Genomic DNA, 121,896 nt, shown 5'->3' on the forward strand with positions numbered 1-121,896 from the left:
TTGTTTAGGTTTGGTATTTCTTTTTTGAAAAAAAAGTCATGAATTTTCCTTCGAATACCATTTTTGGCAAATTCATCAATTTCAATAGGCTTTTTCCCTCTCTTTAAGTTTTCGTTTGTGTTTGGGTTAGCTATACCGTATTTTTTTCTTTCTGATAGGAACCTATATAAAGTTGACTCTCCTACGCCAGTCCTATATGTTGGCACAACTTTCGACTATGTTGCGAACAGTGTTTGTGGGATTCTGAGAAACCAGAGCATCGTGAACATTCAGGACAATAGTCTTCTCTCTTGGTGAATAGACAGACTTACTGACTGTACGCAACAGTACCGGTGTAAAACTTGATGATGAAGCCATCAAAAACAATCCAACAAAACGAGCACGAGCGAAAGGTACGTATATGTTCGTAGGTATATGGAATAAAAAATCACTCACGCACTGCATATAATTCGCAAAAGAAATATTCGAGACGCTAATTACTGCCGTAGACGCGGAAACACCGACGAGCCGTAAATTACATGCGATCAAAAACGTACTAAACAAAAAAATTGTTTTCGTTCGTAATAACTTCACCCTTTCAAGTTAAGTTTCGAATATAATTATATTATTAAAAATCTGGGGAATTCCATCTTAATTATCTTGCAACGAATAGTACATTCGGATATGAATTCCAGGTTTTTTAGTAAAGTGATTAAACGCGAAGATTAATATTGAAATATCCAAAGAGATAAGGTATTTTTATTTACAAAATTGTTGAAGGTTAAATTCTTATTTTTATTAATATAATATAATAACCAAAATTAGTCGTGAAAGCTTTAATTGTTTTTTTGCTAAATATATTATTAGTATTAAAATATTATCAATATTATGTATAACAGTATTAAAACATTATATTATTATTTAATGAATAAACACCTTAGAAACGCCTATGATTTACGACCGTTTTATGAGTTTGGGGCATATTTCGTGCTCTCAACAATTTGTGAACAGAGAATAAACGATACGACAAACTTAGTGATCACGCGTATGACTTATTTTATTTTTTATTTGCTGGAAATTGTTTATAGACAGATTCATGACTGAGTTCAGTGAATAGAGTATAATACTTACACATTCTAATACTATCAAACTGATTAAATAAACAGAACGAAATCGGATATGGCCTTCATGACGTGTCGTATGTAGTAAGTTGTCAGCTGCAAAAAGCAAATCACACAAATTTATTGCTAAAAATACAAGCAAAAAATTCCCAGAAATTTTATTAAACATCACAATAGCTTCAAATCCATTTTTATGCGTTGATTTTATTTTATTAATTTGCTTCAAAAATAAGATTTTCGGCTGCTTTGAACGTAAGAAGGTTGACTTTGTCAAAGTGGTCACTCCTTCAAAGGTATTTCTCAATTGATGAGTCATTAATAGGACAAAAATGACGAAAAAATTGACCTTAAATAAACTGCCTGTCCAAATAAATGTGCCAATATTTAATGGTACAGGAAATTTAAATGACATTCTGTTAAAGAAATATACTGTATTAAATCCAGAAATAGCAGCAACACCGAGAAAACTAATTAATTGAGCAATTGGTACTTTTTGCTTGTACTGTATTAATGTACTATCAGTTGTTTTAAAAAGCTTAGACAGATGAGACACACAATCTTGATTAATTAAAATGGAACACCAATTGTTCAACTCAAAAATGATATAACCAGATACTGATAAACGTCTCAAAATGTTTGGTGAGAGTACAGTATATTCAAAAGCAATCATGCAAGGCAACGATATTAAATAGAAGCAATTAACAATACATTTTTGAACCCAAGTAGATCTAGCTTCTCGTGAAATTCCTGGAAAAAATCCTATTATGAATCCAAATTTTAGAAACCATTGGACTGAACTTCTGCAGTTTTGAAATGGTATATTGTAAACCATTATCACTTTTTGGTTAAGAACAACGAATAAATGAAACGTTCTTTGCAATAATAATTCTATTAATGTCTAACAATAACAAAATTTACATGTCCTTCCAATGCTTTTTAGTAAATTAAAGACAGCAACTACTTATATTATACTTTGATATAATATATTTATATACTTAATATAATTATAATCTATAATATAAAAATGAATCGCAAAATGTGTTGGTAAGCGCATAACTCAACAACGCATGGACCAATCTTAACAATTATTTTTTAAAAATGTTCCTTGAAGTCTAAGAATGGTCTAAGAAAGTCATACAAATATTTTTGGAGCGGTCTGTACGGTCCGGTGAACACTTTGAAAGAATTAATTCAAGCAAATCTTCCACTATTGAAATGAACAACAGAAGTATGTATTTGATACACTTATGAAAGTAACAAATGATAAAACATGAGGGATTTATTTCTTAGGTGCACCTGGTGGTACAGGAAAAACTTTTTTGATTCCATTGATATTAGCAACCATTCGCTCACAAAATAAAATTGCACTTGCACTCGCTTCGTCGAGAATCGCAGCAACTTTGCTTGAAGGTGGAAGAACAGCCCATTTAGCACTAAAACTGCCATTAAACATGCAAAGCAACGAAACTCCAACCTGCAATATTTCGAAGAACTGTGCAATGGCAAAGGTTTTGCAGCAATGTGAATTCATTGTTTGGGATGAATGCACGATGGCACATAGCAAGCAAGAATATGCGAGTGCAAAATGACCAATCTGGAGACATATTCTCGAAACAACTCATTAACATTGGTAATGGCAAATTTCCTATAGACACCTTGACTGGTTGCATTAACTTTCCTTAAAGTTTTTGTCAGTTAACTCGATCAAAAGATGAACTTATTCAAAAGGGGTTTCCAGATGTTGCTCAAAATTACAGAATACATGACTGGTTTAGCGAACGGGCTAGATTGGCTGCAAACGGGATAAAACATAGATGTAAATGAATTAAATTTCAAAATTCAAGAACCAATTGGAGGCAAATTGAGGATATATAAATCAGTTGATTCGGCTACTAACCAAGATGATCTCGTCAACTATCCGCCTGAATTTTTAAACTCGCTGGATTTACCAGGATTGCCACCTCACAATCTTCTATTAAAGGTTGGATCGGTAGTTATAATGTTGAGAAGTATCAACCAATTGCGTCTCTGCAACGGCACACGGTTAGCTATAAAAAAAATTATTGAACAACGTGATAGAAGCAACTATACTGAAAGGAAAGTATAAAGGAGACGACGTTTTGATACCACGCATCCCAATAATTCCGACTGATGTACTATTTGAATTTAAACGACTACAGTTTCCAGTGCAGCTTGCTTTTGCCATAACCATAAATAAGTCCCAGGGGCAATCATTAGGTATTTGTGGTATTAATCTAGAAAGAAAATCCATGTTTCTCACATGGTCAATTGTATGTTGCCTGTTCCCGTGTTGAACAACCACCATATTTGTTTGTATATTCACCAGGTAATCAAACAAAAAACATTGTATATCATAAAGCACTACAATAAAAATAAAACAGATTTTGACGTGACAACGTCTTAAATTAGGTTGTGGCTCGGAGTCACTCATGAAAAAGTGTAACGCCCGCTCACGTCTGTTACGATGAGTCACCGAACGAGAGAGAGGCCCGCCGGACCGGCGAATGCCTTGCGTCTCTCTCCCACTAAAACATGATCGGTCCGCTGCGCGCGCAGCACTAGAGAATTAGGCGCGTTGAATCAGTGCGTGCTTGTGTCTCTGTCTTTCTCGAGCGTTCTTGGCGTTGGAAAACCGAGAAAGCGTCATAATACAAGTTCACAGGTGTGGTTAAAGTATCGTCAGCTGTGTCTGTAATGAAAATGTGGAGTGCTTAGATTCGTCATTTACAACAACTACAACAATAAAGGTAAATAATTGTACACTAATATTTCATTATCGTAAACTATGATTGATTGATTAATTGTTGAGAAACTGAGTTTATAGGTTATGTCATACTATTGAAAAATGTTGATAGTGTTAAGTAAATTATTAGTTTAAATCACTCTGCAATCAATCGTAATTCAGTCGATTGAGAAGAAACAGCGCGTATTGCTAGTCAAACCTTTAAAATAACAAATTATAACCTCTAACCTGTCAAAACAGGGCGACCAAACAAACGAACTAAACCGACCAATCACCACGCGCGGAGTTAGAATTTAACTGTGTTTAGCAAGAATTTCAAATTCCAATTTTAGTAAATGTTTTAATTTTCAACTTTACCATTTACAATTACAAATTTTAATTAATTTCAAATTTATTTAGCAAAAATTTGAACCTTCGATCTGAATAAGTGTTTTGATTTTCAAATTGATTCTTTAAAATTAAAAATATTAAAAAAAGACGTTGTCACGTAAAATCTTCGCCCGTAAAACCGACTTTACAGGCAACCGATTTTTTTGTTAATAATTATGATTTACTTGATTTACAATAAAGCGATTACTGAAAATACTTATATACGTTTTATTTCATTATTCCTTGTTAACCCCATGTTAATAATAATAAATGTTAACTATCTCTATGTTTTGTCATTGAAACACACACTTTATAAAATATTTGTCACCTTTAGGTTCCTACTATCCCTTTAGATTATTTTTCAATCAGGTTGTTCCCCTCTTAGTTTAAAGCCCTCTGGCAGAAATCCCAGTCGGGGTTTTTATTGGGTCCAAAAGAGTGGCTAAAGTTCGTGGAAGCGAAGATACTTAGGTAACCCGAGCTGACCCTCAGACACTGCCCTATCACCATGGTGACGGTTCTGGTCACGAAAATTAAAGAAATGAACTGCCATATTCCAAATCTATTTGACAGAATGAAGTCTGTCGGGTCCGCTAGTTAAACATAATAACCTACTTTCTAATATCACGTAAGATAATTTTGATCAAAATTATTCTCTTTTGACTGTTTTTAACACTGCTACACTAATGCCCGACTTCACCAACGATACTTAAACAGTTACCTTCGGAAGCAATTATTATCGAAAGTAACTTCCTAAGTAAATACTTAGGAAGCATTTCCTAAGAAGCAAACAATCACATTTCACAACTAAAAGAACTGCTTATCTTGGAAATGTTTTCTTAGGTATTACCTCGGGTACATTTGAACTATTGAACACACTTTTGACGAAACCATGAATGGGTTTTTGAAAGTCAACACTAGTTTGTTAGGTAGACTATATAATTTTTCTCTCTAGTATTAACTTTGGAGGTTAGAATTAGTTAATTTAACTATATTTTTTTAAGATTTGTATTATAAAAGATAGTCACATATTATTAAAAAAAAATTGGACAATAACATCTCTTTGTAATGCCATATTTCTTTTGATTATCAAGCGGTTGATTTATTTGGCCAGCTTCAATTAATTGATTAATGTTTTCTAAATCGTCTGAGGACTTTCATCTTCTTTTACTTCGATACAAATATTGTGTAAAATAGCACATGCTATTATTACATTTGTAGCTGTTTTTAAGTTTAATCTTAATCCTACACTAAGTACAGGTGTACAGGAAACCTCCGTTTTAATACCCCATATTGTCTTTTAACAATATTTCTTGTACGAATGTTGCTACGATTATATCGTACTTGTCCTTCATTAAATAGAGAAAAATCCTCTTTAAATATTTAATTTATTACTTATATATTATTTAGACATCTACTTCTTTACGTGCCACCTCCGCGACGAAGGTTGGCAATCATCACTGCTATTCTAACTTTTGACACTACAGCCCAAAAGAGTTCAGTTGAGCTGCATTGAAACCATTCTCTGAGGTTTCTCAGCCGGGACATTCTTCTTCTACCTATGCTGAGCTTTCCTTGATTCTTTTCCTGTATTATTATGTAATGAATCTATTTAACTGCTATGTCTTTATTTAATTTATAATGTCTTTATTAAAAGGTTCTTATTTTAATTTATTAAAAAGCACGATAACTTATATCAATTTATTTAACGAATAATACATAATTTATATAGGCGAACGTAACAATTAAAATCGCGAGCGCGTCTTCAAAATTAACTGACTCTTCAATGAAAAATCCGTTATTATATATGAAAACACAACTGGCCTCGAATTCAGGAGAATCCCTCTGATTTATACTAGAAGGTAAATCCGGGTCATCGTCTGACCGGTTTCTGGAAAGTTCCGTCTCAGGTAAATTTCTACCAGCTAATTGAAGTGTCTCGTAAAATATAAAACAGATACGTGAATAAACAAGATGTTTACAGGTTTTTAATATGACTCATATTTTTACGTAACAATTAGTTTTAGGAATTCATATCTGTCACCACGTGTTATATGACCAAGATATTGTAGTTTTCTTATTTTGATGGAATCCATTATCTCCCTGCTGTATGGCTTGTATGCCATGTGCCCTTTTTCTTTCTTCTTTTTCAAGATTGTGTATTAACGTATTGGATTTATTTTCTTCTTTTGTCCTTTTGGGAGTTTCTTGACTTGGAAATTTTTCGTTGCGTTCGATCCCGGAGGATATTCCTATAGAACTATTGGCCATCCTGTTTTTCTTCTTTTGTGTTAGTTTGATTTTCAACCAGTAGCTGGAAGTTGAAAATTCATTGTTTGACTGTCATAGTCAACTTTGTTATTGTTTAAAACTATCTTATATGTATAGCGAAGCTTGTTTAAGCTATTTTGTTGGCCATCCGCCTTTGTTGAGCTGGAAGCACCGCTCTTTTCGTTCCCAGAAACTTCAACACTAGTCTGTTCCACGTTTTTGGTTAGGCTGGAGCCATTTTTATAGAATTCTGCCATTGGTCGTTGTGCTTAAGAGCCAACCAACTGTACCTGGTGCCGATTCATCAAGTCGAGCATCCAGTTTTATTTTGAGTGTAAATATGTTAGTACCATAAGCAGTTTTGATAAGTAGTCTTTGGTTACGATTTTTGTTTGTTTTATTTTTGTTTTGTTTGATTCACTGAAGTCGTTGAGCAATGTTACAATCGTTAGAAAATGCTACTGTTGTTCCAATCTGAATTATGTTTGTCCTAAACGAAAACTGTTCCTGTTTGTCCAGTTTTCGCTCTTACGTGGGGGTATTGTAGCATTTTTATATTCTTTCGTATGTATTGAAATCACCCCGTATGTATTAAAACACCGAAAAAGTATTTTTAATCCTTTTGCATCGCTGGAGTTGATAATAAACACATTTTTAAGGTTTGTTTATATATCACAGACACGTATTTTTTTGTATTTTCTTTGATTAAGCTGCTCAATATTGCGCCTGAAATAAATATCCACTTAGATCGCTAAGAAGCTTTTGCGGGAGAGACAATTGCATCACTCTCGCTGAAACCGATGTCAGGGGTAGTTGGTTTCAGTGTTAGTCCAAATTTTTCTTCAAATTTGTAATGTTTTGTGTTTTTTTGTCTTCTATCATGGGAAAATGTGTACTGTAGTAGCAGTGTTAAGTGTTATGTGAAGTTAAAATATGGTTTGGAAGAATCTGTGAACAGTCAAGACGCTCCGAGTGTGTCGGCGTTAAAAAGCCGGCAAATTTGTTAAAAAAAGTGATTTATACTCAATGTAATGTGTCAGTTCTGATAGGAATAATCACTGTTTTTGTTTTATGTCGTCTCTCACCTAAGAGATTTGTATCTAAGAGATTGCGACGTTTCCAACAAATTTGAAAGATACCCACATGTGTTCAAGTTTTTAAAGAAGCAGAGTTTCAAAGTTTGCGTTCAGTGCCCAAATTTCAGCCTCATTTTTCGCAGTTTGAAGATAAATTTGTTCGTGTGGCAGAGAGTGTAAGTCCAGTTCTTAACCCCAGAAATTTTAGTGAAATCCAGGTAACTCTTTTGTGTTGATTTTTAAAGGAAAAATAAATATTTTCTAATATTAATTGCTTTCATCACAGTTTAAGAAATTGTAATAATTAAAATTGTAGTTAGAGTGTGGCTTAGCATATTAATTGTTCTCAGTTTTAAAATTTAACACGTTCGCGGACACCTAGTTTTTATAGGGGGTCGCAAAAAACACACTTGTAAAAATCTTAAAATTTGTTATTTTTCTGTCATAAAAAAGTAGTTTCACAATATTTTAGAATGTTTAGGTTGTTTTTTATAAAACAACAAGGTGCGGTAAATGCCGCTATGTCCATAAAGTCACAAAAGTTGTGCAACTGGACAAAGCGGTACATGCCGCTTTCGATTAGTAAATGCAACTAAATCTTTATTTTTGTAAAAAAATAATAAAGAAATATCCTTATAACGAAAATATAATACAGAGATACGCTTATATTAAAAAATTTAATTTTTGTGGTACAGTTCAAAACAGTTTGTGGCACGGTACAAGTGCTGGTTTATCGGCACACGTTTTACACAAGTATCTGGTTTCCTTGCGTTTTTTGTTTCGTAAACACCACTTGCACCTCACATGGTGAGTTTTGCGGTGGTCTGTAGGGTGTGGAATTATATCTGGAAAGTGTTGTTCATTGTTAGGGTTGACAACTATATTCGCTTCCATTCAAGGTCGTTTTCCACCGTGCAAAGCTCCCTTATGCATCAGTTTTCTCCCATCATTCATATCTTCTGGAATGTTCAATAATTCTCTCCAAATTTTCTCTGTATTCCAAAAGGGTCAGTTTTACATTTTTGTGCTTCTTTATTGCATAGTAGGAATTCCATATAGCTACATCCAGTAAGTGAAACATCACTTTTTTGTACCAACTGATAGTTTTCCGTGGAGAAGAATAATAACTCACCATTTGATCGCTCCTATCTATTCCTGACATGTACTCATTGTACCTGGCAACTTCTTCAGGTTTTATTACTGTCTTTCCAAACCTGTTCTGTACATTTATAAGTTTTGGGTGATATTTGGTTGTTATGCAGAGTACTTCCCTTTTATCCTTCCACTTTGAAATATAGATGCTACCGTCTCTTCGCCGTTTGTGTTCTCCTTTCTTTAGATTGGTGTTTACAAGAGCTTTTGGATTTCCTTTTCTGTTTCGTCTAAGAGTTCCTGTAGAATGAGTTTTTCTTTCCAAAAGGGATTTTGACAGCCAAATGCGGAATAAATGATGGCCTTTATCCAAAAAGGGTTCCATAAGTTGCAGTACTAACGACTCAATTTTAGATAATCCTTCTACATCTTCGGATTTTCCTTTATAAATTTTTATATTCAATACGTATCCGTCTGCTGTACATAGCTTGTAGAACTTAATGCCATATTTCGCTTTTTTTCCTTTAATATACACCCGAAAACTCAGACGACCACGAAAGAGAAGCAATGATTCATCTAGTGACATTTCTTCTGCAGGGTAATAAGCTTTTTGAAAATTGAGTATTAGTTTATCGAGCAGAGGATTGACTTTTTTCAGTGGATCAGTTCCTGTTGTTTCCTCTTTACAAGCACAGTTAAAACACCGCAGCATTTCTTCAAATCTTCTACCAGATAGGGTGTAATGAAAAACTGGTGCATAATAAAGTGGATTCATTGAAAACAACTTCCTTACAGAGGGGTATTTTATTTGACCCTGTAATATGCATATAGCTAAAAATGATTGAAGTTCCTCCATAGTAAATGGCCTAATGGATGCTTGTCTGCTGTATTTTTGCTTGGGCCTATTTACATTAGTCAATATTTTAATGTATTTGTTCATTGAATCAAGAATTAGCTGCATAATTTCTTGATCCCAAAATTTAAAAAAATAGTCTGTAGCTTTAGGAGTATCTGTGTCAAAATTAAGATAAAGGCCACTTTGGGAATCGTCAAACAAAAAATCTGGAATATCTGCGGCAATATCATCCCACTCGTTATCAGTTCCAATATCGCCCACCTCTAGCAAATTTTGTATATCATTACCTGTTTCGTCATTTTCTGGCTCAACTCTGTCTTCGTGATTTTCGTTTGAAAACAGATTCTCGTTTGCCAACGAATTTTCACCACTACTGGGTTGATATGATGGATCTTGTAAATCATCATCAGAGCTATAAGGTTATGATTTAGAACTTTCAAATTCATCTGTGCTCACTTCATCCATAAGTCCAAAAAGCCTTGCTTCTTCTCTAGAATCCATTTTCTGTAAAAACAAAAAATAGTATACCTATTTACCGAAAATATAACCTTAACATTTTATTACTGTCTCTACTACTGATAAGCAGCATACAAATTACTAAATAACACAATTGTAATAAAACAATTACTTACTTTTATTATTCTCCAACAAATCTAGTCAAAATAAACAAAACACCAACAAAAAACAACAAAAATGAAGTGATATAGTACCACGCGCTCGCCACCTAACACACGTCTAATATTTCAAAGCTAAACTGACCGACACGGACAGTTCACAATATTTTATGTTATTTGCTGGGACACCTAAGGTGCTTGAATAGTATTTCATGTACAAAAATGTGCGTGGTAAGCCGCTTTGCGTTTTGGCCGTTCTCAACATTAGACGGGATATCGCGCTTCGTCCCAGAAAGTAGAGCGGCATATGCCGCTTTGTCCGCGAACGTGTTAATATTGACATCTGACAGCTAGCTTTATTTTTTTGACATTTTCCATCTTTAGAACATAAGCAACACCATTTTTCCAGCAGAAAACAATATTATTTCGACAGTTTGGCGAAAGAAATGGGTCATACATGGGTCCTCCTTACTATTGCATATTCGATTCTATTGAACACATATGGCATAAGATAAAAGCATCGGTAACGAGAAGTAATTTTCGCTTAGCCTAAATTTATCTATGGTTAGTCTAATTGAATTAGAAATGGAGAAAATAATCAATGACAGCTGGAAAAATACAGATATGTTGCTCAAAGAAACAATTATTATAGATCTAGATAACGACAGTGATAGTGAAACTGGCTTGTCCATGTAATATTTTTTAATGTAAGTACTTTTTGAATTGTATTTATAAATGGTAAACTTTCTATGTATACGTAATTTATGTAAATATTTTTAAATTCAGTTGATAACGGTATAAAACCAACTTTTAGTCACACCTCAGTTTTAAAAATAATTTTCTAAAATATTTTTGGCTCCGCTCTTTTTGTACTCTATTTAGAAATGATAAAGTTTTGTAAATATGTGAATGTAGTGTATGTAAATATTTTTGCAACTATTTTAACTTTAGTAGACAATGATAAAGACCGGCTTTTAAACACACCTAACAATCAAATAAGTAATGCAAATCTAAAATAAAAGTACGATCCTGTCTAGAGGCGATCCCCCGGTGCCTTGCGGTAGAAAATTATCGATAATAAATTTTGATGATTCTCTTAGATCTCTGGTATGACTATACTAACGTACAGAGAATGAACGAGAAAATATTACCTAAACATGAAGGACTACATCATCGAAAAAAAAAGAGAAAAAAGAATTTAGAACGAGTGAATTCGTTAAGAAATGAGCAAGAGAAACTCGTAGGTAGAATATTGAAATTTAGAAAACGCATCCTGTCATTTGACTGATATGTTCACCCTCTCATAACAATTCCTGCATATTGGAATGAATTTACTAACACATATACATAAAAATATAAACAACACTAAAGTAGAAACCCTCAATTTAGAAGAGTGATATCATAGTTTAAACGCGGAATATCCTCAAATTTAAATGTACACAGCGGCCCTCGAAAACTGCCTGTTTTCTCGATTGCAATTTGCGTTTCCTCATAAGAAATTACAGAATATATAAAGTAGTATATTTATTTGTGCTTCTCTATAGTAGACTTGACCAGAAGTTGTCGAACAGTGTAGCCAATTCTTGTTCACAAGTAGTAATTATGGTCATACAAAACCTGTAGCCATTATTACCGTCATAAAAATACAAAAAAACCTGATCTTTTCAATAGTAAAAATTAAGCACAAAATTGTAATGAAATAAATTTTATTTATATGTTCCGTTTCGTTACATATTTAAATTTATAAAATAAAAATCGATATTTTAAAACAATATTTTTTAATCGTTTGGCAACTTTGGAATTAGCAACGGAACTCCGTTTCAATTCAGATCCACAGAAAGCCGTCAAACTAGTTTTTGTCGAGCGAGTGCCCATGAACAATAGGTTATTTACATTGGCGTATCTGAGAGTAGGGTATTTTATGCGATAAGTTTGTGTTATTGATAATACGAGTGTTATAGTTTGTCGTTTTATAGTAAATGTTTAGTTATATTCTGTGATTATTTGGTTTGAGTTTTATTGGAGTTGGACGAAAAACCGAGTTGTTCCAAGAGAAAACTGCAAAATTCTGATGTTGATTCCAAAAATGAAATGCCGCAAAAGGGACGGAAAATGTTAACGTCCGAAGAGAAGGTAATAATACGAAACGTTTATGAAGCAATTGTCGGCAGAAAAATGGAATTAAATGTTAGCCAAGCGGTCGACATTTGTAGCAGTTTAACAAAAGTATCCGTTAGCTGTATTTATCGTGTACTTAAAAATACATCGGAAAATAAAAAGCAAGAAAAAGGTAAAACTAGAGGTAGGAAAAGCATTGTTTTGGATGACGAGACAAGGAATATTATACGTCGAAAAATTCATTCATTTTATTTTCGGAATGAAATTCCAACACTGAAAAATATTTCTCAAGAGCTCGAAAACGATGACTCCTTACCCAAGATATCTCGTAGAGTCTTAACCAGGACCATGCGTGAAATGAACTTTCGATATGTAAAACTCAACAGAAAAAGTATGCTATTAGAAAAAAATAAAATTATTGTGCGGAGAAGAAAATATTTAGAAGAAATACGCAAAATTCGCAGCACTGGACGCAAAATATGTTATTTGGATGAAACCTGGATTAACCAAGGTTGGAAAAGGTTGGCAAGATTTAAATGTCAAAAGTAAACGCGAAGCATTTATAGAAGGCTGATATACAGGATTAAAAGCTCCATCAGGAAAGAGACGGCGTTTAATCGTCACCCATATAGGAAGTGATACAGGGTTTCTTGATGATGGTTTTCTTCAATTTGAGTTGAAAAAAACAGGTGATTATTAAAGAAATTGAAAGGGAGGATTCAAGAATGGCTTACAGAAAAGGGGATTGCATACGAAGAATGAATGCTCAAAATTTAGCTCCTTGACATTGCACGGTTAAGGAAAATTGAATATCTTAAATATGCTGTAGATGAAACTGCAAAAGATTATGGTGTCAAAGTTCTGCGTCTACCACCTTATCATTGCGAACTTAATACCATTGAACTTATCTGGGAGCAAGTGAAAGGAGATGTAGCACGCAATAACAAAACGTTCAAATTAAACGAAATTAAGAAACTTTTGATTCAAGCAATCCTCCATGTAACTCCAGCGAAATGGGCTAAATGTATAGGCCACATAATTAAAGAAGAACATCGTATGTGGGAACTTGACACTCATATCAAAGTTTTACTAGAGCCAATTATAATTACACCAGGTGGTGAAGATAATGACAGCGATAGCAGCACTGCATCTTCAGGTTTAGACAGCGAATAATATTTTCTAATAGCTTAATAAGAACATCAGCATAAAAAAAACCAAAAACAAAAAAAAACGAGAAGAACATAGTAAGTGTGTATAGTGTTTGTGTTTAAACACATCAAACATTATTTTTATTTTGTTTTTATAGAATTTTATTTTGTTTTATAGGATTTTATTTTGTTTTGTTTTATACTGTTAAAGTGTTTTGTTCATTTTATTTAATAAGACAATATGGCTCTTGGCGAACACCCATTTAAAAAAGTATCGCGCCACAAGACATACCTCTGGGGTGGTATGGAAACTGTCTTAAAATTTGTTTTAAAAAAATTTCATTGTGTAACTGTTTAAGGACGGGTCACGTCAAAAGACGTTTTAGCGTAACTTCCGCGACAGTCGGTTGGCATCAGTAAACTTTCTGCAAAATTACTTCTTTTTTATAGCTTTTTGTTTGTGGCATTCTGTATTTTTAGGGGAATGTAGGGAATGAGCCACAAAATATTTATTCATATGTTTATTTATTGACGTTTCGATCTCTATATCCAGAGACCGTTTTTAATTATACAAATGATAGTACTATTTATTTTCTATGGCTTTTCGCTTGTCGTTCTGTATTTTTAGAAATGATGTTGGGAATAAGCCACAATATATTTATTCAAATGTTTAATTTACGGACGTTTCGATCTCTATAAAGACACTGTTTTCAAACATACAAATGACAGATATATTTATTTTTCTATAGCTGCTTGTTTGTGGCATTCTGTATTTTTAGGGAGAAGGTTGGACATAAGCCACAATATATCTATTTACATGTTTAATACATTGACGTTTCGATCTCTATTCCGTTTTTAAAGATAAAAAAAAAAGAAAATAAACAATATAAGATTATAAAAATATATAATAATAAACAAATAAAATAAATATAACTACCATTTATATCTTTGAAAGCGGTCTTTGGATATAGAGATCGAAACGTCAGTAAAAACTTGTAAATAAATATATTGTGGCCTATTTCGAACATTAATATTTGAAAAATAAAATATAATTAACGTTAAAATAAAAGTAAGTGTACGTCACTGGATTTCCAAACAGCTTTCCGCATTTCTGGGCCTTTAAACGATGACTCACTCTCTCAAATAGTGAAATTATACCAAGGAATTCTAAGGGAATGTAAAAGAATTGGATATACTTACACATTCTAATATTGTCAAACTCATTCCATAAATAGTCAAGAAGAATCCTCCTTGAAATTTAGTATGTAAAAAATGATCTGCTGAATACAGCATCTCGTTGAGATTCAAAGATAAAAATATCAATAAAAAATTTCCACAAATTCGATTAACCATTTGAGTAGCTTCAAATGCATTTTTATGTATTAACTTTATTTTATTAATTTCTTTACGAACTAAGATTTTAGATAGGTTTGATATTGAGAATGTCGATTGTGTTAAATCGATCACGACAGTGAAGAGACTGCCCAAATAGTCAGTCATTGTTAAAACAAAGATAACGAAAAAATGCACTTTAAACAAACAGCATACCCAAAAAAATGTACCAATATTTTCTAATAGAGGAATTTGAAATAACATTCCGGTAATGAAAAATATTGTATTAAATAGAGAAATTCCAGTAATAGATAAAAAGCCAATTCGTCGACTAGTTGATACTTTTCGCTTGTACTGTCCCAATGTTGTATCAGTTGCTTTAACATTCTTATAGAGACGAGACACATTATGTTGATTATAAAAAATTGAACACCAGCTGTTAAACTCAAATGCGATATAACAAAACACTGATAAACGTCTCAAAATATTATGTGATGGTGCAAATTTTACAAAGACAATCATACAAGATAAATCGATTATATAGAAGCAGCTATAAATCCATCTTTGGCCCAATGAAGATCTATTTGATCGTGAAACGTTTGGTAACAATCCTATAACGAATCCCAATTTCAAGAACCATTGAAGAAAAGTTTTAAAATTTTGAAATATGTTATAAAACATTACACGCTTGTTGTTTAAGAAACTCGACAAAAGAAAACGTTGTTATGGTTGGATTGTAATTACGTTAATACAAAAAGCAATTATCATTTATTCCTAATGCTTTTATTCTAATTAAAGACAACACCTAGATAAAACTTATTTACTATAGATTTCATTTTATTTTTATTTGTATCATTGCCATTAATTTAGTTTTTCATGTTGGTAATGAAAAATATAATATTAACATTTTAGTACTATCAGAGTAATATATTATTGGGTACAAATATATATATATATATATATATATATATATATATATATATATATATATATTATATATATATATATATATATATATATATATATATTAATGTGATATTAAAAGTTAGAGATGCGCCAAGCAATTAATTAGCTAATTAATTAATTAATTAAACTTATTTAAATGATGCAATTATGATTTTATCACACTATTTAATTCTCTTATCTCAGGGTTATATTCGTGCTTCAACATCTATGCTTTACATATGATAGGTAAGGTCTGAGGGATACCGGAATAATAAACATATATGATACAAAATTATATATTGAAATAAAATTCACACTCAAATATCTTAAACAAAAAATATCCTCATACAATGATTATCAAAATTTTTGTTCTAGTACGTGAACCTTCAAAAATTAATGTTTATACTATATAAATTAAAATTTCAAATCAAAATTGTTGTTCTATATCTCCTGATAAATATTTCTATCTTTTCTGAAGCAATTAAAAAAAAACGTTGTTGATAAAGGAAAAACTGACGAATGAAAAAAAAACTATCTCTCTGATGATGAGTTGTCCAAACCCTTGTTCCTTGTAGCCTACACTATCTATTTTTAGCAGTTCCCTAGGTAATCAGCAATCTTACAACAAATTATTGCGAGCCTCTCGTCTTCAATGATCTCCTTCAGATGCACGTATCGTTTAAAAGATAAACTTCTTCTCCTCTCGATAAACTGAATCTCTCGTTCCGGCCTGAACAGTGACTCTTGGAATATATAAGTAGAAAAGTATGACTTACAAGGATACTGGATCAGCTTCCGTCAGGATACACTTAGTCCACGAAAACTCACAAACATTCACTTCTAATGCTTACTATCACTTGGGAACCGCCAAAGAACTACGACTGTTCGCCTTGCACCCTTGGAAAACAACTGATTATCTTTCTTTTCTCTAAAATCTAGCTAACTCTCCTTCCTACATAAATATCCCACCTTTTTTAATCTTATCCAATCAAAGCTCGTCATACGTATCCCCATTTAGATAACAAACAACAAACTACAATTACAACTTTCCTAAAAACTATTTATATGCTAATCGTTTCTACAAATTCTTAAAAACGAACGGAGAAATATAATTTCTAAATTCTACCCTATTGTCTTTATTCACTGTACAAGTCCATTTGGAAAACCCGGTCGTATTGTTCAATTCACTACGTTCACTCAAATATATTTTACAAAGAAAATAATTTATGCATATCTTAAATTTTGTTTACTACAGGTTATCCAAAGATAATGGACTTTCAATTCTTTGAAATATCTTTCATAGTTTATCAGTTGAAATATTTTGAATTATTATATTTTATAATTTGAAATATATTAAGAGCAAACCCATATTATTTTTAATTTTTCATAGCATAACAATTCTCCAGGATATCTTGAAAATCTATTTAGATGGTCTATTTAGTAATTTTAATTTTATCTTTGGCGGATAAAATGAATCATTACAATATATATATATATATATATATATATATATATATATATATATATATATATATATATATATATATATATATATATATATATATATATATATACACTGTGTGGTAGCCAAATGGAATAAATAAGTTAATAAATAAATGAGGGAGGATTTGAAAAAACGGTCGAACATGTCGATTAGTATTTATAGTTGCGCATTTTTTTCCATAAAAACTTTTTATACGGGATGTATCAGATAACGGTGGCCAATACCAACTTTCTTATTTTAAATAGAACACCCTGTATATTAATTAATTTTTAGATTCCTCTGATCATTTTAGACATTTTTTGAATATAATGTCCTATACCTATCTTTGACTATTTCGAAAATATTAAGTAAACTGCAAAAATTCACATTTAGAAAAGAAAATTATCTATTTGCCGAAAGTCGCTACAACGTATTCAAAAACTTCTAAATAATAGAAATCTAAACAATAATGTCAATGTAGTAGATGTTCAAAATGCTCCCCATGTAGTGAATAGAAATTTCTTCTAACGTTACTGAACATCTTAGATGTGATCAATCTAATCGCAAACGTTATTCGTCTTCGTAAGTCAGCTAAATCAATGGGTTTAGTTTGGTATACCATACTTTTCACATATTCAAAAAACAGCACTCGTTCAGTTTCTCTCCAAATTAAAAAAAAAAACACCTTCGATTCGATTTACAATCATAATAATGGGACTCTTTCCGCAAATTGCGTCTCCCGCCTTTAATAGTTACTCTTGTACAAACTTTATATAACTTTTCCATTTCTTACAGATTTAGGAGTCTCTTTGGACACAAGGAGTTTGAGATTCTCGACCTGGGTCTCGATGCGTCTACAACTATTATACCCACCAACTTTAACTCACACACAAAAACTTATACTTCTTTTTCACACACTATTCTCAAACTGGACTTCTTGTTCTGGCTGTTAAAAACACAATAATGATTCCACACACTGTTCTTAAAGTGGACTTCTCCTTCTCGATCTTAAAAACACAATGATTCAAATCTTCTGGTTCAATTTTCAAGTCGACTGTCCTATTCTCCTCCCCTAGTACTTTCTAGCCAATCAACATTCGTTCATACAAGTTTATCCCACTACCAAACTTCAAATTTTGCTAATTTTAAATTTCAAGAAATCAAGCATGTTTACTGTAATTGGGCTTTCACTCAATTAACAGAATATGATATCGACTAATCTTTCTTTTGTTTTGCTACAGGCAAATGCCTCTTTGTAAAAGATAACATCTATTTATAGCATTACCTTCGAAGAAAATTACAACCCATTATATATCTAACATTAATTTTGAATTCCCATCTGCTACAAAACCATGTATAATTAATAATTTGTAAAATTTTAAACAATGCTTTCTTACTTTCTAAATAATCCCGTTTTTCTATGCAAATGTTCTTAGAAACTTTTTATTGTTTTAAATCCACTGTTCTACGAAAACACTTATTACAAATAAAACATTATATTTATAAATTTTTAACCTATACAGGGTCTTGAATATTTATCATCTCATGGTGTTTTTAAAATAAAATTTATTTTATTTTCAATCTGTTTAGGAATCATAACAAATCCCCGCCTTTGCAAACGATAAATATTATTCGCATATTGCAACTGATTTTTTTGAGACAAACAAAATTCCCTGTATAGTTCCTTTTCTTTAATAATTTCATTTTAAGTCTTTTCCTTCCATTACTCGTAATATTTGTGTACATCGTGAATGTTGTACACTCCTCTGATCTTTTCTGAATCTCTTCATTTATTAAATTTTCAGTCTTTTAAAAGCTAACGCATCTCCTTTTCTTTTCTTTCTCCACATATTAATTCTCTTTGTTTTTTATCAGATTCCTGACACATGTTTATCGTATATTCTGCATTCTCGTTTTCGCATACCTCTTCTTCAAAAACCACTGTTTCTAATTTATTTTCTCTATTTCCGTTTATGCTCATCTCGTTCCATATATCCCATGTGTGAATGTCTTTTGTCATCCTTCTTTCTTTCGTTGAACTCATCTCTTCTTTTGAGAAATCCCATGTTTCATTTTCTTCTTCCTTTCTTTCTTCTTCTGGGATCGTCTCATATGAGGAATGCCAAGTTTTAGTTTCTTCCATCCTTTTTCTTCTTTTTCTTCTGGGCTCATCTCATCTTTTGAGGAATTCCATGTTTTATTTTCTTTTACCTTTTTCTGCGGCTTTCTCCTCTGTCTTCTTTGTCCTTGTTTCGTTGCCAAATTCATCTCCACCGTTTGTTCTTCATCTGACTCGTCCATTTTCCGTTTCTCATGTTCCTTTCCCTTTTTCAATTTGTCCTGTTCTTCTTCTTTTTCTTCCGTGAGTTTTATCTTGTTATTTTTGAAAAAAATTACTACATGTTTTTTCTGTCAACTCGTCCACTCTTACGATCATGTCATGCGACATGTTTGGCATGATCCCACATTGTAGTGCATAAAATTTCTTGCCCAATCGTACCTTTATTCGTATGCCTTCATTTATCGTTGTCAATGTCCGTTTATTTGCGCCGACTAAATTTACCCTAGGTATTTTGTAAATCAAATTTGTTAAATTAACTTCTTCTATTAACTTTCTGTTGACTAGCGTTATTTCCGATCCAGTGTCTATCATAATTTTAATTGATTTCTTTCCTTCGGGTGACAAAAAATTCCTGTTTGATTCTTTGTTTCTAGTGAGCGCCTTCATGAAAAGACTCCTGTGGCTCTTCGGTGTTTCTCCTTCCGTCGCTCTGTTTTTCTTCCTCATACTCGTCTACCTATTTACCTTTCTTCTATTTTCTCATGGTCTATCGGATTTGTATCGATTTTCTCGATATTCCTGTTCATTTCGTCTATTATTATTTCTGTTGTCTTGATATGTGCGGGTGGTATTAGGATTCTGGTTTTCTCGATATCTGTCCTCATTCCATTGCCGATTTCTTGGTTCATAATGTCCTCTCCCGTTTTCTCTATTTTCGTTTTCATTCTCTTTTGGTATAGTCCCTCCTATAATTTTGTCCTCTATCTCTATATTCATGTGTTTCTCTGGGTCTGTAGTTTTCGTGCGATCTTCTTGCCTTTCTTTCTCGCACACGCGATTCTCCTATTTGTAGGAATTGGCCCAAGCTATCTATATCTTTGTAATTTTGCAGAGTGACATGGTTTTCTAGCGTTTCTTCAAAATGCCTTGCAATCAGTTCGTCTGACGAGTAATTATATTGCAAATGTTTTGCATTATTATACACTAGCGATCACAAAATCCGGGTCACTTTGAAAATCACCGGTATTTCGTTTTTAACGAGCTTTATCGTAAATAATAATAACACAAATACAAACTAATGCATGTTTCTGAGAATTGTTGTCAGCTTAGCGGTTTCCTTTGTAACAAAGAATTCCAATAATGATGATTTCGCGGAAAACTATACATTTCCCAAAATGAACGGTACCTGTAACTGCCGTTTATTTTAAATGTCTCATTTGTGCTTCGACTTTCTGTTCAAACGCAACAAACAAACGTTTAATATTGCCACATTAGTTTGTATTAGTGCCAATATTAGTGTTTATTAGTGTTTATTTTTGCCAAAAATGCCTTTGACTGTTGTTGAAACGGCACGCATTGTTGCGCTTGTGGAAGACGGTCATACTCAACGGCAAGTCGCAAGAACTGTTGGCGTAAGCCTTTCTACGGTTCAACGAGTACTTCAACGCTTTCAGGAGACGAATTTGCTAACCAGACGACCTGGCTCTGGACGAAGAAGAACGACCACGGTACGAGATGACCGTTTCCTTATGTTTCAGGCTTTACGAAACTGGACCTCAACTGCGGTTATGCATCGAAATCGTCTACAGGAAGTAAGAAATTGAAGAGAATTAATGATTGGAGCAAAGTGTTATTCTCAAATGAATCTCGTTTGTGCCTAACTGGATCCGGTGAACGATTTTCACAAGCTTGCATTGCTCCAAGAATGCCATTTGGTGGAGGCTCGGTTATGGCTTGGGGAGGTGTATCTTCCGACTTCCGCACAGAATTACCCTTCATCGAAAACGGGTCCTTAACTGCAAGAAGGTACATTACGGAGATTCTGGAAGAATATGTTATGCCCACCATGGCATGGCTTGGAGAAGACGCCGTTTTTATGCAGGACAACGCGCGACCGCACGCTGCCAGGATCATTATGCAATACTTGGACGAGGTTGGAACTACGAGGTTACCCTGGCCAGCTAGGTCTCTGGACCTAAATCTCATCGAACATCTCTGGGACGATTTGAAAAAACGTATTCAATCCCATACACCGCCTCCTAACAACGCACAGGAGCTTAAGGATATGTTAGTGAGAGAGTGGAATAACATACCACAACATGTAATCCGGAGAAAAATTGAGAGTATGCCCTGTCGTCTGCAAGAGGTTATTAAAGCAAGGGGAGGCAATACACGATATTAGTCATTGAAATTCCACTGTTTTACCACGTTCTGTATTTTTCATTTTTTTTTTTTTTCGTATGTCTGTTTTATCAACAATTTGGTTTGTTTTCTCCTTTTGCAATAAAAACAATAAAAAAACCGTTTTTTTTTCTTTCAAAACAAACATTGATGACAAATAAAAATACATTAGCCTAAAAAAAAGGTTACTATTGCACCAGATGCAAAAATATTCAAGAAACTTGAAATTTTCAAGGTGACCTGGATTTTATGATCGCGAGTGTATATTTATGCCGGTTAGATCATCGTCATCGTTATAAACCATACCTAGGGCTTCCTGGTGTGTAAAACTTCTCCTGTAAATAAAAAATTAATTAGATCTTTTATTAGCCTAGTGTGACCATTTGGTAACAGTCTCATTTAAAATTTTATGTTATTGACTGAGGTTGCCTGTAATATTTTTTATGTTATAACCTACTTACTTAACTATATCAATAATTATTTAAATTGCCGGAAAGTCTTACTAGTAAACTAATAAAACTACTTACTCAAATCTCGGTTCCATAATTTGCATTCTTTTCTTCCAAACTGTTGAATGTAATACAGTAACAAATTGAATACACTGACATCTAGTAACAAGTTGAACTGTGGATAGATTTCTAGCGTTAAGTTGAGTTACAATCAACATTAATTGATGGCATGTTTGCGTAACTAAGTGGTCACACAAGGCGTTGATGGGTTAATTTGAATAAAAAGTTCTGAAGTTTAGTAGTAGCAGTAAAAAAATTAATAAAGAGTTATAAAGATATACTTACGCTTTCAAAAATTGTTAAAATAATTGAATATATGATCAAAAATCCTTTATATCCTTTTAACGACTTACTGTGCAACAAATTGTCAGCTGCAAAGAGCACGTCGTTCAGATTTATTGCTAAAAATAATAACAAAAATTTCCCAGATATTGTATTAAACTCCTCAATAACTTCAAATCCCTGTTTGTGTAGAAACTTTATTTGATTAATTCGTTTAAAAAATAACGTTTTAGACTGTTTTGATCTTAAGAAGGTTGATTTTGTTAAAGCGCTCACTGCTAGAAAGACGTTCCTTAAATAGTCAGTAATCATTAGAGCAAACATAACAAAAAAATTTATTTTAAATAAAGAGCATATCCAAAAAAATATAGAAATATTTAGCATTATAGAAGATTCAAATGTCATTATGGTAAATAGGAATATTGTATTACTTAAAGAGATCCCAGTAATAGACAGAAAACAAATTATTTGAGCAGTTGCTAATTTTTGCTCGTGATGTCCCAATAGATTATAGGTGGCTTTAAAATTATTATAGAAACCAGACAAATTTTGATTAAACAAAATGGAACACCAGCTGTTTAACTCAAATAATCTATAGCCAAATATTGCTAAATGTCTTAAAATATTTATTGACGGTATAATATTTTCGTATACAATCATAAAAAATAAAGAAATTGTATAGAAGCAGTTATAAATCCATCTCTGCCATAAAGATGATCTATCTTTTCCAGAAATACCTGGAAAGAATCCTATAATAAATCCAAATTTTAGCAACCATTTAACCGAGCGTCTATAATTGTTTAGTAATATATAATAAAACATCGTACACTTCTTGTTTAAGAGACTAGACTAATACAATACCTTTATGTGGATAGATAGTAATTATAATAATGCCAACAATAAATAAAATGTGTTTTGAAGCTTTTATTCTAATTACAATAACACGTAGCTGTTTTGAATTTATTGATGCACAGATTAACAAAACATAACTATTTATTTACTTATAAAACGGTTACATATAATTTAATTAATCATAGCAGCGTGGACATTCGGAGCCGCTCATCGACATGACATAACCTCACCCAAGCCTGTCTAATTTTTCCGATGCAGGATTAATGTATAACATCTCCTCCCTCGTTAGAGATCAAGCTTAATTGGAGCTTTTACTAATCTTCCGGAGCGCGTTCTAAAAGCGGCTTCCCACGGTCGGCGATAGCCCGCACCACGCACCGTGGGAAAGGTCTCGTCCGTGGTAGCACAGACACGTCCGTGCTGGTGCGTCCTATCCATCTAGAATCGGTAACATCAAAGGTGCGGTACATGCTCGTGCGACGCGATCCTAGCGCGTCTGTGTTTTGACAGACAAGTGCAAGTCAGAAGTTTTTTATTCGTTGTCACGAGTAGTTGTCTGTAGTGTTGTCAAAGTTGTTTTGCAGTTTTTACTTAAAAAATGGAATGGACAAACGAAGTTATTTTTGATTTTTTAAATTTGTGTCAAAATGAACCAAGTTTATGGAATTCCACGGCGCCAGAGCATAAGAACGGGAACGATGCATGTGTCGTACCGGAAGGGTAAAAAAATTGGAAAAAAAATATAATGTTGTCCAATATTATCCAATATTGCGCAATATTGCAAAATACTGCGAAATGCCCACTCCGGACGCTCTGTAGATGATCAGGTGACCCCGTCTTGATAAAGACAGGATTTGTTTACTTCAATAACTCAGGTTAAATAAAACTCAGAATTAGTAAGTGTAGAAAAACGCAGCCACAGAGTCTAAATGAAAATATACCAGAGCGAAAATATAGCACCCTAGAGCGAAGTGCTCTAGGAGTGTCCGTGAAGGACCGACTTAGACTCACTGAGATCCGAAAATATCCCATATTTAAAGACATTTTAACTTTTACTTTAACTTTTATATGAGACCTTCGGACCTCTCGTCCAATAGATGCGCATCAGGGTGCGTATTAGTTTGCACCAGGATGACATTCCCCCCCCCCCCCGCTCTGGAGACTCTGAGCGCTGGGAAAAGGTAATTTTTATTAAAAAAACTTGAAAAGCATACAAATAATACAAGTAAAATGCACAAGGAAATGTGAAAATAAACGTACTTACAGTTATTAAAAAACTTGAAAAGCTCACAAAAATACAAGTAAAAATGCACAAGAAAATGTGAAAATAACGTACTGACAGTTTTTTTTAAATATAACGAATTAAAATTGTTCTTATTGAACACAACACTGCACAAAGACACTACACAAGAAGAGGTCGATGGTGGTGACAGCATCTGAAGGTCCATCCTCGGTCGATTTACTCACTCCTCCGGCGGGTTCGTCCTCTTCTAGGCTGTCCGGATCCCATCTAACCATATCAAACGGGGTTTCGTAGGCCAGGGGCCCAAGCCTACGTGGTTACAACCACATATCTGTAGGGAGGCACTAGCTGGTCCTACTCCGCGATGTCGTTGGCAGGTGGGGCTTCTAACGTCAAAGAGGGCCGGCTCGTCGAAGGTATTTGTACATCTAAGGTTTCAGGTCTGCAGAAGGCTTGGATATCGGCATGTTAGTTTGATGCTAACATTCGATGCTTCTCCTCGCTGTTTTCTTGAATCCAGCACTCGGTGGATTCATATTTCTGTATCTTCTATGCAGGCGGGTCGTAGGTCCGGATTTTAATCCGTGTTGGGCGCCATGTCGTACCGGAAGGGTAAAAAAATTGGAAAAAAAAAATATAATGTTGTCCAATATTATCCAATATTGCGCAATATTGCGAAATGCCCACTCCGGACGCTCTGTAGATGATCAGGTGACCCCGTCTTGATAAAGACAGGATTTGTTTACTTCAAGAACTCAGGTTAAATAAAACTCGGAATTAGTAAGTGTAGAAAAACTCAGCCACAGAGTCTAAATGAAAATATAGCAGAGCGAAAATATAGCACCCTAGAGCGAAGTGCTCTAGGAGTGTCCGTGAAGGACCAACTTAGACTCACTGAGATCCGAAAATATCCCATATTTAAAGACATTTTAACTTTTATATGAGACCTTCGGACCTCTCGTCCAATAGAAAATTGAATAAAGTTCCAGAAGGAGGGCGATGCGCATCAGGGTGCGTATTAGTTTGCACCAGGATGACACATCGAACCGAATAAAAAATCAATTGAACAATAGTACTATTTCGATTAAAGAATTAAAAAAGAAAAGAGATAATTTAATGTCGACATATAGAAGGCAAAAAACAATTAATACCATAGCCGCAGCTGCAACAACGATACGTTCTCTTTCACTTGGCATTTTTAAATAACGTTAAATCAAACACTACTGTCACGGACCTACACAGACTATCACGGACCGTAGGAAGAGCTCTGTCTGCGGTGCGTTGCCGTCCGTGCTGATCGGCTGTCTGCGATGATCTGTAGAATTGCCGATCGTGGGAAGCCACTATAATATCGCAATCCGTAGATGTTCCATCTCTAGGTAGAGATGGGCCTGCTTCTTCTTGTAATGTACTTGGGATGGGCATCATTGGTTTTAATTGAACCGATTCGTGTGTCGAATTTGGATTCACTGTGGGTTCAATTGTAACACTGGCATATTACCACACACTACAGGAGTTTCTGACTTTTGGGTCTCGTCAGAATATAGGATTCTATCGTCACCTCTGTCTTTTCTGATATTATTTGCATGCGCGAATTTTATAACATCATTACTACATACTGATAAGTACAGTAACTTAAAATTTTCATAATCTTACCTTTATGCCATAATTTTGTTTGTTTGTTTTTAATATTAAACACATTTATTAACTTAAAACAAATTATGACCATTATTGATTGAAATCGATGAAAGCTTACTATTATAACAAGAAGGTATCAACGTATTAAACCTAGTTCTAGGACGAACTTTAATAATATTTTGACTCAGAGGTGGTGAAATGAGTTAACCCACATTTTTGGGAAAAATGAGTTAACTGCACCTAGTTATTTAGAAAACAATGAAAAATACAGTGGTGAAATCAGCTAAGCGATTTTTTAATTTAAGAATAATTTTTCGGTAAAGTCTGAAAGGACGTTAATTAGAAAGACATACATATTTTTCATCGGTGAAATGGCTTTAGGCTCTGCTGCTCATTTCACATTACACATTTAGCACTATCTATCTTCAGAGTTCAGACACCACACGTTTTGATGCAAATACATGATCTAAAAACTAACCTATTTTCAGTGTACTTGAATGTCTAGTAATGATCATAAGGTGCTTGAATAAAGTATAATAGTATTTGTGAAGTGAAGTGTTTGGTTATTAGTAAAGTTCGGTAAGTGTAAACAAAATAATGGCACAACATTCGCGTGGTAAATTGCTGGTTAAAATGTGTTCAAAAGGCGTTTAGGTAAAATGAAAACATTGAAGAACAAGAAGATACTTTTGCCGATTCACACCCACGTGAAGATCCCATGTATGTTCAAGAAACTTCTCCTTCTCATTCTGAAAGCGACGATTCCAAACGACAAACAAGAAATAAAATAAGCACTGTACAGAATACACAACAAGATAATGTACCAAGAGATGAAGCAAGCAATAATGAAGAAAAGCCGAAAAAAATTACAAGGAAACGGAAACGTTTCATTTAAACCTGGAAGAGAAATAAGACACCTTAGTCTTGAAGGCAAAAGACTTATCTCAGGCAGGAAATACTGTTGGAGCAAAAGCTGTTAAATTGGTGCTTTGTAAATGTCACTATAAATACTATGAGAAATTCAATATGCAAGATTACCTTTTTCTTAATATTGAAAGAGCTAGAGGAAGTTTTATTAGTAGGTGTATACTTTAAAATGTACCAAAAAAACGATATACGTTGGTTAATCAAACAACTACTTCCAAATAGGCAATATTCGTTCGTATACAACTTGACATATAGGAATATAACTCACCAAGTTTGTAAAAACTTTTTCTGAGCGCTTTGGATGTTTCCGGAAAAAAAGTTGAGACGTAATGAAAAAGACCAAGGATACTGCAATTGTAGAGGATGATAAAAGAGGTCTAAATCCGGCTCCAAATAAAATTTTATAAAAATATAAAGAGATTGTAAGAAGTCATATATCAATCCCTATAGTTGAATCACACTATTGTAGGACTTCTTCAAAAAGAAGGTATCTTCTATCTGGGCTCTCAGAAAATAGACTCTATCAGATTACTTAAAATATTGTGAAGAGGTGCAGGTTAAACCTGTGATCTGCTTTTTTCACAAACATATTTTTACAAATGAATTTAATTATGGCTTTCATAGGCCAAAAAAGGTCAATGTGATTGTTGTGCACAGTTTAAAAATAAATCAGATGATGAAAAGTTACACCGTCAATCCGACTATGATTTACAAATTTTAAGAAAATAAGAAGTGAGAAAACACAACAGAAAAGATAAGGAACAGGCTCGAACTGATTTAAGCTTTAGGTCATACACTATGGATATGGAAAAAATCCTACTCACACCCCAAGTGGAAATCAGGCAATTATATTACAAAAAGAAATTTAAAAAAAACTCTGAAAAATGCCCACCTGTTTCCCAACGAAAGGGTTGGAAGTTCTAGAAACAGAACTCGGGTCTGCCAGTAAATCCTACTCTCACGTCCTCGAAGAGGTATATGTCGCGTAACCACCGGGTATATGACGTATAATGGATGTGCGTTTTATAGCAGTGGGGAGAAGATGAAAGACGAGTTTCTGGCACTTTAAAACTGGAACATGTCGACTAAGGGAAGAAAATCCTGGTCCTCCAAGCTTGGAGGTTGGAGCGATGGGCCAACTCCTCACCATCTGGAAAAAACTCTTTTGACTAAAAATTCTAACGCCGAGCCTCGGAATATGGATGGAAACTTACGACGACGACACCTGGCAAAGAAAAGAACTTTGAAAATTGGTACTTGGAACACTCAAGGAATGACTCATAAGACAATGGAAATTTTAACTGAAATGACAAAGCTAAAAATGGACATCATAGTGTCCATCACTCTCTGAAATCAAAAAGAAAGGCCAAGGAAATTGACAGATTAGAGACTACATTCATATATGGTCATGAGTAGAAAAACCCGTCCCAATTCTTTTAAAAAAATCGTTAAAAAAATATATAAAAGACTATGCGTACATTTTTGAAAGAATTCTGACAATAACTGTCACATTGTACGGCATTGAAACAATAGTTGTTGGAGTCTATGCGCCAACAGACGATTCAAATCAACAAGTTAAAGATTTCTTTTATGAAGAGTTGTGATAAAATAAAGAGTCATCAAGAAATAATACTGTTAGGAGACCTAAATGCTAGAGTAGGTTCTCAAATAATAGACGATGATGTGGTGGGACGGCATGGAGAAATAGTTAAGAATGGTTCAGGGGATAGCTTAATCGAGTTCTGTCAACTTTTTGGTTTATAAATAATGAATACCCAATTCCAACATAAAGATATTCATAAATACACTTGGGAACGATCTTCACTCCAACAGAAGTCGATCATAGACTATATAATAATGAGACAGAAATCAAAATTTAAGTGCCAAGACTGCAAAGTAAAAAGAGGATCTAACTGGGACAGATCACTACTTTCTTTTAGCTAATCTTTTGTGCCCCTTTAAACAATACTACAAACAGAACACCAAAAGCGAGAGAAAAAATATTGCAGAGTACAAAACGGAGAAATATCAATTGCACCTTTTATTTCAACCAAGTATTAAACATCTTTTTCAATCTAGATTAGAAAAGGAACTAAATGAGATGGAAAGATATATGGATGTAGAACAAGAATACAACAATCTCAAAACGATAATAAAAAAAATTGCTCATGGAGTATTAGGAACATAGAACAACGACAAAAAACACCACGAACCACCATGAATGACAGAAAACGTAAAAGAAATTATACAAGAGAAAAACAAAATATATAAGAAATGGCTAACAAATAAAACATCTAGCAATATAGTAACATATCAAAGGAAAAACGAAGAAGTACGCAATCAAATAAAAGAAGCAAAAAACAATTTCTGGAAACAAAAATGTATCCAAGTTGATAATTTAATTAGTGGTTCTGAGACTACGGGGCATGAAGAACTATCACTAATCCAAAGAAAAACACCCATACTTTCTTAAGCAACTTAATTCCTATAAAAAGTGGGAAAATCATTATAAAACTTTAATCCAAGAGTCCAGATTAGAATGTATGGGAGAGGAATACAGTATGGAGATATAAATAAATAGTAACACTAATACTACTAACAACGACGTCCGTACTGCGTTAATTAAAATGAAAAACGGGAGACCTTTAGGACCTGGCAATATAACTATAGAGCTACTTAAAGCAGGAGGTCCACTCCTAATAGAACGAATAAATTTTCTAATGAATCAATGCTGCCAACAAATTAAAGTACCATCTGAATGGAAAACCACTCACCGAGTGTCAACTTTAAAAAAGGTAATCGAAAAGATCCTAACTGCTACAGAGGATTAAGTATCCTATCTACTTTCGGGAGATTTTTTGTAAAGATAATAAATGGAGAAATAGAAGATGATGTAGGACATCTAATTAGCAAAGACCAAAGTGGATTTACGCCTAGTAGATCTTGCACTGATAACTTATTTATACTTCAACAATTAATAGAAAAAAGAATAGCCGTTGGTACCGAAGTATATCTAGCCTTTATCGACCTAGAAAAGGCGTATGATACAGTTCCAAGACTTAAATTGTGGCAAGCTTTACAACAACTCGGCATTAGTCCATACCTTTTAGAATAATCACAGAAGTATACAGGGATAACACTACTTACCTTAAAATTGGAAATAGACTATCAGAGCCAATAAAAGTAACTAAAGGACTAAGACAAGGATGCAGTATGTCACTCTTACTGTTTAATTTATATATTGAGGCATCCCTCCAAAATTGGAAAAACCACTGCCAGGGAATGGGAATCCACATAGGAAATGACGTACTGTTCTCCCTGAACTCTGCGGATGATCAAGTCGTCCTAGCTCAAGATTCTTATGATCTAGAATTTACGATAAAGCGTCTATAAAGAGAATATGTAAAATGGGGGTTGCACGTCAGCATGAAGAAAACAGAATATTTAGTTATCAATTCAGATGCAAGGTTTGAAGTGTTGATAGATGAGGACGTGGAAATCAAACAAGTGGAAAAACTTAAATATCTAGGTGCACTCATTGATAAGAACGGCTTGAGAGAAACCGAAATTATTCAGGGACGTAAACTTGTAGGATGTCTGAACTCCTTATGGTGGGATCGCAACATTTCCAAAAGGAACAAGAAAAAGAATAGGGCAAACCATGGTTGAATCAGTTCTTTGTTATGGCTCTGAAGTATGGACAATTAATGCAGACCTGAAGAGAAGATTGTTGGCAGTTGAAATGAATTATTCCACTACGAATAATCCATTGTCAGTGAACGGTCGATCCTTCAAAAATTCTACGCGACTGGCAGAATTGATATTTTAGCGCAATTTTTCGATTTTCCAATACTTCCAATAGTGCTATTTGCTGTTTTAACTCCAACAAATGGTCGGGTTCTGACACCCGTACCATAACCAAATTTTTTTGCGACTGCGGAGTCCAGTGTACAGTCTTTTTGTCTTTTTTCAATAAAATTTTTTAACATAGAACCAGCTTAAACGTAAGCAAGAAAAAGTAGACACAAATGACAGAACTGACAATAGATGCACACAGTTTCGAAGAGGTTGGAACATTCAAATATTTGGGAGTACTAGTCAACAAAAGAAATGAAAGTGTAGATATAAAAAGAAGAATTCAAACGGGAAATACAGCGTTTTATAGAAATAAAAAAATGTTTAGAGAAAAGAAGATAAGCCAATACACAAAAATTAAAATCTACAAAACGATCATAAGACCAATAGTAGTATATGCTGCAGAAACATTTACATTAAAAGCAAGAGAAGAAGAGTAATTAAAAGTGTTTGAAAAAAAGATTATCAGAAAAGTACTGGGACCAAAAAAGGAAAACGAAGAGCATCTAAGACAATGGAGGAGTCACAAAATACAAGAATGTTCCTACATACGTTTGTAAATAGCAGTGGTCATTGTTCTTTCTGCATAAAATATCAAAAATAATTTTGTTTCAGATAGTAATATGCCACGGAAAATACCAAAAAATCCCGGTATTGGAAAAAATATAGATGAAAATATGAGAAAAGCGATTTATGATGTTTGGGAAGGTGGATTATCACAAAAGGCTGCTGCTTTAAAATACGTCATTTCATGCACTATGTTTAGGAGATATTTTAAAAATTGCAACGAAAATAAAAATAATATAGATTGGACTTCAGATGTTCTTGAGGGAGATCCAAGATTGACCCCAAATTATGGTACCAATCAAATTTTTTCTTCAACCGAGGAAAAAGAATTGAGTAATTATTTACAGACGATGACCAAGCTTCATCATGGTCTCAATCCGAAAGGTGCCAGACAACTATGCAACAGCTTATGATTTGGCAATTGCTAACAGGAAAAAAATACCAAGTTCATGGGAAGAAAACAAGATGGTAGGCAAGTTTTGATTTACAAGTTATATGAAACGAAATTCAGAATTATCACTACGATCAGCAGAAGCAACTTCACTAGGTAGGGCAATGGGGTTTAATCGACCAGTCGTTGCAAATTTTTTCAGTAATCTTAAGAAGATTTATGAAAAATAAGCATTAACACCTAGTCAGGTATACAATGTTGACGAAACAGCACTAACAACTGTGCAAGATACAGGAAAAGAAATAGCAAAAAAGGGACAGAAACAAGTAGGCCATACAGTTTCAAATGAAAGAGGCACTTTGGTAACCATGTGCAATGCAATAAACGCTATAGGTAATTCTATTCCGCCGTTTTTAGTGTTCCCTAGATATTTTTTAAAGATTATATGGTTAAAAACGCACTTCCAGGCTCCCAGAAGTGTGCTGCACCCACTGGATGGATGACAGAAGATTTATTTAAACAGTGGATGATACATTTTGTCAAACATACTAATCCTACGAAGGAATCTCCCATTTTACTAATCATGGACAACCATGAGAGCCATGTTTCTTTACCATCTATTAAATTTGCAAAAGAAAATAATATAATCTTGTTGACTTTGCCGCTACATACTAGTCATCGCCTTCAGCCACTAGATAAAGCTGTATTTGGCTCTGAAAAAATATTACTCACATGGTTGTCAAAATTGATTATTAAAAAATCCTCTAAAGAGGATAACAATTTACGACATAGCAGAGATTTTGAGCGACGTTTATCCACTTGCTTTCTGTCCCAAAAATGTGATATCAGCTTTTAAAGCTACTGGGGTATTTCCATTCAATGATAACATTTTTAATGACGATGATTTTCTGGCTTCAACCGTAACAGACATGCCAAACATATATCAAGAAGAACAACAACCAAATAATTCAAATGTTAGCGATATACCACAAATGGTCATTCAGTTCCCTTCAACATTAAATTGAAGTTGATGTTGAAGGTCCAGGTAAAATACTAGAAACAAAAATCAGAAATATCCATCGGAAATAACACCTGAAAAGAAAACTTTTTCTTATAAAGCGGTGGCAACTTCCAAGGACACACCCGAAAATCGACTTATTTCCCCTGTATGCAACCATACTCTAAAGCTACCCTATTGTGATTAAAAAAAAACAAAGGAAAAAGAAGACTACTGAAATTTTAACTGATACACCAATTTATAAAAGAATAGAAGCGGAAACAGCAGAAAGAATATAAGGCAAAGTAGAGTGAAGAGAGCTAAGACAACAGTAAAAAGAAAAATTGATAGTTCAAACAAGTCGAATAGAAGTAATGCAAAGAAAAATGAAAGCATACCCAGTGATGACAGTAACAGTGACATTGAATTGTCTGATGTTGTGAATTCCGATGATGTTAGTCTATTTTCAGAAGTAGATGAAGTTTCTGACGAAGAGATATCCTCACGAATGGTGGAAGTGAATTCATTTGTTCACGTGAGGTTTCAAACAAAGAAAACTTCAAAATTTTATGTTGCACAAGTTAAGTTAAGTTTTTTCTTCTGGTCAGGAATACAATGTAATTCATAATTACAAAAGAAGATGTTGAACTCATTTTAACCCAACCAAAAAGTGCTGGAGCAACACAACGAACAGAACATTTGTTTACTTTTAAAGTGGATTTATCATCTTATAATATTTGTTAAAGATTAATATTACTTTTCTTTTTTATAAATATTATAAATAAAAATATAAGAATTGCAAGTAATGACCACTGTACCTTATCTTTGTGGCCACTGTACCATCTAGTTTGGTACAGTGGCCATATTTTTTGAAAGAACAAAATTAGTTAGGTACTCCTGCATAACCTGTATTTTTTTTATTACAAAGTACATTTTTAATTTACCAAGTGCTTTGACGTTGTTTGAGTTAATACTCGTTAATATATTATGATTTATATTAAAGTTATCTTGAATTTATTCGAAAAGTGGCCACTGTACCAGCCTCTCCCCTACCACCTTTATAAAGAATACTGCTTAGATAAAAAATTGAATCCAGAAAAACTGTGGTGTTACAGCCATATTTATGCGGAGTGTAACTTGTCATTTCATACGCCCAGGAAGTATTTGTACTGTATTGTCATTTCGCATTTGATCACTTGTCAGAAAACGAACAAGCTATAAGACAGAGTGAGCACGAAAGCCATTTGAAAAACGTTAGCCAGAAATATGAAGACTACCATAAAAAGGCACTTGCTGGTGATTCCTTAGCTGAATTTGACCTAGAAGCAGTCCGCTATTGCCCAAAAACTAATGCAAAAAAACTTTTACAAACGTAGATAATCATCATCATCATCATCATCATCCAGCCCCGTTTTCACATCCATTGTTGGATATAGGCCTCCTCCAAACGTCTCCAGTTCTCTCTATCTCTAGCTGCTGCAATCCAGTTTGTTTCTATTCTCCTTAGGTCGTCGGTCCATCGGGTGGGTGGTCTGCCTCGACTTCGCTTGTCGGCTCTTGGTCTCCACTCCAATAATCTCTTCGTCCATCTTCCGTCTTCCATTCTAGCAACATGTCCAGCCCACCTCCACTTTTGTTTATTGATTCGCAGTATAATATCGTCAACGCCAGTTCGTCGGCGTATCTCCTCATTTCTCACGCGATCTTTCAAGGTCAGACCCAGCATTGATCTCTCCATTCGCCTTTGTGTTACCCTCAGTTTTTCGGCAGTAGCTTTCGTTAAAGTTAGGGTCTCTGCTCCGTAGGTCAAGACTGGTAGGATGCATTGGTTAAATGCCTTCCTTTTCAGGTGAATTGGAGTATTTGTTTTAAAAATGTCTCTCATCCTTCCATATGCCGCCCATCCCAACGTGATTCGTCTATTTAGCTCGCAGGTTTGGTTGTCTCTGGTTATTCTGATTTCATGACCCAAGTATGTGTATTTATCGATTAATTCTACCTTGTTGTTATTGATCTGTATCTCTTCGCTGGGAACCATATTGGTCATCATTTTGGTTTTCTCGAAATTTATCTCCAGCTCAGTTTCTTGTAGTATGTAATTCAGTTCTTGGAGCATGTCTTTGATCTCTCCCAGATTATCTGACAGAAGCACGATATCGTCCGCAAAACGTAGATGGTTTAATCTTTCTCCATCGATGGATATTCCTTTCTGTTGCCATGTTAGTCTTTTAAATGCATACTCAAGAACGGTAATGAACAGCTTTGGTGACATGGTATCACCTTGCCTGACTCCCCTTTTTATCTTTATCTTATTAGTTGCTGAATGTAGACTTATGGTTGTTGTGGCATTTTCATATATATTTTTAACTATATTACAATATCTGTGGTCGACCCTGCAATCTTGTAGTGCTCTTAAGATGGACGGTAATTCCACTGTATCAAACGCCTTTTTAAAGTCTACAAATATCAATGCCAAGGGACGGTTATATTCGTTAGTTTTTTCTATCAGGGTTTTTAGGCACTGCAGGTGATCATTTGTGCCGTAATTAGTGCGGAAACCGGCTTGTTCCCGAGGTTGGTAAAAATCCAGCTTTGTCTCTAATCTGTTCGTTATTATTCGGGTGTATAATTTATAAAGATGGTTAAGGAGACTGATTGGTCTGTATCTTTCCAGGTCTGCTATATCTCCCTTCTTGTGTAAGAGTACAGTTATTGAATTATTCCACTTTGTTGGGATATTTTGATTCCATAGACATAGATTAAAGAGCTTTTGAATTTTGGTTATCAGTACTGAGCCTCCTATCTTTATCGCTTCCGTGACGACACCGTCCTCCCCCGGAGCTTTGTTATTCTTCATCTTTTTTAGAGCCTTGTAAATTTCGTCCAAGGAGATTTCTGGGATATCTTCGGAACCCTGATTTTGAACCTTCCTCTGCTGATATTCAACTATATCTAGAGTCGATTGGTTGCTATATAATGTCTCATAGAATGATTCCACAATTTGTAACAAATGTTCTCTGTTTGATGTGATGTTGCCATTTCTATCCTTGAGTTTGACTATTTGTTTATTTCCATTTGTGAGTTTGCGTCTCATTATTTTCATACTCTTATTTTCCTCAATAGTTTTGATGATTTTCTCATCTTTGTATTTTCTTAGGTCTTTTCTTATTTCTCTTGATACTTCCTTGTTTATTTTATTTATATCGTCGTTACTAGAGTTTTCGTCGCTTCTCAGTATTCTTCTTTGTTCCATTTTTTTCTGTGTGTCCAAACTAATTTTTTCTTCCTTCACGCTTTTTGGGCAGCATTTCTTTTGAGCTTCTGTTATTGCTTCTACTATTATGTCATTTAGGATGTTAATATCATTTGTTGATGATTTTTCTTGAAGGAATTTACCGATATGATCTTCAAAATTTTGTTCGTTGTTTGGATGTGTCCATATGTTTATTTGCTTCTTTTTTATCATGATAAAAAAAAAACGTAGATAAGCTGTCTATAAATTAACAGTTTTTAATGTTGCTTCCGAAGAAACCCACAATTACGTTTGTCATGAAGCAATGGCTAAACGCGATTCAGTCGAGATTACTTCAATGCATCTGGAATCATTTATCTAAAAATCCGCTGCACAGTGAACATAATTTTTTTTCAGACACCTGCAGTGGACAAAATCGAAATATTAATATGGTTGCAATGTTTCTTTATTTCGTTAAAAATTTAGTGCTTTTACAATTAACCACTTTTTATAGCCAGATCATTACATGATGGAATGCGATTCTGTCCATGCGCAAATAGAAAAAAAGTCGAAATGTAGACATTTTTGATCCATCTGGTTGGTATAAGATTTTAAAGAGCAACATCCAGAAATTTAAAGTACAGAGTAATTAAAATGGATCAAACAGCATTTTTAAATTTTAATAGCATTCGTAAAAGTTACAGAGTGGTTTATTTTATAGTTTATGGTTTATATAAAAATTTAAAAACTATTTGCACCCAGTATCTTAAAACTATTCGACATATCTTTTTTATACGTGGCAGGAAGTGTAGGTACTGTACACCCTACTAAATTATGTTAAATAAACGTTTCTGGCTACTACCAGAGGCGTACGACAGAGGAAAGTGAACGGTTGACCCTTCTCAAATTTTACGCCACTGGCGGAATTGCTATTTTAGCGCAATTTTTCGATTTTCCAACACTTTTTACTATATTTCGTACAAAAATGATTAAATGTATTAATTGTTATTAAATGTTAATGTTCTTATGAGTTACTTTTGGCGCTAGATCACAATTGTGGGGTTCGAGAGTCAACACAGTAAAAATAGAAAAAAAAACAGACAGAACCGGCTATGTTTTTTGTTGCAGGAGATACAAGAAAGATTGGACGAACTTAGGGCTAATCCGGATAAAATTTATGAACTGATAGATGAATGTGGGTCCGATTTAGAGATTGAAAGCGACTATGATGATGATTATTTTGAGCCAAACATCGCTGAGGAAGTGTCTGATGAGGAAAATAACATCGAAGAGGAAAATCCTAATTCTTCTACGAGCAAAAAATGTACCTTCCGTAGGCATTTCTATAACTTTCATAACTATTTTCCTTAAAAAAAATAACAATAAATGCATATCTGATTTCTTTTACCAGTGTTAATAAACGAATATGTAAAGTTATTTTTGAACTTTATTAATTAACCTCCCTTAGACCACTGGAAAGGTGATTTATTTTAGCACAGCATAGGACCTACGCCCGGCTGAGCTAGCCACTAACCGTAATAAGTGTTACACATCTCTGGGTCTCAGAGTCTTCATTTATTGTCAAATTTAAGTATTATAAAAAGTAATACTTACGCATTTTACAGCTGTTGCACCAATCATATGAAGCTCCTCAACCAAAGTACTGCTACTTAGATCATTTTGATGTAAAGCAAAGTCTACCACAAACAGCATGTTACCAAGATTTGTGATTAAGATTATTAACAAAAATTTACTATTGACTTTATTGAACATACTGACTGCGACAAATCCGTTTTTATATATTTTTATTATAGCGTTAATTTGTTTAAAAACTAATATCTTAGACTGACTGTGTTGTGAGAAAGTCGATTTTGTCAAAGCGTTCAGTGCAATAAAGACGCTGCTCAAATGGTCAGTCATCAGTAGAGCGAAGACCGTAAAAAAATTTATCTTAAACCAGCTATATGACCAACAAAAATAAGCCACAGTATATAATATGGAAGATTCAAATACTGTTTCTCTTGAAAGAAAGTATACCGTATTAGATATACAGATTGCAGCAATAAAAAAACAAATTACTAACTGAGTAGATTGTAGTTGTCGCTTGTATTGTCCCAGTGTATTATCAATTGCAATGAAACTCTTATACAGACGAGAAAAACGTTCTTCATTCGTTAAAATAGAACACCAGCTGTTAATTTCAAAGAGAATATAACCAAATAGTGATAGACGTTTTAGAAAGTTATATGAACGCATACTGTGTACTAACATAAACATGCAAGGTAATTCAATCACATAGAAGCAGCAACAGATCCACCTTTGAACCAAAAACAATGTATCTTTTGTTGAAATGCCTGGAAACAATCCTATAATGAATCCAAATTTTAGCAACTTTTGAGTCAAGCTTTTGTAATTATTAAACAAAATACCGTTAAACATGATGCACTTGTGGTTTAAGAAAGACGAATGACCGAAATGTGTAATCGCATTTCAATCAAATTGCACTTGAGCTAATGGACGAAGCAAACAACAGGCACTTAAGAGAATTAAAAACCGTGTAAATACATAAATAAAATATATTTCTGAAATATTAACTTAAATATATATTTATGTATATTGTACTGGGATATGTTTGCTTTGGGGGACCACTGGGGTTTGTGGCTTAGCGCATAGTCTAATAAGGTCAAATCGCACGATATCGGTGACTAAAGATCATCGTAAGATGAATATGTCATCTGTATTAATCCTCTGTTGTACAAGTGCCGTATACTAAATATAGTCAGAGGAAAGGTTCAGCCCGGAGGTTTAGATATGCAAGATGGCCAAAATATCGATGCAATGGGTAAAAATGATATGTACAAATATCTCGGAGCAAAGCAAGCGCAGAAAATTGACCACAAACAAATGAAAATCAAACTAACTTCCGAGTTCGTACGAAGGGTCAGACAACTAAATCGATCATATCTTAGTAAAAATTTGTTTAAGGCAATAAATATATACGCTTGTTCCGCGCTGAGCTACTCATTTGGTATTATAAAGTGATCAAAAAATGATATAGAGAGAGGAGCCGAATGTGGCACTGACCACCGATTAATAATTTCACAAATGGGGTTTCCCTACACGTTGAACACCCAAACTAGAAGGAAGAAAGAACACGAAGAAGACCAAGTAGAAAATGAACAGAAAGAAGAAGAAATGAAGTTCAACATAAATTTACTTCAAGAGGAATCCATAAGAGACCTATACCAGAGAAGACTGGACCAGAAGTTACAGGATTTCGGTTTCAGAAAAGTAAGGGAAACGTACGAGCACGTCAAACACAGCATAAAAAAGGCGGCATTAGAAGCTTTGGGAAAACTTGAGAAAAGAAATACCCAACACAAAGTAAAAATAAACAAAGAAACCAAAAAATGTATTGAGGAGAAGAAAATTCTATATATGAAAAGTATGAGCACCCAATCCCCAGAAGACACAGAAGTACAAAGAGAAAAACAGAGAAGTAAAACGAAGAAAGGCAAAAGAAAAGAATGAAGAATGGAAAGAAACATGTGCACAAATCGAACAATACATAGGAGGACCAAGGAATTCGGAATCCTGGAAAATACTGAAATGTTTAAGGAAGAATAACAACGAAAAGGTCCAAATACAATACCTATCAGAAAAAGAGTGGGAAGACTACTATAAAGAACTACTCACAGAAAACCGCCCAGATTTCATAGAGACAGACACAGAACAGGAACAACAACAAACTCAGAATGAAGAGCAGACTAAGATAACATTAATTGAAGTAAAGAATGCCATAAAGACTTTAAAGAACAAAACATCAGGGGGACCAGGAGGAATCGTTAATGAACTAATTAAGTACGGAATGGACAAACTACGCAGAATTATACACGAAATGTTCAGTAAAGCTATAAACCTGAACGAAATACCAGATGAATGGTTCAAAGCATATATAACCTCGATACATAAAAAGGGAGATAAGAAGAAATGCGGGAACTACAGAGGTATCAGTGTGATAGCATGTATGGGCAGGTTATATGGAAACATACTGAAAGAAAAACTGGAAAAATCTATCTCAAATAAAATCGGAGAAGATCAGGCGGGGTTCACGACAAGAAGATCTTGCATAGACAACATATATACACTCTAACAATTAATTGAAAAAAAAAAGGCAAAAAATAGACCAGTACACATGGCAATCATAGATTTAAAAAAGGCATATGACACGGTCCCCAGAAAACAACTATGGAACACGATGAAGGAAATCGGAATAACTCCTTTACAACAACAAGGTAAGAGTTAAAACCGGCAATAAATACTCCAACGCATGTAAGACCACAAAAGGCTTATTGCAGGGATGCTCTACATCTCCGACACGGTTCAAGATATTCCTCGACAAATATTAAAACCATGGAAAAGGAAAAGGTTCGATGAAGAGTGTCGCAACATAACAGAGAGGAAAAATAATGCATATCAACGACTACAACAACGACATAGAACACGAAAGGCAGAGGAGGAATATAGAATGCTAAGGAGGGAAGAGAAGAAAATACATCGCAGAAAGAAAAGAGAACACATAGAAAAAGAACTCCAAGAAATGGAAGAACTAAATAAACCATCAGAAACCAGAAAATTCTACCAAAAACTTAACAAAAGTAGAAAAGAATTTAAACCAAGAACAATGATGTGTAGAGGCAAAGAAGGAGATATGGTAACTCAACAGAGTGAAATACTACAAAGATGGACAGAATTCATCAAAGAAAAGTTTGAAAAAAACGAAGATCCACTATATGATGGAATTATACTGGATAAAACGGATACCAGAGAAACAACCCCACCTTCAGTGGCTGAAATGCAAGAAGCAGTTACCAGACTGAAAAACAACAAGTCACCTGGATTAGACAATATCAGCGCAGAATTAATAAAGGAAGGTGGAGACTCCCTATTGAATGCGATACACGAACTAATAGTGAACATATGGAATAATAAACAACTGCCACAAGACTGGAATACCGGAGTAATTATTCCACTACATAAGAAGGGAGATCAGCTTCAATGTGAAAACTACCGAGCAATAACGCTACTGACTGTGGCATATAAAATAGTGTCAAATATTGTGTATGACCGATTGAGACCATATGCGGAACAAATAGTTGGAGGATATCAATGTGGTTTCCGCAGGCAGAAGTCCACAATAGATCAGATCTTCGTCTTGAGGCAAATCTTGGAAAAGACTAGTGAATTTAATATAGACACACATCATCTTTTCATTGACTTTGAGAGTGCCTATGATAGCATCCATCGAGAATTTCTGATTAATGCACTGAAAGACTTTAATATTCCAACTCAACTCATTGATATCATAAAAGAAACACTTAAAGTACAAAGCAAAATTCGAATTCAAAACGAACTAACAGATACAATTCATGTGAGAACGGGCCTACGACAGGGAGATGCCCTATCCTGTATTCTATTCAACATCACATTAGAGAAAATAATTAGGGAGTCAAAAGTCAACACCAGAGGAACAATAATAATAAAAAGTGTACAAATATTGGCATTTGCAGATGATGTTGATATCATAGCCAGAAGCGAAAGAGAGATGATAGAAGCATTTAATGCGATAGAAAGAGCGGCACAAAACAGTGGCCTAAACATTAATGAAATAAAAACCAAATACATGAAGGTCAGTAAATCGACAGGCCAAAGAAACCTACAGAATCTGACAATAGGAGAACTATAACATCGAACTATAACATCGAAAGCGTGAAAAATTTTACATACCTAGGTTCACTAGTTACCGCAGATAACAATGTCAGTGAAGAAGATAAGAGAAGAATACATATCGCTAATAAAACATATAATGGACTAATTAAACATCTAAGATCTAACAACATCACAAGAAGCACCAAATGCAAAATATACAAGACCCTGATAAAACCGGTCCTTGTATATGGATCAGAGACATGGACACTATCGAAAAGCGATGAAAACCTATTAGGCACATTTGAACGAAAAATCCTTAGACACATATATAAGGGGGTAAAGGAAAATGACATATGGCGCAGAAGATATAACTTTGAACTGTACACAGCATACAACGAACCCGAGATCATAACATCCATAAAGATCGGACGTCTGCGCTGGATGGGCCATGTTGAACGAATGTTGGAGACTGAAACACCAAAACATATTATGAGACAAACACCAGTAGGAAGAAGGTCAAAGGGAAGACCCAAACTTAGATACATGGAACAAGTGGAGCAAGATCTGAAAACACTTAAGATTACCAACTGGAAAAACAAAGCAAGAAACAGAACAGAATGGCGGAAAATCCTAGAACAAGCCAGGACCCAGAAAGGGTTGTCGAGCTACTGATGATGATGATGATGATGGAAAAGGAAATGTGAAGGGATGCGAATACCAATCCGGGACAACTTCTTATACACATTAAGCTTTGCAGTTGACCAAGTGGTAACGGCTCAAGATGAAGATCTGTGCTATATGCTCCGAAAATTAGAAAAGGAATACACAAAAAATGGACTGAAAATAAATCTAGAAAAGACCGAATATTTAACAACAGAGCAAGAACCAGTGAGAAACTTGGAAATGGACGATATTAGGGAAATTAACGGCACTGACAAATTCAAATATTTATGATTCATACATAAGAACATATATTAAACAAATGAACGGGGTACTACGGGATAGACAGATTACCAGAAATACAAAGAAGAGAATTTATAACACCTTGGTACGCAGTATAATGACCTATGGAGCAGAGAATCGGGTAATAAATAAACGAAACAGGTCCAAAATCACAGCAACTGAAATGGAGTTCATGAGAAGAAGCTACAGAGTGACAAAAATGGATTGCATCAGAAATGAGGAGATAAAACGAAGAATGGCAGTAGAACAAGACATACTCAGATACATTGAAGAAAAACGTTTAATTTGGTATGGACATGTGAGAAGAACAGATCATATAAGGTGGATAGCAAAGATTTCGGATTGGAGCCCAATAGGAAGGAGGAAAAGAGGTAGCCCCCGAAGATCATGGAGGGAAGAAGTGGACGAGGTCATGGAAAGACGAGACCTTAGAGATGGAGATTGGCAGAACAGAAAGGACTGGAGACGTTGGCTGAAAGAAGGAAGGCGGCGACAGCTGTAAAAATCCTTATATAGATAGATAGACAAATTCGCAAAAACACCATCTACGCAGTACAGTAGGGAGAACAACATTACCGCGATATCAAGGTGGAAGAGGACTTATGAAAATAGATGAGCAACTGGATAAACAGGTTGCTAATTGAAGAACTTATTTTCAGGTGCAGGCTGAGTCATCTACTTTACATCGAGCAATTTGCGCAGTAGACGACACAGCGCCGCTTGAACTGAGGACGCTCATTTTAAATTTCTTCAAGTAGTAGAGCCATTTTTGCTAGCTTAAGAAAACTGCTAGCAATAGAGTTCCCAACAACTGCTACAAAGAACAAAAAGAGGTCTCAGTTGTTTTTTCTTCCAGTTTGATTTGATTGAGTTATATAACTATTAAAAAAAAAAACAAACACTTATATATAAAAACACTTGTATTTGTCAAATCTTTCAAAATATAATACTTTTCAATAAATAAATTACATCAACTTGATTCAAGGTACGGATTTAATTTAAAAATCTAAATTTCTCATGCCGCCAGTGGCACATCCTAATTGTGGAATATTATGCCTTTTGGTGTCGTTATTTTCTTGAATATCTGAAAACCAAAACAAAGATGTTAATACAGCCCTTTAACTATAAAATTAAATCAAGTTCAACAATCACCCTTTTTCATTATTTTTAAAATTGTGAATGGAAAAACAAATTATAAAAATTATTAATTATAAAATATAATTTCAAATTATTTTATCTAAAATATTTTAAAAAAGTTTTCACGAGTAAAATCTAGCATTGATATTAACAGTAAATTCAGTTTTATTGTGAAATAAACAACAGAGAAATAGAGAAAAATTGCATTCTTCTGTTTCCACTTATTCAAAATGTCTTTGTCCATTCGATTGCCGCAATCAGATTGTTAATATCACCATTAAGGTCATTCATGCCGGATTTATCGACTAATGTTTAATCTAGCAGTTTAAATCTGACATATTAATGTTCGTTTCCGAAATTACACTGCTGTCTTTGAATTATGCTCTTCAAATAATGTTTGATTATAAACATCCAACAGTACCATTCATCCTTCGCTTTAATTGTTCTTTATCTTCTTGCCTTAATAATTACATTCCTTAACAGTGTACATGGCAACAACTCACCAATATCGAGTGTAAAATGACAGCCCCTTACAAACTCTAATATAAATAATAGATATACAAGCAAAGAGTTTACTTACCAGGAGGTAAATGGAGAACGTCTATAGAGAACTTTTTCCTCCTTAGTTTAAAGGCGTATTCCATAGATCCCGGATGCCTCGAGGCCAAAGAATTGATAGCCGCTAACTTGGTGAGGTAGAAGAAACCGTGGTATTCTGCTAAACTTTGATTATTTTCGAGTTCGGTTCCGCTGAAGGCTTGAAGTCGCATCGCGATGTCACTGGAGTGTATACACCGGTCCAAAGATATCTGGAAAAAGAAATGAACTTCATATAAACATGCTTATACCAGTGGTTCGTAAATAATGGTTATTATATTAAAATTTATTGACACTACATCGTACAACAAAAGCGAAGTCAAGTTGGGTAACGTAGAAGATAATTATGAATGGGAATCAAATATAGGGGTACCCTACACCCCATATATATAATATATGGGGTGTAGGGTTGTGTTATAGAGGTAGTACCTTTTATCGGAACGACCACATCGAGCGTCATAGACGGGAGATGGTTCTAGATAACTGGTCCTCATAAGGCACCTAACTCTCACTTATGGGTCCATGTGCCACACCCCGGGCAACTGCATTGGTCTGCAGGCTAAACTAAGTGAGGGTAGCCAGATATGGCGAAAATTTCACCGAGTGATTACCGAGTGATACCCTGATGAAGGGCAGCAGCGATCATCAGTACCAGCTCAAGGCGCAAAGGAAATGATTCTGGATCGGCTTAAAACTGGACCACAAGCATGACTGGAGCAGTTTGAATGGTTGTGGTACTGCGATGGGGAAGGCAACGGAAAACCACCCCATAAGAATTTCCTAGAATAGTTATCATGGCAATACACTACGATAACAAAAACATTACTGATCATGGTGATCGGATCCCAAGACCCGGCAGGGGAGGATGCACACAAACAAATAGTAGGGCCTCCCTGGTCGTCAGCCAGCGAAATCCCTACGGCCTAAAAAGGGAAGCAAGTCCTCAACACCTAAGGATTGGAACTTGGAATGTACGAAGTATGTACGAGATCGGCAAAACTCATAACATTGTAAAAGAGATGAAAAGATTAAAAATTGATATATTGGGAATTAGTGAAACACACTGGCAAAACTCTGGACAATGCGATATACTTGGATATAAAGTTTACTATGCTGGAAACGACACAACACATCACAGAAACGGCACCGCAATAATAGTTGCCCCACGTATTAATTCGGCAGTAAAATCTTTCACTCCCCATTCAGATAGAATAATGCTTTTACAAATTCAAGCAACACCGGTGAATATTAACATATTACAGGTATACGCGCCAACGGCAGATAAAGATGAGGCAACCAGCGAAGAATTCTATGAACAACTGGGAAGCCTGATGAAAATGACAAAAAAACATGAAGTAACAACAGTGATGGGAGATTTTAACGCAAAGGTTGGCAGAGGCAAGGTGAATGAGATCGTGGGTAACTTCAGCCTAGGAGAGAGAAACGATAGAGGTGATAGACTTATATGCTTCTGCCAGGAATATAACCTGTTATTAAGTAATACACTCTTCAAGCTCCCCAAACGCCGACTTTACACATGGAAATCCCCGCTGACTCACCTGACAACATCATAAGGAATCAGATAGATTATATTGCAGTACCAACAAGATATAAAAACATGATAAAATCATCAAAAACGTACCCAGGTGCCGATGTTCCTACGGACCACAATCTGTTGGTATGCAGAATGGTCATGAGAGTAAAACGGCTCGAGAAAAGATCTAATTTAAACACAATTGATATTAAGAAACTCACTAACCCAAAAACCGAAATAAAAGTACGAGAACAACTAGGAAAGAAAATAAACGACATTAACGAGAACACGTCGGACATAATAGAGAGATGGGATAAATCGAGGGAAGCAATCCAAACAACATGCGCGACTCTATTAAAGCGTGACAGACGGAAGAAGAAAGAATGGATGTCTGATGAGATAATGGATATGATGGATGAAAGACGTAAATTCAAGAATAAAAATGAAGAAAAATACCAGCAGATCCACAAAATCATAAGAACGAAAATTCGAGAAGCCAAAGAAAAATGGTTTTCCAACGAATGCAGGGAAATAGAACAATACGAACGAAAATACGACAGTTACAATATGCACAAAAAAATAAAATCAATGACAAACAAGAGGAAATTCAATAAGTCACCCAACAACATAAAAGATGGCGATGGAAATCTTATCTCGGAGCCATCAACGATCTTAGAAACATGGAAATCATACATAGAAAAATTATTTGCATCTGACAGGACTGATGATCACCTATATGGAGAAGGAGAAACAGGACCTTCAATCGTTAAATCGGAGATAGAAGATGCCATTGCAGCACTAAAAAACAATAAGTCAGCAGGTCCGGACAATGTACCCTGCGAAATATTAAAGATCCTATGTAAATCAGACAAACAGTTCCTTGATAATCTAGTTGAACTTTTTAACAACATATATAATAGCGGTAAAATCCCGGAGAACTGGCTGCAGTCAACATTTATTATAATCCCGAAGAAACCAAATGCCCAGATCTGTGATGACTACCGGCTTATAAGCTTGATTAATCATGTCACTAAAGCGTTCACTAAGATCATTCATAGAAGAATATATGATAAATGTGAGTCAAATATTGATAGATCGTAGTTTGGCTTTCGGAAAGCACTTGGAACTAGAGAAGCAATTTTCGCTCTCCAGGTGCTTATACAGCGGTGTAGAGACGTTGATAAGGGCGTGTATTTGTGCTTTGTGGATTTTAGAAAAGCATTTGACAATGTCAATCATGAACAATTGATAGATATTCTGCGAAAGACAGGTATTGACGACAAGGACATTCGAATTGTGGCAAACCTATACTGGGGTCAAACAGCAAGAGCAAAAATTGGCAACGAACTCACTAAAAGTGTGCAGATCAAAAGAGGTGTCCGTCAGGGTTGTATATTATCCCCACTCCTATTCAATATTTATTCCGAAGAAATATTTAATAAATGTATGGAAAATGCAAATGAGGGCATAAAAATAAACGGCGAGTTAACGAACAATATAAGATATGCCGACGACACGGTGATCCTTGCCAGTACCATAGACGAATTACAGCAGGTAATGGAAAGAGTTTATTCAGTTAGTGAGGAATACGGCCTAAGCCTCAACTTCAAGAAGACAAAGTGGATGCTGATAAGCAGGAAGCAACAGCCTGCTCGACAGTTACGGATAAGTAACATACTAATTGACCATGTAGAATCTTATGTGTACCTTGGCACCAACGTAAATGCAAAATGGGAACAGGCCACAGAAATTAAGGCGAGAATAGAACGAGCTAGAGCAGCATTTAGCAATATGAAAAAGCTCCTCATAAGCAGGGATTTGTCTCTTCCCCTAAAACTACGTCTAGTTAAATGCTACATTTTTCCGATCTTACTGTATGGTGTGGAGGCCTGGACGCTGACGGAGACGCTCACGAGAAAACTAGAAGCATTCGAAATGTGGGTGTACAGACGCATTCTTCGTATATCCTGGACCGAACATGTCACCAACATATAGGTAATCCAAAGAATCGGAAAGGAGAAAGAAATCGTGAATACAATTAAACAAAGAAAGCTTGAATATCTAGGCCACATATTGAGACACGATAAGTACCGTCTACTGCAATTGATTGTCCAGGGAAAAATAGACAGTAAGCGAGGGCCAGGCAGGAGAAGACACTCGTGGCTCCAAAATCTGAGGAAGTGGTTCGGGCTCACATCGGTCGAACTATTCAGAAGCGCCGCAAACAAGATCAGAATTGCCATGTTAATAGCCAACGTTAGCAACGGACAGGACACTTGAAGAAGAAGAAGAATCAAATATAATAAATTATGTCTCATCTTATTCAACGGTGTCGTTAGTAAAAAGTAATTCCAGAGTCGTTTGGGATAATTAGTTCCCTGACCTAAAAGTTTTTTGTTTGTAAAACTAACTAAAAAACTTATTTCTTAGTTAGTTCGTACAATTTTATGAAATTTGGTTTCGTAAAACATGTTATAAGCAATAATGTAATGTATTTGTATCACCGCACCATTACTCTTTTTAAAAGTAAGTGGGCGTCCAGATGTGTCCAAGTGTCTATCCCATACAGTAGTTCTGTGTAAACATAGCATTTCACAAAACGGTACCGTACCGTTAAATTAAGACTCCTGGTAGGGAGTTCTCATATTCATGTAATTTTCCTCTTGCCTGTTCAATTCTGCTACTTACTCCGCACCGTTGAGAGTTTACATTAGCTTTTTAGTTTTGTGTAGCAACTCGTCGCACATTTGTACAACGATTTCATCGTTTTTTTACATATTCGGTAAGACTAGTGCTCTTCTTCGGATTCACGGTTCCGATTTGCTTTGATTCGAGCGGCAACTTATTTCCATCCAAATTCGATTTGGTCAGAAGGGAAGTTTGACTGGAGCATCTACCAAAGAATAACGTAAGTGTTCTAAGACTAGCTTAGTAAGGAGAGAATCCTCGTGTAGATAAAAAGATAGCTGCATACTGATGTTCAGTATGCAAAGCATTCGAAAGCACGGCCTCTCGATTCTTTTGATTAGAAGAGTTTTCAGCAAGAGGTGTCAGAATAGTTATCGCAGGGATCACTCGCTTGGGACAGTAATCCGTTCATAGCGACGCCGCTTTTTGATTTTTGGGTGCGAGAATTTCTTAAAATTGCTGAGCAAGATGTGGCAAACGTTTGATTGTTCACCAATAGACGAGAACATGAGATGGTTATAGACTGTCGTGAGTTGGGTTAATTGTACTCTAATGATTTACTTGTTGCGATAGTAATCTTGCTCAGAACGAGAGCAATGTTTGATTGATGCAATTATTCGAAATAGTAATCATCTGTGAGATTATACCTGAACGCCTCTAAGGGCGTACCCTTTCTAGTCAAAAATGGCAACGGTTTCACCATTATATCTTAGAATTCCGAAAGTCGAAAAATATCTGACATCTTTTCCTTGGTACAGCAGTCCCAACACTGCGATCTATTATCAGTCAGACCTTCGTTTAGACGAGACTCTCGTATTGTCGATTGTCGGTTAGACAAGATCCCTGTTATAAGTTAAAAAATATAAAATATCTAATATTTACATTAATTAGGCACGTATTTATACAAATTTTAGATAAGTCAATATGCTTTTCGTATATGAAAATATCTATATTATTACATATCTTGCTATTTTGTTAAAAATATGCGAAACCCAACCTTTCCTATGAATCACCTCTGATATTCATTTATGATAGTTTAGATAACAATTCCAAAAATATATTTTAAATACTAATAAAGATAAAAACATAATAAGCAGTGCACACTGCATATTTTTCGCGTTTTGGACTTTTAAATTACTTTTCGTTAATTATACATTCACGGTGTGGTCATAAAATGGATTAAGGTTATTATGAGGCTGTTAAATAGCTATGTAAGCTTAGTATCATATTATCATAAAAAATAGTGATACCTGAATATATGTAGCTCAGGCGTTTTTTCATGTCAACATTCTGGGTCTGGATCAGATTTTAAAGTCTAGATAATTATTTAGAGAGCGAAAATGACAGTAATTCACAAGCAGATGTTACTGAAAAACGTAAAACCGCCAAACTACCTCTAATATTTATTAGTGGAGTTAAGAATATCTCTCCTTTAATAGAATTGCTGGATGAAATAGCCAAAGATAGCTACGAAATAAAGTTTCTTAGCTTCGACCAAGTCAAAGTCCAACCAGAAGCATAGAAAAATAATAGGATAATCACTAAAGCCCTAACAGACAAAAAAACATAATTTCATACGTATGCTGAAAGAAGAACATAGCTTGCGAGTAGTACTGAAAAATATGCACCAGTCAGTTCACGTAAATAACATAAAAGAAGCTTTAGAAAAACATGGACGCTGTGCAGAGAACGTTTGGAATATCAAATATTACAGAACTAAAAATCCACTGCCCATGTTTTATATTGATCTTAAACCAGCAGTAAACAACAAAACCATATATGCGACAGACAATGCACTAGGTGCAAAGATACAGTCATACAAAGAAATATTGCAATCACAAGCCACCCTGCGTCCAAATAGAACCGCAAACTTTCTTTGTACACTGTAAGCACACTGGTTTTCCACAAGAAACTTACACATAAAAGGTTTTTCGATTTAATGCACTTGGACATAAGTAACACGTCTTCTTTTTCTCAAGTCTTTCTTCAAAATCTGCTTCTTTTTGGCGTTTTTGTCCTAGTATTCGTTCAATACAACATATAAATTCTTTCGGGATTCTGGGATTTTCGAGTCTTCCCTGAAGATGTGGTAAAACTAATTGCTTCGCCAACTCCTTTGTGTAGTTTCACCTCTCCGTTTTTTTTCCTGTAGTGATTGGTACACAACATGTGAATTAACAGCAGCTACATGCGGTAAAAAACAGTAAGTGGCCATCGGCGAGAACATTTAACAGCATATTTGGCACACTTGGCATTTAACGTATCGACACCTCCTTTCGTAAGATTATAATGAGCTATAATCTCTGGTTTTCCAGTAATCTGATCCGTGCTTATTAAATGGTGCATCGAAGAAATAAGTAAAACAGCCTTCGATTTTTTTGGCACATGGGAAATTAGGGTTAAACTTTTCGTAAATCCGTAGAAGTCGAATTTCTTTCCCTGCGTTGGTGTGGCTGGAATTCCAGAGGGATTTCCCGTTTATTTTTCTTAAGGGTTTCCACATAGGTTAACCTACTGCTGTACTAATTCTATAGAACTAAACCAATTATTTATCGGCCGTAATATTACGGTTGGTTCCATAAATAGTTTTAGCAAGCCGAAAAACAGATTGAGTTGGTTTATTTATCTTCTTTTCTTCCTTAGATAACCCTGTTCCGTCAGTGTCCTTGGCTCCATATATGTAGGCATTGTATAAGTAACTCGTTCGTGCAGTAGTCAGCCACATTATTATAATGCCATTTCACAGGCTTATTAGGCACATACATTTTGAACCTACACCTTCCCCTAAAGCTGTCCAACATTTTATCAATACAAACACATGTGCCTACGGAATACAGTTTTTGACAATTTGATATAAATATATTAAATATGTTACTAATGGCTGCTGTTGGATCTATCTTTCTTCTTTCTTCTCTATCCAGAGGATTATCAAAACATAAACATTTTAGAAATATTGCAAACATTTCTTTTGACATAACATCTGTAGCAAATATAGAGTTTATATCTTCGTCGTTGGATTTGAAAGCTGACGTGTATAAAAGCAATCCCAAAAAGGCTTTCAGTTTTATTTCATCAATTTCATTTAGTTCTGGTCTATTCAATTTTCTAGTTTTCACGAATTGCACGTAATTTATTATTTGCTGATTTAAGTATTTCTTGTATTATATCCTCGTAAATAAGAAAATTAAAAAAACATGATGAAGTCTCGTTTCTTACATCTTTGGACCGAAGAGCTGGTAGTGTTGTTACAAGATTATCTAACGGAGTTTTTACATTTTTTGAGGGTTCTGTGGTAGACCACTTAAAACGATTTTTGCCGTAAAAATATGACTTATCAGTAGCATTTGAATCATATTCATCTTCGGAAACTTCCGATTGCTCACTTCCGGTGTCGTGTTGACTTTCAATGCCTACTTCTTTGCTTACATCGTCAATATCACTATCACTAAAATTTTCTAAATCGCTAGGTACTTCGTCAGTGCACTGAGCTAAAACAGCCTCAAAATCATAACCTGAAGGTGTTACAGAATTGCGAGTAAATTTAGAACAACTTGATGAACTTGCTGCCATACTAATAGCGAAAGAATACCACCACTTGAAGGTACACATATGGTTTTCTATAGTCGTTTTCATCGTTCTTGGCATGTGCCTGAAATAAGCTACTACGGAATTTTTAATATTCGTCTCTCTCTGATACACAGATGCGTAATTCAATTGTACGAGTCACGTTCGTCATGGTAAAGTGGGATGAGAAGGGAATAAAGAGACCACTCACGTCTCTCAGTATTGTAGCAATAACACCGATGCGTTTGGCCGATACGATGTCGGTGATAAGTTCGGCCTCTTTACGAATACAGATAGCTGGCAGTGACGTGTTTTTTTGACGTGACAACGTCTTAAATTAGGTTGTGGCTCGGAGTCATTCATGAAAAAGTGTAACGCCCGCTCACGTCTGTTACGATGAGTCACCGAACGAGAGAGAGGCCCGCCGGACCGGCGAATGCCTTGCGTCTCTCTCCCACTCAAACATGATCGGTCCGCTGCGCGCGCAGCACTAGAGAATTAGGCGCGTTGAATCGGTGCGTGCTTGTGTCTCTGTCTTTCTCGAGCGTTCTTGGCGTTCAAGACACATTACAGCAGAAACACTTCCTTTCATTTCATATTTCTCCTATCATCGTCCTATCCTCAACAAAATCACTCAAATAGAAATTAGTTAAGTTTAAGTTTACATGTACAATGTTTTAGTAAACAAAATATATTTCTATAGTTAAAATTTGTGCAATTCTTATTTTCATTCAATTCCTTGTTCCTATTGTGCAATTTAATAATATTCATATCAATAAATATTCTACCGAGACAAAGACGTTGTCACGTAAAATCTTCGCCCGTAAAACCGACTTTAAAGGCAACCGATTTTTTTTTAACATGTTACCCTGATCTGTGCAGGTTTGAAGTAGCTGATGAAATAGTTTTTATAAGTAAACAGTTTTTAATTAATTAATAGTTTGAGCTCTTACTGTGTGGAATTCCATTACATAAAATATTACCCTCGACACCTTAAAAATTCCAGTTTGTTATAAATTAACTCTCTCTCTTCCGATACCCATTGCAATAATGACTTGTGGCATTGTTCTTGAATGAGCTGGCTAATAGGTTTATAATTGTAGCAATTACCATTGATATTTTATGTTGTTTTAGTCGATTTTAGTCAGTCATTGTTGGAATTTGTTCCGAACAGTTTTACTTATTATTTTTTGTTGTGAATAACTAATTGTTCTATTTAATAAAAAAAATGCCGGGAAAAACGATAACAGGAGAAATGCGACAATGTGTAGTTCATTTATTGGAGTATTTTAAAAAAGAAAAAGAAAACAACGGACCTTTGCTTTCGTTATCATCGGTACATGAACGAGTAGCGGACGCTTTGAAAATCAGTCTTCGCACAGTGACAAGAATAAAGAGTGAATACAAGACAGGGGCAGCTCTTACTACACCAGGAAAGTCACGTAATGTACAAAAAAAAAACTAATGATGTCAGCGATACTATAAAAGGAGAGATTAGAAATGTAGTGTATGGCATGAAAGCAAAAGGAGAGCACGTTACAATTAAAGTTCTAAATACACAATTAAGAAACAAGCATCTCTATGACGGTTCTGATACAAGTTTGTGGCGTCTTATGAAAAATTGTGGGTTTTGTGAGTATTGTCTCCAAACGACTGTATTTTTTGAGGCATTATATGAGAAATTTTTTAAGTCCAAGCCCACTTCAGTTCGTTTTTTTAGATGAAACATGGATATTCCTAAAAGGGGCATATAAACGTACTTAGCAAGATGACTTATGTGAAAAGCATCAGAAAAGGCACGAAAATACAGGTAAACGCTTTGTTGTTTTACATGCCGGAAGTAGGCAAGGATTTGTTAAAGATGCTGGATTACTGTTTTCTACGAAATCGAAGAGTGCAGACTATCATGATTCTATGGAGAAAGAGTATTTTAAAAAGTGGGTCTCCGAAAAGCTGATACCAATGTTGGAGGAACCATCTCTAATTATTATGGATAATGCCTCATACTATAGCTCTTTAATAGAAAAGTTACCGAATGCCAGTTGGAAAAAATCGGACTTACAAGAATGGTTACGAGCGAAAAAAATAATTTTTGACGACGATTCGGGCAAGACAGAGCTATTGAGTCTTTGTCGTCAGAATAAACCACAAAATACCAGGTACGGTATAGACGAGCTACTCCAAGAACATGGGCATCAGGTTTTGAGATTGCCTCCATATCACTGTCAATATAATCCGATTGAGTTGGTCTGGGGCATTTCTAAACAATACTATGATCGTCATATTGGAGAACATGGACGTGGAGACGAACCAGTGAAAAAAGGTTGGGGCGATGCATTAGCTGAGGACGACTGGGCAAAAATCGTCACATATGATGAAAATGAAAGTAGGATTATCATCGATTTGGCGGAAGATTCCAATGATGAAGGCAGTTCCAGTGAAGACGCTGACTGATTAGCTAATTAATCAAGGTCAGTACGTTGTAACAGTTCAGAATTCGCTACAGTGATTAAAACTTAAAAAATCTGTATCATTTTTCAATTAAAGTGGGTTAAATAATTAACACTTTTTTGGTTATATTTCAAAATCCTTTTAAAATGTACTTTTCGTTATATCCTGTCCTATTGTACTGCAAGCTAGAAAAATACTTCTTCGCAATTTATACGTATATTCCGTTATTAGCAATTTAATAAAAAATAATTTATAATTTTCTTTTATAACTATTATTTCGTTTGACATGCTACATTTTGCTCCGCTACTGGAGGAGGTAAACGAATCGAGCTTAGACGAGGAAAGACAGATGAAACAACTTATTGCAAGTGTTTTTACACGCACACGCCAAGAACGATGAAAACGATAATAGTAATCTTTTATAAACCACGTTTTATAACAAAATATATTTTCGGCGCGGTATGGTATACCGAATGTCAGTGGTTAAGGGTTAAAACGATTTTCCAGCCTTTTCCTTTAGATAAACGTATTAATATAAATAATGAAATCCAAATTTATCTAGAATCTCCGTATCAACTTGAACTCCTCTAAAAAATTTAAATTGAACGGAGTCAATAATATTATTCACACTAAATTAAACCCCAAAAAGTCCCCAGGGTATGATCAAATTACCTTAATAATCCTAAAGGAACTAAGAAGAAAAGTTCTACTTTATCTTACACAACTGTACAATGCTGTATTAAGAACAGTACATTTTCCTCTAGCTTGGAAATTAGTTCAAATAATATTAACTCCAAAACTCGGAAAACCCTTGAAGGAAATAAATTTATACAGACCTACTAGCATAAGTCATTTTGCCTAGTTTTGCAGTAGAAGCGATTTAATATTCACCTGTTACCTCTAAATCCGTTTTATAGCCCAAAATTACGTGTTACTTACTTTATTTGGTTTTAATTGTTGTTTTTATAATTATCTATGTAAATGTCTTATACTAATATAGACTATTCTCCAAATTTTCCACCACCCATGAAATAAAAAATATGTCAAAAATGAAATTCGTGACTTATATCATTTGATCCCAAACGTGTCCATGACTTATGTGTTATTGCACTTACAGAAAAGGGTTATGAAAATAATTTATTAAACAAAGTATTTTTTATTTGTTATAAAAAAGGAAGTTTGATAAAAAAGTAAACCTAAAAAAAAGAATGAACCACTTAAACATAGTAACTATTTAATCAATATCTTCGTCGATACCTGAATAGTCCAGCACCGCTGTTTCGCTCGATGAAAGATTTTCATAGAACCCATGAAAAGTTGTAGGGATTAAGGGAAGTAAATCAAGAAGATCCTTCTTTTTTCTTTATTTATTGGCACATTCGCCTTATATTTCAACGGGGGAACTAAATTTCCCAACCAATTTCGTCTAATAAAAGAAATTTCCTTAAATGGCTTCTCTGCATTTAAGGATTTTTTGAAAAACATTTTCCCATTATCCCCTTTTCTATAATTTAGCCATTGCACGTTATGTCAGCGAAAAGGTTTTCCTTGATCGTCTTTTTCCCTAGACACCAATGGCCCCTTTAACTTGTCGCATTTATGGCAAATATCCGTTTGAGGCTTTTTAAACGACAGATTCAATTTATGAAATTTAGATCTATAATATTGATACGACACAAAGTTTTGGCATGATTCCTTGTACAGGGAATACATTGCTTCTAAGGTCAAATGTGATGGTAGAAACCTTTTATTTGTTTGGGCGCGTGAGTAGTGGCTTTCGTAACTCAGGAAACTCAAAATATGCTTACCGAGTTCTTCTAATTTTTCTTCAGACCACTTGTTTAGTCGAATATTCTTTCATTGGGCAGAATCAGTCTTTGTTTCCGCAGGTTATGCTCTTTTTATTAAAGCGATAACTTTTATGAAATTGTCTGTTTCATTGAAAGTCACAAGAAAGCATTTACGGCAAACAGAAATATGGCTACCATTTATTCATAAAAAATATTTGTAGGTTTTGAGGCGAAATTTTTCTTTGTCTAGATCGTCTGTATGAGGCCTCTGCGATTTTTTGTCATGTATCTTGAAAATACTGGCTATATAAGCTACTCTCTTGTCGTAACTGCCCAACTCCAATATTCGGGAAAAATTTCTTTCAGCTGATTTTCAGTGTTTCAGTTTCAGTGTTCAGCGTTCATTTTTGTTTTGCACTTTGCTCGGCATAGTGGCAGAGGTTGAAATGGTCTTTCTGGAATTATTTTACCATTTTTTGAAATATATGACTTCCCGAATTACTTTTTTTTTCGTAATTCTCTAGCCTTTCTTGTGTCCGGTGGTTTTTGCAGCTGTTGACGTGATTTTTACGCTCTAAACTACTTTTGCTTGTAGTATTATTATTTTGTCATCAAAACAGAATTGCTTTTAGGAATGTATCTGCTATCAACTCATCATAAACAGACACTTTAAACAACAAACTTCTGGACATGTGTTATTCGCAATTTCAAACCAATCTGAACTGTTTTAGGCTAAATTATTTTCTGTATGTAATGTTTCATTAGCGCCTAGTAACATAAGTCACCGACGGGACGACAAGAGACAGCAAGTTCCAACTGGCTCTCTTCACATAAGTCGACTTAAGTGTTTATTCACAATCTCAAGTCGGTATTTTCTCAGTATGGTTATTATGCACACTTCGCAATAACAGCTGTAAAAATGCATAGTAGACTAAAGTGCTTAGAGCCGATGATAGTATTACAAATCACCTACACATTTTTATCAAAAAAAAAAAAAATTCAGAAAATTTGACTTATGTGCTTACTCACCTCAATCACAGATATATAGTCCGTATAAACAAACAGCAACTATTTCATCATCCATTTTATGATCAATATTATTGTTTTTGACACCAGGATGTAACACGGAATTCCACTAACGAGTAAAGCCCACATCGTGTAAATTATGTACCAGATTCCGGCCTTGGCATTAGTATTTCGTTTATTGTTTCAGTGCACCCGAATTATCATTTTTTTTATCTTATTTTAGTATGTTTAAAGATGCCAATGTTGTGATATTTTTGACAGGAAACGTGATAGGAATTTTTACAAAAACAGTGTTTTTATAGATTCGTTATATTAGATTAATAAGAGTCATATTGTTATTTGTCTCAGAGCATTGAACCCGACGTGTTGAACGAGGTTTTTTTTATATTTTTCGGATAACTTTCTCTGAAAATGGTTGAAAATAACTATGGTTATTTGTTGTTTGAGTTTATATGACTGTAACTGAAACTGTATCCTTAAAAGATAAGCGCATTACTCATCACAAATAACTGATTTTATCGCAACTCACAACATTCAAAAATATTGATCAAAAATATTTAGAACAGAAGATAAACACAAGAGAGGAAGTCGTTCAGAGTCATCTCGAGGAAAATGGACGTTAAAGATATAGCTAAATAAAAGGTGGTAAGTCTATAGCTCTCGGGTTTACTTTCTGGTTTGCTGGCTTCAAACTCATGACAATATTTAGTTGTTTATTGTTAGTAGTGATTTGGCAAAACGGACTGAATAGATAATAGTCTATTTGACAGAGGTAACTTCAACAATATGGTCACTACCAACTGTCAAAGTTCGGAAGTCGAGATAAAACAAATTACATGCCTATAAACAAAAGACTAGTCACTGGACAATGATTTCTTAGTCCCTCTCAATAAAAAATAAAGTTTAAATCCATCGACTAATCTTCTAGAACAGAGTTTCCCAAACTTATCTAAACCGCGACCCCTTTTTGCTAAAAAATTTGTTCGCGACCCCCAATTGCCCTCTACTCATTTATTCAATATTATTTGACAGAAATAGCGTGCCGAATTTAGAATTATCTGATGGTTTCTCAAATTTAATTTTACTTTATTGTTTAAGTTTAAATCAAAAACAATTATTTTATTTTAATACAAGTATTTTAATGATTGCGATCTGTCCCACTAGTAATTAGTAGTAGGTACTTCTGCCAGAATAGCATTTACAATAAAAATAAATAATAAGAAGTCGACTGCACATTGTACACCGCGACATGTTAGCTTGTGTCTACATCGCAAAACTCTTCCATGATAATCGCGAAAGCGCTCGCTACTAGATGGCACTCTGGAACGTTCTCGTAGCCTCGTTTTGGCTTTATATAAGCGGCGATGCGCAACGAAACCTCAGTTCGAATCCAAACAGCCTATGGTGGCGAACGCGGTGTTGAGTAATGAGTAAATATTTTACGACTTACGTATTCCCGTTTACGTATTTACGTCTACGATAAAATATGGATACGTTTTTAAAGAGAAGTGCAGAACCATCTACGTCTGAAAGTGGCAGTAGCAGCAATAAAAAGAAAAACAGATTCTACATTGATGAATATCTTAAATATGGTTTTACCATTATTTCCAATAAACCACAATGTGATATTTGTGGACAAGTCTTGTCAAAAGAAAGCATGAAGCCATCAAAGTTACTTCGACATTTAAATAGCAAACATCCAGATAAAAAAGACAAGCCCGTAGAATTCTTTGAAAGAAAGCTGAACGTCCTTCACAAACAGCAAGACAGTTTTCCCTTGGCAACCACTACTAATGAAAAAGCATTATTAGCAAGTTATAACGTTGCTTATCGTGTTGCCAAAACTAGTAATCCGCACACAATTGCTGAAAATGTGTGGGGAAAGAGGCTGCAAAATTAAATACAATACCTCTGTCAAATAATACTATCCAAAGAAGAATTAGTGATATGGCAGAAGATATTCAAGCGCAAGTTATGGAAAATCTTAATAAATGCACGTACTTCTCTCTTCAAATGGACGAATCCACAGATATATCTAACTGTGCCCAATTCATTACGTTTGTAAGATATGATACAAATAATGGCATTCAAGAAGATATTTTATTTTGTTCTTCATTGGAGACCCATACCACTGGAAAATGTTTACTCGACACTTTTGTGAAACGTACAAGTAAATATGATATTGACTGGGGTAAATGTATTGCTATATGCACAGATGACGCTAAAGCTATGACAGGACATAAATCTGGTCTTGTCGTCAAATTACAAGAAATAATGCCTAATGCCAAATCGAGACATTGTTTTTTACATCGAGAAGCTCTTGTGTCCAAAGCTTTACCTCCTGAAATGGACTGTGTTATGAAAACCATCATTAAAGTTGTAAATTCCAAAAGGAAAATATTTGCAGACCCGTATTTTTAGACAAATTTGCGAAGACATGGGTGCTTTATTTGAAAATCTTCTCTATCACACCGAAGTAAGGTGGCTTTCAAGGGGCAACGTCTTAAAAAGAGTATTTCACTTAAGAGCAGAGCTTTTAATGTATTTGAAAGATGAGAAGTCCCCATATGAAAATCAATTTTCCGATCATATTTGGCTTCTGAAACTAGGTCTCCTTGCTGATATTTTCGAGTTTATTAAATATTTTGAACAGTAATTTACAAGGTCGCGACATTAATATAATTACAGCCACAGATAAAATTAAGGCGTTTCTAAGAAAAATCGATTTATGGTCTACCTCACTTGGCAAAAAACAACTCGATTCATTCCAGTGCCTTCAGGAAATTATGGAAAATGTATCCAATTACAGTGCTACAAATTTTGAACAAGTTTTTGCTGACATGCATGTTACTTTGCTCAATTTAAAACAACAGCTCTGTGATTATTTCCCCGAAGAAATTCAAAACAGTTACGACAGTTGCAGATGGATACTAAATCCGTTTTTAGCCGATTCCTTTCAGCATGTTGAAATACCAATAAACATGAAAGAAAAACTTATTGAAATATCAAGTGATGGAATGTTTAAGCTCCAATTTTTTTCCCAGAACTCGGACCAATTTTGGACCGAAAAGATGCAGAAATACCCCCAGTTGGCGAGTGAAGCTGTAAAATGTTTGATTCCATGTGTAACATCATATTTGTGTGAGTTAAGTTTCTCGTCTATGACTGCCATTAAAACAAGAGTTAGAAATCGTCTCGTACTTAAAAATGATATAATTGTGTGTGTCTCAAATACACAGCCTAGATTTGAAAGATTAGTTTCACAGAAACAGGCGCATAGCTCTCATTAAGATTATAATATTTGACTTTGTTTTACTCTTTTATTTTTACGGACTTTAATATTTAGTTTTATATTTCGTCTGATAATTAATTGTTAATTTCTATTTACGGCGTTGTTAAAATAAAAATATATGATCTAACAAAGTGGTGCTTTTGTCTTATTTTGGAAATGTTCGGCGACCCCCCTAGTACCTCATGGCGACCCCCCAGGGGGTCGCGACCCCCACTTTGGGAAACACTGTTCTAGAACACTGTAAAAATAAAGCTAACATCTTTGTAAACAAACATATGATCAAAGAGAAGATTAGAGAGGAGTAAAAACTGTTAAGCAATTGACAAGTCGACATTACACAACCCTAGAATTACTTAAAGGCTTAAGATAGTTCAGAAGACGATTTAAAGTTATGCAAACGAATACTCATCCTTTTTGTTGTCATTTCAAAACTCACGCAATAGTATTACCTTAACAACAGACTACATTAACCGGTATCACGTTGTTTATGTTTGCATTTGTGTATTCGTAATTTGAAATAAATAAGTTTATCTCTTTTCGTATTTTTCTAACACGAAAACAAATTATATTCAAGGTGGAAAAACAAAGTTAATTGTTCAGTTACAAGGTCAGAGAGAGAAAACTCCAATTGAGAAATTGATTCGTAGGAAACAAGCTTTGGAAAATAGAAACTTTTGATGTTGATAGTTAAGAAACTGATTTTATACAATGTATTGAAGCTTTAAGAGAAGCAATTTGATTATACAAATACTGTTTGCTAGTGTTTGATGTACGAGGATATATTGATTATCTAGCAGTTCAGTGAATATAGAAAATATTGCGTTGCCACAGCAACGAAGAATAACTCATTATTTTTTTTATTTACAAAAAAACCCGCTTCAACCTAATAAGGCTATTAGCGGAACGGTAACAGTTAATTACACTTTGTTAAAAGTAAAAAGTTTTGGTAAAAACAAAATTAGGTTATCTATATACTGTTTTTTGAATTTAAAATGTCTTTAAGATTGTTTGGTAAATGGTATTTAATTCTGTGACGATTGGACTTTTCGCACTTTTCCACTAGCATTTATGTTTTACCGTAAGGGGTGAACCGCACTCATCACAAATTCGGCGTTGTTCTTTCTTAAACAAATGTTCATGAGAAAACTGGGTATGTTCAAGTCGTAAAAGTCGTATGTCAAAGTAAACTGCCACACATTTTTGATCATTTTTAAAAGCTTCGTGAATAGCGTTTTCTAGATCTATAATGTTGGCTTTTGTAGATCTGTCTAGTCTAAAGCCCGCTTGTTCAATGGTAAGTTGATCATTATGTTCTAGGTTCCACATTAATCTTTTGTTGACTATTTTTTCCATAAGTTTCCAGGTTATGCTAATGATATACGACGATATGATTCTGGTTGTAATTAATCTTTATTTGGTTTAATAATAGGAATAACAATTACACTTTTCCAAATTTTTGAAAATGATTTTTGTGGAATAACTCATTAGAAGTGCTAAAGTAAAATTTTTAGTCAAACAGTCGAATGTTGCGCAATGAAATTTGAAAAAAGAGTTTCATCCGAAATTGTGAAAATTAAAATATTCGAAGAGATTAAAAGGAGAGCAGATTTACGAAGAGGCAAAAATTAGATTGTAAGCTTCAAAAGTGGTAAACTTTCCACTGAAGATGGTTACCTCTCACGTAAATATGAACGAAGTTCATGACATGATTTTATCAGATTAGAATGTTGACTAGAAGCTTGCAAGGATATAAGCATCGCATTCGATTTATTCTCGGTTTGAGAAAGATGGAAACTTTGAAATAAAGGCTGTATCATTGGTTCTAGAAGTTGAAGTAACTGTTGTTATTGTTGTGGTTTTGTGTTAAAATCGATTTTTAGATACAAAAACAGTGAAACAATATATACATTTGGTACCTACGTAAAGCAGAAGCTTAGTTTGGATTCCGAGCAGCATACTCCAGCAAACTACAAGTACTCAGACTAACAGAGTATATAACAGCTGGATTCAATGACAAGCAGCATATAGGAACAGTCTGGACGTAAGCAAAGCCTTCGAAAGAGTCTCGCATGAAGTATTGTATATTGTATATTTGTAAGTGCATTAAAATTTTGTTTTCTTAATTTTCCTAATTAGCTTCCATAATGAGCACAACATTAACTCAATAAATTGTTTTAAATTATATTTTTAAAGAAAATAACATAGTAAAAAACTCACATAAGAAATTATGATTATACTCATTATAGAGAAGTGTGCCGTGGCTGAACGAGTTTTTAAGTCGGTGTGTTACAAGCTAAAAAAGGTTGGGAACCGCTCCTGTATCCTGGCTGGGCATCGTGTGATTTCTTTGCGTTCCCGACAGTAAAAAAAAACGGGTGTGGCAGTCTTGTGGGCAGTGGGACTGCCGGTGGAAGTTACACTTCTATATACGCATTCGCCGTTACAAATTTATTTGGGAGTCAATCTGCACAATCATTACATATGTAATTCTATAGGTAAGACATAGCAGAAAGAGAAACAGAATTAATAACAACTTACTAACAATGAAGGATTGAATTAATATTTTGATGAAGATGTATATTTTTATTTTCATATATGTATGAAAGGAGTTGAATGCAAAATTTTTTTACACATACTATGCAGTAAAATTCATTGTTTATTTTGTTATTAATATAATACAAATTAAACTGCAATATTCAATAATATACAGGGTGAGTCATGAGGAACTTTACATACTTCTACCATATGTAGAGTCCCTCAGGGAGCATATCATGTGGCCACTAAAAAATGTCAACTCCTCTTCTTTATCAATTAACAGGGTGATTTGTGTAATTGACCATTTATTTCATTTTACTGTAGTGTTTATACGGCTCATTTGATTTTTTTAATTTTTGCATGATACAGTACACTACTATCAAGCATTCGACTGGTATTAGCTAAACTAAAAAATTCCAGGACTGGCTTTGGAAAAATTAATTTAGGGATTCGTTTTAAATATTACACACTGTATAAATTTTTTTTAAAATGCAATAAGTGATTTTCAAACTACATAAATAGCCAATGAAAATGACATATGCGACAATGTTGTCGCACTTTTATTAAATTTTTAGTGAACGATCAAATCTTACCAAAAATAGAACAACCATAATGAAGTATCAAATTATAAGGTATTAATTTAAACAAATGTTATAAATTTCAAACATTTTAATTAAAATGAGTTCCTACAACATAATCTAATACGTAGAAAATTAACATCTTTACTGACACTTTGTATTATCTCTACGATAGAATCAATTGTTTTTCAATTTTAAATTTTTACTCATAGATCGTATTGGGGCATTATTTTCGATAAATAATAAATTAAATTGATTAAAAAGTCAAACCTCTTGTATGTGTTAGTTTTTGTTGATTGTAAATGATTAAAATTTTATGTCAAATAATAATACATTGCATCAACTGTACTAAATAAAAATAAATCTAAAAAAGTTTAAAATGAAGGTTGGCGTTGACCGTTTGATGTTTCTTGATATTTTATACCCATTGTCATTATTGTCATTATCAATTGTTATTTATGTGTACAAGAATACATATTTCTTCTGTCATATCTACGTTAAGTACATTGTGTTAGTTTTGGTAGAGCTTTTGTTACTTTCGTTCAAAATGCCACATCAGTTTTCGACCACAGAATATGCAGACATAATATTTGTTTATGGATTCTGTAATGGGAATAGTAGGGCTGCTAGTAGAGAATATCGCAGGAGATTTCCTAATCGTCGAACTCCCAGTCATCCAACATTTGGGTCAGTTTTTAATTATTTGCGAGAAAATGGCACTTTTCCTAGTGGAACAACAGAGCGACATGTAGATGAAGTGCAGGAAGATGACATTATGGACGCCGTTACTATGAACCCTACAATAAGCACTAGACAAGTAAGTCGAGAACTCAATGTTACTCAATCAAAAGTAAGTAGAGTCTTACAAAAAAATAATCTATATCCATATCACATTCAAATGGTTCAGCGACTACATGCTGGAGATGAGATCGATAGGTTGGAATTTTGTAGATGGATTAACAATAATCGACCAACGCTATACAGGACACTATTTACAGATGAAGCCCAATTTACCAGAGACGGGATAAATAATTCACGAAATTCACATGTGTGGACAGAAGAAAATCCCCATGCTATTCGAGAACGTCGTTCTCAGTTAAGGTTTTCGGTTAACGTGTGGATTGGTGTCATAAATAACCAATTAGTAGGTCCTCACTTTTTTGATGGTCCTTTAAGAGGGCAGGTCTATTTGAACTTTCTACAAAGTATTTTGCCGAATTTGCTTGCCAAAGCGAACGTTGCTATCCGAGGGATGTATTTTCAGAATGATGGGGCACCCCCACACTTTTTACTGGCGGTGAGACAACATCTCAATAATGTTTATGGCAACAGGTGGATAGGACGTGCAGGTCCTATTTCGTGGCCTTCAAGATCCCCTGATATCAATCCCGTTGATTACCATATTTGGGGACAATTGAAACAACTAGTTTACGCAGTGAATATTATTAACCGACAACAATTAATTGATAGAATTATACATTGTTGTAATACTATTAGAAACGATCCCCAGAGTATCTGTAATTCAATACGTCAATTAACAATTCGGCAACAAAAATGTGTACAGGCTGCAGGGTTCCATTTCGAAAATCTATTTTGAATTATTTTTATTTTGTTACCATTATTGTATCTTTTCCAGTTCTAATTTATGGGTTTATCATAACTATGTACATATTTTTAGTTTTTTTTTAAATTGTTCTTCGTTATTGTTAGTAGTTACTGTTTTTTGTTGTGCAGTGACTCAGTTTATCATTTCAATTAAATGTTTGAAATTTATAACATTTGTTTAAATTAATTACCTTATAATTTGATACTTCATTATGGTTGTTCTATTTTTGGTAAGATTTTATCGTTCACTAAAAATTTAATAAAAGTGCGACAACATTGTCGCATATGTCGTTTTCATTGGCTATTTATGTAGTTTGAAAATCACTTATGGCATTTTAAAAAAAATATATACAGGGTGTAATATTTAATACGAATCCCTAAATTAATTTTTCCAAAGCCAGTCCTGGAATTTTTTAGTTTAGCTAATACCAGTCGAATGCTTGATAGTAGTGTACTGTACCATGCAAAAATTAAAAAAATCAAATGAGCCGTATAAACACTACAGTAAAATGAAATAAATGGTCAATTACACAAATCACCCTGTTAATTAATAAAGAAGAGGAGTTGACATTTTTTAGTGGCCACATGATATGCTCCCTGAGGGACTCTACATATGATAGAAGTATGTAAAGTTCCTCATGACTCACCCTGTATATATATATAATCAAAAATAACAATAATATACATAAAAAAATACACTACAATAATACAGTGCAACATAATTCCATATATAATAATACAATACAAATTAAAATGCAATATCCATAAGTATTTAAAAATGACAATAATGTAATAATATTAATAAAAAAAGTCCTACCCGACTGGGAATCGAACCTAGGTCTCCCGCGTGACAGGCGGGGATACTGACTACTACACTACCGAGGACATGACACAAATGTATTTCAAAATTGACAGTTCTGGATTATACAGTAATTTATTGAGATTAGTATTTTGAAATACAAAAGACTAATATAATTATGAACATTTAATAAATAATACAAAACATATCACATAAATAATAATATTAATAAATATTTTATTATATGTATAATATTATTTGTATATATATCTTTATATAATATATATAATATTAAATTATATATACAAAAGGAACATTTTTATATTCGAGAGAGGAAGAGAGAGAAAATATATCTTCTGTCTCTCTCTCTCTTACTTATTATCTTACATATATAATGATTTCACAGATTCACTCCCATACAAATTTCCAACGTGGAGCGCGCTTATAGAAGTATAACTTCAACAAGCGGTAAACTATTTAAGAGGCCAGATGAGGCGGTCGAAGCATACAAAAATCTCATTTCTGAGATACCTAATTCGGACTGGCATCAACGCTTCGACGATTGGTATATTCGAATGGAAAGTATACTGTAAGTATATGAAACTTTTCATTTTAACGTCCCAGAAACAAAGCAGCAATCGACGGAATGACGAGACAAAGGTTCTCCAAGGTCTAAGAAATTTCACGTTCAAAAAGCTGCTGTAAAATTGTACTGCTTCAGAAAATTTGGCAAGTTGTCTTCCAATGAAAAGGTGATAGAAGCTCTGAAGGTCTCGTTTGCAGGTCTACATAAAAAATGGTTTTTGAAAGGTCTAAAGGCGTTGTATATAATGTCATTCAGTTAAAGTTGTTAAAACTGTAACAATACTTTGACTTACAGAGATAAACCGCAGAATTTGCACGGCTAATAGATGCTATTTTGGGCTTAATCTCAGTCCTAACATATGGTTCAGAAACCTGGACTTTAACAAAAAGCAATGAAAACATGTTAGGATGTTTCGAAAGAAAAATACTAAGGCGAATCTATGGAGCGAATCTATGAAAATGGTGTCTGGAGAAGACGATACAACTTCGAACTCTATAGAATATACCAGGAACCAGATATCGTAAAACACATTAAGATAGGACGTCTGAGGTGGGTAGGCCATGTAATGCGGATGGAGCAAACCGATCCAGCTAGAAAAAAAAAACGCTCCTTGATAGACCTATTGGTCAAAGAAGAAGAGGAAGACCCAGAACAAGATTCCTAGATAATATCGATGAAGACATGAGAAATATGGAAATACGTGCTTGGCGAAGGAAGGCGATGGATAGGGACGACTGGAAAAAAATTCTTGGTGATAAAAAAATGATGATGATACTTTGACTTTCAAGCTGCGTTTGCTTCTACAGTAGGCTGAGAATCGTTCAACGTATTCGCGTATGAATAGAGTACCACACTCACTTCTAACGGAAAATTTCAAATCGCCACCTTATCTGTTTATTTAAAATGTCCATCGTAAAAAAACAAATTCTGTCAATAAGTCACAAAACAAACACGAGCAATTTTGTTGTTTTGTTTGATCCTGATTAATATCGGTAGGTCTTTAAACTTTAGAAAAAATAAGTAAATATTCAAATAACATAACGAATTTTACAAGTAAATAAATTTGGTTGGATGTTGTTTTCTAACGTGTCCATTTTACAAGGTCCAATTTTATACAATAGTACAGTGACCGGAAGAGAAATAGGAGGATGCTAAGTCGAAGTCAATATTTACAGACCATAGTGACAGGAAACATGAATCAATAAGTTTTACATAGACATACAGTCCTTAATTTCTAATATTAATTTGCTTATCTATCGATCTATGTCAACTTTATTCGACCGATATTTAATTTTCGTTTTCAAAAATTATGACAATATAACTTCTGGATTCAAAAATATAAAAAAAAATAATTTATTTATATTATTTTCTAATAATTATTAAAATAAACATTAATTAAAATACCATCATTAAATAACATATGTTTCTATTGACAGTACGCATACTTTCTAAAAAATGCACATTTAATGTATATTTTTGGATAAATTAGAATATATCAATGGCATATTTTTCACTTTTTTTGCATATTTGCCCATGTCTAATTATAAACAAACAGAATGAATATTGCCAAATATATAAGGGCGGACTGTTATCAGCGATCCACTCTGAATATAAAATCCACCACCCGCATTTTATATGGACTTACCTCGTGATATAGATGTGTAGGAATCGTAACGACAGCTACGGCATACGCCGATCTCACTAGCGCCCGCAGGCAAAATATGAACTTGTCCAGATCCCTCGTACTGTCTATCGAATGCAGCGACTTCCTGTGCGGTAACCACATGGGGGATCCCAGCGAATGCACGCCGATCCTGAGAACGGTCCTCTTCTCCGGGGAGTCCTTCAAGAAGAACTTTCCGTCTTTGATTTTGTTTCTTATTGACTTTAAGAGAGCGTTGTACGCCGGATTCGAGTAGGTTCTTGAACCTAGGTATGAAAATACAATTAAGGATGCAAATTATAAAGAATGGAGTCGTTTTATAAGAAGTAAGGAGATGGTATTCATCTTTGAATATAGATTACCTCGTATTTCCTCCCTCTTTTTTAAAAGACGACATTATTTGTTGATTATCTACTTATTTGAATCAACAGCAGAGGTATGGTATTAGTAGAAATCCTACTAATACCATACAATTGTCTTACCCAAATTAAAAAAAGGCATGATAAAAAACCATGCCTTCGCATTTTCTTTTCCATAGAAATGCGAAGGCATGGGGAGTACCGGTACGGAACGAATACCTATATACGTTAAGTTTTGCAGATGATCAAGTAGTGATTGCACAACACCAAGACGACCTCAGCTACATGATGAAGAAACTACAAGAAGAATATACCAAGGCTGGCCTAGATATTAACCTCGCGAAAACAGAGTCCCTATCTACAAGTGAAGAAGACATAGAAGATCTACAGATTGATGACAACGTAGCAATCAAAGGAAAGGATAAATTCAAATACCTGGGGTTTATAATCACGAAAAAGGCAACAACAGAGGAAGAAATTACACAAAGATTAGGACAAACAAGAACAGCAATCCGACAACTTAACTCAGTATGGTGGGATAGACACCTAAATATGAAGACAAAAACGCAGATATATAAAACATTAGTGCGAAGTATTATGACATATGGGGCTGAAAATTTGATCATAAACAAGAAAAACAGCAGTAAGATAGTAGCAACAGAGATGGAATGCCTGCGAAGATGCTGCAGAGTAACAGGAATGGATAGGAGAAGTAATGACGAAATAAAGCAAAGAACATCAATAGAAACAGACATACTAACATATAGAACAAAAAAGACAAAAGTGGTATGGACATGTAAGAAGAACTAGCGACAGCAGATGGATAAAGAGAACCGAATGGAGCCTCATAGGAAGGAGGAAAAGAGGACGACCCCGAAAATCCTGGAGGAACGAAGTAGACGACGCCATGAGTAAGAGAGGACTAAACGATGGAGAATGGAACAACAGAGAGAGATGGAAACGGTTGAGCGAGGGAAGGCAGTAGACTCCCTATATATAAATATATATATATATATATATATATATATATATATATATATATATATATATAACCATAAAAATAATGTTTTTAATAAATATTCATAAAAATGCCCCACTAATTAATATGGAAACTTATAAAAACAAGCAGAGCATAATTTGTTTATGGTAATCGACTTCAACTGCAAATTCCATAGGTGGGCCAACTGATATGGGAAGGGGCTCGTATCTTAGCTTTATGGATTTGATTAAAACGCTCGACTGTGTTAACAGAAATACTGTCACAGAGAGTGACAGAAATGAAAATCAAAAAATATTTAGTACGCGTATAAAATTAATATCTTACCATTTTCAATTCTTTGGCCAGTCCAATAACATATATCTGAATTTTCTATATCGCTAAATGACATATTTTTTGATAAGTCGTAAATATGTCCGATATGTTTGACGTGGTGTCTTGCACTGTCTCTGATAGGTAAATTTTGATATCTGAATGCTATCTTCATTTTATCACTAATACCAGGGGATTGTAGTACCCTCTCTGGCTCTAGATCACTATCAATCACAGCAGGTAATTCTTTGATCTGTAAAAGAAAATAAACGTTTTAATATTTTTGATAGAATAAATTGATTTTTTGAAGCAATGCTTTTAATGTTAGCGTTGGAGCCATAGTGTCTGAAAAAAATAGAAAGTAAGTAGAGTCCCACTGCGCAGATAGTCAGGCTAATTATACAGTGTTAGTCAAAAGTCCCCTTCCCCCTCGTATCTTTTGAACGGTTATTGTTATAATAGTGAAATTTGGAGGGAAATAATAAATAGACGTAGGCTTCTCAACTAGTCATAAAAGGTGACGTAATAGTGATAGATGACATTACAGACCCACTGTGACCGATAATTTTAAATAAGATCTTACGGCAAGTGACATCTTGTTTGAAAGGTATTCAACATACCAACTAATTTTGCTTGAATTTAAGCTGATTTTGATGAATAAATTAAATAAATACTAAAATTATAATTTCGCGTTTAATTAATAAAGATTCTAATGTTCGCCTCTGGTTATTTGTCAAAAAAGCTGACATTTTTTAATTGTCCAGTTGTTTTTACTATGATAAGTTTTTGCAAAAGTACACATATCTTGAATATTTAGTTTAATTATTGTTTAACGAGACGTTTAAATGTTTACATTGGCAGAATGGTACGTACTGTAGCCGATAACGTAGCAGCTGTCTTAATAATTGGTGACTGAAGAAACAGTTTTCATGCAGCGGAACGTCTTTTTAATCTTTGCAATCCTTTAATAAAACAGGCTGGTCTCGCTCCGGGTCCCATAAATTGTCTTCTATACCATGTGAGGCCCTTTGTCGAAGCTCTGCTCCTGTTCTACAAACCTAAACTCTTGGTTGCACTCTTTTCACCTTTAAAAATATGTTTTTGTTTCATTACCGTTGTAAAAGTTAATGATAATCCGGCAAAGATGAAATCTACGCGGAGGAAACTTCGAATCGGTTGGTCGAAATCCCTCTGTAAGGCACCATGGAAATGGATAAGTGGCCATAGTATTCCCGGCCCTTTCTTCCCTCTTGGTAATATGGCGCCCAACATACAAATCGAGCCTGCGACCCATGCTCCCATAGAGCTACCTCAAAGGCTCCACACCAGCAGCTAACTTTATCGTCGAGCTGTTCTGTAGTTCCTGATACTGTCCAGTGCCGGATGTTTCGACGAATGAGAGGTCCCCGAAGTCACCAGTTCCAGAAACTACTGAGGCATGTGGTACGAACGCCACGTCACAATGGCCTAGAGGAGCAAGAGGATACCTGCAGAAGAAGAAAATGACCACGGGCAGCTGGTGTGTTGTGTTGTCTCGTGTGTATAAGCATTAACAAACCATTTATTCCTTGTGTATAAACAAATACAATTATTTTATGACTTTCCTGAACTGAAACGCTTAGCGACTGTTTTTATAAACCTTTTCTTGAGCAAATGTGATAATTGTATTCTTGTTTTTAAATATGTTTACTAATAAATTTCTTTCCAGCCACAGAGTCTCCAAAGGAGGGGGGATGTCATCACGTGCCCTTAGTCGTGGGCTAATGCGCATCGTCCCGCCTCGAAACATTACTATTGGCCAATTGACATGAAAATACCCATAACAAAACACAAGAAAATGTATAAATATGGCACATTTTCATGTCACAGGCTAGTCTCGCTCCGGGTTCCATAAATTGTGTTCTATACCCTGGGAGCCCCTTTGTCAGGGCTCTCCTCAAGTTCTACGAACCTATACTCTCGGCAGGACCATTATCACCTTTAAATAATCCACCAACGATCGAATCTACGCAAAGGAAACTTCGAATTAGTTGGTCGAAATACCTCTGTAAGGCACCGTGGGAATGGATAAGTGGCCGTGGTATTCCAGACCCTTCCATCTCTCTTGGTGATAGGGCACCAACTTTCAGATGACGACCCCGACCGAAGACTAGAATTCTGTGAAAATATTTCCAAAAAATTAACCAAGACCCAGATTACATAAAACGATTTGTTTTAGTAACGAAAGTACTTTTTCCCTCGATGGATATTGTTAACACAAACAATTAGTGGAGTGACACAAATCCTGACGTCTTTCGTGAAAAACGTACTCAATTTCCAGAAAAAGATGGATGAGACGACTAGGTTCGATAGAATGACCAGCTAGGTCACCGGATCTTACACCATTAGATTTTTTTCTGTGGGGATACTTGAAATCTAAGGTTTACACTACAGCCCCCGACAGTATTGACATTTTGAAACAATGAATTGTTGAAAAATGTACACATTTGAACGAGTATGACAAGACTTTAGCAATAGGATGCATTACTGTCAGGAAGTAGATGGAGCACATTCTGAACACTTAAGTAATATAAGAACTGGTTCTTAAATCTTTATTAATTAAATGCGAAATTACAATTTTAGTATTTATTTCATTTATTCGTCAAAATCAGGTTAAACCCAAACACAATTAGTATGGTAGAAGAAGTATTTTCAATAACTTTCAAACGAGATATCATTTGCAGCACCAGAAAGTCCCATTTAAAATTATCGGTCACAGTGGCTCTGTAATATCATTTATGACTATTACGTCATTTGGTTTGACTACTTTCCATTTGGTGCTAATCAGATGCCTTTGCGTGTATTTTTGTGCTTACTTCTAAGAGCCTTTTATGTTCTCCCCCGCTGTAAAAATAGATATCAACGTCTGCCTCAATTATTGTGAGATTCCTTTTTTGCTTTGTTTCTTGTAAATTCAGTATGTGAACCCCATATTCACTTAAATCCTTGAACAGCTTTTTTAACATTCAGTCATATATTTAGTTACACAACAAAAATTAATAAGCGATCTGGCAACACTGCTTTTTGTTAATTGTGACGTCACGCCAAGCTGATAGTAAATAAAGCGTACTGGCGCATTTTTTTGCTTCTCTTATAGAAAGACCAACATGTAAACATAAATTATTACTATGAACAAAAAGAATATCGAATACTTACAATATTGGAAGGATTTACATCTTGACTAGCAACTAAAGTAGAATGATTAGAGACAATACCCTCGGCAAGAAAGTATTTTAATACTATCTTAGAGTAAGATCCGTGGAAATCTTCCTCTGAAACAAAAAAAAAAGGTTTAATAAATGGTTCATTTGTGTGCAAGTTGCTTTAAAAAATTTGTGTCGTTGAAAAATTGTATCATTTTGGTCACACGATGATAAATCTGGTAAACAAATGTGACTATAAAAATAGACTATCGCGTATGAAATATTCACCCAATAGGTATTCATTAGCAACAATCGTATTCATATATTTCTAAGTAATATATGAAACACGAGCAGTATTCTAGGACACTGATAAAAACTGTTGAGAGTAATATTGATCGTCTTGTTCCTATTCATCGCCGTATTTCATTTTATTTAGAACATTCAAGTGTTCAAATTTTGTACTCATAATTTTCTTAGGTTTTCCTCTACTTGAGAATGGTTGTGAATTTGTGTTATGTGTACTCCAAATCCGCTACAGGTGTTTTAAAAATAGATTTTTTCACAGAAAGAAACAGCAGGGAGTCAAATCACAGAATCGATGGGGGAATATAATAAAATATCTAGAGCAGGCAGAAAGGAAAATGACCTATTAGCAGCCATTCGTGAAATATGAGATGATCTTATACAGAACTGCAAAACGACTTATAAGCCTGGATCATACCAAACAACCGACGAGCAGCTACCGACTGGATTTTAGAGGAAGTTGACCTTTCCGAATGTATATCCCAAACAAGCCAGCCAAACATGGACTGAAAATAGTAATGCTGTGTGAAGTACGTATCAAATATATGTTCGATGCAGAATTGTATTTAGGAAAGGGTACTAAACGTTAAAAGGGAACTACGTGTGTACGTAACCGTAACATCCTAACAACACCATGGAGAATTGGTTTTCGTCAATACCGTTAGCAAAAGGCTCTTAAAACATCCTTACAATTTAATTATGATTAGTACTCTATGGAAAAATAAAAGAGAAATACCTTCTATCTAGAGAAAGATGATAAATCTCAAAAATCGTGAAATTGGCAATTCCCTATTTGCTTCGAAGGTGAAAAAACAATGATATCCTATAAGACAAAAGTAAATAAGTGTGTGCTTCTTCTGTCGACAATCCACAATGGTCCAGTATAATGCGATCCAACAAGAAAGTCACACATCATAAAATTTTATAATGCAACCAAGTATGGAGTAGACACATTTGACCAAATGTGCGGAAACATGAACACCTCTAGAAAAACAAAAAGATGGCCTATTTACCTATTATGTGGCATGTTAAATATATCATGCATAAACTCTTGGATAATTATTTATAATCATAACCAACAACGACAGCAGAAAACCACCATCATCAGAACAAAAATTTATGGCCATTTTGTCTGAACAACTGTGTAAATTGGCCAACTTATAATCGCTCGGTAAAGTTGCTTATTGAAAATATTTTAAATCTGGAGCCGCAGCAGGAACGAATATGCCCTACTGTGTAAAAACGTGTTATGTGCCAATTTTGTCCTCCTAAAAAACGTCGAATGACAACCCATCATTACGAGCACTACATTCGTCAACCGTAGAAACTAAATAGACTATATAGCCCAGTCTGGTTATACAAAAATCATCGATTTCACGGCAAAATGTTTCGCAGATATCTGAAGCTTTTAAGACATAGTTGGGGGTTACTAGATGACAAATAGATAAAAAGATACTCCTATGTTTACCTTCCGTTTTTTTAAAACAATAATTTATGGTCAGAATTTGGTTTTTTATCTATAAGTTTTTTCCCTTATAATTTAAATAAACAATATTTAAACCATGTTTTTATATCAAGAATATCTTTATTTTCCCGTTTTTTCAATTAAAATTGATAAATAACTTACGGAGATATTTGCAAAAAAGCAGTTTTTTTGTACTAATTTATAAATTTAATTAATTTATTTATTAACAAAATAAAATGTTATTAATACATTTCAACATTGAGGAACTACGGTCCTTTAAATTTGTGCGAAGTTTCCCCCCGATAGGTCAAATAGTTTAAAAGTTATTCAATTTGATTATCCCTGGGACTAATTATTTAAACCATTGAACTTGCCCTATGAATGATGCTAGACACATTTAACAAATTTCATAGGATTTTTTAAGACTAATACTATCTCAGAAGTTAAATGAATATTGAGTTTAAATTGAAATTATTTACAAAATAAACGTTTGAAAAAGGGGTATGTTTTTTACTTATAAACAATTGTAATAACTTCTATATTTTTCAAGCTACAGACTTGTACGTACAACCATTCCATAGTTGGTAAAAAAACTCACACTCACTCACAAATAAACCTTTTACGAATAATAGGAACGAAGTTAGCGACAATTTTTTTGTTAATTATATCTCCATTGTTTATAAACAGTAAAATTGACAAATTTTGAATGAAAATCTAAACTTTTATATTGAATTTTATAGCTATAAAATTCATCCAATTTTTCGAAACTTAAAACCTTTCGAAACGAAGTTACTTTCTAAAGATCGACATAGGAAAGTGGAGGGGAAACTGTTTTAGCTCCTCGCTGCAAAATTTAATATTATGGTTACGGATTTATCATTCAAAAGCTTCAACAGTTCTGTAGGAATTTCATCAGGTCCATTTGCTTTTCCATTTTTAGCGTTTCTTATTGCGTATTTACTTCTTCTTTCAATATGTCTGGCCCAGTTGCATTGATTATCTGAGTTAAGTTGTTTCTATCGTCTTCAAATAATTCATTCAGGTATTCTGTCCATCTTTTTATTTTATTCTCTAGATCTACAATACGATTTCCATCTTTGTCTTTAAGTTTACCTATTTGGCATTTCTTTATGCTTCCTGTTATCTCTTTTAACTTTTTGTGCATATTGAACGCATCGTACTTTTTCTCATAGGTTTCCATTTCTTCACATTGTTCTTTAATCCACTCCTCTTTGGCTTCTTTTATTCTCTTTTTTATGTGTTTATTTATTTCTTTGTATTTGTCTGGGTAATTCTTCATCTTTCTTCTTTGTTCCATAAAGTCTAGTATATCTTGTGTCATCCATCCCTTATTATTTGTTGTTGTTTTTGTAAGATGTTTCTTTCCTGCTGTTTGTATAGCTGTATTTATGTACTTTAATTTTTGGTTAACGTTGTTTGTATCATTAATTTGTTGCTGCACTGAACGGAGGTTTTCACTTATTTCTTCTCCTGTTTCTTGTCGTATATTTTTGTTTCTAAGTTTATTTAAATCTAGTGCCTTTCTGTGTGGTCTTCTAATCTTTTTTGGTCTCGCCTCTATCACAGTAACTACCGGGTTATGATCTGAGCCTATATCAGCTCCTGGGTACGTCTTAGTAAATTTAACAGCATTATGATACCTCCTTGCTATCATAATGTAGTCTATTTAATTTCTCACTATTTTTTCTTTGGTATGTTGTGGAGATGTCCATGTATATAACCGTCGAGGAGGTAATTTGAAAAAGGTATTTGTTATTACAAAGTCTTCACTTTGACAAAATTGTTATTTAATTGTTAATGTATGGAAATACTGACTTAATAAGTGAAGACAAACAACCTGCAACAAAAAGGTTCAGACCTGACAGTGAAGTCGAATAAATAAACCAAATTTTAACTTTTAAACCAATGTATGTAAAGAAAATAAAAAGTAAAGTTCAATAAACATTGCAAAATTTAATAAGGCAAGTGATGAAAAAATCGACTTATTTTATCAAAGCAGTAAGGCAGATTAGATTAATATTGTGTATCATATTTGTAAGAAAAATAGAATAAAAATCAATATTGTTAATTATAAAAATACAAACAATTATAATTAATATAAGGAATATAATAATATCATGTGTAAAAAATTACCTGAAATTTAATTTATAAAATATATAAGTATTATTACATCATTGATATAAAATGAAAAAACATATGTTGATTTTCCGGGATTTTCCGAGGTTTATGGGGGGTGAAAATTATGTCATCATTATTAATACTGCGACAGACTATTCGAGCAAATTAAAAAAAAAATAAGTATTTAGGGTGAATTTCAAATGGACTCAATTTTTCCGAGTTTTCCCATATTTTCCGGCCAGTGAAAACTATGTGGTTATTCATATTTCGACGAGCTATCCCAGAATTAAAAAAAAGAGTCTTGCAGCTGCAAAGGAAGCCAAGATAATGTAAATTTTTCCTACGTGTTGCAATTTGAAGTTCCGATGCCGAAAAAAAAACGGAGCTGAAACAGATATCCTCTCCACTTTCCTATGTCGATCTTTCGAAAGTACCGTCGTTTCGAAAAATTAGATAAATTTTATATATTAGATAAGTTTCAATATAAAGTTTAGATTTTCATTCAAAATTTGTGCAAATTTTACTTCTTAATGTTTATAAACAATGGAGATATGATTTTTTTTAAAAACAGTCACTAACTTCGTTTCTATTGGTCATAGAAGGTTTTTTATTTTTTAATGTGAGCTTTTTTACCGGTTATCCAATGGTTGTACGTACAAGTCTTTAGCTTGAAAAATATAGAAGTTATTACAATTGTTTATAAGCAAAAAACATACGCCTTTTTCAAACGTTTATTTTGTAAATAATTTCGATGAAAACTCAATATGCATTTAACTTCTCAGATAGTCTAAGTCTTAAAGAATCCTATGAAATTTGCTGAATGTGCCTAGCATCATGCATAGAGCAAGCTCAATAGTTTAAATAATTAGCCTCAGGGATAAACAAATTAAATAACTTATAAAGTATTTGACTGATCGGGGGGAAATTTCGCACAAATCTAAAAGATGGTAATTCCTTGATGTTTAAATGTATTAATACCATTTTATTTTGTTAATAAATAAATTAATAAAATTTATAAATTAGTGCAAAAAACTGCTTTTTTGCAAATATCTCTGTAAATTATTTATCAATTTTAATTAAAAAAAAACGGGAGAATAAAGATATTCTTGACATAAAAAAATGACATAAATATTGTTTATTTAAAATATAGGGGAAAAAATTTATAGAAAAAAATCAAATTGTGACCATAAATTATTGCTTAAAAAAAACGCAAGGTAAAACTAGGAGTATCTTTTCATCTATTCATCATCTAGTATCCCCTACCTGTCTTAAAAGCTTCAGATATCTGCGAAACATTTTTCCACCTTTTTTTTTAACCAGACTGGTCTAATAATAGAAAAGGCACATCAAAAAGAAGTAATTCACAGATATAGTTGTTCTACACTTTAAGTCATATATTAATTTGTTGTTTTTCGGAATATATTTATCATGATTATTAAAGAAAATCAAATTATGAAAATTGGGAAATTACTAATGGCACAACAATTTCTTCTATAGTTCCATAATATTTATGAATTAATCAATTCGTTTCGATAACACCTATTTATAGCATCTGCTAATGGCAATAAAATTAAGTGTCACCTCCTACCGCTCACAGGGTAAACATTTTTTCGCCTTTCTCTGTTTTTATATGTCGCCGCGATGTTTTCCAATCATTAAGGTGTTGACGAAAAGAAAATTATCGTAGACTAAAAACAGATTTTCCACGAAATAATCCATAATCTTGAGTGATGTTCTAAATTATTTATGATATAGAATATAATTTACGCGTTAGCGATCGTTTTGTTTTTCTCTTAGCGGTAGCAACAGGTTCTTTGCATTTTAAAATAAGCCAGATGGTGAATTGTTTAATTTCCGATAATTCCACTTATTGGGATTCGAAATTTGGAAAAATGTGGCGTGATCTGAATCCCTCTTTTATACTATAATATATAAATATATTTCCGATTTTTAAATATAATAGATATTATAGAAATTTACTTTAATTGCAACATATTTGCAAACATTCCGTTAAGAATCGTAACAGTAAGGGGTAAAATTATAGAATAAATTAATTTTTTCGAGAACTGACGACTTTGGAGACAAATCCTGAAACAGCTCGATTTCTGTCTTTAAATTATGATTCTTTGTTGTTGCGTTAAGTCTGAAAATTAGATTAGTGAGATGAGACACACTTTACAAAACCTGTTGTACGCAATATAAAACTCGTACCGGTCTTTTTGTAGTTGAAAGCAATGTAAAATAACATAAAATATCTCCCTAAAGAAAAGGTTCTTTATTGATATAAAAAGAACAGGTTTTTTTCTATACGAGTTTAAGAATTGAGCAAACGAAAAAACGGTAAACGATAAATTGATATAGAGATACCTATATAATTTTATTTTAACTTTTTAAAGTGGTGTACCTATATTAAGGAAATTAATATGCTCAAGAATATTCTTTGGTAGAAATAATTTTTAGTACCTAAGTTGCAGGTAAACTGCAGAAAAAAATTAATTTCTTCCACACCTTTCACTTTATTGCACACAGAGTTAGCACATTTCTAAAGCAACAAATGAATACCCATGAAAAGTTTCTGGGTTGAACCGCGAACATCTTTGAATTTGAGTACACAGAGTTTTCAACCTCCTCCCTGAAGTCTTTTTATCAGGGCTTCCAAGATCCTATTTTGATAAGCCCCTAGATTACTTTACCTGTACACTGCACACAGTAAGAACCCCTTCCCATATCAGTTGGCCCATCTATGGAATTTGCAGTTTAAGTCGATTACCACAAACAAATTATACTCTGCATGTTTTTGTAAGTTCCCATATTAATTAATATGCCATTTTTATTAATATTTATTAAAAGATAACGACGGTATTAGATTTTTGTTTCGATACAGGGTAGCGACAGATACCGCTCTGAGGAGACCTAAAGAGGTCGAAATACGTATAAGCGGCTTGTCGCTGCTCTGTATCGAAACAAAAAACTAATACCGTCATTATGTTTCATTACTTTACTCCGTTTGGAGTACCAGACACTGAATTCACTACGAATTTTGACCATGATGAACGGCATGTGGAATGCAATTTTAGATTCCCTTGCCGAGTAATTTATCAAGCTGTTGGCTTTGCAAGTTTTAGAAGGCACAGTGGTACAAAATTTGAATTCGGTTTCGCCAGGTAGAAATCGTTTGATTTCTCTTTGTATTTATTAAAAGCTTTACTCTTATGGTTTTTTATTTATTTATTTTCAACAATAAAAAAATCACTAAAACCTGGCTATGCATTCACTTACGTCAACATACGATGATTTTTTCATAATTACGTTAAATCCAGAGGTAGATATGGAAAAATGACATCAAAACAATAATATTGTCAGTTAATGTCAAATGTATTTTGTAGTATTGTAAAGCTATTTGCCGTTTGTGGATTGTACAATGGGTCTAGGTAAAGTTATCGATGAGAACATTTGTTCAATCATTATTAGATTTTTATTATTAGAACCGAAGCAGATCGAAGGGCATTAAGACGCATTATAGTGAAAAATCGACGAGCAAATTATATGAAGTCAAGCGTTTTATGGAGTGACGTTATTGGAAGACACGTTTCTAGATCAACATGTCACCGAGGGGGCCACAAATTTGGATTTGGTACTTATAAAGTACCATAACACTAATAATACACAATTTGGTTTTCGCAAAGGCCTAGGAACACGTGAAGCTTTTTTTTTCACTTAATATACTAATACAAAGATGCCTGGACGTCAATCAAGATATATACGCATGTTTTATTGACTATAATAAAGCATTCGATAAAGTACGACATAAACATTTCATGAATGTCCTGAAACCAAAGAAGATTGACTACAACGACCTCAGGATCATATCAAATTTATACTATAAACAGCGAGCAAAAGTACGTGTTAACGAACAGCTGTCAGAAGAAATTGAAATTAGATGTGGAGTAAGACAGGGATGCGTATTGTCGCCAATTCTTTTCAATGCCTACTCCGAAGAGGTCCTGAAAAAAGCTCTTGAGGGTGAAACAGCTGGAATAAAGGTAAATGGAGTCCCCATTAACAACATTAGATATGCGGACGACACTGTGATCTTAGCCGAAAACATTGAAGATCTTCAGAGACTGGTGACCAGAATAGCAGAGTATGGAAAAGAGTATGGTCTAACAATGAATGTCAAGAAGACGAAATTTATGAGAATATCGAAAACTCAAAGAAATAACGAGAATCTTCTAATAAACGAAACCAACGTCGAACAAGTGGACAAATATGCATACCTGGGAACAATGATTAACTCCACAAATGATTACAATCAGGAGATAAAAATAAGAATAGAAAAGGCTAGAGAAAATTTCAACAAAATGAGAAGAGTTCTATGTACCAGGGATTTAAAACTGGAACTAAGAGTTAGGTTGGCGAGGTGCTATGTTTTTTCGACTTTATTTTATGGAATGGAATCTTGGACCTTGAATGCGACATCAATGAAAAAATTGGAATCATTTGAGCTGTGGGTGTACAGAAGAATTCTGAAAATATCATGGACAGAACACGTCACAAACAAAGAGGTTCTGGGAAGGATGAACAAAGAAATGGAAATTTTAAATTCAATAAAAACAAGAAAATTAGAATATCTCGGACATATTACACGTGGAGAGAAATACACCTTGCTCCAACTGATTATGCAGGGAAAGATCCAAGGAAAGAGAAGAATAGGGAGGCGTAGAATGTCATGGCTGCGCAACCTGAGAGATTGGTACGGATGTACATCAAATGAACTTTTCAGAGCAGCCGTCTCAAAAGTCCGAATAGCTATGATGATTGCCGACCTCCGCCGCGGAGATGGCACTTGAAGAAGAAGACTTATAAAGTAGCCACTTTTAACATTACAGCAAAAGAAAAATAGACTAAGATGGTCAAAAGAGCATAAAGATTGGACTCAGTCGCAATGGGATTTAATACAATGGAGTGATAAGTCCAGATTTGAAGTGTGTGTTGGAGACAGTTGGAGTCGCGTCATTCTCAGGAAAAATGAAGCTTTCCATCCCGACTGTCTGAAGAGAAAAGTCAAATTTCCTACATATGTCATGATCTGGAGCAGCATGTCATTCAAAGATGTGGGAAAGTTACATTTTATCAAAGGGATTGTAAACACGGACAAATATTTTAATATTTTAGAAGAATCTCTTTTACCGATTATGGAACACCGTTTAACATTAGCGGAAGATTGTGTCTTCCAACAGGACGGCGCAGGTTGTCAGACCTCAAAAAAAAGAGTAAAATGGATTGAAGACCATGGTATACCACATCTGGAATGGGTTTCTAACAGACCCGACTTGTTCCCGATAGAAACTTTGTGGCGCGAAATGAAAAAGCTTTGAGAAAACATCCTGCCAGGTCCGTCAACGAATTGAAGGAAAAATTGCAAGAAATACGGGACTCGTTTACATTAGAATTTGGTCAGAACTTGGTAAAAACTATGCCTCGATGAATTATGGATGTCATTAAAATTAAAGGGGATGTAACTCAGTGGTAAACTTTCACATTTTTTTTGTAAATATTACATATTCTAAGCGTATTTTTAAATTTTCTTATGAATCTAACGTTGGACTAACTGATATGGGAGGGGGCGCGTAATCGTGTACACAGAAGTGCAGTGAGCAGTCTATAAGTGAAGTGATCTAATAGTATGACAGAGAATGTCATAGTAGTAGATTTCTCAGAACGGCGAAGACATTACAAGGCTTGATAGACAGAAAAATGAAGCTTAAGACAGAATAATAAACAATCAGAATGCCCACAACAAACAGTGCTGTTCAGTGACATTTTATCTTGTGTACATAGAAAAATTAACCCGGTTTAATTTATTTACGGCAACTATAGACATAATATGCACTATTTTATTCGTACTTTTAGTTGAAGAATAGATTAAATTATTTCAAATGTACTAAATTATTAATCTCTAAAAATTTAAATTACCGTTCTGTTGTAGCTCGTCACAAATTTCTCAATTCGAGTCTATTTTTCCGTTCTGGAAAGGTAGCAACTGAGAGGGGGCATTCTGATTGTTATTTAGTCTGTGCTTAAGATAAGAACTGAAAACCTGCTCTATAAATACTGGTCAAGGAACCTGATTTTAGGAATATTTCAGATTACCCCTTCAAATTAAAGAAAACAAGACACACACTCGTGTGTTCGATTATTAATCAATAAAGGGACAAATTCAAGTTTTTTGATCATTTTCTGACGAATTACGGATAATTGCTATGTTACTCTCGTTAGATCTAGGTGCTATAACCCGGAGTAAACAATTTGAACTTAAAAAATCAAAATTTATGACTACACTAGACTATAGTAGACCACAGTGTCCGAAATTATGCCATATCATCGCTTCCTTCGAAAAATCTTTTTATTACATCTAAACATGCCTAATTATATAGTAAAAATAAATTATTCAAAAAATATCTGGGTAACCTTGTGTTATTGATTGTTCAGATAGCAAGACAATTTCGATAATGACTCGTTAGGCAACCGAAGGAAACTGGTGATTAAATACCAATAAATAATATGAAAATATTTATTTTTAATCAATAGATAGTGGTTGGAGTATTTGGCAATGGCCAAAAAGTTCGTTATTGAAAGTTATGTCATAGTTTTTTTTTTTAATTATGGGATGGGAATTGAAATATATTCGGGCCAGCTATAACTCTAATGTGACATATATGTATCGACCAAGTTTTTTTACAGTAACAACGGGTTTGGAGGTTTCCTTTTGGGGTACAGGGCCCATCTTATCTTGGCGGTATATTTTATTACTAATTAATTGCTGTTGATTGGTATATTAACCAATCCCCAAAAACTGCTCCTTATGGGTAGCCCCTTTTGAGCTAGGGGATGATGGGACAGCTTTTGGGGATTGGTCAATATACCAATCAGCAGTAATTAATTAGCAATAAAATATGGCGCCAATATTCTTCTTCTTCTTGCTGTGCCTATCCGTTACGAATGTTGGCGATCATCATGGCAATCTTTATCTTATCTGCAGCAGCGCGGAAAAGCTGCACAGATGTTGTATTGCACCAGATTCTGAGGTTCTTTAACCAAGATGTTCTTCTTCTTCCTGGACTTCGTTTTCCAAATATTTTTCCTTGCAGGATGGCTTGAAGGAAGTCGCCAACCCTTTTTCTAGTCGAGATATAGCTATGGCTATGCTAGCTTTACCCTAAAGTTACTGTATTGTAAAGTAAGCGTAATCATTGTTTCTCGAAAACGGCTGCAGCAATAGATTGTTTATTGGCGTAAAACTTCCGACAATAAAATAGCAATGAATTCCTTATGGTTCGCTTTTTGGCCGATATCATGGTTTTCCGGGCTGACCCCTATACTTCTTTTTCTTGCGGAGATATAGCTATGGCATTTTGACGTGACAACGTCTTAAATTAGGTTGTGGCTCGGAGTCACTCATGAAAAAGTGTAACGCCCGCTCACGTCTGTTACGATGAGTCACCGAACGAGAGAGAGGCCCGCCGGACCAGCGAATGCCTTGCGTCTCTCTCCCACTCAAACATGATCGGTCCGCTGCGCGCGCAGCACTAGAGAATTAGGCGCGTTGAATCGGTGCGTGCTTGTGTCTCTGTCTTTCTCGAGCGTTCTTGGCGTTGGAAAACCGAGAAAGCGTCATAATACAAGTTCACACGTGTGGTTAAAGTATCGTCAGCTGTGTCTGTAGTGAAAATGTGGAGTGCTTAGATTCGTCATTTACAACAACTACAACAATAAAGGTAAATAATTGTACACTAATATTTCATTATCGTAAACTATGATTGATTGATTAATTGTTAGATTGACACAAAAGTTGAGAAACTGAGTTTATAGGTTATGTCATACTATTGACAAATGTTGATAGTGTTAAGTAAATTATTAGTTTAAATCACTCTGCAATCAATCGTAATTCAGTCGATTGAGAAGAAACAGCGCGTTTCAACTGCAAACAACTATTGTGCAATTTAATAATATTCATATCAATAAATATTCTACCGAGAAAAAGACGTTGTCACGTAAAATCTTCGCCCGTAAAACCGACTTTACAGGCAACCGATTTTTTTAAACAGTTTTTTGACGCCTAGTGAACTAAATACATTATACAAAGAATACCACCGAAAAATTTTAAGAAGAATATTACAAAATAAAGTAAACAAAAGAAAAAGGAAATATATTTCAAATGTGTAGAATGGAGTAAAATATACTAATAAAATACAAAAAGAAAATGTATAATACAGAGTATATTATTTTATACAAATATCTGGTAAATGTTTGCCTTCTTTTTCTTAAAAAATATGTTGTTCTAACATTCATATCTAGATAATATTGAAAGCAAATTCAACAAGAATATATTTATTATCTACTACAAATTTACTAAATATAGAGATATGGATATTCTTAGCATCAAAAACAGGCTTGAACTCGATCCCCGTGACGATACTCACGCTCATACTCATGTATATGCAATATTGTTTTTGAAATATTTAATTCTGTCACGGATTTTAATCCGTTTATTATAATCGACAAACAAGTAGGTTAATTTTATTTTGTAACATGATAAGAATTATCATTTTACGGAGACCTTGGATATGAATCATACTGAGGAAATCTCGCGTTAAAATACGCGTAATAATCCCATAATGCTATTTGGCTTTCTGTAGGCTGACAAGAGAATACTTAAAAGAAAATAATGAGATTTCTTAAAACGTGTCTGTTAATAAATGGGCTTGAAGTTTCTCTTAAAATATACAAATGTATTAAATAAATATACGATTTTTGTATAATTTGCTTTCTTTTTTTTTACAAAAAGGTTTGTAGACGTTTCGGCGACTTCTCATTGTTGCAACGTCATCGTAGACACGTTGAGTTCTGGAATTAAAAATAAGCAACAAACAAATATATCGGAGCAAAGATATGACTCATTTAATCTTCAGAAAAAAATCAAAGAGTAGCAGGAATCTTTACAGCGTGTCTAACGGACAAAGGACGGCAGACCCATAATAGACATGAAATAATAAGAGATCTATAAGAGTTATGAAATACTTCACATGACAGAGAGCGGCGCCAACACAAAAAAAAACGACTCGAAGAACTAAAAAGAATATCGCAGAAGATTGCTGGAAATAAAATCTTAGGAAACGATAACATCGAGGAAAGCTGGGAAAACTAAAAAATATCATAATTACCGCAGCAACAGAATCATTTGGAGAGAGGAAAGTAACGAACACTAACATATCAAAAAAGAAAACCCCATCGTTTAGAAAGGAAGTGAAGACAAAATGTGAGGAAAAGAAGAAAGTTTTGTTACAAAACGGAACACAACAGGCATACAACTACTAGAAATGAAGCAGAAATAAAACGAATACTTTAGTCACACACATAAAAATGGAACACTGTCAGATCTTCTCAAAACAGATCGAACACGACTTCAACGGAACACAAAAAAACATGAAGAATGATCAGAGGACAAAGAAAAGAGATGAACGAACTAATAAAAACGAAACACATTCAGAAGGAAACATGGGCAGACGACTTTCGATCCCTATTTGCTAAAAGTGGCGATAATGAACCACAAGACCAGAAGTGACGACAGAAATCGTTTTGAAATTATTCTCAAATTTCTGCACTTTGCTGGTAATGAGACTTCAAATAAAGAAGATATATTGTATAAAGTCCGTAAAGCTTTCGACGTGTTTATCAGAAACTATCAGAAAGTTTTTACCCCGGGAGAGAAAATGTGTTTTGATGAGTCTCTAGTCGCTTGGAGAGGAAGGTGCTCTTCCCACAGTATATATATATATATAAAAAGGTTATACATTGAACCTTCTGGTTTGTAGAGGCAAATCGAAAAACACTGAATTACTGAAGTGTCAGGAAATACAGTTAAAGATCTGTCGGGTTATGATAGAACATCATATACTGCCAGTTATACCAGTATACCTCTGGCTTATTGGCTGAGGAAGAACAACACCCATTTCGTGGTGAGGATTAGAGCAAGTAAGAAATATATCCCACAAGACGTGATGTGCGCCAAACTAAGAACAGGGGATTTCTCAGCCAAACAAACCGATGACGGAATTGTTGTTTTGAAATGGCGTGATACGAGGGATATTCGAATGTATTTTTGACTATAACAATGATAAGTCGTTGATTGCTATTAGTAATCAAGTGGCTACGTATTCCTCGTCTTACGGCGGTGTACGAAATGGTATAGAAATTCTTTGGGAGATGAGTTTGGTCAATTCTCATTTCCTGTGTAACGAGAACACTATCCGTAAGAAACTCACTATAACGGAATTTCGTGAGCAGGTTATAACTTCAATGTTTGCAAAGTGCTGTACACAAAACGTCACTATTGCTGGCCGATCTGGAACCATAAAACGAGGAGTCCGTCATCTAGTAACAAAAGATGACAAGAAAATCGGGGGATATAGTTCGAAGTGTTACAAGAAATATGGAAGGAAATGAGTATCAAATGCTGAAGAAAAAATTGTAAGAGCAACACCAAATGCTCTGTATGTGACATTATTAGTTCTAAAAAATATTATAATGCAACGCACTAAATTTTTATAACACAAGATATAAATTAGAACTAGAGGGTCAAAGAGCCCCCGTATACTATCAATTTTTAATCATACAACTATTTAGTTATTTGTTAAAAGACTGCTGTATCAAACGGAGGCTCGCATACTACCGTCTAAATGGTTGTTCGACAGAATAGTCATAAAACCTCATTGATCGTCTTTTGACTGAAAAATCGCACAAGTAGGTATCGATAAGCAACTCAATTTCCATGGTATTAGATGGTCTCGCGCATACACTCCACTAAACAGTTGTCTGACGATTGTTATTCGAAAGAGTATTCGCAAGTTAATTAGCAAAAATACATAAAAGTTCTTTAAACCTGTTCGTACTGCCACAAGACAGACCATTTTTGGGGAAACAAAATTAGACGACAAGTACGGATGGACATTTAAGCTCCCGATAACATCAGAGAACGTTTTCGGGATGGCTATTCCATCATCAGTGCTTTCTAGGTTTACATGTTAAAAGTCACTAAAACATGGGTCTTCTTCTTGTGGTTCCTATCCGTTTCGCACACTGCTGCTCTAAAAAGATTTGTGGTTGTGTTGAACCAAGTAAGTAAATTTTTCAGCCAGGAAATCCTTCGCCTTTCTGGTCCTCGTTTTCCTTCTACTTTTCCTTGTAGAATTAATTGCAGCAGCCCATATCTTTCGCTGTTCCGCATGATGTGACAGAGATATTCGATTTTGACTGTTTTTATTGTGGTTAACAACTTTTTTTCCTTTTTGTATTCTTAATAAAACGTCTTGTTTAGTAAAACGACGATGAATCCACATTTAGAAAGCTTTAATTTTCTTGCAGATGTCGTCTGTTAGAGTCCAAGACCATTTTTAGGGGTACTGCTAAATCATAGCATTTGAATAGTTAGCCATTTTAGAAATGCATATCTTGTTTTCTTTATCCTACGTTTGATTTCTATGGAATCGTCCCCCAATTTTCTTTGACGTTCTTACCAAGATAGGTGTATGTTTTTACTCTTTCTATTGGTTGGCTATTCACACTCATTCTTCCAATTTGTTGTTCCTTCTTAGAGATCATCATACATTTTGTTTTCTCCGATGTTTACTGAATGTCCATATCTCTGACTTATTTCTGTGATTCTATTCATTAACTCCTGGAGGTCTCCATAACTATCAACGAATACCACAGTGTCATCCGCGTATCTGGTGTTATTGATACATTCTCCGTTAATTCGAATTCCGGCATCAACATCCTCTACTGCTTCTTGAAAGATTTCTTCAGAGTATATGTTGAGCAGCAGGGGTAATAGTATACATCCCTGTCGGACCTCACGTTTGATTTTGATATCATCGGATTCTCCTGCCTCTGTACAGATAGACGATGTTCGATTCCAGTAAAGATTGCTAATAATTCTTAGCTCACAGGTGTTTATTTAAATCTTTGTTAATATCTCCATCAGCTTGTCGTGTTTTACTGTAACGAACGCGTTATAGTAATCAATAAAGCATGCATATATATGGGAATTTACATCTCTACATCGTTGAAATAGCACTTGTATGCTAAAGAGAGACTCTCTCGTACCCACTGCGTTCCGAAAACCGAACTGTGTACTGCCCATTTTTTCATCCTTTGATTTCTTCTTCTTTCGGTGCCGTCTTCTTAGCGAAGGTTGGCGATGACCTCTGCAAAGTCTTCCCTATTTTGTGCTTTCCTTATTAAACTTTGAAAGTCTAATCCTGTCCAATCTTTGATGTTGCGCAGTCAGGTCATTTGTCGTCTACCCGGGCCGCGTCTGCCTTTGATTTAAGATTTTTAAAAACAACTTTAAAATGTAGCTCGTTAAACTAATGGTCCGGCATTTATTGAAGGATACGGATTTTGTTTCCTTTGGTATGGTAATAAACGTTAACTTCAGCCATGATCTTGGTATTACTCCGTTTAAATATATGTCATTGAATATTTCTGTTAGTCGTTGGGTACCGTCGGTGTTAAAATAGCTATATGAATTCAGCATATGCATTGTCAGGCCCAGGAGCTTTGCCATCTTTTAGTTGTGATATTGTTTTTTCCACTTCATCTGATGTGATTGGTAATCATCATACATATGTAGGATGATATAAGGAGGTTGTTCGGACGTATTATCATCAAAGAGTTCTTGTATGTATTTGGTCCATATGCATATTTCTTGATTTTTATCTATGATGATGTTCCCTGTTGATCTTGCAGTTAGCTAGCTGTGTTGGATTTTTGAAGACCAGCTGCTTGTTTTACCTTTTTATGCATATTAAATGTATCGTGTTTTTGTTCCATCAACTCTACCTCTATCTTTTACTAAGTTTAATCGCTTAGTATGGGATGTACACAGAATTGTCTTTTCCGTTTTTCATTTTCTTCCATGTACAGTAATACACAAGATAGTATTTTTTTGTTATACTACATGATGACACACTGAAATCTCCAATGCGACTATCAACTGTATGCGCACATAACTAAATAGTTTAGTGGAGAATAAATCGCAATACCGTCACGATTCGAACTGTTTGGTCGTGGATAAATCGATCGAATAATGTTGGATTGAACAAGTTATGGAGTTTAAATATGTAGGTATCACACTGTATAGCTACGGAAACCTCGAACAGAAGTGGAAAATCAAGTGAACAGAGCAAACAGAGCCGCAGGTTACCTAAATGAAACAATATGGAGAAATAAAAATTACGAAAATGAAATCGAAAAAATTACGCGGCAAAATCATGACCTGTTACAGAAAGGACAAAAAGGATGTTAGAAACAGCAGCGATGAAAACCTTTAGAATAATTGATGGTAAGACACTTTGGAACGGAGCTATAAGTCACTGGAATTCACGTCTACACAAAAATAAAAAGCAGAAGAACTTCATATACAAATATTCATATGCACAAACAACGAGAAATATTAAATCCATTATCGACTGCATAATTGTAAATAAAAATAGTATTGAACACTGAATAAAGTGACAGTAAAACACAACAATTTTCCCGTGCTCGTTAAAAACTCAATCCGAAAATAAAGAACGACAGATAAGAACGAATATATAAAGAGGTTACATGCTGTTACAAATTAGAAAATGTACTTCGAGTAAAAACTATATTCAAGTAACAATCGCAGATTATTATGTTAAAGTAATTGTGTTGCATCATTACATCCTGGTGATTTGCTTAGCAACACGCTACATGTAATGATTGTTTGTGCTCTCCATTTTAAATATACTTAGTGAAAATTGCATGGTAACAATAACTTGGTCATATTGTTTGTTTTTAGTTGACTTGCCGTGCATTAACATGTGTTGACCTTCTTACAGTTTATTGCTTTTGTTGTGCATTAAACACACCAAAGTTTAATTTCAGGTGCGAGCGTTTTCGTTGAATTACCGGGCAAGATAATACTAATAAACCTTAAGTACACTTTCGCTAAAAAATTGTTAAAAATTGAATAGTAGGCTGCCTATTGGACACTTAAAATGGTTTGAGTACGAATTGTTTAACCAACGATTTATACATTAGTTGATGATTATTGTTTAAAATTTGACAAAGCAATAAAATATATTACAGTGCTTTACAAAACGAGATGAAAAGGCAACAAAAACACTTGTTTGGTGAGCTCTAAAACTGTTTTAAAAAAGATACACAAATAAACTCAAATTTACTTTAATAGGCACATATTATGTTAAGCAAAAAGCTTGCACGAGATTGAAAAAGGTATTCTACTAAACGGCTACCGATTGAACAACATCAGATACACAGATGACACCGTTATACTTGTCTATTTTGTATATGCATGAGAAATAGTTTTACTTCTTGATCACTTTTGTAAGGGATGATCCTCGGATTTTTAACAAATTTTAGAATATAATCTTATCTTAAAAAAGTAGCATATAGCTATTTTTTTTTAGTCTTGTAGGTGCCCCTGAGCTGGAAATACGCCTCTCGAAAGAGTCAAACATAGCCACTTTTACCCTATATATGAACAGCTCTATCTTTGAGCTACTGGACCGATTTTAACTCACAAGGTCTCATTTTTTTGTCATAATGTAAACTTTTTGATGAAATAACTTACAAAACCGCAACAGTTTTATTTTATAGGTCAAGAAGATCGAAAAGAAAACTTACAAAATTTTATGATTTTCAATTCTTCTTCTTCTTCTTCGTCTAGCCATTCACGTCCACATCTGAACATAAGCCTCTTCAAGTCTTCCTTTCCATTGTTTTTTATTGTACGCTACTTGTAGCCAATTTTTCCCGGCAGTCCTTTTCAGATCATCTGTCCATCTCATAGGAGGTCTGCCTCTGGGTCTTTTGTGTTGGTATGGTCTCCAGGTTAAAATTGATCTGTGCCATTTGTTTAGATCGCTCCTAGCTACATGTCCAGCATATTCCCATTTCAACTTTAATGATTTTTGCACCACATCGGTGACTTTGGTTTTCTGTCTTATTCATGTGTTTGTTTTCTTGTCCTTAAGTGATATACCTAGCATTGCTCTTTCCATTGCGTGTTGAGTGACTCTAAGTATATTCATATTCTTTTTTGTGATTGTCCATGTTTGTGCCGCATAAGTTAATATCGGAATAATGCATGCATCAAAAACTTTAGATCTAAGATGTAATTGAATTTGTTGATTTCTGAGTATATAGTTCAGTTTACCGAATGCTGCCCAAGCTAACTTTCTTCTTCTTTTTATTTCTTCAGTTTGAATTTCCCTATTTAGTATTATTTTTTGTCCTAAGTATATATATTCTTCAATTTTTTCTATAACTTTATCGTTTATTATTGTCACGGTGTCTTCGGAGTGCATGACTTTTGTTTTGTTTAAATTCATTTTCAGTCCTATTTTAGAAGATTCGGTATGTAGTTCTAAAAGCATGGTTTGCATTTCTTGTAGGTCAGTAGCTATCAGGATTATGTCATCTGCAAATCGTAGATTACTGAGGTAGCGGCCATTGATGTTTATTCTCTTATATTTCCAATTTAGGTTTTTAAAAACGTCCTCCAAAATTAAGGTGAACAGTTTGGGTGATAAAGTATTTTGCATTGCGTTTATTACGGCCGTGTGTTCTATGGTATCGAAAGCTTGTTCGTAGTCTACAAATGTCTACGTAGTCTAGGAAAACTGGAAACTTGTATTCGGTACATTTTTCTATTAATATTTTTGTGGTTAACAGGTGATCGGAAGTTGAATAACCTTTTCTAAAACCTGCCTGTTCAATTAATTGTCAAAATTTAACCAAACGAGAAAAAATATTGTAAAACTGGTAAATTAAAGGAGAAGTGGTAGTGGTAGCAATAGTTACCATACAAGTTTAAAGTTTATTTTGGAATGACAGTAACGCGAAATTGAGTGTTACGCACTTCAGTTGATCTCGTGAGTATCTCTGGTAAGAATGCATACCACATCAACAAGAAATGCGCGTGAAAATCAGATATGAAAGGTATCTTGTGGAGACATAAGTTCTTGCATAAAGATCCAAATATTCAATTTTTTTGGAAAATCAAACCAGTTATCATTATTACATCTTGCAAAACTGATAAGAACTAAGTTTTAAAATTTATCGAATTGTTTTTATATAGTTATGTCCGCAGAGTTATTATAAGCTCATACAGGGTGTCCCAATTATTTCCATGCAACATTATTGTGAGTTGGGCTTACAGAAAGGTTATTGTTACAAAAAAAAATGGCCAAAAAACGTCTCAACGAAGCAGAATTTTAACGTTACTGGAAACTTCCGAATATAGTGCGTTCTATTATTCGACTATAAAGGAGATTTGATGATGTATACAATAATGTCTATTGAATTTCTTGGTCCAGACCTATAACTATTTTTTTACGGCCTAAAAATTTATCTTTTTACTTCATAAGTAAACCAACACATGTGGTCATTAATGATTTCTCTCATTTTGTTGATTATTCTGCAATATTAAAACTCAAAGAAATAATGAAATAGATAACAAGGCTTAAATTTCAAGCATTTAAGGAAGTCTTTAGGTGGTTGAAAACCAAAGTAATGGCAGTTTTAATTTTAACCCATATTCCCAGCAGTTTTAATTTTAACCCATATTCCCAGCATCGCTCTAAATGGCTTGATTAAGCTTGGGTATACAATTTACTTTAATTGCTATCGACACATTTAACTTCATATTTCCTCACTAGAGGTCTCTAGTAGCATACTTTGGTAATTGTTTTTCCTATAATTGCCAGAGTAGTCGGTGCGTTTTGATTTAGTTTGAGTCTTCTTACAAACTCTCTCTGATGACGGGTAGACCCAGAAACACGTAGTAGGGAGTGGTAAGAGACTTAAATTAAATCGAAACGCAACCGTCTTCGTATATTTTAATTTTAACTTTTAGAAACTAACGAAAATTTAAATTTTAGAAAATGTAGAGCGCTTTATAATAATTTTGGTTCCACAAAATATTAAAAAATATTTACAAAGACTATTTCAAGTCTAGTGCAGTGGAAAATGCACTTAAAATAAAAACAAAAAGAATTTCTAGTCCGTTAGCAGTTAATATAAACCCATTTTGCCCAACAATTGCATAGATTAAACAATTCCCAAATTAACTACTTGCATTTTTATAATATATGCAACAAGACACCCCAAATTATATAAAAAGAAAATCAATTTTCGTTGCTTAGAACCAGAAATATTGCGACTTTTATAAATTTTAAGTTATGAATTTTGCCCAACAATTGCATAGATTAAAATTTTTTCAATATAATAAAGATGGATGACTATTATAAGGCCCTCTACATTTCCTAAAATCTAAATTCTCGTAAATATATTCTATAACAATCTTCACCTAAATTTTTATGCAATTTGAGATGCAAAAAAGTGCTCATCCGTTTACAAATGATAAAAAATGCGATTTTCGAAAAACTGACTATTTTTAAACAGGTGTATCTTCAAATCTTCTAAATGGATTTTGATTTACCAATGCTCGTTTGAAAGGTATTAAATTAAAAATCCTTTAATTTACCGGTTTTTACAATTTTTTTTGCTGGTTTGGTTAAATTTTGACAATTCATTAAAAATCATCAAATTTTTTAAGTTGTCTTTTCATTCTTTCTTGACTTATAAAATAAAAATTACCTTTTGCGGTTTTGTAAATTTACAATTCAGAATAAATCTCATCAAAAAGTTGACGTTATAACAAAAAAAAAATGAGATCTTGTGAATTAAAATCGGTTAACTTCTCTCGGAGATATAGTTCTTCAAAGGCTATTTTGACCCTTTGGATCGGCATATCTCAGGCCCAGGAGCACCTAGAGGTCTAAAGAATATCTATAGGCTACTTTTTTTAAGCTAAAATCATATTATACTAAAATTTGGTAAACATTCGCGAACCTTCCCCTCCTACAAAAGTGGTCGAAAAGTAATATAGTATATATATATATATATATATATATATATATATATATATATATGACCGTCTATTTAACTAAGTTACTTACGATTTGAGATTATCGCCGTAAAGAAAGCTGGTCAAAGTTATAAAAATTTTGTGAAAAATTGTATAAGTTTTTTTCACAAAATACATGTATTGTAAATTTACAAAGACTGGTCAACGCACAATTATTACTGTTGTGTATTGGACAGAAAGAAACAAGAGTACACTTAGCCTATACTTTCAACTGTGTTTACCCAAAGAGTCTCAAAGTTTATTTTCTAACTTAGTCAGTTGATTAACACTACTTTATATTTAATATATATATATATATATATATATATATATATATATATATATATATATATATATATACAGTAGACTCCCTCTATAACGAGAACTGAAATGACAGACTAATTACCTCGTTATAAGCCGATCTCGTTATATCAGACAATAATAATACTGTGCATACATATGAATCTGTAGTTTTCTAAACCATTAACTTCCTATAGTGAAATAGTGAAGCCATTCAGAGCAATATAAGATGCTAATAAATATTGTTTGAATGGCGTTTTTGAAAAAAAGTTATTTACTTTTATTGTTAATGAAATATATTAAAACATAGAAGAGTTGTTTACTTTTATTATCAATGATATACGATAAAACAAAAAATCTGTACTTATATTTTTTTCCAACTACATAATGTATAAAGCGTATTTTCAAGGAAAACATAAACTAATGCTTCTGCAATTTTAAGAACTCTGTCATTTTTAACTGATTTAAATGGTCCAGTATCATTATATCATATTTTCTTCTTTCTTCTTTCAGTGCCTATTCGTTCCGAATATTGGCATCATATTTTCTAAAGATGTGAAACAGTTGTATTTATTCATTGTAAAGAAGTTTATTGCGGGCTGCAGTTAAGTTTATTGAAGGGCTGTTTGAAAAGGTATTTATTTATAGCCACGACCCGACCAAAAACGTAAAAAACACGTTTTTGGATCTTATTTTCTCTCGTTATAACCAAATTTGCCTCGCTATAGACGGTTATAGTTCAATAGAAATTTCACGGGACATCTAATGTATCTCGTTATAAGCGAAACCTCGTAATAACCATGTTCGTTATAGAGGGAGTATACTGTATATATATATATATATATATATATATATATATATATATATATATATATATATATATATATATATATATATACAAGTCCTTGTATATTTTGTGCTGACATAACGTATGGTCCTAAAGTTTTGGGAAAAATTTCACCTGGTCTGATTGAGAAGCAAAATGCATTTAACAAAGAAGGCCATGGAATTGAAATGTCATCAGTTATTGACATTTAATAAACAAAGCAGAATATTTTGGTTTGTGCTCTGCAAAATGTCTTATAAAATTGATATTCGTCGAGGTGTTTATAATATGGTTGGGCGAATGTCGAAACGAGATATTGTTAATATTTATCGAGATCAAAACATAAGCAAATCGACAATTTATCGCACAATCAGAGAATGTGAAGAAGGGATACCATGTGTTAACTTGCGTAAAAGTGGCCGACCGCGGATTTTGAACCATATAAGAGAGGCAAGACTGATTGAAGCAGGTAAGAACAAAATTGGGGTCTCACAGCGAAAACTGGCCAGAAGATTTCATGTTGGAAAGACAGGATTTCGTGTTGGTATACAGGACCCTATCGAGTAACAATATTATCTACCGGAAAAGAAGGAAAGCTCCAAAATACACAGAGGATCAATTAGAGAGAATTCCGAGATGTTGCCGCGCGTTAAGGCGAGTGCATTTCGTCAACAAGTTGATCGTGATAGACGATGAAAAATATTTTACTTTGTCCAACTCTGAGATGAAGGGTAACGATGGGTTTTACACGAACCATTACAAAAATGTACCTGATGAAATAAAATTCAAAAATAAGAAAAAATTTGAGGACAAAATTTTGGTATGGTGTGCAATTTCTGATTCTGGCTTTATCTCACAGCCCTACATTGGTGTATATCTCACAGCCCTACAAATTAGAGAAATTGACGGCGAGGTCGTCCAAAGGATGATGCAACGTGTCAGGGGAATTATTAGGGCAAATCAAAAATAATGGTCCCTTGTCTGTCATTTGAATTTTGATTTATAATAAGGATAGTTAAGTTAAATTGTTGAATAATTTAATAAAAATATAAGATTATTGTGGTCAGAGTTATATGCTTTTGAAATTTTTCCCAAAACTTTAGGACCATACGTTAATATCATCATGTCATCTTGTGAAGATCTTGGGTACCGAAAAATTAATATTTTCTGGTAGTTTCAATTTCATTGCACTAATAATATATTTGCAGATATTACACAAAAACTTCCACAATATTCAATTATTTTTTGTCACATTGTAATTAAGCAGGTGGCGTATAAATTTAATACTCTTGGGGTTTTTTGCATGTATAAAAGCAGGTGGGTGAGCAATGGATGTCTGTAGGCTATTCACAGAAGTATTATACATACATACGCTTTGTTGCCTTTGTTGAATTTTTTATGGACCATTCTACTAAGTGCAATTTCATTTATGATTAGCGTTTTTTTTTTTAAATTACATCATCGGTTTTTTTAAAACCTGCATTATTTATTGATTTTTAAACAGCTGTTATCAGTACAACTCTATAATGAAAAAATCTAATATACATTAAGAATTAGAGACGTCCTTACAGGAATTCTGCCTGCTTTTATCTATGATGACAAAATATTCTGCATTATCAGCAGTCTTACATTTATCAAAATATCTACGACATCTCTTTTGGTGTGTGTACATCTAGAGCAGGGAAGTAACGATTTTCCCAAGATTCTCTTTGCTCCAGGTAGCTAACAACTGCGTTTGATAAATTTGGTGATATCGGTAATAAACAAGGTAATAATGAAGATCGATAAATTATATGGAAAAGTGACATAATTTTACTGAAAAGTATAGAAAATCCTTTAAAAATGAGAGTTTTTAAAGTTATTTTTGTTAATTTTTTTGCTTAATTATTACAAAAATGGTTTCATAAGTTGATTTTTTGAAAATTATTAATAGCTTTTTTTAAAAATGCACAAAAGACTTCAATTTCGGGTGAGAATGGGGACAATATCACAAATATTTAGCTATAAAAATTTCAAGAAGTTTTAATAGTACAAAAGTACTGTGAATTTAAAAATTGCATTCCACGACATTGCAATTTTTAGATTCCCCATGTCTCTATTAAAATCTTTATCAACGTCTGTTTTGACTTGCAATTCTTAGAAGGCACAGATTAAAGCAAAAATCTGAATTTGGCTTCGAAAATTAGTTTACGGACTTTAATATCAGATGTCGCTATTTGCGTCTATACGAAGCCATGTTAGAGTTGCTTCCTAAGACAAAAAAAAATTATTTTCACTTTCAGAGCGACTGTGAATAGCCGTCTCTGATGATCCCTATTAGGGTGAGATACGTATAAGCGGATACACAGACGCACTGTACGTGAAATCGAATCTTAACTGTCTTTTCCTTTTAAGTTATGAATTCAGTTTTTGAAATAGTGAAAAAGTGCTTTTTAAATTTATCAATTTTTCTAAACGAAGCCCCTGCCATATTTTGAGAAAAAATTTTGCCAAAAAAATGCCAACATTTTGAATAAAAAAAATTAGCTTCCTATATGTTGATGCGTCTGAGTTATTTTAAATGTATATAAGCTTAAGAATTACAGTACTTTTGTAAACCTATATAAATCATTTAATTCGATAATATACCCCCTTTCTCTTCAATTTGGTACTTTCAGAATTCATTTTGACCCAATAGTTTGCGCATAAGTCAAAAAATCGCACTTTGAAGCAATTTTTGCAATAATTAAACAATAAATTAACTTTACAAGCTCTCATTTTAAAGGATTTCCCATGCTTTGTCAGTAAAATTGTGTCACTTAACCATATAATTTAATGATCTTCACCTTTAGTATTTAAGATTGATCTGCACCCCCCAAAAGACAAACTACACATTCAAAAAATTTGAAAAAAATTGAGAAGGTATATGTGATGACTAGAAGTATTTTGACAAATTTTAAGCAAACTTCATATTTTCGTTTTTGAAAAAACTCAAAAAACAATTAGCAAAAGATCAAATAGCGATCTTACATTGTTTATATATTGTTTATTGCATATTGTTATCACCGAATGTACCAAAAGTAGTTTTTAGATACATGTATCAATGAGTGTCACGAAAAAGGTTTTTTTATTAATGTCTCTGGTCTAGTCGTCAAAACGAAAACCATCACAATAAAAACATCATCGTGTTTTACGGTTATTGGTTGTTTCTTTGGTTGGTGTATATTGGTTGTCGCGTTTAGGCATCTTCTGGTTAGTCTGGTTTCCTGCGGAGACGGGTGTAGACCAGAGAAGAAAGGGCCTGGAGAAAACGATTCAGAATTCTTTGTTTTTTAGTGATTTTTTATTTACTGGTCCTACTATTGCACGGTAAAGGCAGTGGACAGACATTCTGACGAAAGAATAGTAATCCTAGTATGGAAAAAATCTCAGCTGGAAGAAGACTAGGTAGACGATCTCGATTCCGGTGACGAGATAATATAGCAGGAGTCCTTAAAGCTATGATCGTGGAGAATTGGATGGAAATTGTACAAAACAGAAAGGAATTGACGCATGTTGTCAAGTCAGCTACAACTCACGTAAGGTTGTTATGCCGAGGAATAAGTAAGTAAAAAAATAGTAAAGAGGTATTGTCTATAGAATATCGATGAATTCGCCAGGCAAAGATCAGCAGTTTTATGGACGAGTATTTCGACACCTCTTCTACCTCTTCTAGGGTTTCGACATATACATGTTCAAAGATAATCATGGAGTTTTTAGGATGTTTTCCGCATGAATATTATGGTAACGGATGGTATTTAGGGGGTCATTCCTGTTCAGACAGAATAATAAACATGTAAACACTACTAATCAGCAATTTCAAGAAGATATATACCATTTTAACAGAATTATAGCATAAACAAATATTTTTATGATGTAAACAATGCTCAAAGATAGAAAGGAGTAGAGATAACAGCTACAGGTGCAAAACTTGTGTTAAAAACCAGTTCCTTGTCCAAAACTTTGCTTTGAATAGAATCATACAGACCTGGCTTTCTGTATAAAGTTTTTTTTATCTCTTGGTCGATATATGAAAGTCATTTTAGGTCACAATGTAAAATTCACAATCTAAAAGACATAAATCTGGATGAAAAATTGCACATATAATAAAACAGAGCAATAACCTTTTTCTTTTTATGATTTCGTTAGGACTTCTAGGATCTCAACAACTCTATCTATGCTTTGTTGACCCAACATTGTCTCTCCAAAGGAAATTAAGAAATTTTGTAATTTTTCCAGTTTCTTCTATACTAAAATTCAATAACCTATGCAGGAGACGTAAACATTTAGGCATTTAGGATTATCTTTTCGTTTTGCCAGAAGTATTATCTTGTAAAGTACGAAATTTATATTTTAATTTTGCAAAAATTCGAGACAAAGAACCTGTTTGTTTTTAGTTAAGAGCGTAGGCGCAAAATTTCGGGCCAATGCTTTTTAAATGCATTCATTTTTTTCGAATCCTGAGAAAACTAATAAGTAGTTTTGAAAATTTTAAACGCAGAATGAAAGAATACATTATTACTGAGGGCCGAAAGTCCCTGAAAACTTCTATAATGTTTATTTTAATAAATTACAGGGGTGAAAAAAAAAGAGAAAATTTAGTTTGATTTTTAATTTCAAATAAGTATCTCATTCTTTAAAACTTTTTGTTTATTCTAAGTAACTTTCGGCCCTCTGTAATAATGTAATCTTTCACTCTGCGTTTAAATTTATCAAAAATATTTGTTAGTTTTCTCAGGATTCGAAAAAAACGAATGCATTTAAAAAGCATTGGCCCGAAATTTTGCGCCTACGCTCTTAATATCCTACAGTATGAATCATTTATACAGGGCGAAAAACACCAATAAATGATTTTTTTATCTCAAAAACGGACAACAAATTTTACATACAGGGTATTTTCAAAAAATATAAGTTTTATTTATAATTTTTGTTGTAGATGTTTGTACGATTCCAAAAAGTTTAAATATTGCAAAACGGTTAATTTTTGGAATAAAAATACAAAGTGAGTCATAATTCGTTTGGAGTTCGGCGTAAATACATGGCAGATATCGAGATCTCGGCTTCTTTTAAACATTTATTTGATGAACTGCATAATATGTCTCTATTATCAACGGTTATAACAGGTGGTTCAACAAGGGTTTCAATTATATTGTCCAGCCGCCATATTTCCTTTTCTACTTTGTCTTCAACATGTAAAATTCAATTCTTTCATATTTCTGGTGTCATTGATAAAACTGAATTACAAAGTAGATTTAAGGCATATAAAAATTTGAAGGTGGTGTTTTTTTCCTGCACTATCACTTTTAATATTTGCCCAGATGAGTTCTATGGGGTTTAACTCACAGTGATACTGAGGAAGTTTCAATACCAGTTTATTCTGGGTTTTTATCAATTAAGCATTCATCTTAATTTTTTTTTATTATTGAAAGAAGCTGTACTTTAAGCATATGCTCATCAACTTTTATATTTTTGGAACGGACCCAATTCTGGATATTGCTTTTCTTAGATGTACTTGTTGGTGTTTTCACTATTTTATGAGAATGGTATAGTGCGTTGTCAAGAACAATGATAGATTTGTCTTCTAATATTGGTAAGAAATTGGAAATTTTCACCAATTCTCAAAAGAATAACCTGTCTCTGGATCTGACCATCATTTCATGGTAATCATCAGATTTATTTAACTCAAATGTCCAGTGGACATTTGAAAAAAAAACACATTCTCACTGTTAATGTGACAAATAGTAAGGCTTTTACCTTTTCCCAAAAATTTACCTGTTAATCCATCCAAAAAAGTTAAAACCTGTTAAACCATGTCATCCAGATCATAAATTTTGCGCTTCTTTTCTCTATAAGTTCTTATCTGTTGAAGATATTCTCGTCGCCACGCCACAATGTTGTCTCTATCTAATAAAAGGGCATTTCTTCCCCTGCCTTGAAATTGAAAATTAAGTCTTTTTAATATACTATAAAATGGGGTTTTCGTAAAATTTATCAAATTAGGGTCATCATTCATCTCATTTTGTTTCACATAATAAATCAACTGTTTTATCAACTTTTTTTTTCTGAGTCGACATCCTTTTAGTCCAGAAAACTGATGATTAGTTTTACTAATTTTACTCTCCACCTGGGATTTTCTATTGTTTCATATTTAAATACATTTAAAATTATTTCTGTCAGTTCAGCGCTAAGAGAACTTCTTGTAGTTCGTTTTACAGAAGGACTCAATGTAAAATAAATACTTTCAGATAGTTTTAAAACGCACAACAAATAATTTGACTAGTTCAATAATAACAACAAACATAAATTGTCCTTAAATGACAAATCATTACTAAAAAATCGATTCAAAATACAACACTTCAATATCAAAATAGTAAATCTAATCCGAGCCTGTATTAGTTGCCAATGACATTGACTAGCAATTTTTACAGCAAAGTAGAGATGGTTATTTCATTTAGTTTTTGAATATTCTTGGACAATCGTTACTTGCATAATCATTTAAATTATTTATTAATTTATACACCATGCAATAAAAACTAATAATCGAGAAAGTTATACTAAATATACTCTTACTAGTAGATAGTATTTAAAGTATATAAGTATATAAGTAAATAACTTTTTCTCATAATAAAAACAAGTGACTCAATTTGTTTAATTGTAACAAGTTTGATTGGGTCATCTTTTCTTCCTATTCTTTGAAAGATTGCAAAATTCGTTAAAAATTGCCTTCTACAGGTAGTATGTAGTTTTTAATACATACTCATAAAAACATAAAATTAAATTTGTTTTTGTAAATTATAAATGCGATGTATTTTAATTTCTACCTATTATGTCCACTATAATGTTAATAGTAACTATTTCAATAGTAGTTCAATTAACTTAACGGTTTGATAGCAGTTTTATTGCCCCTAACTAGGTTTCTCAAAGTAAATATCTAAAAACACTATATCGATGGTCATTAAATGTTTATAAAATCCAGTGTCAGCAGTATATTCCATGATTTGTATTTTAATGATGAAAATAATATGTTTACTACCTATTTTATCACGATGTAAGGCTTCTCTAAATGCGTTTTCTGTTTTGAAAGTTGGCAATCATCATCGCAAGAAGCTTTTGAAAGAGCTACTCTCATTTTTAGATCTTTTTATTTTGGATGATGATATTTAGAAGTTCATTTTATCATATACATAAATACTATAAATTTATTTTTCATATAATATTGAAATTAGTCCTTTTCAAAATCAATTTAATTGGCAAATGGAAAATAATTTTGAAAAGAGAAAGAAAAGATTTCAAAATCAGTAGGATAATGCACATAGAAAAACAGATAATTTCTAATCTTAAAGGAGTTTTTTAGTTTTAAATTTTTGTTTGACAAAACCATTTTCACTATCATAATAATTCTAATTTAAACATATCACTCAATAATAACAAGTATAATTAAGATATAATTACTTCTAAATAAGTAACAAATATCAACAATGTGTAATTAAAGAAAACCTTTTCATCTACTGATAACTGCATCTAAAAATTGCTATGTACTCATTCTACAGTACAGCTGCTGATAAGGACTGACTGACACATGTAAAATGATGCAAGAATAACACAATTTAGATAAGGGTGTATGGAAATTAGAGTTAAATACACACATGTTGTCATTATATGACAGTTTGAGATATTTTGTTCTTTGATTGTGGACAGGACTATGACTCTTAATTATATAACAATGTAAGGTAGGTAAAAAAAAAATAGAATAAAGCAGAACAATAGGACTTACTATTGATTTTCAGCAAAATAAGATGGATTTCGATACATTAATAATCTCTACAAACTAGGTGACTGTATATGATTATGAAGAAAGGAAAAACTGCAATTGTGGATTAGAAAAATGCATTTTAAGACTGAATTTGTAAGTATTTAAAGTTAAAAAAAATATATAACTTGATAAATATTAATAAAAATGAGAAAAATTTTGTTACTCAAGAGTTTTTGAGCCTCTCGAATACAACAGTACCTGCTAAGGGTACCCAGCCATAAAATAAAGGCAGATGAAATAGTAAAAAGATTTTGGACTGGTGGAAATTCAAAATGTAATGTCATCTTGAGGAAAAAGAATATGTATTTACATGTTACATTATGGAGGAGAATCAGGCTGAGAGAAGCTCTCTGGTTGTATGTGAAGGATGTAAGGAACAGCAGTTTAGAGTACCATCAGACTATATAGAAAGTACTCTTTTTGAAAAGTGGTTAGAGAATACATTAATAGGTTTAGAGATAGATCAAGAACAAAGTAGTACAAAGTATAAGTAATCAGAAAATTATACAAGATTTCGATGGCAGAGGTTAAAAAAATAGCAAAAAAATTAAATAAATGGAAATGAAAAGTAATTAAAAATGAAACAAAATAACATTCATTTGTTCTGTAGCGCAAGTATAACCAATTTAGATGGGTTGAAAGTTATATCGCAAGTGCTTAATCAGCCGCAATGATTCAACATTTAAAAAGGATTTACCAGTACTTATCTCGTTAGCAGTAGTATTACTATCTGTATTTTATTTGTCTAAATTGAATAATGCATACGACAATTTATTAATTAAATTAAAACTGCATGTGCACTTACCTATCAATACCACAGTTCCGACCGGTATTCCACCTCCTGCAAAAAAAACAAGGACTTTTCAAACAGAGAAATGTAACTGACCTTCCTACAAATTAAATAGTGAGGTACTACACGGTAAATTTAAAATTAAACAAGTCTGTACAAGTAGCAAAAGCTTTAGAGTTACCCTAGATAAAATAAAACTGAGTTAACAAAAAATCCAGGAATCAATTTTCGTTTTCCTGGACAAAAAGAACAAAGAAATTTCCGTATAACCTACAAAACTCACCTAACAGAGTATCCAGGGACGGTATTCCAGAAGAAACCAGTAAATGACCATTTTGGGAACTGTACGCTGTACCCGGAATGCTTTTTAGAGTTTTCTTTTCCATCAAATTTAATTTTTTTCTAATTGCGAAAATCCCGACGTTCCGTTTCTCTTCCTGCTTCCACTTACACACTTTTCACTTTTACCTCATGGAACTCAAACTCGAAATGGCATTTCTGACAAGCAGCAGCTGTTTGATCACGAAACACTTGTTTAATCGATCGTGTTTCCGATTCGGCGCGTGGATACAAATGCGGTTCTTTGTCCTTTGTACTCTTGCACTCACATATTTTTTATTGAATTTTTCCGCTTTATATAAAAAGTCAATGTTTTGAATACAAATACTTTTGTTTTTAATATGCTATCAGAATGTCATCAATAAAAAACAAGTTATTAGATTTATTATTAGCAACTGAAATTGTTTATAAGTAATATGTGGTAGTATATCAACAATTAAAAAAATTATAAATACCTGCCATATTAAATGTTATGTAAATCCTTAGATATTAAAATAAGTGAGTCATGTTTGAATTAAATACTAAAATTTCTTTGTCAGTTTAATAAATTACAAATTACAATTTACAACAAAAAATAGTATTAAATTTCTATAAAATTTAAGTCTGTTCCCACAACGCTGCAAGTCCTACATTGAAATTGAAGAAGACTTTGACATTACATAATATGACAGAAAAAATTACCTAACCTCTAATATGTGCTAAATGGAAAAGTGTAAATAAAATGGCATTACAAAAAGAAAAATACAGTAAAATTCCTGAAGATGCAGTTATTTTAACAGAGGACCAAGCTTTAATATATCAAACCAGATTAATGACCAATTGGCCAAATACGAAGGATGTGTAAGCTGAAATTTATATTTACTTGTGTAGATAGTACTCCAGTGATTAATAATCTTGGAATAGAGGTGTTGGATGATACTTTTACAAATAATAAATATCTGAATGGAGCTTTTTCTATTGTGTACTGTAAGAACGGACTGTTAATGTTTCTATAAGCAGCAAGTACATGTATTGTTCAGATGATCAGATCTGGATTTGATTGATTGGTCCAGCAATATTATTGATATATTGCTTGCACAAAAGGGCCTATGTTGTCTCAGTATGAATTTAGTGAATACCTGCGGAGCGACCAGTGATAACATTTATTATAGCATCAATATTGCTGTCCATAAACCTCATAAATGGTCATCTACTCTGATATTCACTCCAAACTTTAAATGATGGTAATGAGATAAACTTTAGGTACCATATTACTATTAAACAGATCAGCTCTTGAGTGTATTAACACATTATTAACTATACAAATCCCCAGTAAAGGGAAAGTCATTTAGACAGGAAAACCTTATGATAAACTATAAAATTATGAAACATAACTGGTTTTTTGTTTCCAACCTACCTAATAAGATCTTACTTTGATTTCAAAACTGTATTTTGAAAACTACTTCCAATCTAGACATCAAAATAACTAAATATTTAAAACAATTTTATCTGTTTCAAAAAATCTTGATTTATTTAATATTTATGTCACCTCTCCTTTTTTGTTAAAATTTTTATTGGAATTGTCAGGTTTTTCAAAAACCATTTTCAAGAAATTATTCTTAAAACTTTAATTTTAAGATGAAACAAGGTGCTTTTTGTTAAGAAATAATACTGGCCAATAATCTTGGTCTTTAACTTCTATTATCAGTACTATTATGTTCTCTCATTTCTGAAATGATATATACAATTAACACTAGATTATTTTTAGGTTTGGGTTTAAATATGGATCAATAGCAATAGCTACTGCTAGTATGGTAACAGGAATTTATTTTAACCAACATTTTAGAGGAATGTTCAGGTTGCTCAACTATGGTCAAATGTCATCCTATCTACCAATAACTGCTGTACCAACTGCAATATCCTTATTTGCTCACCAACAGGTAATGAGGGCACATATTATACAATTTACTATAAGTTTTGGTTATTCTATAAGAAGATATAACAAATTTTTTAGTGTTGACTTTAAAAATGACCCCTGAAAAAGTTTTTTTTTTGTGTCTTGTGGGGAAAAACGATCAATTATATAATAAATGTACATTTCAAGTGAAGTAGTACTGTTAAATATTGTACATTTTCATTTTAAATGAGACCTGACAATGCCAAATATATTATCTTCCCACTTAAGAATGAGAGTGAATGGTTGCTTACCAGTGCAGTGAAAAGACAGGCACATATAGACTCTTCGCCATTCAACACATATTGTATGTTCCGATGAAAACTGTACAGTCTCAAAATTTACAAACTTTTTTTTTGTTTTAGTTTGTATTAGTTGTATCTTTTATATGTCAAAAAAACATGAAAATATTTCAACCATATACATAATATTAAAAATTTTTTTTTAAATACTCAAGATGTTTTGAATTTTGCTACCTTTTTAGAGAAAATAAACCTTTAATTTCCATTATTATTCAGATGTTTAAAAAGTACTATTATGATAAAATAGGGTATGTCCAGTGAAAAGTTAGGCTTATAAGCAAATTTTTAGTCTCAAAAACATTATAACAAATAGTAATATGGCACTAACGCAAGAATTTACAACATACAAAATAAATTTAACCTTACAATGAAACTTAGTCTTAGAAATGACTGTACTGAAGGCAAAACATTTCATTTAACAAAATCACATTTACTATTATGTAAATACAAACAATCACTTATTAAAGTAAAAACAAATTAAAAGGAACAGGAAGGTTTTTCAAAGATTTCATAGAATCCAAGATAATAACCTGGAATGGTTTTCTTTTGCAGTAAACCCAATAAACCATTTTTTCTGCTCTGAAATTTTAATAGGTGTGTGGTATATTGATTTAAATTAATAGTTTTCTCTTAGAGCTTTTGAATTACCAGATGCAAGTTTTACCTTTTCAAAATGTTCTTGACTGTATGAGGTCTTATTCGCTCCGTGCGTGACTGACGCGACACCTACCGCCTTCATCTGACAGTTTTGGACCTACCAATTTTCAGGTTAAACATATGACATTAATGACATATGTTTGACATTGTTAAATACAGGCGAAATTGACAATTATTAATAATTAACTTTTTAATTATATTTTTTCAGTTTATGTACAAAATAAATGTAGTATTAAAAACTGGGTTTCTCAAAATTCATCATAATATATATTTTTATATCCAAACGGAAAAGAAAAGTTAAAAATCTAGTACTGGCAAATAAAGTTTTTCACGTAAAAGAGCATATAATTAAAAACAGTAATAGTAAAAGTTATGATATAAAAGCTAAAGTCATCAGGCACTCTGCAGTTAGCTTGAAGCTTTATAAAATATCATTTAAGGTAAATTATTTAAATATTTCAATTGCATAAAAATGAGGTTACGTGATATTTCCTTTTTCATATTAATAGCAAGGATCCATCTTTTTTTTTTTTCTCTAATTTATATGTAATCTTTGGGAACCTATAAAAACTACACTTACTATTTTTGGTATTATTAGCACAACTAAATAAGCAACATGTCTTTGCACACATTTTTGATAAAATTTATGCGTAAAAAGATAGTGTCCAATTTTGTCATATTTTGCCGCTACGCACGCTGGCATCGTTTCAAGGTACACCTACCATGGTCACGCACGGAGCGAATAAAAAAAACTGCCACGATTAGCTTTTGTAACTTGTAAAATTTTTATATCATTCATTTTAACAGTTTCACTTTCTATGTTTTTAGAAAAGTTAAGGCCTAGAGCATTGGTAAGAATCTTTAAATTGATCGTATGTAAATTCATTTACTTCGTAAGGATTACTGGAATTCTTGGCTGTCATTAAAGAAACGTATCGATCAGGAGTATATATAGGTCCAGATTTAAGGGTTTTTTGACGTTTCTCTCAATTACGGAATAAGTAGAATCATTTTCATTTTGCGTATGCCCTTTAATGAGAAATTTGTGAGTAACTGAATTAAAGATAGGAATTACTGCCACAACATGAATGTACCTACTTATTAAAAGACCTGTGCGGTTATCACTGTAAAAAAAGATGTATATATCTTCATTTGCACTTGCAGATAATTCCTGGATATGCTTAAAAACGCATGCGGCTATGTCGTTAGCTCCTCATGCCAGAAACAATACTCAACATCTTTTGTTTTCAAATCGAAGGTGGTAAAATTGTAAGCATTTACTTTCGAGACGTAATAAAACATTGAAATTTCGTCTTTTGGACAAGGCAATGATGCTTGAAAATCATACACAGCAGCGATTAGCGATGATCTACACTGAGCTTCGTTTTTGTCTTTTTCATTTTCTAATCGTGATTTTTCGTTTATGTGGTCTTCATATACCTTTCTCATTACTTCTTTTTCACTTCCAAAAGCATTACTGTAGGCAGTACAATCTTCACAAGCGTCTTTCATTGGAATGAAAAAACTAATCTTAAATTATTAGAAATCTTTATTATTACCGTATTAAAGATTTTATGAAACATGACATAGTTAATATACTTTTCTTTTTTTTGTCAGTGTACATTTTAACATACCTAATCCTTATAAATACCACTAAGATTTCTACCTCCTGGGATATATTCTCTGCTAGACTTAGCTTGAATATAATGGCCCTCGACACGAGGAATTGATTGAATAAACACTAGCAATATTTTTAGTGACTCGTCAACAGAGTGATGATGTTCATGTTTACCTGTAATCAAGTAAAGGCATCGGATTATTCATATCAAATACCTTATTTCGCACTGTTCGTATTATTAAGAGAGATACATCATGAGTATTTAGGAAAAATTTTTGACATACACGACTTGAACTTTTTGGTTACTGCAATCTTTAAAGAAAAATTTCAAATTTTTTTCTTGGTCTGTTGCTAGATTTGTATACATATTTTGGATTTATTTCCTCGACGCTATAAGCAATGAAGGTACGCATCAGGAAAAGCATAGTATGCATCAAAAATTTGTGTCCGTTGCTCTTCCGTAAATTTAGTTGTACATTTCTGTCTACATTTATCTCCACAAGTAGGCTTAACAGATTTAGCATTCACGACTTTACTTTTTGTAGCATAATTTTGACCTGGATGTCGCAACCGTTTTAAGACATTTGTTTTCCATGTATCTGGGTTAGCTTTACGTTTATGTGTCTTTTTGGGTGGTGAATTTGTTTGCGTTGTTTGAGACTGCAACGGTAGTGATTGCTCTTCTGCAGTGGGCTGCGGATCCCAATTGTTTGAAGCTTTTTCTGTCGTTGAATTAAAATCAAGATCTGCTACACTACCATTTGAGTCATAATCGTTTAAAGAGGAAGAGGATATTGTAGGAGAATTAGTTGAGTCAGAATCACTATCAGTTGACGATGAGTCTAAAAAATAAAAATATTTAGTGATAAACAACTTTTTTCACATGCAATAAACGTTGATTTATTTATATTACTATTATCCTATCTGAAGACTCTATATTATGTGAAGGCCCGACGTCAGATGTATTTGAAATAATGTTGGGCTGAACTATTTGAGATTGCCCTTCATGTTCATTTTCTCCAGAACTGTTGTTGAATCTGAAACTTGTAGTCAAGTTTTAAAAAATAAAAATATTTAGAGATAAACAACTTTTTTCACATGCAATAAACGTTGATTTATTTATATTACTATTATCCTATCTGAAGACTCTATATTATGTGAAGGCCCGACGTCAGATGTATTTGAAATAATGTTGGGCTGAACTATTTGAGATTGCCCTTCATGTCCATTTTTCTCCAGAACTGTTGTTGAATCTGAAACTTGTAGTCAAGTGTGAAAACATCAAATTAATATTATCATATTTATAGCAGTTTAACAATAAAAAATATAATTTAGAGACTAACCCACAGCGGCATTCAATTCGTTTTGAAAGCAGACCTCAATACTTTTATTGGCGCTAAAGGTTCAGGCTGAAATGTTGTATTTGCTGATTGCTCTGAATAAACTGACTCCTCACAAAAATAATTATGCTGCTGATCTACATGAGAACCTAAAAAAATAGGTTAGGTGATATATAGAATCTAATTAACACAATAATTTATAGGTATTTACCTAGATTAGATTAGAAACAGCAGAGCATATTTTATGTCAGTGTGACAGTCTGACAAATGTGCGGTTCTTTGCATTAGGAGAAGAAAATTCACCGGCAAATAGCTACATGGAAGGTACAGTCTCGAAGCTACTAGACTTTATAAAAAGGGTCAGACTAGAGAATGTTATCTAGGACTAGAGGACCACAATAGATCTAAAAAGGTCGCAGTGGAATAGGCCGAAAGGCCACCTCTCTTAATCTAATCTAGGTATTTACCTAACTCTTTAATCATTATGTTTTGACTGCGAGATTCATATAATATTTTATCAACAAAAGGTACATTCCCATTTTCCTTTGACTCGGTTAATGCTTTTCGGGCGTTAATATTTTCTTTAAGATTTTCCAAAAATACTCTTCTGCTTGCCATTTCCAAAAATGATATGGACCTATAAAAAATAACTTTATTAGATACTATCATTTTCTTTTCAGCAAAACAACCAATATAAGTAAATATGCGACATTAACGAAAACGTAACCGAAAACTAACGTTAAATAATACGTCGAAAAGAATACAATATCATAATTAAACACAGTCTGATGTAGAGTTTGTGATTAAAACAATCCAATTACGAATTTAATTCAATTTTTTGTCCAACTTTATCTGAAACAGTGGACAATTACGGAAATATACTATTACACTGATGAAGATTGCGTCATATCCCAGTAAATTTTTTCACAAAAACTATGCAAATTCAACATTACATGATTTTAAATAGAAGAATGTTTGAAAATATTATGAGCAAAGTTAAAGAAATTAGAAATTATATACTATTAATGATAACTAAAGATTGTACCATTTTAGAGCGAAAGAGATGTACGATCTTTCAAAATTTAAAACTAACCAATGCGCGCCCTAGCGGATATTTCTTGAATTACGATTGATTGTCACTATTCACTATTCCAGAGAAAATATTGATGATACTGAGCGTTCTTATATACTTAACTCAATTTCGTAAAAAATTGGAGATTGTATACTTTTCATGCGAAGAGACGATATAGTTTTAAGCTTGTCATTTTGTAGTACTTAAAGTCAAATAAAGTTTAGTTTGTTTTTATGAATATAATTGCTAAATTAATAAGCCTTAAGTGGCAACAGGGTAAAATCAAAGGCAGAAGAAGCGTAGGAAGACGTAAAATTTCGTGTCTACGCAATCTCCTTGAATGGTTTGGAACTTGAAGAAGAAGGCAACGTAAACAAGAAGTATAGTTAATTCTTTTATAAATTTATATATAATCATTAAAAAATAGGTTTTTAAAAAACTCCTTTAAAACTACATAATATGTATATTACTCAGAACTGCATATTGAAAAACTGAAACATTTTTGCAACTAATCCAGGAAGTAAGTTTAACTCAAGCCAACCAAACATCTCAACTACTCAATAGAGTACGTTAAAGGCACACAGAATTTGGAAAAAGAAAAGTTTTTAGCCAGTGGTTTGGCAGTCTTCAGATATGTAGCAGAAACCACAATGCTTACAAAAATATCAGTGGAAAAATCCTGATGAACTGTGTGTTCAAACCAGAGAAGTGTAGGTAGATGGTACGATTTGCAAGATATGAAGGACATCATATGAACAACAAATTTGCTTGAGTATAGACTACTGAAAGACAAGAGAAGCTGGGGAATGGAACAGGATGGAACAACAATGTTAAAAGAATTGCATTCAAGTAGAAATACCTAGAGGAGGCTAAGCTCAGCAGTGAACAAACCAAGGCTGATTGATGATGTCATATCTGGGATATCACAATGTCACAATCACAGTTTGGCACAGAAGTATTAAGCTTTTATATATCCTCTAACATAGCAAATGTTATTATTAGCATTAATTATAAATTTTTTTAGTTTGTTCTAGGTCCTCTTTTACTGGACCGAAAAGGCTGTCCAGTATGCTTACAAACAAGAGCCTCAGCGATACAGGCATTGTGTGGATGCTTACTGCCCTTAGTTTTATCACCAATTACCTCATTAGCGGTAGGTATATATAGGCTGTAGTTAAAACTAGCTAAGGTGTTGCTCAATTATTATTTTTATTTAGAATTTTCTACATAAGAATTAGAGATTGGTGTGAAGACATACCAGTACAGTATTTGAAGGGATTTGACTAATTTTTTTTTGTTTTTCCTTTTACTAAATCAATGGTTTGTTTCTTATTCGGAGTATGCTTCTTTGTGAAATGGAACATCAACTGTCTTTTTAGTTATCAAAGAAATGGTACTAAATATATTTTTGGCTTACCTTTCATGGCCTGCACCTTATCTGACATGTGAACTAAAGTAGATCGTTGTGATTGGGCTACAAGATTAGACAGTTGGCAATTATTGGTGAACTCATATTTTTAGTGACGAGTGTGCCATAGTAATTCGTGTCATTAACTCTCATTTTTTACTTTGGTACAAGCACAATCACTTACATTTTCCCACTAAGAGCAACGTTGGTACTCAAAGTGCTTTTTGGGACTGTCAAAAATTAAATTACTCAATATGATCATCATGACATGACAGGTGAGCGTTATAAAAGTGCATGAGAATATCATCTTCATCCTATAGCATGGGTCAAGGGTGCATATTCGAGTGTATATTATATATTCACACTTATTATAATAATCTCAGAATTATTGAGATGCCGGCAGTAATTCAAGGCTTCTAATATACCCATCAATTCTGCCGAATATGTTTTTGTGTTTGTATTTTTTACCATTGTGTTTTACCATTTTTTGATACTTAACATGTGGATCATACATTGCACAGGCTGCTTCCTCCCTGCTTTTTGAGGTATCAGTCTAAATTTGATATGAATTTGGCACTAACTCTTATAACTATTTCAAACATTAGATTTCTCATTTGTTTTGGATATTTGAAATAATCCCAAAGAAAAATTATTTGCATTTTCATTTCTTCAAAGTTATAAGTATAACATATTTATTGATGTAGGATGAATACTTTCGTTGGATTGAGTTTACCGAAAGTACAAGCTGATAATAGCCACAAATGTCAAACATGGAACAAAAAATTTTGGTTTAGCAGTGTTGGCATGTTTTTATAATGTATATTATGCTGTATGCTTCTAATATAAAAAGATAAAACTTTAGAAAAGTACGTTTTGATTATACTATATTATGAATTCTTATCATAAACAAGAAAAACAGCAGTAAGATAGTAGCAACAGAGATGAAATGCATGTGAAGATGCTGCAGAGTAACAAGAATGGATAGGAGAAGGAATGACGAAATAAAGCAAAGAACATCAATAGAAACAGACATACTAACATATATAGAACAAAAAAGACTGAAGTGGTATGGACATGTAAGAAGAACTAGCGACAGCAGATGGATAAAGAGAATAACTGAATGGAGCCCTATAGGAACCTCGAAAATCCTATTGTTCTGAAGCTATTTTCTTGTGGCATTTTAAATTAATTACTATTTAAATGGGAATAAGCCACAATTAAAGGTTAAAATACGTTTATTGACGTTTCAATTTCCACTTCGGAAATCGTTCTCAAAATACAAACATTAGTAAATTAAACAAATTTTGTTTTTTGTTACTTAGTGAAAAATTCTTCTAATAATTTAATTTTATCTGACTCATCTATATTGACAATTCAGACATACATTATACATTTTAAAGTAGACGACTTTAAAATGATATTGCCAATATTGTTGAGTTGCGTTCCTGGGACGACTTTACTTATAAGATAGTTCATTCGATTACATGAAATCAACTTTAACTTGAGAATATGCGTCAGAAAAGATCATAACATGTAATTCGTCTTTAAAAAGACAAATACAGGCCATGATGACAGTAAAATTCTCCTGTTAGTGATTACATAGTAAATTATGAGGGAAAAACCAGGAAAAAACCTCATAATACTATCCCGACATGGTAAGTATTTGATCGTGCATTTAGTTTACCTTCAATAAACACCAAATTCCGATTTTATATGTTCGTTATTTAAAAAAACATAAATGATGTATTCTCTATATGTTACTGACTTACCAAATTGGTATTCATATTGTTCTTTTTAGATGAACTGATGATGCTTTCTGAGCAGAAAGCGAAACGTTTTCAATAAATAGATGAAGTAGCCACCTTCTTTGTCTTTTATTTCTCAACTTTGACCGAAAAACCCACCACTCTTCGAGTGTTCCTTAGTTTACATATATATATATATATATATATATATATATATATATATATATATATATATATATATATATATATATATATATATATATATATATATATAAAATATGTTGGAAATATCGGGTATGTGGTCTATATTAAATAAAAATCTTTGTTTTTTCTAAAGCTCAATATTTCGCCATTTATTTAATAGCTTCATCGGGAGTAACTGTAAAAAACAAACATTTCAAAAAACACTGACGTACACTTAGATTTTCAATACTTACAGAAATAAAAAGATTATACACATAAATAAAATTGAATATTAAAATAACATTATTGTTGATGAAACTGTACATTTAATAAAATGCATGTTAAAATTTAAAATATCTTTGAGCACGTTCGTTAACAATAAATAAGATTGAACAATTAAAAATTATTTCAAAATGCAAAAAATAACAATGTAAGAAAACATTAGAGGAATAGTATTTCTTTAATTAATCATTAAGGCTAGTTAGTATGATTAATCATTAAGGTGAGTGTAGTTTTAAATTTTGTTTAATATATTGCAATATATGTTGCTTAATTGCCCCGTGTCTGTTTTATAATTTAAAGTTTGTTTATTTTTGTTAATGTGGTACATCTCCAAAAATAACCTACTTTTGTAATTTTCACTCTGTGCCAAAATACGAGCATTGTTGTAGTCTAACAGATGACCGGTGTTTTTGTAGTGCTCGACAACTGCGCAAGAATTTTTTCCTAAGCGGCAATCACTTTTATGCTGTGTGATACGTTGTTTTAGCCACTGCGATGTATGGCCAATGTAGCTTTTTTCACATCCTAGACACGGTAAGAAATATATATATATATATATATATATATATATATATATATATATATATATATATATATATACATATATATATATATATATTTCTTAAGTATTCAACTAGTGAATTCAGAGGTTTAATCGGTCATTTCGGTTGGCAAATAAAAAAAGAAGTCAACTACTTCATAAGTTTATCGAAGACGTTTCGCTTTATATTTTTAAAGCTTCATCAGTTCTCTAAAATATAACAGATGACATAGAGTCTATAAGAAATACAGATGTTTATAGTTCATAACTTACTACTCAATATATAGTATATTATCGGTGTTATTATATCTACTGTAAACTTTACTCATTATTTAAAAACTAACAAAAAAAAAAAAACAAAAAACACACAAACTCTGCAGAAAATAATGTTCATATTCGTAGATACGAAGATTTAAAAAATTTAAACGAACATTTGCTTCATTTAGATGGTTCTCCACTGAAGGCAAACAAAGCTCTGATTTATTGCAATCTACGCAAACAACATGTCGCGATACCGAAAATTTTTTAAGGGCCATATGTCACCAAATTCCAAGGTTTAAGACAATTATGAACTTCTACAGGGGTCATTGCATGATTAATTGGACGGGTGGATTTGTATGGCTGAAATATTTGATATATTATTTTTAATTTATGTTTTAATGAAACTTGGAAATAGGGGATGATTGTGTTATTATTTTGAATGGGAAATAAGCCAAATTTTAACTGAAGAATAGATGTTATTTATTTCGTAAGATGAGAGAGTGTTAAACCTGGCTCAAATTGTCGATGTCGGTTCTTTTGTTTATTGCCGATGAGTTCTTGAGGATCTCACACATTTCAATAAAGGAGCGTTTCTGCTGGTTATTTTGTTTCGCCAACAAAATAACCATCAGAAACGCTATAAATAAATTTCCTATGAAACGACATACCTTTCTCGCGTGTGATCGCGATTATGCCATTATAGAAAAGGCAAAGAAGCATGCCAAGCCGCTTATACCAAAAGACCTCATTGAAATTATTGCTAATGCTGGAAAGAAAAATCCGTTCTTAGTAGTGAATACTACATTTTTTGACTGGACGAATCAAGCTAAATCCATGATAACAGGGATTTTGCTCCATTGCTTAAAATTTCAGTGATCGAACCTGGAATCACTAGGGCGAGTTTTGAGCAGTTGGAAACCGAGATGAAGAAAACACCTGTGCCATTATCTTCTTCTTTAGGTGCCGTCCTCTTAGCGAAGGTTGGCGATGACCTCTGCAAAGTCTTCCCTATTGTGGGTTTTCCTTATTAACCATTGCCATTGTCTACCGAAAAAAATTAACATATTTAAGCCATGCTACCATATTTAATAGGAGAAGCAAAAACTTTTTACTTACCTTAAAAATGCTGACTTTTAAAATTTTAATTAAAGTTGCTTACATAACTAAATAAATGTTTTATTGTAAAAGCTTTATTTTCACTATAATTATTGCTAATTTGATTTTTTTCTTTTGACTTTTAAATGTAAGTAAATACACACTTACAACTTTATGACTTGCATAAATAATGGCACTTACGTTTTGTTTTCTTAGTGTTTTTAAATTAATTAAAGCATAAACTATTTTATTTCACTACACTTCAAATTGGTATGTCAATAGTGTTAATTGAACCAAAGTTACATAATAAAAATTTTAATAATTATTTCGTTCATTATTTTTAAACTAAATCAAATGTTTATCTCAACTGAAAACTTTTATTTTGGACACTTACAACGTTATGGTTTGGAGTCCCTCATTTGACTCCAAATGGTTTTCATATTTGTATTTTTATTTAGAGAGACACAAAAAGATTTTATACGCGTATTTCATAGTTTTCTTTCTGTTTTAGCTAGTCCATCGATACCACACATACGACATGCCCTATATAACAAAAGAACCACGAAGAGCGTTCCAGGTTCTAGCAAAAATGTTCAAACCGATCAAAAATGTGTCGTTTTACTTGTTTTTGGGGCACGCGTTCCTCGCCAGTCTGGTGACCTACTTAGAGGCTGATTCGATCAACACAGTTGACATGAAATTAGCGCTAGCAGAAACAGAAGAGGAGTTTCATAATTGAAGGTCAATGAGATGCATTGATGTGATAATTGTTTTTGTAAATATATTTAGTGTTTTTTAAAAAGTGTTTTGTTTTTTATTATACCTACTCAAGAAAATCATCGTTAATTTTAAAAGTAAATAGAAACTTTGGCAAAAAGTAAAATCTTGTCTTCGTGACTGTTTCAATGTAGAGTATTTCTGCATTTATATTATATGGTAAACGATTATTATGCAAATTTTAAAATACTAGTAAAACTTTAATAATGATTTCTGTTACAACAACAAGGAAATGGTACTTAGAACAATATAAAAAATAATTCTTCTAAAGAAAATAAGAAATAATGTAGACATCAAGATAGTGCCAAATCTACTTAAATATAAATACATTACAATTATGAGAACATCACCAAAGTGAGCAAAAGAAAACGTCGTAAGACAAAGGCAATATTTTCCTCAGAATGACAACTAAAATATGGTAAGGTTGCGAGGTTGCAACATCTTTTTTGTTTTATCGTAGTTATATTTGATACATTTTAGGTTAGGTACCTACTTCTCTTTATGGTTCAACTTCCAAGAATGTTCCAAGAAAGATTTCCACTTCGGGTTCAGGGACGATTTAGATATTGGGGGGGGGGGGGCTATTTTTACAATGTAAGTTCTCTTTCATTCAACCTAAAATAAATGAAATGAGTAAGCTGAAATTGGAATTCACAGTAATCACCGAAACAAAACGAAAGGGCCAAGAATCAAAAACATCGGAGAATATGATCACTTCTACAGCGGGGCACCAAAGGAGAAAAGAGCTCAACAAGGTGTTGCCATATTAATACGTAAGAAGCTAAGGAAATACATAACTACTTGGCAGGCCATAAACGAGAGAATGATAAAAATGAACCTTACGATTAGAGGACACAAATGCACAATCTTGGGTGTAAATGCAGTAAATGATGACGCACCAGTAAACATTAAAAACGATTTTTTTGAGAAATTGAATTTAGAGGTTGCAAAAGTCGGCACATCTCGAGAATTTATCATCTTGGAAGACTTAAACAGCAGAACTGGAAAAAAAAAACCCCCATAACGCAGTAATAGGTCAATTCGGAGAGGACCACGTAAACAATAATGGTACCAGACTAATATCATTATGCGAACAAAGTGAAATGAAAATTGCAAATGGATTTTTTCAACACAGAGGCATACACATGGACGCAAAATACGACAGGTCCCTTAATGTTTTTTCGTTCAACCATTTATTAAAATATTTTCCGACATACTTATAATACGTTTCTGTGTTCATCAATCCACTTTCATTATATCCTATACCCCAACCTATTGGCAGAATTGAAACTAAATGTTTTGGTAGCCTTGTATAGGGAAACAAAACCATTGGTGGTGGGATATCTCCACTAGCGGATATGGTTGCTAATACGGTCAGACATTCTTTTTCGTCGTTAGCAGTGCTGTTATCATCGAGCAAAAAGACAGAAGAGGGAATGTAAAGGTAGTGGGGGGGAAAATATTGTTAGACAGGAAGTGCTATTTTAAGAATCCACATTAAACAAGGAAAGGGAGTCACTTTCTTTGTTTCAGAAATCAAATTTAGTTGGGTTTTGTTATTATTTGTCCCAACTGCCACATGGAAGCTTATTTATATTGAAGTTTTTTAACAATTGTGTCATATTTTAGACTATTATGGTTATTATTTAATTAAAACTTTCTCGTCTAAGATACGTTTTGAAAAATATTTTATAGCTACTTTATTCTGTCTTTTGTCTTTTTGCTCGATGGCTGTTATATACAGTTTTAAACAATCTTTAACTAACACTTGTTTGTAATGTGGAGCCATGAAAAAGGCTGTCTCATTGCAGTTAAATATATATTCGGCTTGGAACTTTAAACACCTGTGTAATGCCATTTTGACTAAAATAATCATATACTTTCTTGAACCAATTTCTTATGCTTTCATCTCTAACGAAGGAACGAATAGGTTTCAGATCTTGCGATATACGTATATAATAAGGTCTTACTTGCGGATATCGGGTTAGGAAATGTTAGTACCATCTATTTCCAGAAATTCCATTCTTAAGTGGATTGGCTCACTTTAGATTTTTAATGAGCACTGCTACGGTGTTAATCAACTGATCGCGTGTTACGGGAAAACCCGCGACAGCCAAAAACAATATCTATTTTACGATTAGTTTTTTCTCATCAATAGTTAAAACTGGTTGTCTTCCAATATTTTCGGGCACGTACTTTTGCATTCTTTTATATTTCAATGTATTTTTGTTATACAATACATCTTGGATGCTTTATAGGCAGACATGCCAGTTTTCATGTCATTTAGGGTGCGATCCAGTAAATCTTGTGAATATTTTTTTCTTTGCATTGAATTAGGTTTTAGTTCTAACCATGATTCTAGAAAAAAAATTAAATGTGAATAATTGAGTCTTTTTTGTATATAACATGTCAGGCTAAATTTGGGTTAGACCGAAATTAGAGCACATGCGAAATATAATAAAATCTAATACCGTTCAGAATAAAATAAAATTGTTTTACAATTTTTTTTACAATTAATTGTCAAACTATATATTTGAGTAAGTTAAACTAAGACTTACTTTGAGTAAGTCAAACTTGAGTAAGTTACAAAACAAAAGTAATATTTTTTGGGAACAAATTCGAGATTCTTTCAATTTTCTACCATTAGAAATAACCCCCTGACTTTCATAGTTGTAAATTTCCTTTTTTGCTTTTATAGAAAAAAAAGTATGGGACGGAATTTAATAGATTTTTTGTTATTTTTTTAAAAGAATATATTACTTTTATTTAATAATTTTTGATATTAAAGAACAAAAAGTTGAATTGAAAAAAATCACCAACATTCGTAATTACTGCCCATTGGGCTGGAATTAGATTAGCTAGGTACTAAAATTGTGCCCTAATACCGGTCTAATATATTTTTGTAAATCCTACTTTGTTTTGGCCCAAAAACTAAAGTATTTTATAAAAACTACAACTATTAACCATTTCTAATGAACAAACTACTGCATGCATGTGAAAATCATTTTCGGTAATAATTTGCAAGCAAATATTGTAACCAATGAATTTCTTAATATGTAGCATTTAAAATCACCTTGTATAAGTTAAAACACCGAAATATTATTTCAATCCTTTTTGCGTCGCCGAGGTCGATAATAAACACATTTTAAAGTTTGTTTTTATATCACAGATATGCATTTCTTC

General features: G+C 33.4%; 2 protein-coding genes across 3 annotated transcripts; one reads left to right on the top strand and one right to left on the bottom strand.

Moving 5' to 3' along the window:
- Nucleotides 1-43,697: 43,697 nt before the first annotated feature.
- On the bottom strand, nucleotides 43,698-105,717 carry LOC140447407 (elongator complex protein 4-like). The gene is made up of 7 exons (XM_072540042.1): nucleotides 105,444-105,717; nucleotides 105,176-105,211; nucleotides 73,504-73,619; nucleotides 70,324-70,561; nucleotides 68,623-68,906; nucleotides 44,513-44,741; nucleotides 43,698-43,879 (listed from the first exon to the last, which is right to left on the bottom strand). Exons 1-7 carry the CDS (start codon nucleotides 105,544-105,546, stop codon nucleotides 43,794-43,796), a joined length of 1,092 nt encoding a protein of 363 aa, XP_072396143.1. The 5' UTR covers nucleotides 105,547-105,717; the 3' UTR covers nucleotides 43,698-43,793.
- Nucleotides 105,718-106,133: 416 nt separating this feature from the next.
- On the top strand, nucleotides 106,134-118,740 carry LOC140447408 (uncharacterized). Of its 2 annotated transcripts, XM_072540043.1 has the most exons (4): nucleotides 106,147-106,339; nucleotides 107,247-107,418; nucleotides 113,446-113,574; nucleotides 118,448-118,740. In XM_072540043.1, the coding sequence occupies exons 1-4, from the start codon at nucleotides 106,221-106,223 to the stop codon at nucleotides 118,673-118,675; spliced, it is 648 nt and encodes a 215-aa protein (XP_072396144.1). In that variant the 5' UTR covers nucleotides 106,147-106,220; the 3' UTR covers nucleotides 118,676-118,740. The 2 variants fall into 2 exon arrangements, with proteins under 2 accessions (XP_072396145.1, XP_072396144.1); XM_072540044.1 differs by lacking the exon at nucleotides 113,446-113,574 and having other exon boundaries at nucleotides 106,134-106,339.
- The last annotated feature ends 3,156 nt before the right edge of the window (nucleotides 118,741-121,896 follow it).

This window comes from Diabrotica undecimpunctata, chromosome 8, assembly GCF_040954645.1.
Source record: "Diabrotica undecimpunctata isolate CICGRU chromosome 8, icDiaUnde3, whole genome shotgun sequence".
In the NCBI taxonomy this organism is placed as follows: Eukaryota; Metazoa; Arthropoda; class Insecta; order Coleoptera; family Chrysomelidae; genus Diabrotica; species Diabrotica undecimpunctata.

Bases quoted from the DNA above. Each gene is read 5' to 3' on its own strand.
- LOC140447408 (XM_072540043.1), top strand. From the start codon at position 106,221: ATGGCATTACAAAAAGAAAAATACAGTAAAATTCCTGAAGATGCAGTT. The intron at 107,419-113,445 runs GTAATGAGGGCA...AAATTTTTTTAG, and splicing joins CCTTATTTGCTCACCAACAG to TTTGTTCTAGGTCCTCTTTT. The intron at 113,575-118,447 runs GTAGGTATATAT...TTTCTGTTTTAG, and splicing joins CACCAATTACCTCATTAGCG to CTAGTCCATCGATACCACAC.
- LOC140447407 (XM_072540042.1), bottom strand. From the start codon at position 105,546: ATGGAAAAGAAAACTCTAAAAAGCATTCCGGGTACAGCGTACAGTTCC. The intron at 70,562-73,503 runs GTAAGTATTCGA...TTTCTTTTACAG, and splicing joins ATGTAAATCCTTCCAATATT to ATCAAAGAATTACCTGCTGT. The intron at 43,880-44,512 runs GTAAGTAAACTC...TTTGGTTTTCAG, and splicing joins CGTTCTCCATTTACCTCCTG to ATATTCAAGAAAATAACGAC.